Genomic DNA, 144179 nt, shown 5'->3' on the forward strand with positions numbered 1-144179 from the left:
GTCAGATGGGGAAAAAACATACATAAATTAACACACAAGCTTTGTCTTGTAAGTGGTCCCTTCATTTTTCGCACTTTGTGTATTGTGTACTTCATTGCCATCACTTCAGTTTTCATGCCAATGTATACTTACTTTAAGGTTTCACAATTATTCTATACTCTCATCACTCTGCATTGATTTGATTATGAAAACTTATTCTTTCCTATACCAAAGAAAGTGTACTGAATGTTCTTGTCGAAAATGAAATAAAAATGGAATTGAATTGAACATGTGTGACCAAGTAAGGCAGTGGTGAGATTTAATGATTGTACTGAAAGGCAAGTGCTGCACTGTGCATTTGTATAGCATACGATGTACTTCTGGTTGATTACATAAGGGTCAAACTCAGTATTACTGCGATCATATTGTAAAATGTTCTCTTATTGAAGGAACGCTCTAAACTGCATACAAGAAATGTAGGCTCGTCATGTGTCGTAATCCCATCCAATGTTTCCAAGGAATATGGTCCTCTCAAAAAAATCTAAGTGTTTTTTAAATTCATTAGTTAGTATGCAAATGTCGAAAATGTTATCCAATTCTAAAGAGTCATTGACTTTTCTTTTCGTTTTTTCTGAACAAACCTTGATGATAGCGTGAGAGTATCAGTACACACAGATTAGTTGTGATGGAGGGGTAATTTTTCTGCAGGATTCTGTTACCATGGACACCAGTCGACGATACGACATCTTGAAATACCTATCTGGATTAGTTCGACGTCCATTAACAGATGTGAGATAGGTGTTTGTGCAGTAACGTTCAATTGATTTAAGGATTCATAGCAACCCCGGTGAGTTGAAAAAAAAAATAAAAGCCTATGCATTCCAGGTTCTGATTAGAGAAACCCAGTGAAAATATGATTATGAAAAGAAGTGAGCAGGAATTCTGATTGAGGAAGTAGGGAAGTGTTGAATTGAGGAAAGGAAAAACAGAGATAAAACAAAGTGAATAATGATGCTGATTTAAATGATGTGTATAGCAAGAGAATCTGATATCACTTATGACTTTTTTTAAAGAAAAAGTATCTATGACCTATATAAAAGAAGGATGCGGATTGGTGATTTTTTTTTTATCATTGCATTTTGCAATTTCGTATTCTCTGGGCATCTTCAGTATTGTGTTTCTTCATTTTTTTTTTCCAAAGAACTTTCTTATGAGTTGAAGCAAAATTGTGAGTTGTTAGGCACACTTTCATATTTCTCACACACACTATACGGCAGTGTTCCGTTAATATATTTTTGAATGCGAAAAAGTAACGTCTAACAGAGAAATAACTTACTGATGGATCACCACCAGATTGAAAAATAAAAACGGAAACGCAACATTTTAATTTGGCTGAATGTTATCATTTGTTGTATCTGAGAAAATACCAACAGACAATATTTAAAGACTGACGGTGGAGAAACGCAAAAGGCAGACATCGAAGAAGAAGTAACACAGTTTTGTAGGAAATAGGGGAAACACCTATTTTATAACCACCCTTGAAAAACTTAACTTGGACATGAATTGAACGTTATAATGCCTTAATATGATTACAAGCGATGTCTTACAATGATATACATCATCTCTTATAGGCAGTGGCACATTTTCTGCAGTGTATTACTTTCTTTCTTCTTTTTTTTTGGGGGGGGGGCATCTTAGTCTGTTATTCTCTACACTAGTCTTGAGAAGACAAAAAAAAAAGTGAACAGACAAATTAAATGGTTGTAGTACAAGACATGACAATGGGAAACTGGTATTCCAGACCAATTTTCAATAATTATAATAATGATATATGAATAATAATAATATTTCAAATAATTGATCTTACGCTGTACAGTTTTCTGCTTCCACTTTCAACAAGAAATATGCTACAATGATCTGGATATGCAGAATACCTATGTCTCCTCGGAACAGTCATAACTCCTTCCCTCAGCTTTTGAAGTAAAATTCAATGGTTTTATGAATCATACAAATGGCATGAGGATAATAGGTATCTCCAGTTTACATTATAAACTTGAAGTGCAAAATCATTTGATATACATATTTGACATAAGCAACAGCTCTACTTACACAACTCAAGACTGACCACAACATGGTTTTCACTTCTGTCGATACGGCAAGTACACATTTTTCTTAAATACAAGTACTAACCTGTCAAGGCATTCATTTTCAGAGGGAAGGACATCTCCAAAACTGCTCAATGAAGTATTAAAATACTTGAAAATCATTTCTTCAAACAAAATAAAACAAACCAAGCATTCAGTCTCTTAATGTAGCCTCTTATGTAATTACTGAAACTCTAGAATGTAAAATAAATGTCAATCAATTTCAAACTAGTCTCCCTTCATTAATCATCGTGGAAAACAAGAGAATAGCTTACAGCAGGGTTAGTGCAATGGAAGTCCATATCTCAGAGGCTCCTTCGCTGATGTTGGCCCGGTGTTTCCAGCATCCGTCAACCATGAATTCAATGGCTAGTCGTTGACCACATCTGGTACTTTGCAATCTGGTGATCTGCACCCTCTTCGTGTGACAGAGACTGTACAGCTATCAATATCTGTCTTTGTTCTCCAAATGATGATCCCTACACCGAGTTCCTTTAAATCACCATCACTCCCAAAGAGCTGTCATGTCCATACGTCTTTATCTGGAGGAAAGTATGAAAACACAAGGTTCAGAAATTGATTTAGAACTCATTTCCACAAGACAATGTGCAGTTCTTTTTGTCCACACAAATACTAAGTGAGCACCAATACAAAAGCTAGTAGGCCTAATTACTTTTTTAGCTACATCAGCATATTTAGAAAGACCCAAAGATGATCTCTGCCAAATTTCAATACCTAAGGTCACCTTTAACTTTCATTAAAAACAATGTTGAAATATAGTACCCGTCATCGTCTGCTACAAGGGGAATCGATCTCCATGATGTGTGAGCACGCTGATCTTCAGCTAGAAGTGTGATGTCACAGTGGACTAACACTTAAAAGAAAACTGTACTGACATTTTCTAATGGTCTGATAATTCTAATCTACATTTTTTGATGCCTACTACTGGAAAGAGAGGATTGTAAAACCCAGGATAAGCCTGCAATGCTTTTTTGAAAAAAATGAAAACGAGCATGCCATGGAACGATCCACACAATTTGGACTACGTCACAGGTGCTCTTGGTGCACAACTCCGACATTAGCAAGACGAACTACATAATGCCAATTTACTGATGAAATCTCACACGAAGTACTGCAAAAGCTGTTATTTAGTATAATTGCAATATGGAGCTATAATAAACATGTTAAACAATATCTATTAATCTTTAAAAGCAATCTCTTCAACAGCTTTTTATCTAGATAAAACTTGTGGGGAAATTCCAGATATGCAAAATGAAATTGGCATCGTTATCCGAACGTGCTGCCCATAGAAGACTGTGTGTAAGTAACGTTACGCATTGATGATCATGATTGAGCGATGGTTCGCCAGTTCAACCTATCTAACGTAGATGAGGGCTGAGTGAATCTAAATCCAAATGTAGATAGACTCTCTTCAACGGCTCTCTTCAACGGCACGCACGATTTACACTTAGTGAGATGAAAACGGTACCCAGTACACATGGACTCTGAAATACTAGAACTAGGACTATGACTACTGAGCAGTCAAGGAGTAGGTTCTACGTGGCAGTCCAAGTTTTGATGAGTACTAACCGTGTTAGGCCTACACTCACTCACCGTCGACATTGCAGCTGTAGGCCCTATGTGCACAGCGCTAATAAGGCACATCGTAACGTTACATACCCCTGCCGCCAGAACTTGAAGAAAGTCCAGACGAAAGTCCAGACTCAAGATCTAGATCTGGACCCTTGTCCTGCAGGCACTGTTGTTCCTGTGCTGGATTTTTCAGGTAAGGTATCTGCTTTATGGATTTCCGATGTTTTGTAGTCGAGATTAATCTCATACTAGTGGTGTTATTTACACCAAGGACTGATGTTAGATCTAACAGTTTGTTTCAGTAGGCCTACGTACTAGGACCCATATCGCGGAAGAGTGGCGTGACCACGTAGATTTTAACACAGTGTACGTGTCGCCGCTTCGCGATCCCAGCGCTGGTGTAGGTATAGTGCTAGCGTACTGTACTTCCGTATCCATGTAGATATCTCAAAATTCACCTTGCCAAATGGCACCAAACTCACAGGAAATACGTTATGATTCATATCAAACAGCTCACGTTAATTGGAAACAAATCACATGTCGGGAAGCGTAAGTGTAGATGTCGACTTTCCTGTCGGCGTCGCTAAAAATAATCTGCTCTACGACTAACACGAGTGATTGCGGCCAGGCCCTACCTAGAGTGTCTACCTGGTGCGCACGCACAGACTGAAGTTAGCCATTTAATATCATGCGACAAATCTTTCAAGTAATCTGGGGCAATAAATAAATTTACAAATTATTTGTGGTAAGTTGAATGAAAAATGTAGTTCCTATATCACACAAGTTGCAAAAATCATTACACTTTTGAGTTTAGTTCTCGCGTAAATTCCCCGTTCGCACAGTACTAGTCGGCTAACTTCAGTTCTAGATTGTGCATCTTGCGTTCGCCAAGATCTCTCGCGAAGAGTGAGTTTTTTTTTTTCGAGTGACGACTTGAAAGTCGACGTCAATATTGATACTTCTCGATTACTGATTTCGTTCAAATATAAAAGAATACTTTGGAATATGCTATGAAGCATATCCTGTAATTTTGGTGCGATTTGGTTTAGTGAAATGTGAGATATCTACATGGATAGAACAGTACACAAGCGCCGCCAGCTAGCTAAATTAGGCCTAAGCGTCGTCTGCTACTCGATACGAATTAACGCACGCGTATGCGAGCACTTGTAATCAGTAATAGTGAGAGCACCTGTGACATCATAACATCCGGGCTCGTCAGCTCATTAGCATAATTCTCACCTAAAAGGTTCCATTTTTAACATTAAATTACGGACTTAATCGTTATGAAATTTTGATTCTGTTTGCACCGCTGGGTCTTTTAGAATTAAAAGAACAACATATAAAAAAAATAAAAAACCGGTAAAATGTCCTTTTAACAGTACATGCATCGTACTTCTTAGGTTACCTAGTACAGTAGTAGATGATCGCCACGCATGACGTGGGAGTGTACGTGGTATTCTCCCAGCTGTTTGGACGCTCGAATGTAGTGGCAAATTAAAAGTCCTTTTTACTAGATACAGTGTATATAATGAACAATAATCATAAATGACCAAATTTCACCGTTTTTTATTACCGTACTGATCGAGATCACCATCTGGCAACACAGTGTCAGTGATTCGGCCGCCAACTCAATAGCAATGTAGAGTACGTGTCTAGCGCTAGGCGCTTCTAAATCTATTGCTTTAATTAGCACAGCTTAGTAACAGTTAATAGTATAATTGCATAAGTTCGATCTCTACACTCGACTACAGACTTGTACAGTAATCTCTGTGTGATGATATGCTTGATATGTCAATTCAATGACTAACGTTTCATTCATCACTCATTTTTGGAAATCATAACTGGTCTATTTTGTTTGAAAATGAGTTTCTAAAAAGTTAAAGACTTTATAGTCCGCAAATAGTTCAAGCCCTAGATCCCAACGTGTACAATTAAAGACTCAACGTATTATCAGATCCCAACACCTAACAGTTGAGTTTCGGCCTCGGATTCTAACGTTAGCTGTTCGTATAAAGGCGTTCTGCGACCAGCCCCATAGCTAACTGTGTATAAGGAGCGCCCCGGGCCCGAGGTTATTCGTAAGGTAACTTAGAATAACTAGATGGTCGTTTACGGAGAGGTAGACTAGCCCGTAATACTGGAAAAACTCAACAAGTTATAATTAGATCGATCTATGGTTTGCTTACCTTCAAAAATGTGAATAATATCTCCGCCCCACTCAATTTGAAGACAGAAATTTTCTCACGTCCATCACGACATCCAGGCTCTGATCCTCACGATTGCACACGCACGTAAATCTGTGATATCCTATTCTATGCATAATACACGCACAGCTAGCACACACCACGCAATTGCACACAGTCCCACTACGCACAGGCGACGCGTCGCTCTTCAGGTAAACCTGCCCGCGCCCAAGCCAGGGCAAATTGCGGCTGGTGATTGGCTTAGAGTAAACACATGACAGGGGAATTCTCAACTTCTATTGGCCTAGCCAAATGCGTTTAATTATGTATTCACTTGGAATTCACTCGGCTTAATTTTCACTCGGAATTCACTCGGCGAAAAGGTTTCACACAAATTTCACTCGTTAAAAGAGTGAAATTCACTCGACAACGAATGAAAGTCACTCTTAGTCGAGTGAAATTTTATTCACTCCTTCCGAGGAGTGAATTATTCACTCGAAATTTTTTAGAGAGCCTATATGGAGCATTGGGCCGCAGAATAGAGCGGCTGTTTACTATCTTTTTTATGAGTGAGTCATATAGCAAATGAAGATCAATTAAACAAAAAATCGTCATTGCTGGCAATTACAATTAAAAAATAATCAAATGTTGAGTTTGATTTCCTTTGAAAGTTCGTGTATGTCAACGGGTCAAATATACCATTCGTATTGTTTTGCGTGTGGTTGATAACGCAATAACGGGGAAACATCGTATTGAGGTTTTATATGACGCACAATTGCTATCTATGTCCAACTTTTACGAAACTTCCACTGTACACTTTCCTTGCTTGTAATTTGTCTATTATTAGCGTCATTGCAAAGTGGTATTCTCCTTCTACATATCATTTTGCCTTTTTTTTATCCCCACCGTAGTCATCATGCAAAGTTATATAATATAGAATGATAAATAAATACGATGCATAAGATATCATTATATTCTACCATTCATTGTTTGATTATTCACACACACGCATCTACACACACACACACACTTTCATATGTATATCATAAGATATATTGTGTATGGTATATATTATATATATATATATAAAAGAGAGAGTGTATTATACATACATACACACATACGTATGTATGATTATATTGTATATATAGATATAAATATATATATATATATATATATATATATATAAATATATATATAAAATTATATATATTATATAGTACAATAAATAGTAGGATGGAAGGCGTTGCTTTATTAGTGACTCATATACATGTATGTATGTATATATATATATATATATATATATATATATATATATATGTATGTATATATACAAGTGTGTGTGTGTTTGCATGTTTATTCCCTGTCAACAATTTATTCAATGTCTCTCTAATCGCTATTGTATTTCTTCTTAGGTCATAAAGAATCCGTCAGCCTATGGACTGATTGAATACAGACCTCAATATAAAGTTAGTCTGATTCGCGAATTCTATGGGAAGCAAATTCAAATCCCTCTTCTAATACGTTTTCATGGTCGAGTGGAAGCCAGTAGACGCGTTGCCATTATCTTAGAGTGCACACTTGGACTGCGATCAACCGTGCAATTTGATTATCAAAAGTCGTCTCCCGATAAAGGAACCTAATCCACCCAGTCAATTTACCTATCTTATATTGATCTTTCCCAATAGTGTTCACGAGTTTGAATGCATGGACAATTGACGAAGAAAACTCGTCATCTCTTATATTCGACGCTGACTTTGAAGAAAGCGAAGCAAAAGCCTCTGAGGTATTCCGGAAGGGTTGGCAGCCACATAGGTTTCGACAAAAAGTTCCAATTCCAGCAAAAAGAAAAAAAAAAAGGAACAAAAAAGTTGACAACATAATCTAGTCTGCCACGTAAGACCCTTGAGAGTTTCGGGACCGTTTCATGATCTTTACTCCAAAAAAATGCAGAGTAAAATCGCCACTCATGATAAAAACATTAATTCGCGAAACTCGCGAAATTCGTGAAACAGATTGTTCAGAGAACATTAACCATTGTGATTGTATTGTGAAAAAGGAACAATGGCTGCAGTGCAGATGAACAAGTATTATTTATTATAGTATTGAGGGAAAATCCCGTCTTAAAACTGGAAGATGATATACGTGAAGGATGAGCTAAACGAAATTTCTATACATCTCAGAATAGTCCATTATGAGATAAATAAAATCAAAACCTTTCTCAGTGCTATCTCCCTTGTTATATTATAACAAGACATATTATTGAAGTAGGGTTAAAGATATTCCGCAGTTTATTATCGCTTTCTGTGCTATTAAACAGCTTTCACCACAAATCTCTCAACTTGACAAGAATGTACTAAATTCTTTTTGTACATATATATGTATATATATATATATATATATATATATATATATATATATATACAAAAATTGCTAGGCTCGTAAGTACTATGCTGGGTTAAATTCTGAGACTAGATATGTCATAAAAGGTGTACTATTTTCACGCTCCAGGCACTATTTCTTGTACTATTTCAATTGTGGCGGATTTAAAGCGCACATAATACACCTGTGTATTTGGCGTAAAAATAACCCCAAAATATTATTCAAACAAACTCACTCCGCTGAAGGGGAAAGGGAGTGTTCAGGTGGCATAATAGGCAACAACGACGGCAACAAAAACAACAACAACAAAACCCATAATAACGCTGAAGTAGGGAATTAAGCATTATGTGATCAATGGCGAAAATTCCATTTATGATGGACGCATGTCCCGCATGCTGCTGAAGCAAGCATATACCGTCACATCCTGAAATCCAGTATGAAGGTAACTATGCTCTTTAATGCTGAGGAGATACAAAGGCTGTGAATACAGTCGTCTACCAAACATCACGACACAAACGGTTCAACGTTACGGAAAATAAGACCTACAACAATGTCAGGCAGTTCAGCCGAATTGCAGAGCTGCCTGTTATTCACGTTGTGAGAGGTCTCTTTGGAAGGACTTCCAGGTAAGTTGAAAACTTACTCCTTTTCGTAAAATTTAATCCAAACGCAAACAAAATCATTGGTACATGTGTTCCAATGGTTATCATCTAAAAGGTAAGTCTAATAGTGATACAGCTTTCCGGTACATGGAAAAGTAATGACTTCTTTAATTGTTATTGTTCTCAACATTCTTTTGGGTTTTTTTTTTTTGTATTTTGTCTGTACTTTGTGTTTCCTATTGATCAAGCCGACAACCTAGCCGTTGCTATTTTGTCCATCGCTGTGATAAAGAATGATGAAAAAAAAGCCTGTGTACATTTATTGCAAAGTTTAACTACCATAAGTACACTATGTCGTGAAACCATTAACAAACATGTTACATCACATGACACGTCGTGTTAATAGTAAGAATAATCTGCCAGTGGTAACTTTGGAAAAGTTGGAAACACACGAAGCGTGGCCGAATGTGTTTGTTGCTGTTCCGTAATCACGGAGGATAGACAGCTATTTTGCTGACGCCTAACCAAGTTACTAGTAAGTTATGTTGGTTATTTGTTTTATAAAACGGTGACATGATTTCATTTCCGCGGCAGCCGCTTTCGCAACAAAAAGTTTGGATGCATTTGTACACATGTAATGCTACTCGGCAGAGCTGATCGTTGTGTACCGGTCAGTATTAGTATGGGTAATGCCGGGAAAAAAAAGAGACGTTCATCGGGCAAAAACAAAAGAGTGGCGTTGTGATGGTTCTCACTTGATCATGTGATGGGGATCCATCATCATTACATTGTATCTCTATATGGCACCAGAACGACGCAGTAAAGGTCTATTTTCCTTAATTGCCAGCTAGACCACTTTCTTCGCCTTATCAATCACGATTGAAGTCGTTAATCGAATAATTATAAAGATGTAGGAGAACAAAAGGAGGGAGAAATATTCAGTAGTGATCTGAAATTTATGTGTTGTCTCCATTACCGCATCACTTAAATGTCATTGCTTTGATGCGAAATAAGTGGGTCGGGTTTGATGGACATGAGATCTTGAAAAGATGACTTATGCTAATATTTATTTACCGGACGAAGGGCCCAATTAGAGTCGAACAGATAGAGGGAAATTATTCACACTATAGGCGCGTCTTTGTTAGCAGTCTAATACTGCCGCTGCCCTACTTCTGCCAAGTGACACTTGCTGTCAACGGCAGTATTTTGAAAAGGGAGCAGGCATTTCCCCTTCCAAATGTCTGAACAAATAGATCAAGGGGCTAAATACACTCTCGATAAATAACGATAGCTGCCACGGCGTTCATTGATAACAATAATAGTCGTACAGGTGTAGCAATAAAATTCGATGCTGCGATCTTTCAAATAAACAAATCACGTATTCACAAGACTGTGATTGCAAAGAAAACACACTGAGAAAAAAAATGTAATTCAGTCGTTCAGTTGCTTTAAACGCAATCGGGTGGAAATCGAAAAGATAAGCCGCTAAGTATGGCAATCATAATGAATATTATTGTCGATGGCGAAGCGTTAATAGGATTGAATGCCCTCCCGGATTACAGAAGTACCTAGTTTTCTTTCACAATACCCTAAAAAAGTACAGCACTGACTTCTTTTTCACAATGCCCGTAACAATACTGATTTTTTTTTTTCCAGTGACAGAGGCAACAATAGACCCTAGGAATTCCACCCCCTCCCCCCTTTTTTTTTTATTGGATAGGAGGCCTACACGAGGACATTCAATTTCAACAACAATAAATTGAAGTATCGATTTTTACAAATTCCAGCAAAAGCTCTTGAAATACTTATGGTCAACTACTCGAGCCGAGGGCCTGTGGTAAAGCACTGGGCATGAATGTTTCGTGAAGTTGTGGGTTTAAGCCATTGCCTCTCTGGTTATATTAGTCAAGTAAATTGCACTGAACGTAAGAACTTTGTCATCGAAGTACGGTCGGGAAAAAAAAAAGAAATTAGAAGCAGGGACTTAAAACATCAATGCAGATTACAGTACAGTCAGGTGACATATAAAGTGCGATAGACAGAGGAAGAAAGAGAGAGAGAAAGAGAGAAAACAAGAAAGAGAGTTTGGGGCGTGCTGAGGGCTGGGTAGAACTCAAAGTTAGATTAAATCAAGAACTTCAATTTTTTGCCCTGTTATCGAAATAATCATGGTTGGAAAAGGAAAAGAAATAATAAAAGAAGCATGAACTCTGAAATTGATGTTGATGATAGTGTGGTTAGTACTCAAAATAAGGTGAGAGAGACGGACAGAGAAGGAGAGGGAGTGAGGAAGGGAGAGAGAAAGAGCGAGAAAGTATGTTCGAAGGAGTGGCGAGGGATTGGCAGAAATCAAAGTAAGATTAAATTTGGACCACGGTTTAATGCCAGACTAAAATTTCGTTAGGAAACAACGTCGGCCGTGGTGGCTAAAACTTCTCCCCCGTCTGTATGAGGCTTAACGCGAAACTTGATTCGAATGTTTTCGACCCGCCCACTCATTGCAGGCCCGGGTTGGCAGCTGTCATTTGAACACACTCGATGTTTTCCTTCAAGAAAAGCGATATTTTAGCGACCACACCACAATCCCGTCTGGAACTCTGTCGCTCGGCAGGTTGAACCGTCGCAAATATTTCCATCTCTTCGGAGGATAATTTTGCCGCATTCATACTTGCCCCATTGGTGGACACGCAGGTACGTAACATAAACAAAAAATACAATTGTACATAATTAACTTGTGACTGCATGCATTTTCCATATTTCAGGTTTTCCCCTGTAAAAGCACATCAAGGTGAGAACAAGTTTTAGGAAATATATTATTTGGCACTGCAATAGCTGATAGAACGGGGCATGAGGATTGTCTATATAAAGCAAATGAAGATGATCACCAGGTTCAGAGTAACTATGTTTGTTTCGACAATCTTAACTTTTTTCTTCAAGTTTTTTGCTTAAATAAGTCCATCTGCATGTCTTGAATTAGCGTGTAACTCCTTTGTTTTCCTAAAATGTATATTTTTTTTTTCACATGCTCGCAGATCTGAGACCCTGGCATTTTTTCGCTGTCGAAAACGACAATAACTATTACGCCGCTTTCACAGATCCAAATTCGATTGGGTGGAATCGTGTTTTTTCTTCTTCTTTGTTTTGCGCCTTGTTAGATACGTGTTTGCATTTTCAATTTCCATTCATCCATTGTTCTTATACGACACATTTCATACACAAAAGCAGAATAATTCAACATGGCATGTGCAAAATGGGTCGAACTCTTCTCAATTACAATGTTGTTTTTTACAGGGTTACTCGGATTTAATTTTATTTTGCCAAAATGTATATGATATTCAGCGTCAAAAATTAGCCTGACAAATTTCTCTCAAGATATTGTGGCATTAATGATACTAAGTATTAAAAGATTAGATTTTACAGTTGCTTTTTTGTGTGTTGTAAGATGCACTTACTAGTACTTCAAGTCAACAGAAACTTAAAAAAAAAAAAAAAAAAACCTTTGTATTCCTCGTATCTGTCAAAGAAGGATATGACTGCTGCATGTGATCCTCTCAAAATTTTGAGAGTATTTTTTTTTCTCGTCTAAATACTTTCGGAAAGCACGATCAGTAACAGATTACCAGTTAGATTTAATTATAGCGAAAATTATGTATTCCAAAGTATCAAACCAAATAGATATTCGAGGCCCTTCTTTATTTACTACACCGTTGACACCAATTTAGTTCCATTTGTTATTACAATATTTCATTTACATCATTGTTATCCATGCTGCTCCATCACAAGGACAATTTATTAATAGGCCTACTGGGGTGGGCCTTGTACACATGCATGCAAGTACGTCATACTGCTTAGAGGGTTCATGCAATTGGCAACCTGCACAACAACATGTTTAGTTCGTGTGGCCGAGATTGAAACGCGCATCAGCCTTGCTATTGGAAAAGATTACTGTGACTATGAGTGACGTAGTCATTATGACACATCAAATAATGAATTCTTATTTCGACTTGACCTTTCACATCGCTACGTGTTTAAAGCGAGGCCACCGTCGGGCAATAATGCCGTTTGTAAACTAATATCAACACTATACAATGTAGCTGTCTCGCACGCATGTGATTCCTATTCGGGAATGCTGAAGGGCGAAAGATAAAATTTGGTGTGAAAAGGAACTGCAAGCAAGGCAGTGGATAAAAAAGAAAGGAATAACCAAAGAGAAATCAAAGCAGGAATACGGAATACGATGGTAGAAAGCTCAAAAAAAAAAAAAAAAGAGAAACAAAATGAATCTGACAGATAGACAGAAAAAAGAAGACTGTAGATTAACGGTTACAGTTCGTTATTCCGAAGATTTTGTTAATCCGAAAGTAAGATAAAGTTCGTTAATCCAAAAGTTCGTTATTCCGAAGGTAAGTTAATCCGAAAATGAAATAAGGTTTGCTATTCCGAAGGTAAGTTAAATGAAGAAGGAAAGTGACATAAAGTGAAATGAAGTTCGTTATTCCGCAGGTTCCTTGACTCGACAATAAAAAAAAAGGTTTGTTATTCCGAAGATTCGTTAATCCGAAAACGAAATAAGGGTCGTAATTCGGAAGGTTCGTTCGTACGCACCTTGTCTTTCTTTTCGGATGAATGAACCTTCGGAATAACTCATCACTCAAAACATCACTCAAATTGATTACCTCCCTATCAAGACGTTTTGAATTCCCTTGAGACTTTGCAAAGGTCTTCCTGGTTAAAGAATGCGCTGGATGAAACATAGATAAGAGCCGCTAGTCTCCTAGATGACATAAGTCTTGGGTCATCCTAAACTGATTTGTTGATTTTTTTTTTAATCAATGAATGCTGACATGTCATCCTAGCAACCAGTTGCCAACATGTACTATAAACATTTGATATTATTACTCACGTCAGAGACCGACACCCACGAGTCATACAGCCCATGAGTTTATCGTCGAAAAAAAAAGGTCCATGAGTTCGACACTTAGGTAAAAACAGCCCACGAGTTCGACATTATGTACAGCACGGGGCTTAATGTGTCGTGGGCCGTGGGCCCTAAGAGCGCTCGAACGCACCTGCATGGTGTCGAACTTATGAGCTGTATGACTCGTGGTCTGTATAACTCGTGGCCTGTATGACTCGTGGGCTGTACGATTCGTGGGTGTCGAGTTCATGACGTGCATCCGCCAAAACAGTATCTGTTATAACCATGACTTAGAATGGAGGAGAGTATAAGGGTGAGAGTTATACAGTGCACAGAAATAGAATAAAAACCCTAACAAAAAGTTTTCTTGTTAGGACGTCTTTTACTTCAAGAGAGGTAAATTGCGTCGAAAACTTCTACGTCAGGGGAAATACTCAAGTACATTGTGTAGGTCTACTTACATCCAGTGCTAAACAAGTGGATTCACCCCCCCCCCCCCCTTAAAATCCGTCACCACATTACGTATAGGAGTGGGGTTGCTATGCCAAAAGTCCTTTCATATTTCTGTTATCTTTCATTGCTTTTTTGATATTCGGTAAATGTAATAATTCAGTCCATCTTTATCAGAGCCTAATCAGAAGGGCAATAGTAGTCTCCCGGTCTGCTAGTGGCTTTTTTTTTTTTTTTTTATTACACATTTTATTCGTTTGTTGTTGTTGTCGTTGTTTTGTTGTTGTTGTTGTTGTTTTTTTTTTTACTTTGATACCGAAATTTCTTCTACACAAGATACAGTAATTTTCCAGCTCATATTTATGTTCTTGTATTTTCCTAAGCTATTCAGTCATGGCATCCGCAAGGATGTGGATTTTCTTAAATAGATTTATCATTAGGATCACATGCCTATCAAAACACGTAAACTCCATAACAAAACACAACAACAACAGCAGCAGCAAGAACAACGAAATCAACAGCAACAACAGCAACAACATCGTAACAACATTGGAAGAAGTGGATTGCACTATATACATTAACTAAACACAGCTGTCTAGATTTGCGAGGCGCAAAAGCTAAACCTGCGAATTCAATCTTGAGGGGGCGAGCAATACCACTCCCAGGAACGATATAGGAAAGAGAGTAAGGTGTTTGGAGCTGTGGACTCTTTGGAAGAAAAAAAAAAAAAGAACAGGAAGAAATAGCTGGTAATTCAAATTCAATGTGCTTCACATCTGGTAACTCGGGAATGGTGCGAAGACGGTTGAAAGGTGAAAGAAAAGCCAAACAATCAGAAACAAAAAGACAAGCTTGCAAGAGGACCACCCAGCGTCTGTTATGTTGTCAGTCTTAGGAGCACATATCAAGTCATGGATCAGTTCAGAGAATTGGTAAAGTATACATTCTTTGGACCGACTGAATTCTGGAGCCGTTGGTCTTTTATATACAAGGGGAAGATTACAGAATACTATGAACAAGTGACTTTGGCCAAATCATTGTCTGTCGACTTTTCGAATTAAATATTTACCAGGAGTTTTTTCATTCCATATTTTATATGAAATCAATCATAGTAATTTAAATCCGATGTTGGTATTCTTTTTTAAAATCTTGGTGCATAACATGTGTGTCCGTGTGTGTCCGTGTGTGTCCGTGTGTGTCCGTGTGTGTGTGTGTGTGTGTGTGTCTAATATGTGCCCTGTACACACAAAAACGTCCCGCTGTGTATCGACATGCATCGGCGAGCATTTTTTTTTTATGGTCTCCATGGGCGATTTGTAGACATCAAGGTTATCAAGGTTATTTCGTTTTGTTTTATCTCATTTATTGTTTTACTTATTTCTCATGCAAGGAAACCATTGTCCTTTGCCGCAAGACAGTAGACAGTAGACAGTAACAGTAAATCCATAATTACACTTAAAATATCAATAATGATGATAATACTAGTAATACTAGTAATAACAGTACTAGTACTGGAGGAGCGACCATGGTCTCGGAGTACAATATCAGATTTTAAAGGAGCATTCCAGATGATTTTCATAATTTCACATCATGTAGTACATAAATCGACAACTCCATGTATAGATTTGTGGAATTTATTGTAGTTCTTGAGCAGAGAAACAATACTTTGAAAAACGTTAAACAAATTACACTGAACAAGGATGATGACATAGGAGGTTCACATATTTCAGGAATGTAGCAGTGTAATTCCATTACAATACTGCTTGCTTGCGAGTTCACCTGTGTATAATCTATGCATGCCTCCTTCTTTTGTTCTGCTTCCTTGAGCCCCTCTTGTACATTCTTATGGTGACTCTGCCATGTCATCATCCTTGTTCATTGCAATTTGTTCTAAATTTTGAAAATATTCTTATTCTTCATCCCAATTATCATAAATTCTAAAACTCTGTCCTCAAAATCACTAATTTATAGTTGTTCAAATGTACAAATCTGAAAATCATCCGGAGGTCTCCTTTAATGATTATGTCTATGTCTCCGGTCACTGCTTCTGTTCAAGACGGCCTTGTCGTCTGACCCCTTTTCCCAGTGAATAAATGATTAATGTTTGCTGTATTCAGGCTATGGAAAGAAAAAAAAAGGGTAAGAAATTACACTTGACGAGTATCTGACAGTTGGCACTTAATAACTCATTCCGTATTGGCATTGTGTGTGTCATGTAGGCCTATTAACTCGACCGGAAAGTAAACATCTCCGAGGCAACTTGTAGTATCAACACCCTATACAAGTATTAAACTCACTTGCCTAGTAATAAACTGATCAGTGGGAATCAGTGGGAATGCTGTGGGATGATTGTTCCAATTCTTGTGGGATTCATTTAAGAGTACATTATATATCTGTTGTTGTGTGAAAATATTTTGCTTCAGAACGGTCTCATATTCAAGTAATGTGCAGTTTAATGTCCCGTCACTGTACAGGCATGCTAACCTGGAAACATTAAACTGCACATTACTTGAATATGAGATCATTCTGAAGCAAAAATTTTTTTACACAACAGCAGATATATAATGTACTCTTAAATGAATCCCAGCGGTACACAAGGATTGGAACAATCATCCCCCAGCATTCCCACTGATTCCCACCGATCAGTTACTAGCCATCCCCTCTAACTTGATCGTTGTGTTATAACAGGGTGATAACAGATAGGAATTTGGAAAAATTAAGAAGAAGAAAAAAAACAAGAATGTTTGTAAATTGATGTAGATGCAAACTAAACGTCTTAACGCGACACCACCAGTCGGCTGGATGAAAGGGGAATGAAATCCAATTATACAATACTGAAATAAATGAAAGCAGCAATCAGTGGGGCACATCAGTGTCTTTTGATGAAAATCAGATTATCCAGTGAAAAGTAATGGATGTTTAAAGTTTGTGTGCAGCCACCGCTGTATGAGAATGCCACTACAGTTTGTGACGTCATGTATGCCCAACGATAACCAAAGTGAATTCCACAAAATCACATTTTTGATAAAAAGTGCACATTCCCTCGACTTGTTACTGGTAAATGTGTGAGTGGGTGCATATGCTGAAAGATGAAAGTCAGATGCTCTGTCATTATACTAAATAAAGTGAAAAATATTATAGTTTAATTACTCTCTATATCGTTGTTCATACATGACGTCACAAAAAGTAGTGCTGTCTTCTCATCCAGCAATGGCGTCACCGAAACTTTATAAGTTCAAGAGTTTGGAATGGATTGCCCGATTTTCTTTAAGACTTACCTCATATATCAATTTTTGCTGCATTCTCTCAATTCACATGTTGTCTGGGTTTCACTCTCATTTTAATAGGCTAGTGGCAAGTAGGCCTATTGTGTCGAATGAATGTGTCTATTAAAGAAATAGAGACACTGCGCAGAGTTGCAAAAAAAAAGTGTTGGCCACATCAATACTTAAGATATAATCGAATGTCGAACTCCACGACGCACAGACAGACGACCAGCGAGGGACGCGGGATATTATCATAACCCGGACCTATTTAGTCCTCTTCAGGTTTTAAAAGCGAGTTTCGATACTAGTTGTCTTGCTTTTCATCTCAGACCTTTTCCACTGCAGATTCATAGGTCTTTCTATGTTTTTTTTTTTTCCTTCTCGTTTCGTGGTAATCAAACTGTCATAACTTTTTACAATCTCGTGGTGATATTTTATTTATTCCCAAAATCGTCATCCTCGAAATTTTATCTTTTTTAAGGGGTATGGCAGCGGAGGGAGATTGACACTATCATTTTTGATAACAACCTCTATCTGTTTCATTTGGGAGGCGCTTGAGCTTGGCTTGAGCCCTGTAATGCATTATTGATCAAAATATCGCCATGCTCGTTTAGTATGATTTCGTCGGCTTTGTCGAACTTGTAGGCCCTGTTTTCCATAATTGTTATTACATTAATTTCTAACTCATGTTCATAATTTCGCGCAAGCAAAACATGTACACACAAGCCACTTAAATGATCGCCAAAATTTCCTGCTGTCTTTTTTTTTTTTTTTTTGGGGGGGGGGGGGGGGATCTATACTGCAGATTTCGACTTTTGCCGGTCCGTATCGAGTTGGAGGACGCCGGAATCATGAGAGGGGTACCCGCCATTATGTCTCTCGCACTTTGCGCACTGACGCTCCTGGTGCTCGCTTTGACGGGAGTCAAAGCGCAGTACTGCTCCGTCCGCGGCTGCTGCCCCGGTCGCGACGACGAGTGTACGACCCCTTACTTCGACACGCTGTGCTACTGCGACGAGTTCTGCTACTCCACTGCCACCGACTGCTGCCCCGATTTCCGCTACCGCTGCCTACGCGTCCCACCCCCGCAAGAGAGCAGAAGAGGTTCGTACTCTTTCCTTCCAGCATTTCACACTTACCCTGAAACGGAATAAACATTGTTTTTGTTTTGTTTTTCTTTTTTGTTCGTTTTGTTTTGTTTTAATTTGTTTTGTTCTGTTTTTGTTTTTGTTTTTGTTTGTTTGTTTGTTTTGGGGTTTTTTTGGGGGGGGAGGGGGGAGGGCTTCTAGCATGTTAATTTCAATTTCAATTTCAATTTATCTTCATATTTCTCGATGAAAAAATACATCAAATATAACAAAATCAAATGAAATACATAATATCAAGCTGGTGACATATATAAAATATTGCAAATACATAAAACATATAGTGGTCGATCTATAAGGTTTGGAATCTGTGAATGAATGTTACAGAAATATGAAGGAACCTACTTAAAAGCGACCTTGTTGAGCGTAGGTCCCAATTAAAATCGAGTTAAAGATTAAGATGGGGAGCACGGGTACAACAATGACCGAAACATAGAGAAAAAAGTACAATTATACAGTTATATAGCAAATTCTTCTCTAATGCAGATTTGGGGTCGGACAAGCCACATGCTGTAGGCGGATGAACCATTGTCGTTCTGGCAATAATAACAATATGACTCAATATATAATAACAATGATACGGTTTAGAAAGTATTAGAAATTTATACATTGCGTGTATTAAGGAGGGAACACATGCACCTGCAATTCCCCCCCCCCCCCCCCCAAAAAAAAAAAAGACATTCAACAACCAGTTACAGGGAAGAGAAAATTAAAATACCAGCTGTTACCTCGCCCCAACTGTCTTAAAGAAGGAAGAATATACAATAGGTCATAAACACAGTCACAGCTGGTTTAACATGACAACTACCCTGGAGTACAGTACAGCGGGATAGTCCTGTACAGCACAAAACAGATTTCAATGAGCTGAATTAATGCAATTATTCAATGAATACTGTCTTAATTTGCATTTAAAGGATGATAGTGAAAACAACCTGTGAGTTCAGAGGGGAGATCGTTCCAGTATTTCGGTCCCGCATACATAATTGTTTTCATCGCGAAAATTGTTCGAGTACGTGGAAGGTGATAAGCGTCCCGTTGGCGGGTGGGATAATTGTGAACTAAGTAGTTTCTTTTGAACATGGAACGGAATGAATTCATATTGCAATTTAATGAAGTATATTAGCCATGTACTTTCCAGAGCGCAAACGTGAAATTTTGAGCCTTTCCTTAGTTCATAATTATTCAATTTATATTCAAATGTAATGATCTTATGTAGTAATCTCATTCTGCATTTACACCATGTTCCCGGCGGACACGAGCGAGCGTAGTGCAGGACATGAGACATTCGCTGCCCCCCCCCCCCCCCGCCCCACCCTTTGCTTTCTAGTGTTATTCGTTCCAGTCCTCACCCCAATGAACTTTATAGCTATCAGACGCTGTTCTCACGGCGTCTTGTCAAGCTAGACCATCAATATTTTCCGTCTCGTCCCGCTACGGACCGCCTCCAAGTTCTGTTGCTTCTATATACAATAGTGTACGTACCTATTACGTGCAGAAGCATCTTTGTTGCGTTTTGTTGCGTTCATTCCGTTTTATAACGACATACGAGGTTCCTCATTAATAGCACCGGGACTGTCATGGTAAAATTTTTTTGACAGTTTAAAAATCTGACACAGCATCCACGGCAATCACGGCCTGTCACGTTTGCCTATCCTGTCTTGCCGCGTTGCACCACGTCCATCCCGTTTTGTCCACGGTGGCCTGAAACGTGACTGCCATGGCCGCCGGGAACATGGTGTAAACGCAGCATTACGTGTAAAAGAGCGTGCAGCAGCTGGCAGGAAACAAATGGAGAACACATTTTTTACTTAAAGATGTAATGCTCATCTTATCTTCGTTCCTCAACTTGATGTTGATGATAGTCTTCTAGCGTTAGGTATCTGAAGATACATATCTAATCACAGTTCATGATAATTATACCATACGTCCTCTAGCTATTACGTACACCAGCGGCAGGTGTCATACAATGACGAAGTCTTTACCCCCCCCCCCCCCAACCTTCCGCCCCCTTTCACAGATATCTGTATCTCAAATGGGGTGACCTACAATCAAGGAGACACAGTCAAAATCAACTGCAACCGATGGTAAGTGATGATGACTATAGATCTTTAATATTATAATTCTCTGTTGCTTTTTTTTTTTCGGGTGTCACTCAGTAGGTCTAACGTATGGCTCACGCTGGTTTTTTCGGAGAATTTTAAAGAGAGATGAAAGAAACAAAAAATATATATATTACTGACCTCTCTTGGTCATCTCAGTCCTTCTCTTTTCAATTTTTGATACCAATGCAGGGCTCGACACTAACTTTATTTTTCGGTGGCCCGATGGGGCCACCAAAATCGTCATTTCAAATTTTTGGTGGCCCGAGAGAAAAAATTGGTGGCCCGAAAAAAAAAAAAAAAAACATTGATAAAAGTCCATTTTTTTTTTTAAATAAGTCGCACACTCACTGCATGCATTTATGCATTTCCGGCGCAAAGAGTTACGAATTTATTGACACACTTTTCAAAAAATTTTGGTGGCCCCAGGTGGGCCACCAAATTTGCCCTTTTCTGAAATTATGTGGCCCGACTTTCATTTTTGGTGGCCCCGGGCCACCGGGCCACCGTTAGTGTCGAGCCCTGCAATAAGTTTCCAAGGTGTAGATGTTTGTGATTATGCTCTCCCTTTGCTTCACAGTAATTATGTAACAATCGATTGCATGATAGGAGACAACAGACTTCATATGATATCTTTAACGTCAACGATTGTTGAATTCAGTAGTGTTTTGAATTGGGTTTTCTTACAGGAATGTTAATCTCAGCTTTCCAGCACACACACACACACACGACTGCCTTTCAGAACTTCGTGCACATCTGTTTTCAGTTTATTATTGTTCTTGTGTATGTTAGGTAACATCATGTCTTAATTTACACTCGTTGAGTCAACTCCTGTCCTTTGCAGTATGTGTCGTAATCGGGGGACGGCATCGCCGAGTTCGTCTGTGAGGGAAACTCCTGCCTCGTCGAGAGCGACGTCATCAGCGACATCAACTACGGGAACTTTGGGTAGGCTTGCTATTAGCTATAGTCAGATGCGGGATAATTCAATGTCGCTGCCTAATTCGTCTTTCTCTGACATGTACGAATACCAGTGCATGTTTAGAGAATGTGTGACTCTTCATTGTTTGATTATATTTCATCCCATTTCACATCTGTCGAGTCTTGAGAAGTCAAGCTCCATAACCACTCCTATTGATATGCCAGCTGTTTGGTTTGTTTGCTTATCTGTTTGTTTATTATGTTTGTTTGGTAATGTTGGTGCGTCTGGGGTTTTTTTATTGTTTTGTTTTGCTTTGTTGTTTGTTCGAGGGTTTTATTGATTGTTTGTTTATTTATTCTGTCCTTTTCCCTGCTGGAAAAAAATACAATGTCCCACATTGTGAAGCACAATGTGAAACACAGTGTAAAAATATTGTGAACACAGTGTGAAATCTCTCCACAATGTTCAATTCGAGCGTTTTAGCATTGTGAACACATTGTGAATCCTCAATTCACAGTGTGAAACAGAACGTCACTATGTAATCTCTCTGTGAAAAACAACACCACAGTGTGAAATCATTTTCACACTCTGAAATTTGAGCGTTTTCACGTAGACGAATATATGTGAAAACACTGTGTACACACTGTGGGACGCTGTGTTCCTTGCAGCATGTTGACAGTTAACTACGTTGCTACTGGTACTTTATATTTTGATGCCGGATGTTGCCTAGTAACATTGCAACTCCCTGTCTGTCTACCCGTCCGCTTCCCCTCTCACCTCTATCTCTCCCTCCCTCTCTCACTCTCTCTCTCTCACACACACTCACACTTTATCTATCTCTCTATACATATCTCTCTCTCCCTCTTTCTTTCTATTTTTGTATTCTCTCTGTCTGTCCCTCTTCTTCAGATGGCGCGCCAGTAACTACTCCTTTCTCTGGGGACTCACGCAGAAGGATGGAGTACGACACCGCCTGGGTACCTTCTCTCCCGAGGCTGCCTTCGCTTCCATGATCAATGTCGAGTTCGATGGCGAAAGCGGGGCCCTGCCGCCGTCATTCGATGCCAGGGATCGCTGGGGTGGCCTCATAGGCGAAGTGATGGATCAAGGAAACTGTGGAAGCTCCTGGGCGATATCCACTACGAGTGAGTCGAATTATACGTACTAAAACCCCCACCCCACCTCTTTCATCTAACTGCCCATCTCAATTTACTTGTAGAGTCTTGTACACGCGTGTGTGTGTGTGTGTGTGTGTGTGTGTCTGGGTGTGTGTGTTTTGAATACATTATGGAACTTCTTTATTCACCATAACTTATTCCTTTGAATACATAATTGAACCCCCTTATTCAATATTGTAGTGTAGGATTGTGACGTAAGTGGTTATAACCCTTGGACTGCATGGGGATAAGGGGGTAGGTTTGTATTAGGCTATATTTTGTGTATGCGTGTGCGTGTGTGTGTGCGCGCGTGTGATTTCGTGAACAAATTCAAGATGTATCTTAAGATTTTTGTGTCACTCGACTGATTATGTTTTGTTTCGATTTTTTCTTATTTTTTTTTCTTTGTGGTCTCTATTTACTGCTAATTGCATATTGTTTGTATAATTTCAAGATAAATATTTTGTTATGTGCAAATAAAGATTATTGGGGGGGGGGGGGGGAAAGAGGTGTGTGTGTGTGTGTGTGAGTGTGTTTGCATGTATTTTTACGTGATTACCGAAGGAAGCACTTCGGTGCTTTTGAGAAAGCAGCTACATAGGACAGATCGCGTTAGTTGCATGCCTCCTCCGAAAAGACCAGGCAATTAATAGGGAAGTATACAGGACGCTATACACCAGCAGAGTCCATGGCCTTTTCCACCGAGCCACAATCCCTGCTGGCGAAAACACAGTGTCCCACAGTGCGAAAATTAATGTGTTAAACACAGTGTGATATATCGTGGACACAGTGTTAAATCTCTTCACTTCGTTAAATTCGAGCGTTTTAATATTGTGAACACATTGAGAATCAACAATTCACAGTATGAAACAAGCATTACTCTGAGAACACTCTGTAAAAAAAAAAACACACATTACAGTGCGTGAGATAATTTCACATTGTTAAATTCGAGCGTTTTCACATAGTCGAATATGTGAACATTATTGAGAACACACAGTGGGACACTGTGTTCTTTCCAGCAGGGATGGCTCATGTACGTTCCAAACACAGCAGAGAGTAGTCTGGCTTCCAGACCATCTGCTGTACTATTTTTGCTTCCCAGAATATTAACTCCCTCTATAACGACTACAAGAGAAGTAGCAGAGTAAGCTCGCCGGAGTCCATCGATTTTGTACTGGATGATATAGCAAAAGCGTCCTCGTCATGAAATCAGCCACAGTGTCTTATAGTAGGCCTAAATTACGTAGGCCTAGTTCCAAATATTGTGATCCAAATGAAAAAAACAAAACAAAACACAAACGCTTAAGGTATAAGGTGATTACCGGCAGACAGCCCTGCTGGAAAGAACACAGTATCCCACAGTGTGAGAACCACAGTGTGAGCACATTGTGAAATCTCTGCACACTGTTAAATCCGAGCATATTAACAATGTAAACCCCATGAGAGTCGTCAATTCAGTGTGAAACAAAGCATTACTATGTGAACACTCTGTGAAAACCACATCACAGTGTGAAATCATCTTTACACTGTTAAATTCGAGCGTTTTCACATAGTCGACTATGTGAACACACTGTCACACTGTGGGACACTGTGTTCTTTACAGTAGGGCAGTTCCAAGTGAAAAATTTTCTACATCTCTACATTCTCTAAATCGAGAATAAGAAGAGCAAAATGTCGAGAATGAACGTAGCGCGCAATTACACCGTCTCTATACACAAGCCAAATGGGACTATTAAAGATCACTCTTATCCACACAACACACAAGTATGACTGTAGCTCACTGGTAATTTGTACACGTGCACAATAGTACACACACATCGTCTGCAGCGTCTTGCGTTGTTTTCGGTATAGTTGTTTGTTTTTTTTTTTTTGTGTGTGTGTGGCCATCAGGCGGGCGAGTGTCAAATGATGTGTGACGTCACGGAACATCTGCTACATACGAGGATCCGTAATTATTGAGGGATGTGATTTTAGACCTGGAATTTAGACCTGGAAAATATACAGACCATGTTGCATAGTAATCAGTTATCAGGCTTCAAAGTTAGGGAAAGTTTTAAACTTATCAGATTCAATTATGTTGCTTTTCTCTTTCATTCTTTATGTTTGCAAAATAATCATGGAGCACAGTAAATGTGAACTATATTATCAGATAGCACAATGAGGAGAAATAGCCTGGAATTAATCATAACGATACTCATTACATGCAAAATCAAACAAACTCACACAAAAGCGATCAAATCGCCGTTTCACTCACTGCTGTTTGTGTAGGGCCTACTTTCTGCTTGTTGTTCCTCTTCGCCTCCGCCTTTTTATTGTTGTTTTTACTCCGTTTCCCATTTTCCTTTTCTTGTAGCTGTAAAAACATGAAAGGGACTCCAAAATCTCAACAACAGTTCCCTTTGACAATAATACTCGTTTTCCAAACCTTACCGGCACTATTGAGAGCTTGTGCCATTGTTATTTTTACAAGATGAACTTTCAGTAAGCAGGTAAGTTTATGTTGTCCGTGTCAGAGAACGAGAGAGAGAGAGAGAGAGAGAGAGAGAGAGATGGGGGGGGGGGGGGAGGGGCTGGAAAAAGAGAGAGATAGAAAATGCATGGCTTTTTTTTTTATCTGAAAACAATCGTTCCCTGGATCGCAGGTGTGGCATCCGACAGGCTAGCTATTCAGTCGGAGGGAAGGGAGCGTATCCGGTTATCTGCCCAGCATCTGCTCTCCTGCAACCGGGTCCAGGGCCAGCTAGGGTGCGGCGGTGGGAACCTGGATCGCGCCTGGTGGTTTATACGCAGAACGGGGTAACGCGTTTTGTTTTTTGATGTATTGTGATGGAGCTATCCTTAAAGGTCCAGTTTACCTTTGGGAGCAGTGATTTCAAAAATGTTCAAGATATCACATTTGATTCATAAAACATCCTACCATATGAAATATTTGCAATAAAACCTAAAATATAAAGAGATATCAGGTTTTTTCTCAATAAACTGTAACTGTATACGGTTTAGTCTGGAAACATTTTTTATTATAACTATTGTTCACATTTTGTGTATTTAACAACACTTAACATCAATTATATGGATTTAAATTTTGACAGAGGTTGTTTCTATCCGTAACTCACATTTTACAACTATTTAAAGCACTAATGCTGGGTTTTTGTTTCATCTGCAAATGGTAAATTATGCCTTTAATAGGGCTCATTTCTCCATGTTCAGTTTGGCACTGGTTATCAAAATGACTGAACCTTTAATCAGACAGGAGAAATTCTTCTCTGTTATGTGATACTGTATGAAGATTCAGATTCTTTATTAAAGTTGCTAATGGCATTTACGATTTCATCAATGTTTTTTTGACTGCTATCCCCGCCCATTTAGTATAATATACTAAATTATATGATATTTATATTATAAATATCATAAAGTATGATAAGAAAAAATGCAGGACAAAGGATATCCTAACCCCTAACGTTTGGAATGCTGGCTTTAATAGTCTCACTTCAGGATGCTTGTCATAAAAATCGATTTGTTCCAAATAACATGTAGTGATATCAATTGCACTAAGTTTCAGGGGGAATTATTCTTTCCCTTTACGTAATGTTCTGGTGTTTGTGGAAGTCTAGTAATTTCTCCGTGTAGTCAAGTTTGTTACAATGACAGCCAATGATATAGAGCAACTGCCATGCTTTCTCTTCTGGTGTATTCGTCGGGGGAAATTAGGCTCCCATCTCAAGAATGCTACCCCTACCGGAGCGGGATGTCCGAGGCCACCAAGATGGATCAGCTCCCGTGTCGCAAACCTTACGTTTGGAGCCCATGTCCCGAAAGGGGCGTGACGTCGGCCTACCTTCGATCAACGCCCCCATACGTTATCGCCCCAAAGGTAAAATATTTACCCTCCTGTGATGTTACTCCTTTTTTTTTTTCTGTCTTTTCTTTCTTCGCTTTTGCATCAATTTTGGTGTACTACAATATCTTATTATGTCATGTAGCACAAAGGTGCTATTTAGGAAACACAGTTTAATATTCCTTGAAAAAGAGTTTATTGCAGATGCTAGTAGGTGAATAAGAACACCACTGATGAAAGCATAAGTTATTATTAGCTTATTATCACGTCTAGGACCCTAAAGAGGGATAGGCATCTGCTTCAAACTGTCGTGTGGCCAAGACATAGAAAGATTTTTTTTTTCTCCAGTCAAATGTTCGTAAAATGAATGAAAACAAAATCAGAGTTCACATTATTGCATATCCGCAATGTATTAAACTGTGTGAAGTAAAAGTGTCGGTACATGAAGAGTTCTCTCAACTCTTTTAATGATGACTGGTTGGTATTGTTATGTATGATTATGCACTGTTGGCTTGCCATAGTGTGGTTGCTATGACGACGGGCTCCCAATAAATGATGGCTACTAACTGGACGTGTCCGTGTCCATTGTCGTTTGTCACATAGTAAGAACGCAACAAAACTGGCGACGAGGATGGGATATTTGTGACATTCGACTCTCTAAGTTGTAGGGGTGCAGCTAGCACAATGGCGAGTGCAAATTTGGGGCAGAACAGGGTATTTTTGCCACCGTTTAGTTCCAGCTACGACGACACGGAAGACTGGGACTGTTACGTCGAGCGTTTCGAACTTTACCTATTAGCAAATGGGCTCGCGGTGCCTGATGAGCCAGTACAGAGCGCACGCGATCGCACTGAGGAGCGGGACCTAGCATTAGCAAGGCAGGTCACTGCCATGTTCTTACATTCTATCGGACCGAAATACTACAGTCTTGTACGAGACTTAGTAGCACCAGCCACCCCACAATCGAAGTCCTATAACGAACTGAAGATGGTTTTGCGACGTCATTTGAAATCGACGCCCATGGTTGTAGCGGAGCGACGAAAGTTCATCCGTCGTGATCAAGCGCCCGACGAGTCGACGAGTGACTACGTGGTTCAGCTGAAACATTTGAGCTTGAACTGCCAATACGGGGACAAGCTCGATGAACAGCTTCGCGATAGATTCATTAGTGGCATTTCCCACGAGCCAACTTCGCTGAAGTGAATGGAAAAGGCAACGGAAAACCCCAGACTTTCGTTCAGAGAAGCGGTAGACTACGCGCTACAGAGAGAAACAGCAGCGGGAGAGGCCCGTGCTATGCGGAACCAGAGTTCGCGGAATGGCATCGGAGATTACAGCGGCGCTAGACCAGGAACCAGGACCAGCACCACTGTGAACGCGGTCTACGGTAAGCCGCACGGTTCTACAGGCAGCGGTAACCGCGGGAGGAAGGAACAACGTGAGTGCTATCGCTGTGGGAGGAACCATGCACCTGATCAGTGTTGGTTTAAGTCAGCAACTTGCAGATGCTGTCAGAAGAAAGGACACATTGAAAGGAAGTGCCGGAGTAAGCCAAAACCGATGAAAAATCAGAACAAAGAACACACAGACTCTAGATCCAAGACTAAGTCAAAGACTAAAGCAAACGAAGGACAGAAAAGGAAAGGTGGTATTCATAATGTAAAGGAAAGTCATGAATACAATGATATGTCTGGAAACAGTGAGACTGAGAGTGAGCGTGATGGTTCTGACAATGAAAGTGATGTTGAGTACGATCACACTATGTTCAAGTTGAGGACTGAGAGTAGTTCTAGGTCTAGGACTAGATCCAGTTCTAGCGTTAGGTCTGAGAGTGGTGCTATTTTGGCCCCCATTGAGATTGAAGGTAAATTGACACGAATGGAAGTCGATACAGGGTCAAGCGTAAGCATCATACCACTGTCGTACTATGAAAAGCATTTGTCCCACTTGAAAATGGACCAGACTGAGAAGTCGTTTGTGAGTTTCACAGGAGAAACAGTTGAGCCTGTTGGTAAGGTCCAAGTCCAGGTTAGGTATGGAACATACCAAGGTAGACTAGCCCTGTATGTACTGGAATGTACAGAGTACATGTTGCTAGGTCGTGAGTGGTTAGGAGTAATACCACTAGACTGGAAGTCGTTAGTCCAGACAAGTCTTGGTACTAGTACATTGGACCAGAAAGTGAACGTGCATAGGCTAAGCGATCAAGTAGTTCAGAAACACGAGAAGCTATTCGATGGACAGCTAGGTAAATTGTCCTATGCAAAGGCTAGCATAAGGGTGAAAGATGATGCTACACCAGTCAGGACTAAGCCCTACAAAGTCCCGTATGCACTAAAGGCAGGGGTAGAACAAGAACTAGACCGATTGGAGAAGTGTGGTGTACTTACACCAATAGAACACAGTGAATGGAGCACAGGCATAGTGCCTGTCCCTAAGAAAGATGGAACAGTTAGGCTGTGTGGAAACTACAAGTGCACCGTCAACCCAGTGCTTAGTCCAGTGGCACCACCCACCACCCAACATAAATGTCGATGACATTTGTCAAGTCTGAGTGGAGGAGTAACCTTTTCGAAGTTAGACCTAGCCCATGCCTACAATCAAATGGAACTAGATGAAAACTCCAAACAGTACTTAGTACTATCAACACACAAGGGTTTGTTCAAGCAGAATAGACTAGTGTTTGGGATTACCACAGCACCGGCAATTTGGCAGAACGCGATAGATCAGGTTTTGCAAGGATTACCGGGAGTACAGGTGTACCTAGGACGATATTCTCGTTACGGGTAGTTCGCAAGAAGAGCACATGAGAAATTTGGACGCAGTGCTCACGCGCTTAGAGCAACGCGGTCTGAAGCTCAAAAAGGAGAAATGCGAGTTCGAGTGCAACTCTGTGGAGTTTCTAGGACATCGTATAGATGCGCAAGGTGTACACACTGTTGAGGAGAAGGTGAAGCAGATTGTGAATCTCCCTAGACCAACTGATGTGTCGCAGTTACGATCGTACCTAGGGTTGTTGAACTACTATCGCAAGTATGTTCCAAATTTAGCGCACGTGATCGCCCCGCTCACAGATCTTTTGAAATCTGATCGGAAGTTCGTTTGGAGCGAAGAAGCAGAAACTGCATTCATACGCTCGAAAGAACTGCTGCAAGCGTCAGATTGTTTGATCCACTATGATCCACAGTTGCCGATCTCCATCGCAACGGATGCGAGTCCGATAGGCATAGGCGCAGTATTGTCGCACGTACTACCAGACGGAACTGAGAGACCGATACAGTTTGCGTCCAGGTCGCTCACGAAAACGGAAAGAAAATACCCTCAGATCGAGCGAGAAGCGTTAGCAATCATATTCGCGCTTCGCAAGTTCTACATGTACATCTATGGCCGCAGGTTTACGCTTATTACCGATAATAAGCCGCTCACAGCACTGCTAGGCCCGTACAAGAGTTTGCCTACATTAGCAGCGGAACGCATGCAAAGATGGGCTATGTACCTCGCAGGCTTTGATTACGAGATACGCTACCGCACATCAAAGGCCAATGCAAATGCAGACTGCTTTCAAGGCTACCGGACTCAAACGAGAAACGCGAGTCGTGAACCAGGAAATGTTTCGGTTTGTCATGTGGACATGCTACCGACAACACACGAGGAATTGCGTAATGCAACGCGTAAAGACCCGATCTTGTCCAAAGTGCTCAGATATACTTTGGATGGATGGCCAAAGCAGCTACCTACAGAAAAAAGCGAGCTAAAGACATTCTTCACGCGTAGAACAGAAATCACAATCGAGCAAGGCATACTCATGTGGGGAATGCGAATCATCATCCCTCACAAAATGCAGAAGGCAGTCCTGCGGAATTGCATCAAGGACATCTCGGAGTAGTAAAAATGAAATCAATCGCACGAAGCTACGTATGGTGGCCGCACCTCTATTCCCAGATCGAGGAATGCACAAAGCGATGCGAAACATGTCAGGTTGTGCAAAATCAGCCAGCGCAAACACTCTTACATCCATGGATTCCAGCGTCCAAACCGATGGAAAGAATCCATGTGGACTTTGCCGGACCATTCGAAGGTCTCACCTACATGGTCATAGTAGACGCATACTCGAAATGGCCAGAGGTATTCATCATGCCGAGTATCACATCAGAGCGCACCATTGATACTCTCCGAAGCGTATTTGCTAGGTATGGATTACCGCAAATCATCGTAACTGACAACGGAAGTCAGTTCACCTCCGCTGAATTCCAAGAGTTTGTACACATGAACGGCATAAAGCACAAGCGCAGCGCACCGTACCATCCGAGTACAAATGGTCAAGCAGAGCGTTTTGTCCAGACACTCAAACAGTCCATGCGCGCCTCAAGATCTGATGGAGGATCTGCACAAGCGAAGCTAGATAGATTCTTGCTGGCCTACCGCAATGCAGCACATAGTGTCACGGGGGAATCACCTGCTTCACTCTTCATGAAAGGCAGTTGCGCATGAGACTAGATAACTTGCGTCCGAACATCGAACGTCGATATGCTGAACAGCTGCATTACCAGGCATCTCTCAGAGATAAGCGCAGCAAAGCAATCAACATGCGCGAGTTTGCAGTAGGACAATCCATACTCGCTAGGGACTACACAGGAAAGCGTAAATGGGTCCCGGGAGTGGTTGTAGAAAGAGAAGGTCCGCTCATGTACAAAGTACAAGTACAAACAGGAATTTGGAGAAGGCATGTAGATCAGTTGCTTTCTAGATTAGAAACGGAAGAAGACTCACAAGATCAGAGTCAGTTAGGGAACAAAGAGTTTGATCCTACACGAGACCCAGACAGTTCAAGACCCAGCAGGTCTGTCCCAAGGGACACATTTGTCTTGCCTAGGTATGTAGAAGAACATCCATTGGGTTCTCAAAACACACCAGTTATAGAGTACCTGAAACCTTACGTCAACAAGACAACGTAGATACTCAGAGTAAACCTGATGTACAAGGAGCTGAAGTAGAACAGTCTCCTACACAAGTGTTGAGAAGGTCTCAGAGAAAGAGAAAACCACCAGATAGATTTTCTTTCTGAATAGAGGCGTAGAGGAGTTGACACGAAGAAGGATGTTAAATCACAACTCAGTGATTAAGGAATTAATTTTGGTGTTTAAATCACTCAGATGATTGTTGTTCGATGTTAACAGAAACATGTGTTATATTAGCTGGATATAAAGTAATATCCCGAGGTTTTTGTTTAGTTTAGTAGTTTATGTATATACATTATCAGCAACAAACAGATTACAGATGTTTTGTATACAAGCAAAATAAATAACAACGGAATTACAAATGTTTTGAACAAGTATTCTGTGTCAGTTAAATGGACCATACATGTATATCTATTGCTGGAGATATTGAACTGGTTACATATCGCATATCCACTTAACCCCAAAAGTTTGATACAGTAGGAGTTATTCCGAATTTACATAGCAAACTGAGCAGTGAGCTTATAATGTGACATTATTCATAAGGAAACGAATAATGCTATTTACTGGTTGTTTTACTGGTTGTTTAACAGTTTTGTGATAATCAGGATCATTATACATACTGTGAAAAAAAAAAATAACTCACACAACACATGGAAGTTGAAGTTCATGTACTTTATTTTGTATGTTACAGAATATACGATGTGAAATTTACGCATACAATTGCTGGAAAACAGCTTGTTTCGGTTAGTTGTGAACAGTAGCCAAAGACAGAATTTTGTTATTATGCAAAGGATACTTTTTGCACTTTTCGTCAACAAAACAGAAAAGGAACAATGTTGCTCAAATTCAAAGTGACATTTGATTATGATCACACAGTTGTGGGCTATATTTGTAAGTAAGAGACAATCTTTTTTGTGATGTCATGTTCTAATAACATGGTACTGCAGATGTACACAACATTGTATTATGGAAACCCTCGCACCGGATGTCAAAATACATTTTTGGATTGGCAGGGGGGAGAGTTGTTATGTATGATTATGCACTGTTGGCTTGCCATAGTGTGGTTGCTATGACGACGGGCTCCCAATAAATGATGGCTACTAACTGGACGTGTCCGTGTCCATTGTCGTTTGTCACATAGTAAGAACGCAACAGGTATCTGTACGGGAAACACCTTCAAGACACAGTTTTCTGCCTTTATACATACATATATATATATATATATATATGTATATATATATATATATATATATATATATATATATATATATATATATATATATAAACGTAAATTCAATTATGTCACAATCCTATTCATGTTTCCCCCTACAGGAGTCCGACATAATGCAGGAAATCTACAGAAATGGACCTGTTCAAGGTACAGTTCCATATCAAGTTATTACTTAGCGCAGGAAACGAATAATACACTTTACAAATTAGAAACGCGTAAGGCATTTTGAAGTATGTACACTTTAAGGCTAACAATCTTTTATTTTTCTCTTTTTTTTGTTTGTTGTTGTTGTTATTATTATTATTATTATTATTATTATTATTATTATCATCATCATCATTACTATTATAGGTTTTCCCGGCCAATTTCGCACTTTTTTCAGTCCAATTCCTAATTGCTGCATTCAATTTAGCACAATTTAGCCTAGACGGCATGTTCGGTATTTCAATTTTATAATCTTTTCATTCAAATTCATTTTGGAGCATTCAAATTACCTTTTACATCATTCGAATCAGCACTTTCTCAGTTCAAATTCGTAAGACAAGCACCATTTCGCAAATCGTTCATTCAATTTAGCACGATATAGTCACGTGATCACGTAAACGCTGCGCTCGTTCATTCGAATTCATTCTTGGGCATCCAATTTCGCATTTACTGCAGTCAATTTAGCAGACGCGTTTATGCTTTTATTCTGATTTCACCTTTGCAACAGTACTTTCAAAATAAGTGTATGTGTTTATAATGTTCGATTGCATTATTTCATTCACAGATACATTGATCTTAAGTTTGTTTTGTCAATAATTGGAGAAGGAGGTTTCAATTTACATTATTATTTCTTTCATCTACATGTTTCATTATTTTCATTTGGTGGGTGCTAGATTGCGTTAATTATCATTAGGAATAAATAAAAGTTCTTGGATCAGCTCTAGCCATCAATTTGTCAAGGTTATTACCCTCAAATGCTTCTATGATTCTCTCCCTGTCTTCTTGAGAGATACGCCTGTATCTAACTCGTGCTGCTATGACTGGACATAAGAAAGTGAAGTGAATCTATGGTACTGGTGCAAGCATGGCATGTATAGTTCTGATAACATGTATGGAAGAAGAGGGGCGTTACAGAACAACAAACTTGAGTTATTTAGGGTCAAAGATACCTTTACTATATACTTAACAGTGTGTGGATGAAACAAAAATTCACATTTAAATACGTATAAATCACGGTTCTCACCTTTTCAAAATAGAAATAACATTACGCCAATTTGAATGAGCATGTTTGGAATTTGACTGCCCATACGCGAAATTGAATGACTGAAATACCATTTTCCACCAGTGCTGGCGAATTTGAATGACTGAAGAGCACGTGCCAATTTGAATGCCCGTTTTACGAATTCGAAAGGCACATGTGCGAATTTCATTGACCGAAATGCTAAATTGAACGAACTATAGTTGCAATTTTGAATGACAGAATGTGCAGTGACGAGGATTTTCGCTAAATTGAATGAACCTTTTATCAAATGGACTGACAAAAGTGCGAAATTGGCCGGGAAAACCTATATTATTATTATTATTATTATTATTATTATTATTATTATTATTATTATTATTATTATTATTTCTAAACAAAAATCGAGGCATTGTTGCCTCAAAGATAATTGTTACTCCCACAGACTTTACATGTGACATTTCCAGAAAATGGATTATCAATATACGTAATGCAACACTGTCACAGTTGGAGGTTTCTTTCTGTCTGGAAAATAAATGAATAAATAAATGAAAGCAAAGGGGGGGGGGGGGCTCTCAGAATGAATTTTTCACAACAGAATTATATTCGAGAAAGTGAAAGTTCCCAAGTACATTTTGTCGTTATTGTTTATTGTTGTTAAGCTGTTGTTGTCGTGTCGATTTCCCCATTTATTTTTTATCCTTTAACTACAACACACATAATGTATACCGCAAAATTGTTTCCCTCATCATTGTAAGTGAGTTCTGCTGTTGTTGTTGTATCTTATTATTGTTAGTTTTCTATGATGTTAAACCCCTTACTCTTCCCCGGCGAGCTGCCCTTTATAATCGGCTTTATTTCTACTTTCTTGTGCTTTTCAGCGACTTTCAAAGTGAAGAAGGACTTCTTCGTCTACAGGACCGGTGTGTACAGGCACGTTAAATCCACAGTCGCAGGGGACGAGTCCGACCCGACCCAGGCGGGCTGGCTGTCTGTCAAGATAGTGGGTTGGGGCGTCGATGAAACTGACCCGCGTCGACCGATCAAATACTGGGTAACGTGAATTTGCATCCATAATAAATACGATTATTTGCAAATTTAATCTGTCTGTGTTTTGACATTGTTATAGGTAGGCCTACGTATTTTCAGCGAGGTACCTGAACTTCGAACGAAAATTGTTTTTCTGGTCTGTTTATGAAAAGCGAACCACTAAAAAATTAATTTCTAGTACTTAGTACATGTTACATCAGCTTCCCCTACAAAGCAATTCATGGAATTTGTATTCAAACATGACCAGAATGGTTTGTCAATCAACACTCGGGGGAGCATTAATTTCATTGTTTTGTATTAAGTGCATTGACAGACTTTTTCTTTTAACATTGCCAAATACCATGACTTGCTGTCAGGTGGATGTACTGGCAAGCGTCATCTATAGGGATTACATGTATAATTATAACATCACAGATGCTTATCTCAGTGAATATAAACATAGGCGCCGGAAGTGGGGGGGCAGGGGGGCGGCCGCCCCCCCCCCCCCCAATCCAAAAAGTGGGGGGCAAAACGCATTTTTGCCCCCCCAAAAAGCCCCCCCCCCAAAAAAAAAAAATGATAATAATAAAAATAAATGAATAAACAAAGAAAATAAAATAAATATGTATATATATGAATAAAAGGGGAAAAATATGGCTACAAACGGCAGCTTTTGGACTGTAAAATGTCAAAATTTTCAAGCTCGCTCGCTTTGCTCGCTCGCATCCAGCAGTTGAGCCCGGTGCGCCTTCCCCTTAATTTCTAAAGCGAAAAACATAGCTACGACGGCAGTTGTTGGACTCTAGAATGTCAAAATTTTCAAGCTCGCTCGCTTCGCTCGCTCGCATTGAATCGTTATGCCATTCTCCTAATGTTGCTGACAGTAATTGCCAGCAGTTGCGCCCGATGCCCCCCCCCCCCCCTTAATTTCCAAAGCGAAAGGTATAGTTACAAACGGGAGTTTGGGGACTGTAGCATGTCAAAATTTTCAAGCTCGCTCGCTTCGCTCGCTCGCATTGACTCGTTATGCCACTCTCCTAACGTTGCTGCCAGTAATTGCCAGCAGTTGCGCCCGATGCCCCCCCCCCCCCTCCTTAATTTCCAAAGCGAAAGATATAGCTACAAACGGGAGTTTGGGGACTGTAAAATGTCAAAATTCTCAAGCTCGCTCGCTTTGCTCGCTCGCATTGAATCGTTATGCCATTCTAATGTTGCTGCCAGTAATTGCCAGCAGTTGCGCCCGATGCGCCGCCCCATTAATTTCCAAAGTGAAAGATATAGCTACAAACCCCAGTTTTGGAACTGTAGAATATCAAAATTTTCAAGCTCGCTCGCTTCGCTCGCTCGCATTTTATTGTTATGCCATTCACCTTATGTTGCTGACAGTATATAATTTGTCTATCGTTTCACACCGTCATTCCATAATCCATGTAAGGAAAACTTACAATGTTCCTCAATGACTGCGTTGTTGAATGTATCACATTCCGTAATGTATTGTAGTCCCATTATTGCTCACGCACACACGCACAAGCATACAGACCGTCAAAATTACTTTATGGTTCCCCCCATGTTTCGACCCCCCGTAGGCCACTTTACATATATATATATATATATATATATATATATATATAATAGATGTGTGTGCGTGTGTGTGTGTGTGTGTGTGTATGTGTATATTGTGTAACATAAATGCATGGTCTAATCTTGAGCCCCCTCCAATGTTTGCCCCCCCAATCCAAAACTGCTTCCGGCGCGCCTGAATATAAAAACCAACCGGTCTCTCAGTACACATGACCTTTTTCTGCTCATGCGCAGACTGGAACCCCGAACTGACTTATAACTAAAGAGAACCAATAATTCTGCATGGTAAATTCCCACTTTTTTTTTTTTTACTTTTTACTTGTTAGCATTCAATATGGCGATGTCAGGAAACGTCGTAGACGCAACGCTATTCTATGACAACGTCAATGGCATGGCTATTTCAAAAATGAAGACATACTTTAATAATTAATATTTTGATTGGTTTTGCGTTTCGCTTTCTTTTGTTTGTATACATGAGTTAGCATCTCCTCACCGTTCGTCTATTGGGGGACATGATTAAACATCACATATACCAAGTAACTGAACACATGTCACTTGATTCATTTTTCTTTCTTTCTTTGTTTTGTTTTGTTTTGTTTTTTTATTCCTGGTTTCGCCACCTGTATCCGTTCCTTCATAGCTTGTCGCCAACTCCTGGGGGCGCTCTTGGGGTGAGGACGGGATGTTCCGTATCGTTCGAGGGGAAAACGAGAGCGACATTGAGTCCTTTGTGCTCGGAGTCTGGATGCAAGTCCACACGGTGTGACATCATGAACTCTCAGTCACCTGAAACTGACGTCACACTCCCTAAAAATAATAATAATAATAATACTTTAAAGGAATCATACAGAGTTGGTTGAGACGTAACTTCAGGTTTCCAGCACTTTTTGGTGAGATGAGAAACCTCTTTTGAAATATGAAAGAGTATGTAATTCCAAGAGAGATTCAACGTGTATTTGATGGACACTGGTCTTGAAATTTCATTTTCATTTTCATTTCATGGCTGAGATATTCAAAAACAGAGCAATCCTAATAAAAGGTGGGACCCACCTATTATTAGGATTTTACTTTGTTTTTGGATGTCTCAGCCATTCCAAAACCAATTTTCATCATGTAAACTTTGAATCGTATAGTATGCTCTGTATTATTTCATAAGTGGTTTCTTGGTATCTCGCAGAAAGCTAAAAGCCCAATTCTCATCTCCACCAATGCTACACAATCCCTGTGACGTCATTCATTTCAGGAAGAATGGTAATGATGACAGAAGCAACAGAAGCTAAAATCAAAGAAAATAGGTTAAACACCTGTGAATAGACATGTCTAGCCTGAGAACAATGTTTTCTCGTACCCCCTCCCCCCCCCCCAAAAAAAAAAAAAAAAAAATAAGCCATATAACCCTCATCATTCCTTTGAGTCAACCGGATGAGGCTGAAAATTCCTCTGCAAAATGCATCTCATTTGAAGGCTAGATACGCTTTCTTTTAAATCCAGTGGAACTACATTTCTTTCAGCGTAGATCCAGAAAACACCTGATATCTTTAAGTGATATAGCGGAGTTTGAGGAGATAACGCCACTCCCCCCCCCCCCCACCATGGTTTAAACTGAAAATAAGGTGTTCTATAAAACACGACAGACATGTTTCGAGTATTTTTGAACAGGTTATCGCGAATTAGTCATAGGTGTGAATCCTATGAGTTGATATTACTGGGTTTGGTATACTATGCTTAAAAAATGTTCACGTTTGTGTGTGTTTCTACGATCTCTGAGCAAAAACTCTTCTCTTTCTATTTCGCTTCACTTTCTACGAGCATTGTTAACACAAAGATTAACAATGGGTTAACAGTTGAGGGTAATGAAATATGCAGCTTATAGCATCATTCATGTTAGAGCGTGGGTGTATTTTCTGCTGCGTTCGGAGAAAAGTAATCTCAGTGTATGGAATACAGTGTTGTGTTGTAAAGCTAGTCTTTGGCAGTTGATGTACGAGAAACTGAAATGCGCATTGTACTATATTAAGGAAGATGAGAATAGCAGTACTTTTATATTAACCGGAAATGTAAGGCGCATACACATGTACCTTTGTTAAGATGTTAAGATACCTTTTTCCTGTTGTATCTGCGAAGGTGTGTTTTTTTTTTTTGTTGTTGTTGTTGTTTTTTACTGCTGTAAGTGTATACCTACATGCAACTGTATGATTATGCATTTTGTTTATATATCGCTTATGTATCATATTATGTATGTTCATATATCATCAGATTTATCATATATATTTACTGCTTGGAAAGCGTGGGTTATGTAAGTATCGACTACAGTAGACCTGTAAGTACTGAATGGCATCTTGAACTTGAAAAGATTATGAAGCAATTTTCTACAGGTGACATTTGTATAACACGCCGGTATATAATGATGCTGACATATATCTCATAGACCTGAACCATACAGCCGGTAGACGTACGAACTTAATAATATCTTGTTCGATGTTGTATAATTACGTAGTTATTACAATTATATTTTAGTGAAGTTGCCATATATTAGCATGTACATGATAGAGACATGATGTGACACACTATGCTGCATACATTTTCATGTTTTTCCTTTGTCACCCCATTCCAGGTCAAACTTGAAAAATTTGTAAATCTATTTAGAAAGAATGCAGACAATAAATTTGCCCGTTAGACTTTGACTTTTCATGGATACGCAAACATGGCAAAATGTCATTAATGATGATAAGTGTGAGTTTTACATATCGAAGCGTAGAATGAAAAAAAAGGAAGGATTTAGTTATGTGAATCTCTTTCACTTTACTATCATTATCTTTTTGAAATGATAAAATCATGGTGTACTCTTGTCCATTAAATTTCACAGCACTTTTTGAAGAAATCTTCTTCTTTCTTAAGTCATTAATACCTGCATTATTACCATACGGAAACCGCGGAATCACGTTTGACATGATATGGCAAGACATAATCTCGCCGATATTGTGATGGTTCTGAGGGATCTTACACACCAATCCTCAAAAGAAATCTTCAAACTACAAGATTTGTAATTATATGCTTATCTTCTTCTTCTTCTTCTTCTTCTTCTTCTTCTTCTTCTTCTTCTTTCAATAAAGTACAGGCCACCTTGTGGTGTATCAGTGTACTATCTTAAAAGGACTCTACAGTTCTGGTTGAGGTTAGAATTCAGGTTTATAACATTTTTTTTTCGTGAGATAATGAGAAATCTCCTATGAAATATGAAAGACCATGTAATTTCAAGAAGGATTCAACATTAAGATGAAAATTGGCCTTGAAATGGCTGAGATTCCAAAAAAGCGATCCTAATAAAATTGACATTGCCACGACTTCTATTGGGATCTGTTTGTTTGACCTTGTTTTTAGATATCTCAGTCATTTCAAAACCGATTTCCATCAAATAAACTTTTGATTCCTCTTAAAATTGTATGCTCTTTAACACTTCATAGAGTGGTTTCTAAATATCTCGCAAAACGTTACAAGCTGAATCCTCAAATCAACCAGTACTGTACAGTCCCTTTAACCGACTTTCTGTTCGATTTCCAAATTCTGGTGCGATTGTCTATAACAAAGCTGAAAATAAGTAGTAATATTCATGAGGCATTTTCCCTGCAGGCTTTCACGGTTATGGGTCAGATTGTCTTTTAATCATAAATGTTGGTGTGTATGTATACAGCTTATATATATATATATATATATATATGATTTATTTTATAATTATTTATTTTATGATTATATATCTATATACATATGTATATAGATATATAATATATATATGAAGAGTTTGTTTGCAAAAACCGATAAGTCCATTTTTGAAGATTTTGAAGTACGGTCTTTGTCATAAAGTAAAAAATAATACCTTTTAAATGATATATTGGTCACTACGTATAAAGGTATATTTTTGAAGTTATGGTCAAAAGAAGTAAAATTTCTCTTATTATTCTCTTTATTTTTCTTGACCTTTAATCGCAAATATCTCCATTTGGCAAATATGGACTTATCGGTTTTTGCAAACAAACTCTTCATATATATATACATATATGTACATTTACTAATTTATTATTCATTTATTATATATATATATATATATATATATATATATATATATATATATATATATATAATATCTATATACATATGTATATAGATATATAATTATAAAATAAATAATTTATAATATATAATCGAAAGCTTCAACCACCAGCCAGCATCATACTTCCCAAGATGACAGAAGTGTTCGGTAAAAATATCAGCATCTTACCACTTTACATAATGGGTGTGTACTCGTGTGAGTGTGTGTGTGGGTGTGTGTGTGTGTTTTTGACAAAGTATGACACGTACCTTCTAATAAGTGTCATTGTTAAATTACCATATTGTATAATGTTCTTGTTATGAATAAAATAAGCTCAAACACATACAACTTGTTCCTCACATCCTGCATTGCGCAGTGACGTAGAGCAGTGTGATCTTGATTCTCGACGCTATTAACGATCAAAGATGCTAATGGCGTCCCTCCTCCCACGTTGGACGACTTGGGTTCCTTGGCTAAGCAGCTATCTCGCTCATGCGTAGAATAACTTTATTTTCTCTACATTTCTTTTTTTTTTCTTTCTTTTGTTTTTGCCTTCTTGTTTTCTGACCTCAGATTGTAATTGATTGTGTGAAAAAGCGGCAAAAAATAGATTTGTGGCGACTGCAGTAGCCGAATGCAATATTTACAATACATATATAATACAGATATTTATTGTTCATACATTTATTTATTTATCTATTCCTTTTTTATGATTATTATCCTGCAGGTTTGGCCTATTCAGTTGTACAAAACTGTTTCCCAAAGGTACCCTGCAGTTCCTCATGGATTTATACATCATGAAAATACATGGAACATACACCTATGTACATGAGTTACACATAAAAAGTTATATAATTATACAACTGGAGAGTTATCCGAGCAATATACATTGTTTCATGCAGATACAAAGTCAGAATATCAAGTTTGGTAATTTACGTGGAATGAAGCCCAGATATCTGCATACACTCAACAAAAGTATTTAAAAAAAGATAGAAAAAGAAGATAAGAAACCCATCTGCGTCCGTGGAATGCACATTGATGTGCGCTAATCCTTTCTCTCAAATTAAGTCAAATTCCAAAAGTTTTGCGATATATTTTAGAAGTATAAGGAAGGACGTGCTGAACATTACAAGGGAAAGCATTCTACAAGATAGCTGCAACAAAATTAATACAGACGAGTTATCTTTTTTAATTCCGTCCTTGTGTGCAATATATATATATATATATATATATATATATATATATATATATATATATATATATATATATATATTTATATATATTTAATATGCCTTAACTTGTAGGAAGCCCATTAACACTCATGTTGGAAAGATTATAGATCCGACTGTAAAGATCAATCTTATAAGCAAGAAGATATGGGAGAAAATGTAAATAAAACTTGAGCCATAACCTGTCTTATCGCGGTTAATAGCAATTTTGTAATACAAGTGGTGTAAGCGTTTTCTACTGTGTGGATGCAAGAGTCACAATAGCAATTGACTATCATGTTCTGATTCGATCTTCAACGCATTGGCAAAAAGTAAGAAAGAAAATGAAATGATTATGTCAGTGTAAAGATGACAGGTGAAACGCGCGATTGTGTATAATGTTTTTGTGATCCTCCAAAGTCAGTACCCGTATCCCGTCTAAATCCAATCGTTATGGTGGATGCTCTCCACTCGCGCTTATTGAACTGGGCGTATTTTCATCTGCGTCTTCTTCAAGGCCGTCGTATAGCCTTTCCACGCGGACCAGAGGATGTTGGTGACGTCCGCTCCGCGAGGCCGGCTCCGGTAGACCCCGTTCAGGTTGCTCTCGAAGCATCCGTCGTACCACCAGGCCCCCTGAGCCGACGCGGCGCACTCTTGCTCCGAATCGCGGTCCCGAGTCGCGAATTGCTTGTTGCCATGGTAACCGAGAGAATCCCCTTGATGATACCAAAGGAGTGATGATGGAGGGATCGGTAGGCAGATCAGATGAACAGGGAATGACAGAAGAGAGAGAAGGAGGATGGGTAAGAGGAGGACACATCAGGTAGACGGGAGATTTGTATTCTTCCAAGCGCAGTTGTATATCTAGAATTTCGATTAAGTATTATATTTCATGTTAACGGTCAAAAGAATAATGCAAACAAACAAACACACACACATACATATGTCATTATTTACATTTATATTCATAAATATATTTGATATTGCTTTTACTTTTGCATTTATATTCACATTCATATTTATACAAGCTAAGATCTAAGATGCCTACCGCAAGTTGGAGGTTCAATTTACATTATTGGCCTGAGCTAGCCTTTTGCAAAGGCAGCTTGCTATAATTTCAGCACACACACACACAGAAAGCAATGGACTCGCACACACAGCGGCACGCGACTCGCTCCGATCCGATTGCTGTGTGCGTGTGAGTCCATGCTGCTCGCTATATACGCGAGTTAGTACATTGCTAGCTGTCTTTGCAAAAGGCTAGGGCTGGGCAGACGTTTGAACTAAAAAAAAAAAAAAAAAAAAAAAAAAAAAAAAAAAAAATGGATAAGAGAGACCTCCCATCCCCTCCCCACCCTCCTCCTCCGACCCCTTCTTCCCTTCCAGACACACAAACAATGATTTGCAAAAAGAGTGGTTAATACACTGTGCATAACAATTCATATTATCATGCTTGGAGCTATACTCAGATGATGTGGGGTTGAATAAGGACGGCGACTCAATAATTGAATGTCTATGAGAAGAGCTGTTTTGTTTTTCCTCAGAAATTCAAAAGTCCGAACATCGCCTGAGGGCCCCCCCCCCCCAATTTTTGTTGCAAAATGCAAAATGTCTATATCAGATGATTATAAATCGCAAAAAAATGTGAATATAGATACACACTCCGTCAGACTAAGCTCTCGTAGGAGGTTATCATTTTTTCCCTTTGTGTGTGTGTGTGTGTGTGTGTGTATGTATGTATTTTTCTACATCTCAACAAAAAAGTAAAAAAGTATCAACGCAAGTGATCAATAAAAAGGAGGTATACTTTTGACGGGTATAAAGGCCTTTTGCTAATAGATAAATTTTAGGATGCAGATGGGGAAACCCACTAAAACGAGAAGCTTGTAGATAGTGGATTCTGCCAGATACAATATGCAATGTATTATACAAAAAAAAGAACAAAAGAAATGTTACCAAACCCAATTCATGTTGCTTAATCAATAAGCAAATTAAACATGAATATATACATACATTTGTATTGTTTAAGGGGGTTGATAAAATAGATTTCGTGTACAAAATCCAGCAGAGACGATACTAACAAACAAACAAGATACAGGACAGGCACACAAGCTAAGACATACGAACAAGAACACTACAAACGTTGATGTTTATCTTCAACCCGCAATAAATTCCTTCGAGAAATATTGGTCGAACCCAGTTATGCTTTCCCTTTAAATTTCACATTTGAACAGAAACAATCCTACTAATTCTATCTTTATGTACGTGTGTGTGTGTGTGTGTGTGTGTGTGTTTAGCCTACATTGTGTGCGTGCGTGTGTGTGTTATGAAACCTCTAGCACGTTTTCTTGAAATAACGTGTTTTTGTATTGTAATTACCTGCATCACCGTTGTACGTCCCAATTAGGAGCTTGTATCCCGTGCTCTCGTCACCCAAGCGGAAGTAATCGTACTCCGCAAACTTCCGGTTGCCCTCGAAGTCTTCCAGATCGACCCGTAGGACGTAGTACGTCTGAGCCGAAAGGCGATGGATCTTGTCATTCCCGAGCCAGTGCTCGGAGTTGATGTTCCCGAAACCGTGCTTGTAGTCGTTCCAGTCCCGGAAGAATGTGACACTCCCGTCTTCCCGATTTTGAATGACCTGGGAAGGATGGGGGAGTTGGGGGGGGGGGGGGGAGGGGGGAGAATATTAGTCAAGAGAATATCGGATGGACAGATTGAGTAGGTGAGTTTTGACATGACAAAAACACACTGGAAAGTCTCTGTTATTATACCTGTGCTCCACATTGCCTCCCTTGGCAACCGCCTAAAGAAAGCAACATGTGGCTCTTTTCGTACCACACTCTAGCTGCTGTCACTTTCTCGAACTTTAAGTCAACTATTCCATGGTAACCCTCAATCAATGTCAATCGAAAAAAAAAAATTGCGGTCCTTATTTTTGCGACAGAGGCTTAGACGTGTGGTGAGATGGTTAGGCCTACTCCTTGAAGCTCTGTTAGGTGCCAAAATACCTTTCTGTCCAAATCAATACACCTCGGAGAGTTACATTTAAAGCAATAAGGTATCAAGCACCCCCTTGATTAAAGTTGTCAGTTCCTTGTGTCCTTAAAGGGATGGTACAGTTTTGGTTGAGATGGGGATTCAGATCTAACCTTTTGCGAGATGGTGTTTAGACACCACTTATTATGAATTGTGGGCATTAAAGAGCATACAATTCTAAGAGAAACTACAAGTTTATTTAATGAAAAATGGGTTTGAAATGGCTGAGATATTCTAGTACAAAGCAAAACAAAATGGTCCTAATGGGACGTGTGTCCACCTTTCATGCATAGTGCACACAGAAAACAAGAAGTTTTCTTCATTTGTTTTTATTTCTTTCAGTATAGGTGATTCACTGACCATTGCTGGTCATATGAGGTTAGTCTCAATTATTTGATATAAATTGTGTGCTTTCCACATGATGTCAAGGGTGGATGCTTGTAATATGTTCATCATGCTTTTGATTATGATGAATCATTACAAAATTATACTTGTATCTATTACAACCGTTTTATAGTCATCTAATGCAATTAAGTAAAGGTAAAAGAAAAAGGCGTCATTATTTCTAATTAGCAAGCAAAGATATGTGCTCAAGATGTTTTTCTAACAACAAAAGTGTTTACATTTGTTTGTTTGTTTGTTTGTTTGTTTGCCTGTCTGTCTGTGTATCGTTTTTTGCCAAACAACATGAAGGGTCTAATAAAACAACTATCACGTGCACTAAGCTACTCACCGTCCAACCACCGCCGTCCGTGTCCATGTCACAACGCACATAAAATGGATCACCGTTGTCCTGGGGGTATATGAGAAAGCGCCCGCTAGCCGTTTCACTGAGTTCCATAACTTGAGCGCAGTCTCGAGGCATCAGCTTCTCTGTCAGCGAGTAATTCTCGCAGACTGCAGAAAAAAAAAAAGTTGTATATATATATATATATATATATATATATATATATATATATATATATATATATATATATAGATAGATAGAGAGAGAGAAAGAGAGACAGAGAGAGAGAGAGGGGGGGGGGTTTATTATCTCTTCTGTTCACATTTAGAGTCATTCTTCTCGAAATTGAAGTCATTACATAATGAGAGGATAAAGATTTTTTTTTCTTTTTTTCTGGGGTATCATTATTATTATTGTCATCATTATTATCCTCATTATTATTATCATCATCATCATCGTCGTCATCATCATCATCATTATTACTTTTTGTAATTACTGGTTGTTACCTAAAGATATCACAAACTTAAATTTTCATTGAATTCTTGGCCCTGTAAAAAATAGATAAATGAATAAAAAAAAAATACATTATTACTTGTTATCTCCTGACGTGGGTATGTCAGGAGACAACATGAATGGATTTTTTTATTTATATATATATATTTAAACTTTACGAAAGAAGAAACTCACATAGCATGGACCCTACACATGCTTATAGCAAAGAGGTTTTTCGGCGTATTGTGCGAATCTGTAATGTTGTTTAGAATGCTAGACCGGATGGATGAAAACTCCCGACGGAAATTTAAAAGGTTGGATTTATACGTTTCTATCGTTTATATACACGTCAAAACAAAGCCGTAAAAAGACGAGGAATTTGACATCGAATCTTCCGGTCGCTGCAAAGTTTACTTTCGAGTCAGTCAAAGTGACGGGTACAAGAAGATCTTTGACCTCATACCGCATAAATCAGGCGCATGGACACATCACCAACATAATATAGACAGTCACATAGCAACACACATGTTAACTGCATTCAATTTTTAAGCATAGTTAAAGGGAAATGGAATCTAGCTAAACACGTGGATTGAGTGAATTCAGAAATCATTGTGGAACTCATGAGTCAAGTTTGAAGAAAATCTGACAGTCCTTTAAAAAGTTATGATTTTTTTTTTTTCAGTTGTTAAAATTTCGCTCCCGCCATCGCTGGAAAAGTATAAATACTTCAACCATTAGCGCTGTCACAGTAGGACAATGATATATCAAAGGAATTCGACATAAACCATTTCATTTTTCTATAATGAAAGAGCACTTGTCGGCCTCTTTCAGAAGACAAGGGGAAGAATATTAACCTCATTGTATAATCATGTTGACAAACCCTAGCAATAAAAACAACTCGACGCATGAATTTCATTATTTTTATCATAACGCAGTACCTGCTGTATGCTATAAGGAGTATAGAAACAACACTGGCTGTCGGGGAAAGGTAGGTGGTCTAGTGGATAAGACACCTGTCCACTGATCAGGAAGTCGTGGGTTCGAATTTTGCCCGAGTATGTATACATCCATGATTATGTTATCATGGCTACTACTACAACGCTGATTAATTCGGTGCTTATTTACGTCGATGTATGTGGGGCAATTTGCCAGAACAGTTGCATTTACCATGTAAGTAATAACAAAATTGAAGAAAATTAGTATTTTCATTACAAATGGCATGTTGTAGAATTCGCCTTGTTTCTTTAAATCGTTGTCTTATGTTATGACAGCACACGTTTTTATAGTCTTCTCATCTGGCAGTTGAGTTATACCGAAAATTTGTGAATTATACGGCTTTTGGACGGGTTGTCCCATTCCTCAAACTTCACTCCTGTGTTTTGCTAATATTATGGCTGCATTAATTTACTCAATCGACATTGAATATTTGAGTTTCATTCCCCCTTAAAATAAGACACTTGGGATCGATGCAGCGCTTGTAGGGGTATAAAGCGTGAGATATTGGCAATCATTGCCATACCCGGGGGATAGCTTATTTTCTCTTTTAAATACGAAGAAGCCGTAATGGTATGAGACGTCAGTGCTCATTATTGGTCTCGGCGGGCATCGAACCCGAGGCGTGTTCATTGTTAAGCCCACATAGCAGCCCGTACACTTGGATAATTAATTTAAACTTGTCCTTTATTCCGTCTTTTTTCCTCACCACGATTACAGCTTTTACGTCTCTCTCTCCCCCGTTCTCTCCTCTCTCTCTCTCTCTCTCTGCTCGCACTCTACATAATGTGTGTGGGGTTTTTTTAATGGTTACAAAGATTAGTGAGTGTAAACTTAGTCGTAAAACAGCAGTAATACATTATCATCCGGTGCTTCTAACAGGCATTGCATTACATCACACAGACTGTGTAAGCGTTGCGCAAGAAGGAAAAATAAATACAGGGTATTTTTTTTAAGTCACTACAGAAAATACATTCAAACGAGTTTGTAAGTATAACTCAGGGTCTAAATTTACCATAGCTACGAACAGCGGAGATTTAGGGTGATAAATAATTGAATTGATATACACAGGCACAATGTCTTGTACAGTCTGAAGTAACCCCCATTACAGAATGACGACTCCATGCACTGATAAGTCTGCTTGTCGTATAGGATCTATATAGGTGCTATGCTGAAAGCATTTTTAAACTCTAATGGAACTGTCTCGGTTGATGAGTCTGTTGAAGAGACTACTGCATAATCAAGACAATTCTACTATTCTACCACTACTATTACTTGTATTTCTACTACTACTAGGCTACTCATCATCATCATCATCCTTACCATCATCATCATCATCACCATCAACATCATCCTCACCACCACTATCATCCTTACCATCATCATCATCATCATCATCATCATCATCTTCATCAACAACATCACCATCATCATCATCAACATCATCAACATCATCCTCACCACCATTATCATCCTTACCATCATTATAATCTTCATCAACATCACCATCATCATCATCATCCTCACCACCATTATCATCTTTACCATCATCATCATCATCCTCACCATCATCATCATCATCATCACCCTGATAAGGACGACAAAAAGATAATAAAAGCAATGATAACTGTACCAATCGTGAAAATGATAACATGAAGCATGATGGGGGTCATCACTTATTCATATTCTGTGGGGTTTTTTTTCTATGTGCCTTGTGATTACCACATACTGTTCTGAAGGAGAGGTTAACTCGCATTTTCCATCCTCTTTCGCACTACACTGCATACAAAGAGTATGAAAAACTGCCTCTGGCGCCCTTGGCAAATAACACGAGATAAGCATTATCGCTGTATTATTTTCTCCGATACCTTACGCTTGCGTTGTGTTTGAGCGCGTGTTTGAGATTACGTTCTTTTACATGTATAATCGGAAAATTCCATGTATACGCCGTCTTTGCGGCGGTCACTTTTGTATTACTGTAGTGAACTTGAAGTCGTTACAAGTCGATTGTTGACCTTTATTGTAAAGTACAGTTATTTCATACCAGTACGATATGGATTGCATGCACATATATTTCTAATGGTGGAGCAACGAAGTCTTATTACGTTGACGCGGTAATCCTATAGCATACCAAAGTGATCTGATTATAACGAAGTTCTCATGCATGATAAACATTATATCAAACAAATACCTCGGCCCTTCTTAAATAGGCATGTATTCGCTGAGGATGAAACCCTGCCTGTTTTCTCGCGTGTAGCATCCCTCTCTTTAGAGGCTTAATCTCAGAATCATACGAGAAGTTTCTTCGTGACATAGATGTATAATAAAAGATAATCTTGGTTCTTGTTTCCTTTGTTTTGTTTTGTTATGCCTTGTTTTGGGTTTGCTTTCCCTATTTTTCTCTAGTGAATGACAAAAATAATTAACGTCTAACAAAGGAAACCTGCATAGTGTAGACACTTCCTAGCTAGAATATAACCTTTAACACAAACCTTTTAAAGCTTTATCACGTATCATATGGACGTATCACAATTTTACAGGAGCAAAATATTTCGAGTGTGTAGATGTTGCCTTATAAACCTATCACTCTTGTGTCATGCAGTCTATCTACCTTCTCTGCAATTTCATCTTCGCATGTGATACCTTGATTACAATTCAATTCTGACTTTTCATCAAAACAAAGCTCTTGTCGTCTGCGCTCTTGTATTATATCTGCAAAGACACTTCTGCATGGTAATCAAGAACACGCGCCATAGCTTCGCGATGAAAGGTCAAGTATTTTTTCTTCTCTCATCTCTCTCTCCCTCTCTTTTCTCTCCTCCCCTCGGTATCTCATTCACAATCATAGTTTCGGGGGGGGGGAGGAATTTCTCTGAGAGTGTGTGTCTCTTTCATATCCCTTTTTAATCAAGGAGTAGAGATATAATCATATTGCAAACAAGAGGAGCATAAAAATATAGCGTGTGATGCCCTTCAGATAAGGGAGTTTTGTTATATGTTCCAGTTCTAGGATGTGTAATTCAGGCAAGCTGAGGGACTTACGCTTCCTTCACCTGTACTTATTACTTGGTGAACAGGACAAAGTCGAAAAAAAAAACGCTTTTGTTGTCAGGTACAATGTGCGACTTTCTGTTTTTTAGGTTAGCTAGAATTTATTACGAGACACAGTGATCGGGGTATTTTTCTGATCATGAATAATGACATATTATAGTATACTTTTTCAAATGTAACTAATAACGACTTCATTCTAGAGATCTAGAATTATGCAACATCGAAAGTTTGGTGATATTACTCCTGTTTTTCTGACCTTACTTAGTGCTGTTGATTATTCTCAGAGATCCTGTTTTCCTGCTCAATCCTGTTTTCATGGTATTGTAGTCATTTTTGCTACATGGACAGAAACCATTGTCTTATCATTAGATTACAAACGCAATATGAACCAAAATACAAATCCAAAATTACACTCTCGATGCTTTTAATTAGCGTTTGAACAGGCTGAAATAAGATTTTGGGCTTAATTTGCATAAAGGAATGATTAAAACTAGAAATTGATGATTTCGATTGTTTCTGTTAAGACACAGTCTTGTATGACTTGGATGTTGCGCCAAATTTCGTCCCGATCACGCTACTGATGGCCGAGATCGGGTAGGCGGGGTGGGGGGGGGGGGGGGGGAGGGAGGGGGAGGGGTAGGGGGGTAGGGGAGGAGGGCAGAAGGGTGGAACCCGGATACAGCATAATATAGCCAAAAAGCCCAACCAGATTTGGATTAAGTCTTCTAAATCTCAGAAACAAAAGAATATGAAAATGAAAGATATGCAAAAATATGTCAATTTTAACAAGTGACCAAAACAGATTTCAAACGACAAAAAGTTCTTCTTTCCCTTCACAAAATGATTATAAGCGAAACAGCAATGATTGATAAAGTAAGCAGGTAATATAGCAACTGATGACAGAAAATAATGATGTCTTTATGGGATGGGACTCAATGAGACAATATTTGTCATTCGGATAATGCAGCATATCACTACCTGAAGATTCTGTATTTTAATCGTATTGTATGGTTTATAGTATCACTGTTAGCTCTGAAGAAAATACCAACAAAAAGAAATGTGCTCGACTTTCGATATTGTTGAATTGCCTGTGATAGTAAAATATAACAAACAATCGGGAGAAAGTTAAGGAAAAATATATTTCGATGTATATCTTTGTAATGTATCCTTGTATAACCCGTATTGTTATCTACGTTTATGTATTTTGCTCCGTAAGGTTACTGTACTTTTCTTTAGAGTGTTTCATCAGGAAAAAGTTGCATAAAACGTCCTTCATACATATTATATACATGACGGCTTGAACATTATGAGCATGGCTACATTAAATTTGTCTAAAGTCCGATTTCAATCCATTCCTTTAAGGAGTGTTCATAAAATTATAAAAGAAGATTATAAAAGAAAAAAAATGCCTCATTAATCACACGCCTGTTCATTTTATATGCAGTAAAATATGACTTGGGAGTGTGACAGTGATTAAGTCATATTAAAACCGCGTTTTCATTTATCTGAAACCCGAAATCAGTTTTGGCAGTACAAAGCGACCCCATTCATCTTTGATAAATTTTCCCACGTCCGATGTCACAGAAATTTTCAAGAAGCGGCTAATGATGGCACGAAAGGTCGGTTCAAACTGCGCAAAGTCGGTTTTCCCTTTTGTTGCCAGTCACGTTCTTTCCTTTCTTCGTGTTTCGGCAGGTGGGTAACGCAATAATAGTCGCAATTAGAGGGTATATTACACTCTTTCGTGCAGGAAGCAATAACAAAAGAGGACCCAACGTCACGAACCATGACTCCCATATGGTGGTACCGTAATATCCCAGTGATTGTGATAGATCAACTTACGCCCCCTCACTTACAAGTTCATTGACCCGAAAATTTATTGTGTCGATAATCGTCACAGTATGACGTACGACTGTGTGCTTCGACGGTAATGAACCACAATCTGAGCACGTCCAACGCCACAACATTCTGATTGACCGAGAGTTGGCGTCCTACCCGTTGTGTGTCTCAGCAGATGCCAGCTGCTGGCAGTAGTTATTCCATGGAGGTACAAAGGTATTCACAGTATTACGTCAACTTTCTTCAATAAACCGGGTTTGTGTGTATTCATATTTCACTTAAAAATGTATAATGACGTACGGGCCTACGTAGGGGCCTATGAAAAACAAAGAAACATAAAGATTCACAGGTATAAAAGGCAGATAGTATTCTTGCTCTATAAAGCTTTGCGGTGATTTAGTTTTGGAAGTGCAAGAATGATACAGCCCGATTAAAGGCTCTAATAATGGAGCCAAATAATGATAATAATAATGATAATAATAATAATAATAATAATAATAATAATAATAATAATAATAATAATAATAATAATAATAATAACAATAATAATAAAAATAATAATAATAACAATGATAATAAGAATGATAATAATAATAATAATAATAATAACAATAACAATAATGAAGGGGTAATTGATAACCTATGTTGATCTCCTTTCCATTGGAGTTACAACAATGTCAGTGACATAGAGCAGCCCTCTCCATTTTCCGCACGTGCGTCGTGCGCGTTGAACACGCTCTCCCTCGTTTCCATGGTGATATCAATACCTGTATGTTCATTGGACGTGAGGGGTAAGAACAGGTGGGCGCCTCCTCAACAAGTTTGTTTCACCTTAAGAGGTCATTGTACTCGCCTACCCCACGTGATGGGGCAGGTGGCGGGAGGGGGGGGGAGGGGCGGGGAGAAGAGAGCCTGACAATAACTAGATGGGGTTACCTTTAAATACATTATCTGACTATTGAGGATTGTTGTTTTGTAACACATGTACAAAATCAGTTGTCAATGATCCACTCTTTGTGTTTAAAGTCCGTAGAAGATATCTACGAATTATTGTTCTCATCTACTTCTTCCTTTGATGCAACGGACAGCCCAATGATACTTAACTTTGCGCTCGCCAATCTTTTTAAACAACACTTTTAATTATTGTCATGTACTACTTCCATCGCTATTATATAAGTCGTATACCACGGTAATAGGTCGCTAGTGAGTTTGTGTCTTAAGTTGTACACGCATTTCAAAAACACACTGATTTTCTCGAGCAATATTTTCGTGTTAGCAAATAGCTGAATTACACCTGTACCAAAAGGACCGTTGCATGCTGGACAAACAGCAAATTAACAAAATCAAGGGTACGTATGAAGGAGATTCTATGAAGTTTTATGCTCAAGACAAAATAATTGAAGTTGAGATCACATGTCACGTCACAGAATCGTCAAACTTTGTTTGCTTGGTCCTACATTCGAAATTTCATAACTTTGCAAACAAACAGATATTTCTGATCAGAATTCGGTTAGACATTCATTACATTTCTGTTCTTAATACGCTCTCCAGGTCTAATCAAACAAACTTATTTCTGGGGTCTAGACTACGACTTTGATAGGCAGCCTGCGTTAAGTCCGACAAATGGTGGCGCAATTCCGTCTGGGATTAGCACAGTAAGTGAATGATTTTGAAATGCTAATGCAATTACTGAACAAACTCACTCCGATGACATGAGAAACAAAAATAAATAAATGAATTCACCACAAGGATATACGATATAGATTGATGACTCCAGCAATAGAATGGCAAGTGATCTTTAATCTCATTTTTTTTTTTTTTTTGGTCAACCGCCGCGCGCCTATCTCCAGGATAAAAGAAAACAAGAAATAAAATAATATTCAAAGTGTTATGACATAACAGGTAGAAACAAAAGTTTGTGAACATTTTTTAATAAATAATCAAACATTGAAAATAAACAGAATGAATAAAAATAGATGATATATATGAAATAAGAATAAGCAAACTTGATGTATTCTGTAATATTCTGTATTCTGTATTGTTACTTTATGGTAATTGTATTCTGTATTACTGTTGTATTTTGTTAGTCTGTTGCAGGGCCCCAAAAAATAACAGTGTATCACTGATGGGGCTACCCTGGGTAAAGAATACTGAATAAATAATTAAATAAGCCAAGCACAAAGAACTACACAAATACAAACGAAACAATGCAGGAACAGGAAGACATCACAGCTTGACCAAAACGAAGAAACAGACTTATATCTTAACATCATTATTATGCTTAATTCAGATGATCTAAGAATCGAAGAAGAAAGGCATGGAGACGGTGAGGGTACAGGCATTCTTTCGCGTCGTTAGAAAAATGCAAAGGGGTTCAACAAAGGCATCTCGGCAGGCGCCCTCTAAAGCGTATCCGGGCAATTACCCCCAGAGGACAATTACCCCCAGCTAAATACTGGTTAGTGGTAAGGTTAGAGTAAAGATTAGGGTTAGGGTAAGGTTTAGGGTTAGGAGTTTTGGGTTAGGGTTAGGATTATGTTCAGTATTAGGATTAGGATTAGGGGCAGGGCAAGGGTCCGGGGTAATTGCCCAGGGGCTAATTGCCCTAGACCCCTCTAAAGTTACCTGTATGCACACTATACAAAAACAAATACCAACGTTTAACTGTCGTAAAATGTACAGCCAGACATGTCCTTCGATACTGTATCAGCGTCCCTACAAATTTCAATAATTTCGTACGATGTGTGGTATACTGGACAAGAGGGTGATACATCTATGATCTGAAGAATGCTTAGTTCAAGAAGGGGAGCTACTTCAGTGTAATCACTGTTCTCCCAGATTCGGCTATTTTTTCTATTCAAACATTGTGTTGCCAGAAGCATTTGATCGTGTAATGATTGATTCCATTCTTTTTTAATTGAGATATTTGGGAATAAAGATGCTATATAAACAACAGCAAAAAAAAAAAAAAAAAAAAAACAATGATAAGATGATTTGGGATATTTCCAATCGTAACTTCAAGAACATTTCTTGTCATGTATTAAGTGAAGTAAAACTGGAAAGGTTTTATCTTGCTCTGTCTGATGGTCGACTCACTTTGAAATGTTTTAATGGCGCTTAACCCGATTTTGTTATCAAACTATTCAAATATCATATCTAATATATTGTCAAGAGGGGAAAGATAGATAGGAACATCTCGTTGAACAATGATGCAGCGGGCTGGTCTCAACCAAGAATCTGTTGTTATATTAAGAGACCAGACCCTTATTCACCCTACACCGCCCCTCCCCCGATAAAAGTCAATTGTACAAAAGTTCTTTGTTACCAAACCACAGTTGTAATGGTGCTGACAAGGACTTTTGTGTCTACCTCTCTATCTCAGAAGAAGCCAATCACAAGAGTTTCTCCTCAAGCCGTGTTCTTCGACTTTGTAAAGCATTTGTAGATTGCAGAGTCCTATTACAGATTCAGACAAAACTTTTTAAACTACTTTCTTGCACTGTAATTTCCGGGAGGTGGAGAGTGTCCAGAAGGGGCAGACGTCATTTATACTGGTGTCAACACTGTCCTTAATTGAAAGATGCAGAAAAATCCCAAACGGCAAGCTCTAAGGTCCCATGGCTCGATTCTTATCTAGACTTTTGATCCTATACGTATCACATCCACCATTATTCAGCGATATCAGCTGGCGACACGATGATTTAAGCAGGGTGGTTTCTGAAACGTGGCAACGCATGTCAATAATAAACGTTGACACCTATATTTCTTTGTTTTATTCTACTTCCATCCACGCTGTCTCCTCGCAACGAGGTATGTTGTTGACAGGTACGCACGTTGCCATGGTAACATCAATGTTGGCTGGCGGCATGTGTATTTTACACAAACCACGTCACACGAGTTTTAGTAATCTGGAAGTGTGAGAGATTTCCATCGTGCTAGCGTGGGAGTTAAAGACTCCTGTTCGAAGCTAACCATGTTCCCTCTCTCATCCTCCTTACCCCTCATTCTCTGCCTTCTATCCGTCTCTCTCCATCTGTTCCCCTCCCTTGGTCATGATGTTTGTGCCCATAAGTGCGATGACCAGATTATTTGGGAATATAGGTGAGATTTTCGTCAAGTACCAAAATCACTCAGGAAACAGGTTCCTAACTCTCTAACTCTCATCGTGGCGCTAACTTCCCCCCCCCCCCCGCATGCTCTCATATTGCTGACCACAATTTGAAGAGGAGAGCAGCCTATACATCAACATTGATTGCGCAATCTTGAATTGCTTTATGCCCCCCCCCCAAAAAAAAAAAAATGAAATGAATAAATAGATTTTTAAAAACGGGCTCAAGAAATAATGTACTGGATTATGTAAACAAACACTGAGGAATGTCACAGGTGGATGTCTCTATACAAATTGCTGGGAAAATCTCATGATATCATGTTACTCCCTGGAACATACTGAAGGAGAGACAAACAAACGAACCTACAAACACAAACGGAGAGAAGAACAGAAAGAGAGAAATTGAAAGAGATCGGAGAAGCAAAATGAGTTAGGACGGCCGCTTAAAATAATTTTACCTTTGAGAGATAGCGTTTTAGCACAGAAATGAAGTGGTTTCTTCATTGAAGTTTCTGTCACTTGGACATTCACCTCTATGTCAGCATCTACTATCCTCACTATTGTCTCAATTATATATATTATATATATATATATATATATATATATATATATATATATATATATATATATATATATATATTTACAATCATTATATATCATATATTCCCTGGTTTACCAGCTATCCTATAACTCTAGACGAAAATAAGTTGTTACAGTCATTTCATCAGCGTGAGCTGATGAGTGGGATCAGGGGAAGGGGGAGGGGCAAATCCAAAACAATAAAGGGAAATCATCCATCATTTCTAAATGACAAATATTAGGACGCGATGAGCTTGAACGTGAAGAAACAAAACATAGAACGCCCTCCTCCTGAAGTCCTTGAAAGTGTTTACGCACAGATGTAATGCCATCCTAATCCAAGAGAAAATAACTCGTATTTGTGTTTCACTCGCACAAGAGATTAGTTTGAAAATCCATCGTCGAGATGGGAAGACTAGGGTAAGCGGGCAGTACGTGCAAATATGCAACTTGGATTTGAGAAGCAGAGGAGACTAGCCCTAGAGTGTGCGGCGTTCTTTCACCTCTACCAAGGAGCTTATATCTCTATTATAACTTGTAACCGCTCCCTTTGTTAAAGAGATGGTATATTATTGGTTAAGATGAGGATTCAGTCCTTAACTTTTAGCAAGAATCTTGGAAACCAAGTTAAAGAAAATGTTAAAGAGCTGGATGAAAATTTGTTTTGAAATGGCTGAGATATCCAAAAACAAAGTAAAACGAAATGATCCTGAGAAAAGGTGGATCTCATCGTTTATTGAGATTGCTTTGATTTGGATATCTCAGCCATTTCAAAACCAATTTTCATCAAATAAACTTTGAATTCCTCTTAGGATTATATGCTCTTTCTTATTTCATAAATTATGAGGTTTCTCATTATTTGAAAAGAAAATCATTATCAAAAAAACGTTGGAAACCTGTAGCCCCATCTTAAACCGAAACTGCACGATCCCTTTGGAGGGGGTGTTTCCTCGAGTATGTTTGTGGAATCTGCGGAAACAGGAAAAAGATTAAAATACTCCTCTTGATTGAAAGCTCTATGAGGAAGACTGGACGATTCCTTTAACAGGTTTGATTCTTGTTTTATTTCAATGTATGTGTGGGTTTTTTTTTTTCATTTGACGCTGTGTCTATCTGGTGAAATCTCTGCAGCAACGCGTAATATGTCCCAGCGGAAGCTCGATATGTGCAGAAAACAAGGAATTTAACAAATCTGTTTTTTGATGAAACGTACACACTCTATGCTCCTGTTACTGAGACATACTGAGATAAAAATTTTTCCCCTTGTCTTACTGAGGAGTAAGGTGAAGTACTCTTTTCATGACACAGAAAATGAATTTTTGTGAAAAGCACGTTTGTATTTTCTGTTATTTTGTGTTTTTACTGTAACATCACTACTGCAGAGTTGCCATCCGGCTAGGAAAAGCGGCGCATAGAATCATCAACGTTTGAGGAATAGATACCTGTAGAACGGATTGTTCGATTTCCTAACACTTTCATTAAGCGTTTAACTATCACCTTCCCCGTACTCGCACTATTTTTGCAAAGAAAACAATTATATTTACTGGACCCAGATATTGGAATGACCTCCCTCAAGATATTACTTCTCCTTATCTTTATTCACCTTCTAACGCAAATTAAAAGTTATTACCTAGTGGATACACACTACCAAGTGTTTGGCAACTTTTTTTTTATACTCCCAGTCTTTTGTCCTTGTCCGCAGCACCAAGTTATTAAAGTTATTTAATGGTACCGATACATCTTTAATATATAGCATTGTTTTTCAAACACCGCGAGATCCGTATACAGTCTGGTTTGTGCGATATCTATGTGGTTCAGTAGTTTATTCTTTATCGATTTTTTGTACTGGTATAATTTCAGTTGGTCAAGACAAACATATCCGTTCTCCGTGAAATTATATGCCTATGAATTTGGGAACCTACAGTTTTACAAGCGTTAAAGCTTTTATGCAGGCCCCATCATATTTCTGATACTTATTTGTGACATCTTCATATGATATGATATGACCATGTACATTTGTGTCAAGAATTTTTTTTCTTCTTCTTCTTCAATCAAAAGACATGATTGTATATATTTTGTATTCTTGTTTTATTGTCAATAATTTTGTAATCTCATCATTGAGAAAGTGGAAATATGGAATAAGATTTGAAGAATTTGAAGAATGTGAAGAATAATCGTTGTGCATTCGCTAATTATACCCATGTGTGAAAAGAATGCTTGGGAGAAAGTTTCTCTTTAAGCTTTGACGTTTGGATAAACACATTTTTGTAGCTCCGTAAAAAGGGGTTATGATAGGGCCGTGAAGGGTGGCTGTCGACAGGGTATTAATAAACATAGCGTCAACATTATGTGCAACCCCATCCCCCCCCCCCCCCCACCACCACCACCACTCTCATAATTTTGGAATGGCTGCATACCTTCATTTTTTGTAATCTTTCTCACGGATAGTATATGCTTTCATCGCACATTATCGGCTATTCGTATTTGTGAACAGTACATGTGTTTCACATTGTAGATATCCGTGCATACATCATCGTCTCTTTATGTCTACGAATGTGATGTCTCTTTCACGTGTCATAGTAACAGGTGGTCCTACGTATATATGGAAGTGTTCTACTTTACGCAATTCCCACTGGAAGATAGAATGAGAAGGGGGAGGGAGACTCTAAATACAGTACTTCAATTCATTATTCGCGGAAAGTACCTTTGCTCCCACGGCATGTATTCCTAGGGATTTGGGTTTTTCTTTTCACCCGAAAGAGAAGACAAATCTTACTGTGACTGTGATATGTGTGATAAATTCAAAAGTAAGTTTCTCCAGTCTTTCAACTATTTCCCCAGGCTTCCGGCTAAGAGAGTGTTTTGATGTGAAATGGGTAGACCCCCCCCCCCCCCCCCAACCCAGTTTCGTCAAAATAAGCAAAATAGAGATACGTTAGAGTTTGCATGGAAGTTATGTTTATCATAGTCAAAGGACTTGTCCGGTCTTACTGGTGCTATTTTCTTTTCTTTTTACAGCTGCAGTGCTGTCAGATAATAATTTACGAGCAATCTATCACATTCTACATAGGACACTAGCTGTTCTCCTTTTCCAGACAGTGTCTGTATGACGGTACATGACACTGTATTAATAGTCATTCTCACTCTGTACAACATCAGGTTTTACGGAAGGGGAAGCGAGAGTGATTAAGCGTTTGTTTCATCATGTGCGATCAGGAACATGGGAACATAAATTAGACAGTGACATGCAAAGTTTGAAGACAACAAACTCGTGAATGTAAAAGGACAGAAATAGGGGAGGGGAGCCGTATAGAGCCCCCCTCCCCCCCCCCCCCTACACACACACACGCACAGACCCACACACTCACACGTATACCTGTAACGGCACAACAGAGCAAACTTACAAGATTATTGAATTGACATTGAACAGCAGGAGTAAACATCAGGAAATTGTTTAGTTGGGAGGTTGGAGGGGGAAAACAACACTAAGAAAAGCAACAAAGGCAAGAACACAAAGTGAGCCGTAGCGCCCTCCCCGTCAGTATCCTAACAATGTTCAAAGTTCATCAACCTGATTGATGCTGCACGTACAACCAAATGAAAGATAAAAGTACTTGGCGTGCTTTCTGAGCTCAGCTCTCGATTTCTCCAATCCGTGTCATGAACTGGGCTGGATATTACATCAACACAGATGAGTGGATGGATAAGATGTGCAACTCATGATATACACAATGCAGGGCTACCGAAACTCCGACTTGAACATTTCGTATATAGTCTTGTTTATTATGAATAAACAGTATGATAAAACAGTTGGCTGCTAAATTGCTAACGCATAAAAGCGTCCGTTCGGTTTGTTTTGGTCCTTACAACTCAACAAAAGCGAAGAAAAGAAATCAAACACATTAGGCACATAGTTCGATTCCATTAACTCATGTTCGCTTCAATAAAAAGTGATACTGTAAACGAAAATGGTTTCATAAAGAATAAACAGCACGTTCAAAATTAAATGAAGAACTAAACCTAGTGTTTGGATCTGTTCTGCTTACAGTGTCGTATACGAAAGAAAAATAATGTCTTTAACTTCGATCTCGGACCCCATACATGGACATTTTCAGTCTGTATTTTTTGGCACAGCATATATTCCATTTCAATTTCAATTTCAAAGTTATTTCAATTTTCGACAAAACATGTATATTTCACTTCCTGTGATAACTGAGAATAAGGTAAAATGAACGTTGTAGAATGAAAAGACTATACAAGAATTGAGGAACCTTATAGTATTGTAGTAAAAAAGAAACAGAAGTGGTTGAAATAAAGTACATGTATAACCTTACGTAAAGTGCGAAAAATGGAGGGACCCACTAAAAAGACAGAGCTTGTAGAATGTGGGCCCCTCTGGAAGAGAAAATCAATGGAAAGATAGATTGAAGTACCGGAAAAAAAAAAAAAAGAAGAAGAGGAAGAAGTCTGGAAGCCCGCTGAAAAAAAATAGATTAACAGATAAATACACTTACATAGACGCGAACAAACATGAAACGAGACTAGACAACAATAAAACTATTCTACTCTTCTGAAAGCCCTGGAAAGGGGAGGTGGGTTAGGGTAAGGGTTAAATTAGGGGCACAACACAACCCCGAATTTGCAATGTGAATCAGCCATGTCTATCAGCGGGGCACATTCGTTGGTAAACTCTTCAGTGATGTGTGACACGTTACCCTATATAGACTGCTTGGAGTTTGACGGGGCAAGACAGACTGTGTCATCGGACACCAAGTCTACTCTCTGTGGTATTAATGCCCACAAAACGAATGTTTGTAAAACGCACACACACACACACACACACACACACACACACACACACATCAGCCATCATACACGACAAGCACGTAAGAACTCGTACTCGATGATCGTTGTGTGTTTTCGAAAGTATTTCGATAATCTTCAGTGTGGAACAATGTGACAGGTTTTTGAATAATTAACAGATATTGGAACTTTTTGAGAGCCCTTTCACAGGTCACGTGGGTTAATTCGCTGGTCTCTATCCAATACACATTATTTGTAGTGTTTTGATTTGTTTCATTTTGATATTACATTCCTTGTTGAACTTGAAGTCAATGAAACACACTTTAAATCGCCTCTGAACTTGCAACTTACCCTATGATTGTCACCAAAGTATACTTAAGATCACATGATTAAATCCGAGTAAACCACTGAAGAGTTCGTTTATTACTGAGATAAAGGAAGTAGCATTGTTAGTTTATTTATTCGAACACATTTATACACAATCACCTTTATTCTGCCAAGAGCTCTGAAGCAGGTTGTAGCCTAACATGATTACACAGGTGCAATCGACGGATTAATCAGCCTGACCCATGGAGCTATTCCATGGTTGAACTTTGACTGCTTCCGGTTAAACGTTGTCTGTGTGAAATGACAGGGTGGTAGCTTTAGAGGGTGCACGGTCGCGGAATAAAAAAAAAAAAGAGGAAAAACAACGTTGCGTCTTAAAACCTTAGTTGGTGTTTCTAAAATTAGAGTGTTTGTTAGCTTGTTTGATGTTGTTGTTGATGATGATGATGATGTTGTTTTTGTTTTTTTCTTTTTCAAACTCCAAAATGGCTTCTAGTGGATATCATTACAATCATATGAAAGCATCGCAAAAGAATAAACAAGGGGGTATAAATCAAAAGGGGATAATGATGACGAATGTTAAATTTCAAAGAAGCATCCAGATTAATGACTGTCGTAGATCATGGACATCTCAAAAGGGGACAGACAAGGTTCGTTCGTGTGTAAGACTTTTTGTTTGTTTGTTTGTTTTTGTTACGTTATGTTTTGTTGTGTTATGTTTTGTTTTATTTTGTGTTGTTGTTGTTTTTGTGTGTGGTGTTTTTTTTTTTGCGGGGGTGGGGGGGGGGGGGTTGGTGAAAATGGTTGGAACCCGCACTCAACGCACTTTCGCAAGAAGAGAACACTCACCTGGTTTTCTGGGGATGCTTTCCAGACTCGCCAAGATTCTCTTCGACAGCTCCCTCTGTCTCGTTGCCATGGCGACCAGCTCCTCCAGCGCGGAGCAATTTGTCTGTGCGGGACTGCCAACCTGCGATAAGCGAAGCGGAAACATGTTTTCAATGTCATTGGGTTTTCCATTTTTGTAATAGGAAAATTAGGTAGCCCCTGATTATTCCCCCTCGGAATGTCTTGTGCAGGGGCTGCCGGGATGGTCCGTCCATATACGGCAAGTAAAGTGAAGGAAATTTGACTGAGTTCCCATGTAATCAGCAAATCTTTATACGATCTGAATACCTTGATTTGCAAAGTAAGCTTTCAGGCGGATAGCGTGGAAATCAAATTCGATGTCTTACACATTTGTGCGCTGTGCTTGGGTGTTTGTTTGTTTGGTTTCTTTCTTTGTAAGGACACGGACAGAGAGCGAAGGAGAGAAAGAGATATGAACTCAGCGAAAATTCAGCATCAACAAAATTCAATACAGTGTATCTTATGTTTATCGTCTTATCATCAAAGGTATCATGCTTACTCTTTTTAATGTAAGAAATCAAAGCTCTGCGTTTGTGAATATATATATATATATATATATATATATATATATATATATATATATATATATAGGGGGGGGGGAAGGGTGGCGAACCCCATAGGATGGTGCATGTTCAAGAGAGGCCTAGTCTATTGACTATACATCATACGCCATGTTCAAGTTCACTTTAAGAAAAAACATGATTTAAAAAGGTTTATTGTGAAACTTTGTTATACGGTTTACTTTTCTAACGTTGATAAAGTTGCATAATGATGCTCAAATAACATAATTATTATGAAAAAAAAAACAATTCAATCCCGCGCAAGGTTTAATAATTATGCTTCCACTATGAAATCACACTTTGCAATTTTTCAATCATTTCCGTTTCGAGTTTTGAGTTTGAACATTGGGTATCAGCCCATGTACACTTAATTCAAAACGGATGAGTCTAATCCCATCAGTATTCTCATCTTTCTTATTCCCTGGAGTCCGTGAAAAGACAGCGATACACAATCTGACGTCAAAACATGGAACTTTGTGTATGTACAATGTTATCACTTGCATCTTATAAAACAGCGAAATTTATTATCGAAATAAATGTGCAATATCTTTATTATCAATGGTTGTCGTAGTTTGTATCAACTTCATTGGCAGTCATGAACAATAATTCTGTTCGGATTTTTTTTTTTTTATATAATCATCTTAACTTGGTTGAGGGGATGACAGAGACCTCAAAGTTAAAAAAAAAGATAAGACTAAATAAATAATAATGACAAAGGGATAAAGCAAGAAAGATAACCCTGTGATCTCACGCAACTTCCGATATTCATGGATACAAGATTGAAACCCTCTCCAAGACAGGATGCACACTGTCCGCTCCAGAAACAAACGACCTTCCCTTGAAACAGCCGTTCACAAAAATAGCATCTTCCAAATTGCAAACAGGCAAAAAGCTAATGTTAGAAGTGATGATGATGATGATGCGGACTTCCTGATGTCATATCTGTGCAAAGTTATGGTAATTTGTATCATACAGTGTCGTATAGGAGACCTCGTAATGATAGTTCAGACACTTTGTGGTGTATATACAGTATGTCTCAACCCCCCCCCCCGAAAAAAAAAAAGATACAATCGGATTTCCACATTGATAACTTTCAATATTATTAACTGTCAGGAATCTACTTCAGGATCTGAAAATATAACATCTTACCTATATTTCGCAGAAAGCCCCATTCATTTAGATTGAGTGGCCAAAGAGATATGGGGATCGTTGTAAAGCATGTCATTTGTCTGTTTTTTTTTTCCAAGTTAAACATTTGGATGCTCTTGGAACTGCATATCAATGTTTGAACAAAATGGACAGAACTTGGAGGGAAGGGATTCCTGACATTCTCCAAAAAAAAAATCCTCATTTCTCTTTGACGATTGGAGCAAATCGGATGGGGTTTTCTGTAAGATGTGGATAATAAGTAAATAGTTTCATACCATGAAATTGAATTTGGATTGATCCACTATTTTGTAAAGTCATCGTTGCGGAGGGTTCCGTTGTACAATGTGTTATTTTTTTTATTTTTTTTCTTTGGGGGGGGGGGACATACGGTACAGTAGCAGAGTATGATCTATATACGAGGTAACATCACCGTCTGATCACTTGCCTGGAAAACCGAATGAGTTTTTCTTTTTTTCTTTTGTCAAGTATTAATATCGTTCATCTGGCCTTTAACCGTCCAGATGCCTATTGCACATCACGTCGCCTATATAGTACTCCCTCCCATCTTTTCTCCGTGAAGTTGACAAACTGGATCACTTCAAAGCCTCTCTCAATAAGACTCACATTTTTCACCGGGTATTGAAGTGATAACTCTCTTGGAGGAGTCTGCGCCTTTGAATGTTTCTTGAACAGATATCTGGCGCTATACAAATGCTGCAGTGGACCGTCAATATACCTAGGGCACTCCCAAGAGAATAGCACGGCGGTTTACATGTTCCGTCCGACGAACCATTCACGGTGAACTTAAACGGTCAACTTAAAATTGTGTATCGCACCAACCGTGATCAACGATTGATGCATGGTATCCTTAAAGTGAAACTGCATTTTTCAAAGGATATACGTGTATAAAAATCATGATCATAACATATCGATATAAAAAGTACAACAAACAACAACAAAGATTGGCGCAAAGGATCATCATTGGCGCAAAGGATCATCATTGTCACGCTAGTACAAAACAAAGTGCTGAGAATTAAAGTTTTCCTCCATGATTTAACGTCTGAAACGGACTTTGATTGAAGATTTGTGCATGGATCTTTAGAAGACTTGTAAAACGAATAAAATCATCACGTTGTTTTATTGACAAAACATTGCTTTGTTGTAAAGTCTGTTAATCTTTAAGACACAGCTTTCGTGGCTTTCTTTCCTCAATGTTTTTGTCATTCTTTTTCTTCGCTTTATAGTTTCATTAAAGCTAACGTCAAGGCTACTTAGTATGTGAAATTTTGCACTTAAAACTCTACGAACGATATTGATAATGGATGGTTTACGTAACATGGTTGTGGATACATTACGTGGATATTGTTGACGGGCACCCATCCGGGTAAGAACTGTTGCGGTGGTGGGACCTGTTGCTGGGGCGGGTTCTGGGCACATGCGGTCTCATCTTGGCCCGGGGAACCTCTCCGTGACGGCACTTCGCGCCTGTCCGCTTCATCTTGCCTATCGCGCCGACTGTCCCCTTTCTCCGCTCGCTCCCTCACGGCAGCAACCTGATATCCCGCAACAAACAGTGAGAAAACTGCGAAATAGGTGCAAACCACCACGAAGAATTTCACCGAGCTCGCCGCTCTGTCGGCCAGAGAGTTCGAAGGGGACCTCATTTTAGGCTCCACTCAGTATTCCGCATCCTCTGCCTCCGAATTCCATTGAAGTAGACAATAGCAATTAACAATATGCGACTACGTGATACGCAAGCTCAATTTACCAGCGATATCCTTAATCAATGCCTCCTAAGGGTCCGTTAGCTTCCAGTGGCGAAAGCAGACGACAAAGAGGTCACAAGCGCGACCGAGCTTGAACAGCGATCTTCACAAACTATGCCCATCGAGTAAATAAAAAGTGTGGCCACATCGCTCTCACTCTGTGGCTCGTTAACCCAATGATAAGCGACTGTTTCGCGGGCTCATCCACTCTCAGACACAGCGCACTTCCGACGAATCACATTGCACCTCAATATTTCGGGCTGGTGAAAATATTCTTGCAGTGAAGCGTTCCCTCTTTCGACGGTTTTCGAGCTAGCAGAAGACAATTATTCCATAGGCCGACGCAGACATCATAAAGCCGTCCATTGACGAGATGTTCTTGTTTTAGTATTGTGCCAGTGCGCATGAGGGTATGTGTATAATATAGAGTGAAAGCGTGCGGAGTGGATGGGAATCGAATTTATGTGAACTCAGCAACTTTACTGTCATAATTAGAATTAAAAAAGAAAGATTTCGATGCAAATCAGGACCCCATTTCATAAAAGATGTTAGGATGTCAACTCTTGGTGGAATGACAACTTCCAATAGCAACATCCAATCAGGAAGCGGGATTCTTGTCGTTACTATGACAATTGTCATTCCAGCAAGAGTTGCTATCATATCAACTTTTTTTTTTTAATGAAATGGGGCCCAGGAGTTTGATGTGAAATGTGTCATGAAAGGTATTAGTGAGATGTGAAGATTGAGAGGTATGGGATTATGGAACAATGGTGACATGACATTTGCGCCTGCGACAATTACTGATCTTATTTCCTCCTCCGACTTAGGGTAAGGACTAGGTTTGTAATAAGGTTTTAGGTACAGTATGCCGTATATAAGCAGAGGGCGAGGATTGAGATTAAGGTTAGGGCTACGTGGGTAGAATTTGTTTGGCTTACCGTGCAGGCATTTCATGGGAGCAACTGTCATAGGATCAAATGTCATTGAACCGTACGTGTGTGTTAGGTATAGGATAAGGGTGTGTGTTTGTGCTTGTGTATATGTGATACTGGATGAAATTCAAATAAAGAATATTATCTTAAAAATAAAGAGAGAAAAAATATGTCCCTGGTGTGCACTGTGCGTGAGGGACTGTGGGATTGTTTGTGTGTACTGATGTGTGTGTGTGTGTGTGTGTGGGTGTGTGAGGTGTGTAGGGTGTGTGTTTTGGGGGTGGGGCAGGGTAGGAACAGGATAATAGTTGGTTTTTGCATTTTTATGCAACTTTAAAGTTAGGCATGTTTGGGTAACTTATATCTTTCTTCTTTCATTTTTCTCATTCCAGATGATTACATGTTTTTAAGCCATTGAATACAAATTCCACTGGAATTTTTATGTAGAAAATACCGTACGATTGTGATATTTGGTTTTTGGATTTTTATGTTGTCAATTATTTAAAGGAATTAAAATCAAATTTTCGGGGAAAAACAAATTAAAAGTGTTATTAGCAATCATGGGGGAGCACTTAATGCCACTCTCATTAAGATTGTTTTTGGGGTTTTTTTTTTTTTTGTTTTTGAAGTCACTGACACGAACATTTTTTATTTGCATATTATTATTCACATGATTCCCGAAATGTCCAAATGAATATGAACGCAGCCAGGGGAGTTGTGCTGTTCGGGCACTGTACTCGAGCACACATCGACATAGTACAGCGAATTCCGAGCTCTTGCTCTTAAATATTTTGCTGGTGGTTAAATACCCGTTAGTGGAGATAAAGTTTAGCATCACTCATAAAATAATGTTGTGTTTTAAGTCGCACATGTATACCCGCATACATCGATGTTTCAAGTTTGAAAACAGACAATGAGGAATCCCCGTTGAGTGTTTCCGTCATTTTGAGAGCTATCCTGTGAAAAGACGTACACTTATTTAGTACCTGCTCATTATAGACGAGAGTGCTATTTGTCAATTCGTCGACTTTGACTGTGTGTGCGAGATATTGAAACTGCACATCTTTGCCTGATTCATGTTTTATTCTGACTCACCGTATGACACAACACGACTGCTGAAGAGAGACTGGCGCTGCTCTGAAGAAACATAACGCATGTGGATGTTATTTTCTAGGTGTCTATGACACAACCAAACGGCGTGTTTTGCCAGAAGAGAAGCGAAGCAAATAGGAATTGTCAGTGAAATGATAAATACCCTCTTTCAAGATCCGTCGGGTGTGGAAACAAAAATCGTGAAGGACGCACTGTAAATCTTGTATTTATTCATTTTCGCTTGGTACTTTAGCTTTGTGTTAGCACGCACTGGACCGGTCACAAAGCAGTTTAGTCCATAGACACTCGAAGACTCGTATGGAGGCGAGGAGATTTTGCGGAAGACCGTACGCGACATGATTGCAACCGACAACGATCTCGTGAGCGACTCTTGCTAATCAATTCAGTGCTATACGACTATTGAGTGGTAGGAAAGCGTTCCTCGAGCTCCAAGCCTCTGAAGGCGAACTTTGTCGCTTCCATGTTGATCGAAAGGAGGTATATTAATTTGTTTGACGAGTGCTTGCCAGTTATATTTTCTGGCAGCAACACGACGATTGGACGCCAGCGAAACACAAGTCTTCTGGCAGCATATTAAATTATTGTATGTCTTGAAGGGGATTAAAACTCAAGGTGTGTACGTCTAAACGTCTTACAAGGTTAAACACAGCCAAACTGGATGTTTTTTGTTTTTTTTTTGCTTTAAAAAAGCAAGAATGTGTCGTGTGTAAACATCTTCACTGTGTAGTTCTGATCCTGTCTGAACAAAATGGGTCTTTACTCACTAGTACAGAAGGTAATGCTGCTTACAGCACTTACGCTGCTTTCGATTGTTGCATTGCACGTTATGCTTTTCGGATTGACGGAGCCGACAGCAGTTGAGAGGTACGATTTAGGCGGGAACGCCTCCATTGCTTATCGGAAATCAACGTGGCTCCATCTGATGTCGCTGAGCAATATCCAAAGAGCCGTCGAACTGTGGGACTCCAGGATCGATTTGCACGAGTTCTCGTATCTACACAATCCCGTGTTCAAATGTAAGGATATGGAGCAGGAATCGGACATTCTTCTGCTAATTATGGTAAACTCTGCCCCGAAAAATAGTGAGAAGCGGGCGTATATTCGCAAGACATTCGGCAACGCCAGCGCTTGGCCTTCTCAAAATGGAAGATCAGTAATGAGGATAGTGTTCTTGCTGGCAGCGGTCAGTGACCGCCAACTGCAGGACGACGTTCACTTCGAATCGCTGGCCTTCGACGACATCGTGCAGGAATCCTTCGTCGACAACTACCTCAATATGACGCGGAAGACAATCATGGGGATGAAGTGGGTCACGACTTTCTGCCGGAGAGCCAAATTCACGATGAAAGTGGATGACGACGTCCTCATCAACGTCCCACGCGTACTCACCATCCTAGGAAACGCACGCCGGTCAAACTTCTCGTATGGAACAGTGCACTGGGCAAAACCTGTGCGGAGGACTACGGGGAACATGCAGAAGTTCTACACGCCAAGACATGTATATCCTAGAGAAAAGTACCCACCTTATTTCAATGGTCATGCCTATATTCTTTCTACTGACGTTGTCGAGAAAGTGTTTCACGTGTCGAGGGAGATAAAACTCTTCCCTTGGTCCGATGTGTACGTCGGCATGTGCTTGGAAAAACTTGGAATTAGATTGAGGCATTCGGAACAGTTCTGTTCGCTTTGGTTCCGCATGGTAGATAAGACAACTTTTGCAGAATCGGAAAACGCCGTCGACATAATCCGAGAATATGTCAGTGTTTTTCATCTTTCCTTTCAACAAATGAACCAATTGTGGGATATTTGGAACAGGAAACTGTAGAACCATAGTAATACGTCACTGAGACGAAATTCAAGGCGAATGCCCTCTCTGTGTCCAGTATGACAAATATTTAAGAGTTCATCAAAGTCAAATAAAAAATGCAAGAATAAACTAGATTGAGAGATTTATCGATAATGTTTCCAGTAATATCGTTATCCCCGCAAATGCAAATCAGACAAAGCGATGATGACATAACCTTTCAATTGACCCATGTTCTATCTAATTATGTCAGGGTTTGTTTTTGTTTGTTTGGTTGGTTTGTTTGGTTTTTTTTGTGTGTCTTTTGTACTTCTCAGTCACAATATGACTTTATGTGACATTTGAAGAACTTTCTTATACTTGCCAAAATAATTTCATTTAATTATATATTCTGGTGATTGTATTTTGATATATATAGGTTTTCCCTGCCAATTTTATTGAATGCGCATACATTGTCGGCAATGGGTATTTAACTTCGTCTCCACCCCTTCGCCAGCTCTTTCCGAGTATTTGAATTCGGATTTGGGCAAACAAGTTCATAAAAGGAGCATTCAAATTAAACCTATACAATTTCCATCAAAAATTACATTACCTTTACTGCGTTTTAAATTGAATGTTGAAAACGTCTACTTGCGGATCATTCATGATTATGCAAATAAGTATATAAGATGAAAATCAGAAAGCAGTATGATGATCAGTCTGATGATGATAATTAAGATAAAGATGTCAAATGAAGATTGTAAACACAATATGATCTTGATGAAAATAAAGACATTTAAATTAGAGATAAAGGCAGCCATGAGTGACATAAAACAAAATGAGAATTTTATATTGAAGTTTACTTCACATGTTTAGCCAAAGAAAACAATCAGGATGTTCAAATAAACAAATGCTGATCATGATGATGAAATGTAAGATAAAAAACTAAAGTCACATTCAATGACTAGCTGGATATAATCGTTTTTGCCTGTTTACAGGTAAACGTGCATAATGAAATTAAACGCTCAATTGTGAAAATCACTTACTTAAAAACGAAATTGAAAGTGCTTTTATGCGCTTGTGTGGCCCATCGCACAGATTTGAATGCTCAATTCTGCAAATCATGCCCAAACACGAAACTGAATGCTCACATCCGCATTTGAACTTGTGACCACTAATTCCGGTGCCAAAAAAGAAAGCATTAAACGTGAAATCGTTTGATCAAAGTAACTGCACAGCTTCAAGCATACCAATTTGAATGCACATAAAATGAAAATAAATGACATTTTGACGAAATTGGCCGGCAAAACCTATACTAACGATTTATTTCATGTTTTTCTTTATTTTTTGCGAGCCCCAAAACATGAAATTTGTTAATTTTGATGGCGCTAACAAGTCGCCAAAGAAAAAGTTGGTGTCGAGTCTTGATATATCATTATATACATAATAAATCTATGTATATATAATGCATATACACTATATACATACGATATAAATGTAGTGTGTAATGTGTGTATATGACATAAAAGTGTCATCCCACGCATTTATATATATTGAGTTATATAAATGCACATTTGTAGGTGACCGATATTCCTGTTTCATGGCATTGTATTGAATGTTCAACAATTCCAATATTCAAATACTATCAATGTTCCTTTCAGATTCTAAGTATTGTTTCACTGGTTTGTATGCCTTTGATTTGTTTTAGAATATTCAAATCAAGTCGAATATATGAATTAGAATCTAAGTAAAATTCCCACAGTATACTGATTGATGCAGAGTGCAGTAAAGGGAATTATCGACAGAATCACGACGGATCGAGTTGATGTCGTGGTTTGGGGGGGGGGGGGTTAAAGACCGTTAGTGGTGAGCACTATCACTGACATGTATTATATCATCACGATTAAGGCCTCGCAAAGACATACATTCTTTGGAGTTCCGCGTAAATTTCATTCTCAATAGACTTATCATTTACTGGCATACAGCTGCCCTTAGTGGCTGTTACTTTCTCAGATGTATCAACAAATTGGCTAATTAACTGTTTGAAAGGCTATGACTTCACCTTGTATCTCTAGAGTCGTTTGATTTTGGTATACTTTATTCAAAATTCTTGTAAACTAGGTAAACTATTTCTTTAAAATCATATTTTCCAGTGATCTGTACAATATATTGTCTCCTTACTTTCCCCAAAACATACCACGGAAATCGGAGAACAACTCGGCTATACCCTGCAGACAAAATATACCCACGCATTCTATACCCAATTACATTCGTTGTAGCCAAGTAGCGCAAGTTACGTAATTGCAGTTTTAAGTTTTCTTCTTTCCCATCGGGGTGAATGGCTTAGTGCTACACGGAGCAGTTAGAGCGAAAGGCGATTCAAAACCATTTGCTCTCTTCTGCGTAATGATAATCGCAGGGTATTTCCAACAGGGCCTCACGAACACTTCTATGCTTTATTATTTTACAAGTCACTGATCTGGTAAGAGTGTTATATATATATATATATATATATATATATAGAGAGAGAGAGAGAGAGAGAGAGAGAGAGATTTTATCACATATAATATGAAGGGGTCGGTGCAATATAGTGCTAACCCACACTTTTGTCAAAATTGAGTTACATGCATTTTCATAATCCTTAGCCTTCACTCTAACCTCCGTGAAAATATCATATTTGAATTCAACCTATAAGATGGTAAAAAATGCATGCATTCATGTTTTATTAATGTACAATGTATGGACCAAATATTCAACAGCGATTATCTCAAAATGACTATTGTGTGGGCTATAGCACTATATTGCACCGACCCCTTCATACATCTGATTATTATATATATATATATATAATCATTTCTTGATTCTTCGTTTTATGTATATATATAAAATATATGTATATATATATATATATATATATATATATATATATATATATATAAAGAGTGCGACAACCTGCTTGTACAATAATGTGACTTGTGAGCTCCTCCGGCAGGAAGGAGTTTCCTTAATTTGCCGTTCTGGTTTATCATAAATGAATATAATAGAGAAGATTATATAATTTCTAAGTGATCAAAACAGTCACAGTAATGGTGTGTTGGTAAATTTCCAAACTCATTACTTGTGTAATGTGCATCTTGTTTTGTAGTCTGATAAAATTCAAATGAAACAAAATGGCTGAATTCAATCAATTATTGATTTTATTTTGTCAATTTGACTTCAGTACTCTTTGTATGCAGAAAGATACCCCGCAAAGTTTGGTATCTCATTTATTTTTCAAGATATAGTTTTTGTCATTGTTAGTTGTGAATGGCTCATTGTGCATGGTTTGTGTGGTAAGATATAGGATGGTTGTAAGAAAGTAAACAATTCCATATTTTGAGATTCTTGTCTTTCTATGCTTGCAATATCCCTACGTAGGCCTATGCTAAGTGTACACATCTAGCCATGGATTATATTTGATATAAATTATGGCCTAACATACAACACTGTATGGCATGTATTTATTTTTGTCACAGCGCCATCATCTCCATTTCTCGACATGCACCTACTAGGGCAATTACAATGTACACCCCCTGGACAATGTTACCCCAGACCCTTCTCCTGACCCTAACCCTAATCCTAATCCTGAACCTAATCCTAACCCTATCCCAAGCTCTAACCCTAAAACTAACCCTAACCTTGATCTTTACTCTAACCTTATCATTTACCAGTATTTTTTTTTTCTGGGGGGGGGGGGGGGGAAGGGGGGTATTGTCCTCCGGGGGTAAGCCAGTTCGTAATATTAGCTCATGTGCACGTTGGTACAAATGACCTTTCTTTATTCTCAGTTAGTTAGGCATTTCATTCGTTTTCAAAGCGACATAGTGCGTACCGGCAAGTTTGCCCGGCGTAACAATTTATGGAATTCGTGTTGAACAAAAAAAAAAAAAAAAAAAAAATGATCTTGCATAGCGAGACCACGGGCCCGTTTCAATAAACTTGTCATCAGTGATAAGTTGTCATAGATGTGACAAGCTACTGAAATCCTTGCATCTGATCGGCTGAGAACAAATTTGTCATAGAAATGTGGCAGTTGTCACTGGTGACAAGTTTTATGAAACGGGCCCCAGGTGACCAGAATGGTCCGTCAAACAAACCTCGGGGGAACCATTCATGTCTTTGTTTTGTACTGAATGCATTGAAACATGTTTTTATTCGTATTGCCAAATACCAGGTTTGCTGTCATGTGGATGTACTGTCAAGTTTCATTTACAAGATTGCATGAATAATCATTAAAGGACAGATGCTTATCTGCGTGAATTTAAAAGCTATCATGCGTCTTGGTACGAATGACCTTTTTCTGCTCATGCGCAAAGTAGAACTACGAACTGGCTTATTGCCTGATACGCACCTACTGAGTGAAAACAGATCATGTGAGTGCCTTTGCCTTGCACTCTTGATATCTGTGGAGAGTGTCATGCTATTTCCATGTGCTATCCCTACCTTGAGAATGAATTCGAGCTAACAATTTAATACGATTGTGCAGGTATCTTGCTATATGTGCATGTACAAATATTTGGTAGATTGTGCGGGCAGTCGTCCTCGCAATCCACATTCAAAAGCCAATATGATACAGCCTAGGAAGGATGTAGGACGATGTGCGTACTTATTTCGTAATTTGAGTGGTATGTCTGTGCGTGCATGTCTCTGCTCTGTGTGTCTACTTGTGTATGCTGGTTTGGGGAAGTGTGAGGAGACCGGGGTTTTGTCGTTGTTGTTGTTGTTGTTGTTTTGCAAACAATACTGCTAAAACTTACTTGGGACCCACATCACACCATCACATGCACAATGGCTATGACTATATACAACTATGTTGTTGTTGTTGTTGTTTTTTTTTTTTGCCTTTGTGATCAAATTGACCCTTCACGAGACAAAGAAAAAAGAGAAACAAACCGTAAGCCATCAAAAGACAGTCAAAAGGAAACTTGACAAATGTTTCATTTTCTATTGCCGTACTCTCTGAAAAAAATCGAGTGAAAATTTTCACTCTAAAAGGAGTGAATACAAAAAAGAGTGAATTTAGAGTGAAAATGGAGTGAATTTCGAGTGAACATGTTTATTTACACTCATTTTGGAGTGACCTCAGGGATCACTCGAAGATTTTGGAGTGATCCCTGACGTCACTCTAAAACGAGTGAAAATGAACATTTTCACTCAAAATTCACTCCAATTTCACTCTAAATTCACTCTTTTTTGTATTCACTCCTTCTAGAGTGAAAATTTTCACTCGATTTTTTTTAGAGAGTAATGAAGCAGGTGACAGTATTGAGTGAACATCCCTATAATTATTATTATGTCTAACTGATGCACACATACAAATCCAAACTTTTGAACACAAGTGACTTCTCACGAAAAACAAGCTGACACCTCGATATCATAAAGATTATAGCGACATTTATTGGCTATTATCATTTAAATGCCGCATATAGCATTATTATTGGCTTGGCCCTTTCCGTGCCAGGGACGTTATAGACTGTGTGTACAAAGCAGCTGCTATTGGTTTTCTATATGCCATCCGGTACACAAAGCACACAGGGCCGGGGTTGGTGGTCACTTGTACTTGCAATAATGACACCATGTTCTATCTATGTGCATGCCCTTGTTCAGGGTCGGCGGAACCGAGGGGGGGGGGGGGGGAGTGGGGTTTCTTTTCAGCTGAAGAAACCCGAAAGTGGCACCCTACAGAGGCTGGAAGTGGCACCAGAAGTCTGAAGTGCCCCCCCCCCCCCCTCCCCGCCACTTTTGAAAACGTGGCGGCCGATTCTGTGTCTGTTAAACTCTGACGCTAGCCCGCCAGGGCGTACCTCAATTCCTGTAAAACAATTCTCTATGAAAAACTACGAAAAATCCTTTTTATTGAGCCAAGAAATACTATCGACATCAACGAAAGCGTGCTTGGTTTATTGTTAGCTTTATGTGTTCTTCCATTCTTCTGTTTGTTTGGGTTTTTTTTTTCACCGAGCTATGTATTATTTACTGTATCATGTACATTATCATAAACCTAAGTGCACAAATGAAGATAGCGTGCGGCAACAATTCTCCATATCGCATATAGCCGATATACAGCGATATCAGCTATCGATATCAACATCCTGGTATTTTTGCTGGGAAGCTCACTTCCGGTAACAGCTATGAAACGTTATACCCTCAATGAAAGTGCGAAGTTTCATCGTTCTTTTTCTGAACTGTTCACACATTCATCATGGATGAATTTCAGGGAATGACAGTGCCACAACTGAGAGAATTTTTGAACAGTCGCGGTGTTCCAAATGCGGTGAAACGACGACAAGAACTCGAGACACTCGCCACGAAAGCCAACGAAGCCGTCGTATAAAAGCAAGAAAGCATCGATCGCCAACTGGCGCGCCAGCACCGGAAGTACCCTTCCCAGCACATCCGGGTACTTTGAAGGGAATTTTTGCTATCGATAGCTGATTTCGCTGAATATCGGCTTTATGCGATATGGAGAATTGCATGTCTTATGATTAAAGATAAAGTGTGTTCTAGTGATTGTGTAAGGAGAGAAAGAAAGCAATTTTTCTCTTAAAGCAAAGTTGTTGTTTTTTCTTCTGTACATATAGCCCCCACTTCCACCTCGCTGCTGTCTTGAACCAAATGAAAAAAAAGGAGGAATTAAACACATAAAGCTGTAAAGACGCTAAGTTTCACACAATGCATTAACAACAAGGGATATGGAATAGCGGATTGCCTAGACCTCCTAGAGCACACAAGGCCACCTTTTTGGGCACGAATTCGCTCACTCATATAGAAACTAGGAAATCCACAACGAATGCATCATTCTAAATCACGAAAGACTTAATACACGTTTTTCATTAAATGTTCGCTATGGTTTAACCTTATTATTAGCGGCTGCAGCCAGAGTATCATTAATCCTTAACCCCGCCCCCATTCCTAAATATCCTGGATGGTAATCACGTACAATACGTGCGTGCTTTTTCTTCTCTTATTTATGGTGGCTTCAATGTTACACGCCTGAGATTCGTCATTACAGTTTACCTTTCGAATTATCATAAGTTTTACATAATCATTCTTCATGAGGATTGCTTAATGATTTCAACTAGAAAAAGAATAGCAAAAAAGAGGGGAACAAGTGAATACCCAATACGTACTATAGAAAGCAACAGTGTGGCGCCATTGCCGTTTTCAAGTGAGCCAAGAGTTCACCGACGTGAACATTCATTGGTCAGTGTTGGTAAAGAGCAAAAAGAGTGAAATGTAACAATGTATTTTCACCTACTTAGTAAAGGTGGCTTCGTATAGAACAGGTAACTGCAAATAATTAACGTGGCCATATCAACTGGGATTATACCTTTTCATCTATGCGAATTACCGATGCTAGAATATTTAGATAAAGGTACACTTTAACATGTTTTTCAAATTATGTAATGTTCGCAAGGTGTATGATAGCCATACGGCCACTGTTACCATGGTTACGAACCTACTTATATTAATGTCTCCAGGGAAAAACATCATTTTGAATGGCTACCAGCTCATAGTGAGTACAATCTTTATCCATGCAATCTCAGCTTTGCTCTACAAACAGTGACATCAGTCTCACATTTGTATCAAAGCTCTAGACCTCCAGCCAGCCACCAGTAAGATAGACCTTTGAATTTCCTCGATCTGTCCACTTTGTTCTTTCCCTGTGTAATGGATGAATCCCCCGTGGGATTTTCGATACAGTCCAACAGTCCCCTATCCAGCCAACCTCTGCCAAGGAGGTCTGCGTCAACCATTGCCGCAGCCGGGGGACGAGCCGCTCCTCTCCCTACGGACGTAACGCTGTGAAGGATCTCACCTCCCCGTGAAGACGACGAAACGTGCGCCTCGCCTTCGCGCTTCCATTCTCCGCGCTTCGTCCCTAGGACATCGCTCTCCAGGTCTCGCTGGATGTCGGCAAGACGAGACCGCAGATACTCTCTCAGTGCATGTCTGTCTGAATGCATCTGGACGCGTCGATGGGTCTCGCAGATCACATATTCGTGGTATTCCTCGAGCAGCTTCATTACCGAACAGACTGCGTCATCATGGTAACGCCCGTCCTCCTCATACGTTAATTTCGATATCCCCTCGTGGGATTCAATCGCAGAAGCTTTAGCATTGTAAACCGCATTCAACTTTACAATCTTGTTCAGTCCTGACTCTTCGGTTTCCTCACAGTTGCTGTGAGGATCATTCGTGTTATCTGCGATTTCGCGATCCGACGAAAAAGATGGCTTGTCTTTATCAAGTAAAACAGAAGTATGTGGATAACCTGTTGTCTCACATTTAACATCGTCTTCCGGAGCGGTTGCAATAGGCTCTGCGGCCTGCCGCAGCAAGTTTCTTGAGCATTCATCTGCACCTTCATATTTCATGCCATCTCTGTTTTCGACAACCACAACAATGTCTTTCTCGCATCCAGTGATTGCTTGTGAGGCTGACTTTTCACTCTCAATGTCGCTTTCAATCACGGCGTCGCCAGTCAACGTGGCCGTGGAAGCGCTGAGCGAACTCGAGCATGAGTCTGGGTAGGCGTGATCCAACGTTGATAAGGCTTGTGCTGGCCAACCCACGCTCGCCAATCCTGTATGTTGGCTGGTTAAGACTTCAAGGAGGTGGTTCAGTTTCCCGTAGCTTTGAAGCTTGATACGATACCGTCGTATGAGCTCCTCTTCAGACATATCACTCTCAGACGGTTTCCCCTCACTGTAGACGCCTCCCACATCGCCCCGCTCTTCAACTGAACATTCGGAGTCAAGGCATTCGTCGTACGATGACTCTCCTTCGCTGTCTCGTCGCCCTTCTCTCGCATGGACGTAAGGTGCGTAGTTGACGGCAAGGCTCTTCAGCTGCTTCACGTGACCGGCCAGTTGGACAGGCAGCGGAGAATCCTCAATCTCTGTCACCTGACCACTGGCGGTCATGTCATTGCTGCAACGTGAAAGAGGACACACAGGTACTAATTGTTAAGCAGTAGCAAATATTAAACGAGGCATCATAAAGCCCCCAAAACAAAATCAGACTTGTACTGACTTCTCAGAGTAACCATGGCGTAATATGACATTATTAAGTTATGGAACTCCATATCTTGGGGAAAATTAAGATACATGCACGGGATCATCTTTTTAAATATTTTTTTTTTCTTTTTTACGTAGGACTTCAAAACATGATAAAAAAAACCCTTGTGATATCATTTACAAAGTACAGTTGCAAGAAAATACGTAAAGATTTTAAAAGAAATGCATGAAAGCGGCTTTATAAATAAGATTTTTACTTTCCATAAACTTACCCAGCATAGACGGCCTTCAGTTTAGCCATGACGTAATTGACCACATCCCCAATCGTGACAGGCTTGGTCTTCTCGACTTTAGCATTCTTTTTCTTCCTTTTCCTTTTCTTCTTGGTTTCCTTTTTCGTATCGTCACATATCTTGGCGTCTCCATTGTTGTCACACTGTGTTGCTACGTCGGGTTCGTTGCAGACTGATTCTCCTCCAGTCTCATTTAGTGCTGCCCTGTGTTCTTTGACTATTTTCTCATCTTCTTGACCAAGAATTAAAGTACAACCTTCCTGTGATGCGTGTCCATCGACATCCTGATTAACAATTGATGGTGGCTTTATCACTGAGGTGTCTGCAGCAGTAGTCTGTATTATATCGTTTCCCTGATTTCCTTTCTCGGGTTCGGCAGCATTCGAAACGTCATCCTTTTCGGGATGTTGGACTCCGTTACCTGCGGTATCTGACACGCAGTCCGCTTCAATTGATTTACGTTGACTTTGCATCACACTGGTGCTGTCAGTATCAACCGGACCAACATCATTTGAAGAACCATCGCCTGCTTCTTTCGAGCCCGCACTTGTCTTGGTGGTATCATTCGGCATTCCTGTGTCGATCGTTTTCTGACAGTTGTTGTTTTCGTTCTCCGAATTCGGAACGCCGGAGGATGGTTGAATTCTAGCGTCTCGCTTTTCCGGAAATGCTGCTTCGCGGGTATTCAGTTTGTTCTTCGACAATCCTGTATAAATCTCTCCACACGACTCGGGAGCAACGTTCTCAGGGTGGTCATCTTCAACACCATTTCGGGAAAACTGTTTGGTACGGTCGGAGCCAATCCTTTCATCGTTATCACCAATGCCACTCTGTCCTTTCTTGTTTTCGAGACACGTCTCGGCCACCACAGCCTCATTAATGTGATGTATATCCCCCAATTCTCTGTGGCCTTGTGCTTGTTGTGATCCATCTGTCACTAATGCAGACCCTCTTTCATCGAGAGAGGGCAACACCGGAGCTCTTCTGGTTCCATTTTCTTGGAAGTCTGTAGTCTTGACGTCAAGAGGGTAATCGCAAGTCGGCTCGACGGTGGGGTCATCCTCCTCATCCGTGGTAGTGGTCTCTGTCAATCTGTTTTTACGAGTTCGCACCCTTCGGCGCCTTTTCTTTCCGGCAGTCCGATCATTGTCTGATGATGCTGCGTCGTCAATTAATGATGCGTTAGACATCACAGAAACCTGATTACGTTGATGCTGGGCATTGGTAGGCTTTTGATTGTCACCAAATTCAGCAAAGCTCCCATCTCGATTAGAGAAATTCAAATCGTCTGCACCATATAAGTTGCCGGTCTCGAATTCCATCGTATACGGCGCTTCATGATCGGGGTAGAATTGGCCTGGGATACGCTCAAATTGCCTGTCTGTTTCATCCATCCACTTAAAGTCTTCGAATGGGTCCATAAAGCCCATACCATCGGGCATATCCGGTGGCACTTCGTAGCCTTCGTATACCCCACAGAAAGGTCCTCCAATATATCCTTCGATGAAGTGTCCGTCGTCGATAGGTAGACCCTTTTGCTTACCTCCAGCTCCAGGCAAGTCAGGAAAAGCGACGTCGTAACTCGTAGCTACATGGAATCCGCCTTCATGTTTGCTTTTATTTTTACACGCCGCCTCTCCCTTCGTGGCGCCCCCTCCTTTGCAAGCCCGAGCTCCTGGCTGGTTGCGTACGGTCGAACCTGCTCTTCCAACGCCGTGATTGCTTTGCCTCCTCTCGATTTGCACGCGTTTGAGCAGTGTGCGTTGCTCCGCCTCTAGGGCGGCTTTTCTCTTCGCTGCCCGCCAGTCGTCTTCTGGCGCAGGTGTTTTCCCACCTTGGTTTTTGTTGCCCTTTCTCGCCGATGGGGGCGCAATTCCTCTCGCTTTCTTTGCTTGTGCGGATCCAGAATTATTCCGACCTGTTGCATGAACATCCGGCTGCGCTGGTTTCTTTTCTTTTACCTTCTTGTTCTTGGTCACGGTTTCCCATGGCCCTTCTTCGTCGCAAAGGATCTCATCGACATCGAAGACGGACATCGTTCAGAATGGTTTCTTATAGCGAGAGCAAACGCCCTATGAGTGTGACAAAAATGTAGTAGCATTTATTGAACTAACTGTGGCTTAAAGAAACTTTCCTATACTAAGCATTTTTTTTTTTCATTATGAATTTCAAGCGACATGTTTGGTTCTGTCATTAGAAGTATCTAGATACAATAAAGCTACAAAAACTTATTCGTTAAAGGGATAGTATAGTTTGGTTGAGACCTGGCCTCAGGTTTACTTTTCGGTGAGATAACCTCTTACGAAATATGAAAAAGAGCATGTGATCCTAAGAGGATTTCAACGTTTATTTATTTTGATGAAAACTGATTTTGAAATGGCCGAGATATACAAAACAAACGATAACTAATAAAAGTTGGATCCCACTTTTTTTTATTAGGATCGCTATATTTTACTTTTTTTTTATAGATATCTCTGCCATTTCAAAACCAATTTTCATCAAATAGATTTTGAATTCTTCTTAGAATGGTAGGCTCTGTAACATTTCACAAGCGGTTTCCCAGTATCTTGCAAAAATTTACAAGCGCAACACTCATCCCGACCAATACTACACCATCCGGCCTTTAAAAGATAATTGAAAAAGAGTTGTCCACGTTGAGATGCAATGGCTAACGTCCCCCATGAAAAATATTTCTTTGTGCACCTGTTCACAAGGCTTTCTCAGTCATTCATTCTTTTATTCATGTTTGCCACCGAAAGTACAAAACAATGCCTGGTCGAAAATCACATGATGTGTGAAGATGAAATTGTAAGCAGTGGCGTATCTAGGGAAAACGGCGTCCGGGGCAAGCGCGAAAATTCGCCCCTAATTTTTGAAAAAGTATTCAACCCCAACCCCATCCCGGGAGGGACTTACAGAGAAAAAGTCCACATGATATGCTTTTTCAAGCACTTATTAACGGTCTTTTACGGTGATTTAAATGTAATAAATTTTGATGAATTCGAGCCGAAAATTTTTGTATTTCAGCTTACAAAACATGGAATTCTTGTCATTTTTTTTTTTGGTTATTAAATCTTACAATTCTAATGAAGATATAGTGACAGCCTTATAGATGATGATTTATACCAACACACTGAGGACTTGAAAAAATATTAAAATTTTGTATATTTCGAAAATTTGTATATTTCTGTGTAGGAAACATTGCTCTTATCTTGTTTGAGTTGTTTTTTCTGCCCCCCCCCCCCATGTTCGAAACCGTTGGCGCCCTCTTTTGATCCAATCGGCGATCGCTTCAGAACAAAAGAAATTGCAGCAGGCGCCCTTTTTTGATCCAAGCGGCGATCGCTTTAGAACGAAAGAAATTGCAGCAGCTGCTCCGTGTAACATCTTGCTTGCTAATTATAAAATGACATGTGTGAACAAGTCAACAATAAACATTGTCATTTTGTTCGCATCATCATCTTGTTTTGTTCTTATCTTGATTGATTTGGTTTTCTGCCCCCCCCCCCATTTTTTTTTTTTTTCGTTTTATGGCGCCCCCAAGGAGTGGCGCCCGAGGCACGTGGCCCCCTTGCCCCCCCCCCCCCATACGCCACTGATTGTAAGATATAGTGTTGAAAGCTCTCTTGATTAGAATTTGAATCATTTTTGGCGAGATTGACTCCGTTTCCGAACGCAAATAAACACTAACTTGTAAGGTAATTCAAAATAATCACACGCTGGCTCCTGATTTTCGTTGCTGTACGTAAACATGGTATGTGAATTTAGAGAGAGAGAGAAAAAAAGTAAGTTTTGTTTATAGTCATTTCTTTACATCATTAACAAGTGAAATCTGACTATGAGTTGAACGGCTCCGAAGCATCATACCTGCCATGACACCTGCCGTCATTTTCAGGTACATTGTATATTTCCACACAAAGTATTAAAGCGCATACACGAAACTTATGGTGTAACAGGTGTATGTATTCGACATGCTCCGGTATAGCTATCTATACTATTTCAAATATGCTCATCCGTTTCCATCGCAATAACATGAAATGAATAATTCAAGGCGATTGTAAGCATATTGAACATGACAATTGTAATACCTCCTAGCAGATTTCAACCAGATGGATTATCATCCTCACAGTTGGGAAGATATTTCGCGTTTTGCCCTGAAAACTGAGGTACGTACCTTCTTATTTCTGTTGAGGAAAACCGTCATTTTTGCCGACTTCCTGTATGAATCAAGTCCCTTATACATAGATCCAACTAGATCCATTTTCCATTAGTTGTTGGTTTTGTATACTCAGTGTCGAATTTATGTAGGCCTATAGACCGTTATAGCTAGGGCCCTATTGATAAATTAGATGATTAGCTCCCCTCTTTCTTTCCTTCTCTCTCTCTCTCTCTCTCTCTCTCTCTCTTTCCCCACACTGAGTTCCTTTGCCCGAGCGCATTATTTATTTTTTTACCTGAACCTTGGTGTTGATTTGAATTACTTACTTATTTAATCTAATTTTGATGGAGAATTAAACTGTCGGAATCGTATACCAAATTAATTCACTCGTAATTTTTCATTTCATTTCATTTATTGAATTTCCAAACAATTTACATTTGTTACACACATCCAGAGATCAATGAATGGTAACAAAATATAATGAAGACCTGAATATAAAAACGACCCAAGTCCAATTTTTGGCCAAATTCAGTTTGACATGGGAAATTGCAGCTTATGCATGGACTCATCTTGTGTATAAATGATAAATCCTGATTACCCCCGGAAGTGCCTGAAATAAATGAGTTAAATCTTATATGAATGTAAGAATGAAGGACTTGAGTCATTCTTACATCCATATTATAGCGCTCTCTCTCTCGTCCTTCTCTCATCTCTATAGCAGAATATCATGTATATGAATCAAAGAACGACCCAAGTCCATCACACAAAATGGCCTCTCCATAATTAATGTAAATGTTAATTGTCATAATAATATACCATGTTCTAATTTGTATGTACAATGTTGCCTTCCAATCACAGTTAAATAGAATCATTGGACAAATAAAAAAGATATGAAGTTTTTTTTTTAAGTTTACTCGAAATGGTCTTACGTGGACTTGGGTCGCTCTTATAATATTCAGATAGGCCTACTCAAATATTATTTGAAAATTCAGAGTATACAGACTTTCACAATAATATTTCATAATAAATCAATCTAGAGTATGCTACATTCATATTGGATCATTAAGATTATGTGAGGGGGAAAAGCATATCTTGTGGGGAGTACATACATATACTGCACGCACGCAAGTGCACCTATTATAGACAAGCAGTATGCGTGCACAAACACAACAAGAACAAAGATAATAGAAGGAGAAAACAACAGTGCGACCGTCATAGGGACAGCATTAAGTAGAAAATAATGTGGATGCCTGCAGCTGCGATAGAAAAAAAAAACATAGAAAAAATAGAATTGAGACCATGCGAACCTCGTCAACTATGCCGAGGAGTTTAAATCAACGTTATTCATTACAAATCATTCAAATGAATATCTCGTGTTGTCACCAGAGAATTGCGAAAAAGTGTATTTTTGTAAAAATTACAAGACTCCAAAATTTCAGGCAATTCAAATATTCAATTTATGCATCAAAACTCTCAAATTCATTAAGTAAAAATCATTTAAGTTACCTAGTTTAATAATATTAGTTTCTACGAAAAGCGGATCAGTATGCTCACATACATTACTACCATAAATACATCTCAAAAATCTCTTTTGAGTTATCAGTATTTTTTCAATATTGATCCTGGCTAAGCTTTTCCATGGAACAGGATTCTTTTCCATAATTTAGATATGGTAGAATATCCATTATAGTTGAATATAGCATTGTGTTCTAAACGTATTCTTATCGGAAAAACCTGCTTTGATTAAGAAATAATCACTGCATGGCTTTATTCGCATTTCTTTATTCAAATAAATAAAGCGAGTGTTCCGATTAAGCTGATAATCAATAAAAAGCCTCTAAAATTACGTTGATTGTACAGGATGAATGGGTGCTTGATTAAATACAATATTAACCAGAAAGATCATCTAAAGGATTACTGAATAACAAGACGGAATTTATTAGCTTGAATCCATTTGTTTTGACAGTATTATGAAGTATTTTTGGATATTTGTGAGAAAACAAAATATCAGAGTCATGGGCGAATAAAAATAAAAGTGATGAGTTATATATATAAAAGTTATATCATTAATATAACAATTGCTTTGTTGCTTTGTTGTTTTGTTATGCCAACAAAACAGTAGCACAGCATTTGAGAGCTGATGGTGCAAGGAACAGTATGCGCAGTAAATGGCAGTAGACCAGGGGTGGTATTCTGAAAATCTTCCTAAGTTTCTTCCTAAGTTTCTTCCTAAGTCAGAAACTTAGGAAGTGCCTAGGAAAGACAAAATTGGTATTCTGAAATTTCTTCCTAGGCACTTCTTAATGCAAATTAGGCCATCCTTATCCCCGCCCACGTCCTTTCCTAAGCCAATACGAAATGCCGTATCATAAGGAACTAACCAATGACAATCGCATATTACTATGACGTAGGGTCAAATACACGAGTGCGCGGCATGTCCCCTTTCTCACGCTCATTTCGCACATCAAAGTACATGTGCGCACAATGACTGACAAGCGCGCCTATCACGATGCTTGCAGTTTGCTATTCTTAACAACGTACTTAGGACAGGGGTGGGGCTTTCCTAAATATTTTCCTAAAATTCTTTCCTAAGTGCATTCTAGAATACTAACTTCTTCCTAAGTCAGAAATTTGCATATTCCCGCCCCCTTCCTAAGTTTCTTCCTAAGTGTACCTAGGAAGAAACTTAGGAAGATTTTCAGAATACCACTTAGGAAAAAATCCTGACTTAGGAAGAAATTTCTTCCTAGGAAGGATTTCAGAATACCACCCCAGGTCGGTAATGTCTAACTTCAAGTGCAGCTGTTTCTTCCTACTGCATCTCCATCAACCTTTACAGACGTAGGCCCTATCTCAATTGTATACTCTCCCTAGAAAACAAAAAAGAAAAACGAAACAAGGGGAAAAAAGAAAACTTACCTTATTTCTCGTAATGCAGTCACTGAAGATTGTCGATGAATGTGAAGCCGTGTTTTTGCTCAGTACGGTAGGCACAATTTCACACACACTCGCTTTCGTGTTAGAACTGTTGCTTGTCAACAATCTTTGCTTGTCAACGAAGCGCGCGTAGTCTCATGTGGCGCGACCACTTGCGCGCATTACTATGGTCACCGCTGATAATGCACTTCTTTATGACGTCATAATGAATCTACAAGCGATTATCTTACGGCAGCACACGTTCCACAAAAGACTGGATGACCCTTTTAGTCTAGCAGCCAGAAAGGGTCCCCGTGCACCCACCCTAAAACAAAATTCTACGATATGTTCGAAGATCGTCAGAACCTGTATTTTCCGAATCCGGTTGTCGCCAGTGGAAAAAAAGGTTGCGCGCGCGTCTAATTTGCATATTTCTAAGATGGGCGCCGCCCGTTGCTAGGAGACGGATTATTTTTGAATAACTTTAGTTAGGAATAACAAATTACCATAAAAATGGTATCATTTTGAAGAGAATTAAATTTCCTACAAGCTGATACCCCATTTGATGGGATAAATAGATGTTGTCATGAAATATATAAAAGGAATAGAGAGATGTGCACTGTTTTATGTGGAGAGGGAGTTAATTCCAAATATCAGGCCCGTTATGCCGAATTGATTTTTGAGCTAATAGGAGTTTAGGGTTATTCAAATGGAAATCATTACGATGGCGCGTGGGGTAAGCATGGACATCCCTGTTAAGGGAAAATGCGTTGTGGAAGAGTGGGAGTAGATTTTGCGTGTATTTGAACATAAATATTGCTGTTTGAAATTTGTGTATATCGTCAACTTTAAGAACTTTTAGTCTAAGGAATAATGGATCAGTATGTTCTAAATAATGTGAGTTGCTACATATTCTTATTGCCTTTTTCTGTAAAAGAAAAATAACATTTACTTTGGTTTTATTACAGTTTCCCCAGACAACATTACAATAATTAATATGCGCATGTACATGCGCAGAAGATAGAACTTCTCTTAAATCAAGAAAAGTGCATGTGCAGTTGTAGTGTGCATTGGGAAATTGTCGCTCAAGTAATTTCATTTGCGAAATGCGCGTACTTTACATGAGAAAGCAGTTACTTTGGCAGGTTGGGTGTCATTTGTAATCTAATGTTCATATTTTTCGCACATTGTTCCAGAGTAAACATGGACAGTAACCGTAGATGACATACATGTCCCATCATTAAGCCATGTTAAATACATGCTTGTCTATAAGTGTCCACTTCAGTAATTTTCAATTTTGTGACATGAAAACTGTCATGTTTTCGGGTTTGCTGCTTCCTTTCATCAGTATTTATTCAAATGCAGTTGAGTCTGGAAAGGCACCTCAGCAAAATAGGACTGCAATGAGGGAAAAACGTTTATTTTGTCAGGGACGATGCACGATCGCACATTCGTTATTATCCAAGCACCTGAAAGTACTCATTAAGATGCACATAATCAGGTGGCGGCGGTGATGATGGGATCAAAGAAAGACATTCGTTACTCGTCCCTGTTTGTATTAGGTCCATGGTCTATGCATGCTGGTTTGGGGAAGTGTGATTGAGGGTGGATTTTTTTTTTTTTTTTTTTTGGGGGGGGGGGGTGCTGTTGTCGTTGTTGTTGTTGTTGTTGTTTGCAAACAATACTGATAAAACTTACATGAGACCCATATCACACCAAAACTAGTCTAGATTCTGGACACTTTCTACTCGTAGCCTTGATTCAGTATAGGCGACAAGCCGTATGAGGGCGTGACACCCGAGGATTGCGATACGCCGAGAACTGTGATAACCCGAGTTTCGTTTGGCGCGTAGTCTCACGATTACGGCAATCAGAAATTTTGCGCCCTCTCTTGGTTGATCGTACCAAGGAAAAGGGGACGGAGCCCAGACTACACCATCACATGTACAATGTACAAGACAATGTGCGTTTTGCCTTTGAGATCAAATTGACCCTTTATGAGACAAAGAAGAAAGAGAAACAAACCGTATGCCATTAAAAGACAGTCAAAATGACACTTGACAAATATTTTCATTTCTATTGGCGTAATGAAGCGACTGACAGTTTAAGTGAACATCCGTATAATCATTATCATGTCTAACTGATGCACACATACAAATCCAAGCTTTTAAACACAACGAAGTGACTTCCCACGAAGAAGAAGAAGACACCTCGATATCATAAAGATTATAGCGAGGGACAGCACAGTAGTGGTGCACATCATTATTGGCTTGGCCCTTTTCGTGCTAGGGCCTTTTGACTGTGTGTTTTGGTTTAAAAAAAAAAATCACGTGATTATGTAGGAGTAGGGAAGCGATGCACCTCTTGAAGCAGAATAATTGTATGTTGCCTTTTTATAGCTTTCACTTCACCTCGATGCCGTCACTGCTGTCTTGAACCAAAATGAACAAAATAGAAGGAAAAGTAGACCTATAGGTTCACACGCCAGGAATAACTTATCATACCCACAAAGTAAACTTTACACAATCCAGTAACAATAAGATATAAGGAAAGCGGATTGCCCAGAATACATGAGCTTGTTAGCCACGGACGAACAAATTATGAATTCATTCATTCACTCAAATAGAAACGAGGAAACCCACATTGACAACATGTCAATGTCAACATGTCAATGTTAGTGGGACCCTCCACTTCCATCCTCATCCTTAGTTGACTTGTATTATACGCTTTATGTATATATTAACAAAGACATAATTGCGTCTTTTTTTTCATCTGCTACTCATTTTCATATATACTTTGTCATTGCAATATTCTATTACAAATATCCTGTACATATGCAATGTATATAATTTCTTTGTTTATTCGATGGAAGTGAAAATAAATTTGAATCTTGAATCTTGAAGATCAGTTCGAAAAAACAAACAAACTTGAAACGCATTCTTCACTATTGTTAAAGCTTATTACGAGCTCATGCAGCGCAAAATGATTACTGTACTATATTCTTCTCTTTCAAACTTGATTTAAAAAATGAATGATAGTGATTACTATCACTACTACTACTACTACTACTTCTAATACTACTATAAGTACTACTGCTATATATACTAATGCTGTAACTATATAGGCCTCTACACTTTTTTTCGAACGGCAACTGGTAATGAGTTCTCTAGAGGTGTGGACAATACAAAATAATTTATGCTAATTTCAGTTGCTGCATTTTCGTTGCAAATTTAGTCCTCATTCACGACGCTATACATGCACAACACAGAAAAAATTTCTTCAGTAGAGATTGTTATTAATTAATTACATTTTTATTATTATTAAGTAATTATTACATAAGTAATAGAACAAGGAAAAGTAGAAATTACGCGGTGCGTAATATATGTCCCCGCCGGAAGTAGCATTTTGTAGCAAAATGTGCAATATAGGTAAAAAATCAAGGTCAAAGGTCAAAGAAGTCAAAGGTCAAAATTCTGTGTAAAAGTTTTGAAGCCCTCACCTAGTGCCATCACATAAAGCAAACGGAATCAAAATCGGGTTAGAAATGGCGGAGTAGCATTTTATAGCCAATGTACAATACAGGTTTAAAAATCAAGGTCAAAGGTCAAAGAAGGCAAAGGTCAAAATTCTGTGTAAAGTTTTGAAGCCCTCACCTAGTGCCATCACATAAAGCAAACAGAATCGAAATCGGGTTAGAAATGGCGAAGGAGTAGCATTTTGTAGCAAAATGTACAATATAGGTCAAAAATCAAGGTCAAAGGTCAAAGAAGGCAAAGGTCAAAATTCTGTGTAGAAGTTTTGAAGCCCTCACCTAGTGCCATCACATAAAGCAAACGGAATCGAAATCGAGTTAGAAATGGCGAAGGAGTAGCATTTTGTAGCAAAATGTACAATATAGGACAAAAATCAAGGTCAAAGGTCAAAGAAGTCAAAGGTCAAAATTCTGTGTAGAAGTTTTGAAGCCCTCACCTAGTGCCATCATATAAAGCAAACGGAATCGAAATCGGGTTAGAAATGGCGAAGGAGTAGCATTTTGTAGCAAAATGTACAATATAGGTCAAAGGTCAAGGTCAAAGGTCACGACTGAAATTCTGTGTAGAAGTTTTAAAGCTCCCATGTAGTGCTATCATATAAAGCAAACAGAATCAAAATTGGCTCATAAATGACAGAGAAGTAGCAAATTGAAGATTTTGATCACACACGGACGCACACACGGACACACGGACGGACACACGGACGGACGGACGGACGGACGGACGGACACACACACGTACGGAGCCCGTTTCATAGTCCCCTGCTCGAACTCGTTCGGCGGGGACAATTATGTAATAGCATGAATAGAAGCTGGATTTCAGGAGAAGGGATATGGCTGAGAAATCTAACGCTTTAAGGTCAATGTACTCATAAAAGAACAATCTGATATACAAAAAGGAACCAACATTGCATATAGCGGGGACCTAGGAACGAATGATATTTTGAAAGGCGCACAAGAGGGGAACAAGTGAATACTCTATATAAGTGCTAAAAACTAAGTGTGGCGCCTGTTTTTAGAGCATTCTTTGCCGTTTTCAAGTGAGCCACGTACTTAACCAACATGAACAGTCTTAGGACAAGAGTGAAGTGTTGCAGCGCTAACTTACAAACTTACCTATTTAGCAAAGGTCGGTCGATATCAAATAGGCCATCACAAATAGTTAACTGCAATTACATCATTTCATCTAGGCGAGATACAGGACACTCTCATTATAGTTATAAGACAATTCCGGGTACAACGAAGTAATAAAATACAGGCCCCAACATTGTCAGCTGTATATGTTTTACTGTTCATTTGCTCGGTTTCAACGAAAATTCCATCTGATAACTAAAGGAGATTGCCGGCCCCGAGTAACTTCGTTATAACAAGAGTCGACTGTATACCGATGATTGGATGTTTAAATCATTAAAAGGGGAAACTCGTAAATGTATTTCAGATAATATGCGGTCAGTAAGATGTGTGAGGCCATTATAATTATGGTCCCTGTTACCATTGTAACAACGTCATAATTATATTGGCCCTACTATTATCAATGACTGTAGAGAAAGAAAATGCGAAAGGAGCGACAAACAGACGGTCGGAAAGTAGGGAGAAACAGTGAGAGAGAGAGAGGTCGTCATCGCATAAACATCATTAATTTGTAAGGCCGCTATCTCATGATGAGTACAATCCCATTCCATGTACTCTTATAGCTTTGCAATGCCAATATTGGCATCACCGTCTCATTTGTATCAAAGTTCTAGACTTCCAGCCAGCCACCAGTAAGATAGACCTTTGAATTTCCTCGATCTGTCCACCTTGTTCTTTCCCGGTGTAGTGGATGAATCCCCCTTGGGATTCTCGATACAGTCCAACAGTCCCCTGTCCAGCCAACCTCTGCCAATGAGGTCTGCGTCAATCATTGCCGCAGTCGGGGGACGAGCCGCTCCTCTCCCTACCCCTACAGACGTAACGCTGTGAAGGATCTCGCCTCCCCGTGAAGACGGCAAAGAGTGCTCCTCGCCTCCCCGCTTCCATTCTCCGCGCGTCGCCCTCAGGACATCGCCCTCCAGATCTCGCTGGATGTCGTCAAGACGAGACCGCAGATACTCTCTCAGTGCATGCCTGTCTGAATGCATCTGGACGCGACGGTGTGTCTCGGAGATCACATATTCGTGGTATTCCTCGAGCAGTTTCATTACCGAACAGACTACATCATCATGGTAACGCCCTTCCTCCTGATACGTTAATTTCGGCATCTCCTCATAGGATTCAATTGCAGAAGCTTTAGCATTGTAAAGCGCATTCGACTTTACAATCCTGTCCAGTCCTGACTCTTCGGTTTCGTCACATTCAACATCGTCTTCCGGAGCGGTTGCAATAGGCTCTGCGGCATGCTGCAGCACGTTTATTTCGCATTCTGCACTTCCGTATTGTTTGCCGTCTGTGTTTTCGACCACCACGTCACTATCTTTCCCGCATCCGGTCATTGCTTGTGAGGCTGACTTTGCGTTCTCAATGTCGCTGTCGATCACGGCGTCGCCAGTCAACGTGGCCGTGGAGGCGCTGAGTGAACTCGAGCATGAGTCTGGGTAGATATCACCTACCCTTGATAGGGCTTGTGCTGGCCAACCTACGCTGGTCAACCCTGTATGTTCGCTGGTTATGACTTCAAGGAGGTGGTTCAATTTCCCGTAGCTTTGAAGCTTGGCGCGATACCGCCGTATGAGCTCCTCTTCGGATAGATCACTCTCAGACCGTTTCCCCTCATCGTAGACGCCTACCACATCGCCCCGCTCTTCAACTGAACATTCGGAGTCCAGGCACTCGTCGTGCGATGATTCTCCTTCGCTGTCTCGTCGCCCTTCATTCGCATGGACGTAGGGTGCGTAGTTGACAGCAAGGTTCTTAAGCTGCATCACGTGACCGGCCAGTTGGTCAGGTAGCGGGGAATCTTCTATCGATGTCACCTGGCCACTGGCGGTCATGTCCTTGCTGCAACGTAAAAGAGTAAAGGCACGTGTAATTGTTAGGCAGAAGCAGATATTCAACGAGGCATCATAAAGCCTCCACACACACACAAAAACAAAAAAAAAAATCAGACTTATTTTGACTTCTCAAAGTAACCAAAGTGTAATGCCTGTATAATAACATAAGACTTTAGTGTTCATAAAACCATAATTTCACTGTTTCCATTTCTCGGGGGAAATGCAAATGCATACAAGGATATTTTTTTACAAAGGACTTAAAATACTGGTGAACAGAATAACAACCTTGTTATATCATTTACAAAATAGAGCCACAAGAAAGTGGGTAACGATTCAAAAATGCATGGAAACGGCTTTATAATTAACACCAGCATTGATCAGCAAACAATGACCAATGATAAGGTTTCAGAACCAGCCCCTTTTCCTTAACTTACCCAGCATAAACGGCCTTCAGTTTAGCCATGACGTAATTGACCATATCCCCAATCGTGATAGGTTTGGTCTTCTCGACTTTGGCATTCTTTTTCTTCCTTTTCCTTTTCTTCTTGGTTTCCTTTTTCGTATCGTCACATATCTTGGCGTCTCCATTGTTGTCACACTGCGTTGCTACGTCCAGTTCGCCACAGACTGATTCTCCCACAACCTCATTCAATGTTGCACCGTGTTCTTTTACTATTGTCTCATCTTCTTGACCAAGAATTACAGAACGGCCTTCCCGTAATGCGTGTACATCCACATCCTGATTAACAATTGATGATGGCTTGATCACTGAGGTCTCTGCAGCAGTAGTCTGCATTATTTCGTTTCGCTGACTTCCTTTCTCGGGTGCGGCAGCATCTAGGACGTCGTCCTTTTGAGGATGGTGGAATCCGTTGCCTACGGTACCTAATACGTAGTCCGCTTCAATTGATTTACGTTGACTTTGCATCACACTGGTGCTGTCAGTATCACCCGGACCAACATTATTTGAATAACCATTGCCTGCTTCTTTTGAGCCCTTACTTGTCTTGGTAGTATCATTCGGCATTCCTGTGTGGATCGTTTTCTGACAGTTGTTGTTTTCGTTCTCGGAATTCGGAACTCCGGAGGATGGTTGAATTCTAGCTTCTCGCTTTTCCGGAAGTGCTGCTTCGCGGATATTCAGATTGTTCTTCGACAATCCTGTATAAATCTCTCCACGTGACTGGGGAGCAACGTTCTCAGGGTGGTCATCTTTAACACCATTTCGGGAAAACTGTTTGCAACGGACGGAGCCAATCCTTTCATCGTTACCTCCAATGCCACTCTGTCCCTTCTTGTTTCCGAGACACGTCTCGGCCGCCACAATCTCGCTAACACGGTGTATATCCCTCCGTTCTCTGTCACCTTGTGCTTGTTGTGATCCATCTGTCACTAATGCAGACCCTCCTTCATCGATAGAGGGCGGCACATGAGCTTTTCTGGTTCCATTTTCTTGGAAGTCTGTAGACTTGACGTCAAGATGGTAATCGCCAGTCGGCTCCACGATTTGGTCATCCTCCTCATCTGTGGTTGTGGTCTCTGTCAATCTGTTCCTACGTGTTCGCACTTTTCGGCGCCGTTTCTTTCCCGCAGTCCGATCATTATCTGATGATGCTGCGTCGTCAATTAATGACGCGTGAGACATCACAGAAACCTGATCATGTTGATGCTGGGCATTGGTAGGCTTTTGATTGTCACCAAATTCAGCGAAACTCCCGTCTGGATTGGAGAAATTCAAATCGTCTGCACCATATAAGTTGCCGGTCTCGAATTCCATAGTATACGGCGCTTCATGATCGGGGTAGAATTGGCCGGGGATACGCTCAAAATTCATGCCTGCTTCATCCATCCACTTGATGTCTTCGAATGGGTCCATAAAGCCCATACCATCGGGCATTTCGGGTGGCACCTCGTAGCCTCCGTATACGTCACAGAAAGGTCCTCCAACATACCTTTCAATAAAGTGTCCTCCGTCGAAAGCTAGCCCCTGTTGCTTCCCTTCAGCTCCAGGCAAGTCAGGAAAAGCGACGTCGTAACTAGTAGCTACATGGAATCCGCCTTCACACTTGCTTTTATTCTTGCACGCCGCCTCTCTCTTCGTGGCGCCCCCTCCCTTGCAAACCCGAGCTCCTGGCTGGTTACGTACCGTCGAACTTGCTCTTCCCACGCCGTGACTGCTTTGCCTCTTCTCGATTTGCACGCGTTTGAGCAGTGTGCGTTGCTCCGCCTCGAGGGCGGCTTTTCTCTTCGCCGCCCGCCAGTCGGTTTCTGGCGCAGGTGTTTTCCCAGCTTGGTTTTTGTTGCCCTTTCTCGCCGATGGAGGCGCAATTCCTCTCGCTTTCTTTGCTTGTGCGGATCCAAAATTATTTCGACCCGTAGCGTGAACGTCCGGCTGCGCTGGTTTCTCTTCTTTTGCCTTCTTGTTCTTGGTCACGGTTTCCCATGGCCCTTCTTCGTCGCATAGGATCTCATCGACCGACATCGTTCAGAATGGTTATCGAGAGCCAACGCCCTGTGAGTGTGATAAAAAATGTAGTAGCATTCATTGAACTAACTGTGGATTAAAGAAACTTCCCTATACTAAGCTTTTTTTTTCATTATGAATTTCAATCGGACAGGTTTGGTTCTCTCATTAGAAATATCCTGATACGAGATATCTATAAATTCGTTAAAGGGATGGTATAGTTTTGGTTTCAGTTTTGTCATCTTTTGGCTGTTTGGTGAGATAAAATGAAAAACCTCTGAAGAAAATATGGGAGAGCATGTAATCCTAAGAGGAATTCAACGTTTATTTGATGAAAACTGATTTTGAAAGGATTGGGATATCCAAAATAAACGATAACTAATAAAAGGTGGGGCCCACTTTTTTTATTAGGATCGCTGTATATCAGATTGCTTTCAGATATCTCTGCCATTTCAAACCCGATTTTCATCAAATGAATTCTTCTTAGAATGGTATGCTCTCTAACATTAATACACAAGCGGTTTCCCTGGTATCTTTCATTGCAAAAAGTTATAAGCGCAACATTCATTCCCATCAATACTATACCATCCGGCCTTTGAAAGATAATTAAATAAGAGTTGTCCACGTTAAGATGCAATGGCTAACGTCCCAAATGAAAACTATTTCATTGTGCACCTGTTCACAAGACTTCCTTAGTCATTCATTTTTTATTCATATTTGCCACCGAAAGTACAAAGCAATGCCTGGTCAAATGTATGAAGATGAATTTGTAAGACATAGTGTTGAAAGCTCTCTTGATTAGAATTTCCTCAATCATTTTGGGTGAGATTGATTCCATTTCCGAACGCAAGGTAGAACTATCACTCATTGTAATTAATATACCCCCACCCACAACTGAGGGAGTTAGCTCAACCAGGGGGGCATTTCATGAAGCGTTTTGTCAGATATTTCGTCTGACAAAATGTTAAAAGCTACTGAAATCATTGCATCTGATTGGCTGAGAGCCAATTTGTCTGACAAGTTGTCGGACAAAAATGCTTCATGAAATGCCCCCCAGGACTACTTTTTTTTTTACTTTTTAATGGGAAAAAAAAATGTCTCCATGGCGATGTACTGTTCAACAGTGTATAAATGTATTGCTCATTGTTAGTAACAAGTCCCACATCTCAAGTCAAGTGCTCAAAAACTGGGTGAGCAAGATAAATAAACTGATGATTTCTATGGTTTTCATTGAAAATTGTTACCATGGCAACACAATGTTGGACATTGAAAAAACATAGGTTTGGAAAACTACATATCAGAGCCGTCACAATGTGCCAAATTTCAAGTCAAATGCTAAAAGGCTGAGGGGCTTAGTTGAATTCACAATATTATAATAGTGTATCATTCTCTTTCAAAATATACTGTTACCATGGCAACACATTTTCAACACTGACAAACGATAATTTTTGCACATCTTGGTACTGTCGAGGTGACATGTGCCAAATTTGAAGCCAAAATGCTCTAAAACGGAGTTAGGTGAATCGAAGTGTTCGTATGATTTTCATTCAAAATACACTGTTACTATGGCAACACATTGTTCAACAATGATGAAATATGAAGTTTGCGTATCTCTGTACTGTGGTGGTTGCATGTGTCAAATTTCAAGCCAAATTCTCAAAGACTGAGGGAGTTACCTGAATCCACAAAATTTGTGTATGATTTTCAATCAAAATATGCTGTTACCATGGAAACGCATCGGTCAACAATAACAGAAGGTTAAGTTTGCATAACCACGTACCACAGCGGTCTCGTGTGCCAAATTTCAAGCTGATTGCTCAAAGCCTGAGGGAGTTAGCTGAATCTACAATAGGCCTATATTTATACGCTTTTTGGTGAAAAAATGTTGTTACCACGGCAACGCATTGTTCAACAATAACAAAAGATTAAGTTTGCACATCTATTCTGTAGTGGTCACATGTGCCAAATTTCAAGCTAAATGCTCAAAGACTGAGGGAGTTAACTAAATCCATAGTATTTTTTTATGATTTTCATTCAAAATATGTTGTTACCATGGCAACACATTGATCAACACTAATCTGCACATCTATATGCTCTGTTGGTCACATGTGCCAATTTTCAAGCCAAATGCTTAAAAACTGAAGGAGTAAGGTATATATATACTCATGTAAAACATGTCTTACACATCTGCCTGTGATAGCGGTTGCACATGCCAAATTTGAAGTCAATTGCTCAAAAAATGAGAGAGGAGTTCGATCCACATTTTGTAAGATTTTTAAAAATTTGCCGTTACCATGGCAACTCATCATCCAATACTAACGAAAATGGTGTCTTGCACATCTTCCTTTGATAGCGGTCACACATGCTAAATTTGGGGTTAATTGTTAAAAAAATGAGAGAGTAATTCGATCCACAAGTTTTTGTAAAAATACGCCGTTGTAATATTAACAATATTATTTTCTACGAAAAGCGGATCAATATTTCTCATGCATTACTACCATAAATACATATCTCAAAACTCTTTTTTGAGTTATTAGCATTTTATCAATATTGATCTTGGCTACGCTTTTCCATGGAAGTATTCTTTTACATATTTTAAGTATTGTTAAATTATAGTTTATTATACAACACCTCAGAATGATGTCGAATTGTGATTGGCCAAGAACATGTCACATGACATTCAATAGAAAATACCTACCAAACTCATTGAGAGTGACAGCCATACAATAGGCCCCTGGCATGGGCCTATTGCACGTGTTGTAAACACTCGCAGCGCCACTGTTGTAAAATGGCCGATATTGCCTACTCACCTATGGTATGGGCCTGTCTGGTGTCAGCCTGGAGGTGAGTTGGCGGTCAGTAGTTAGCGGGGGGTTGTCTCTCTGTCTTGCGGTTGTCCGTCGGTCTGCTCGGGAATACCGTCCGGGCGTCCCTTGACACCTCGGCGGGGTCATTCATCCGTGGCCAATGGTCTGCTAATACTCAGTATACGGGCACGTACGCGCGCCCGCGCGTGGGGGTACATTAACTTGTATATCTCCCTACTACATTATTATATCTCACTTCACACCCCCCGGCCAACAAAGCTACAACCCACTTTTTCCAGCTCTAAAAAAAAGATCCCTCCAATGTATTTGATATAATCTCCCGAATTTTCGGAAAGATCCTTCCCTTCTAACCTCCAATATCTCAACATTACAGCATTTTATATCCTTTACTCAAAAACCTTTCGATATATAACTGCAGTATCGTCCGATTTCTTTATAAAGAGACCCATATAAACATACATGTATATCCACCTGAGTTCAATAATACTCGTTACAAATTGCAATTTCCGCATTGGTATATTTAAACTATACCCCAACCTAACCTGCATTTACATGCCGTATAATTCTCAAATTCAAATTGCCGGGGTTATATAATATATATTCCCCGCGGCGTTCATCCGGAGCCCATAACTTATCAACAGTTATGGCAACATCCCAAATTGTCACCAGTGACTTTCACTAATACTGTAACCAAATTTGTAATTCAATATCCCCACCGTAAAGGCTGACAATTTCCATATCTGCCCTTAGTCGTCTAGGGGGGCGTCCGCAGGACCGACCGTGAAGTGACCTTCCACTTTGGAATGTATTCTCTGGACAATCCGGCTCAGTACGTCGAGCAGACTTCTCAGCCTGAAAACAGACCTAGTCCCCTCAAATACATGAAAGGGCTTCCGGCTAAGCCCACACGAAGCCCACAACCCAGAGACCCTTGGGAGATATGTTCCGAAAATGATATATGGTGTCAGCCTACGCCTCCAACCGACCATGACGGGTGCCCGTGAAAATATGCATCCCACTCCCAACAAAAATCTATAATTTACTTATTATTATCCCTTCGCTGCAACAACACAGCAGATGATTATCATTGTTTCTAAAACTAACCCTTCCCTTTCTTAACCTTAACATAAAAAAGGGTAACTTTCCCTTTCTCTTATAACATTATAATTTCATTTTACAATTTTCACGGGTGACTTTCCCTTAAAATACATTACAGATCATTAAACTAATACTACTAGTACCCATACAAACGCTGGGCATTGGCAGTTGTCACTGCCATCAGCCGGGCCAGAGGGAGACCCCGGATGTCGGCCACCAGCCTGCCCACATCACCCAGGAAGCGTGGCATATTGTAATGCATACCTGGGTGAGGGGCGAGGTGGGGCGCATCAGTTTCCAGAAGGAGACGATCTAGGGGGATCTCCCTCACTGCCGTCCGCTGGGGATCTGCCAGGGACCGGACAAGCGCCGACACCCCAAAATAGCAGTGGGGGAATCGGGCCGTCCAGCCCCTGACCTGGAGGCTATCTCCACTAAAAGAGTGGAGGTGGATCCGTTGATCCCCAGGGCAGCTCCGCTGGATAAGGCGCCGGCTGATGGCATGGACGCCCGTCTGGTCACCTACACCCCGGAGGTGGAGGATCAGAATCCTGCCCCTCGTACCTAGATCAAGGAGGGCCCTAAGCAGGTTCTCCTGCTCTGGCCACTGCCGGGGGGGCACGGTGAAGTCTAGCCCGACTTCACTAAGCCCGATTACCTGGGGGTGACTTAAATGGTGCAGGAGTGCCCGCCAATGTTGGTCGGTGAATGTGGAGGCCTTTTTGGGGTGGATCCCCAAGGCGAGCTTCCAGGCATTGCCCCCGTCCTGGGCCGCCACCACCCGGTCCACGAAGTCGGGGTCGAGGTAAGTCTCGGGGTCGCAGTAATTGAGTACCCCCCCGACCAAGTGCACCGGGTGGACGGGGTCCCTGCCGGGGTTCGGTTGACTCCACATGTGGTTGCATAACCTATCCGGATGGAAATGAGAGTCGAAACCCGGCAGGGGCTCAGGAGCGGGGACCAGCCTCAGCAGGCCCCGGCCCCGACCCATGGCTGGAGCTGGCGTCATCCTGATGACTGCTTCCAGCCCTTGGGCGGAGCCTCTACCCCGGGCCATCCCCGCCCATGCCCGAGCCACAGCTTGGGAGGGCTGGGGGGCCGGGGCTTGGGGCCCACTGGACCTCGCCTTGAGGCGTCGTGCTCTCCTCCTGTGTGTTCGCCTCCTCGCCCCCGTGGGAGGTACCGCCAGGGGTGGAGGTGAAGGAGGAAGGGGTGGAGGGGGTGGAGGAGGTGGAGGAGGTGGAGGAGGTGGAGGAGGTCCTGCCTCTACGAGTCCCCCTGTGTCCTGCGGCTCCCCTCCCGGCTCTTCCGCGTCAAACACACGTAAGTCTTCCATGACTTCAAGTAGATCGTCCATGGTGATGACCTGCAAGATGAAATGGTACATAAGCATAGCCCACATTCGTATAAAAGCGCTATTTCTTCTGCTTACAGAAGGGGCAAAAATACTTGTCTATGTTCATGCTGTCTGCCTCCGTGATACGGACGCAGGCACCATGGAACCATTCATCGCAGCCGTCACACTGGATCATAAGGGAACCATCATCCGGCTTCCTGCAGAAGCAGTACAGGTCTTTCCCAAAGTTACTTTTGGGGATCTCACTGAGATCTGTACACCCCTTGAGTCTATCGTGGTTTACAGTAAACACCTTGTTCCTGTATATGACTCGATATAAATAGGGAGTGTACCTTTTGTGGATTACGGCAGGACCCTTCCATGGGGATAGTAACTTCTTGCACTTTCCCTTGGGGGTACCTGAATCCAACAAGTAGACCCTGTCTCCCTCCCGAAACTGGCGTAGATGTGTTTTTACATCATAGTCCCTCTTCATCCGTCTCTGTGTCGACTGGAGTGTAGTTCGGGCAGTGTCATGTGCCCGACGAATATTCTCCGCCAGTGTAGATGAATATTCGTCCAGTGATCCGACTGGGACGGATGGGGGAAGGGGGAAGACTAGTTCTGCGGGCTGGTTGGTTTCCCGACCTAGCATCAGCTGGTTTGGTGTGAATCCGGTGCTGCGATTCACAGTGGAACGGATGGCCCCTGCTATTTGAGCAAGATACTGGTCCCACTGGCGTTGGGACTTATCAATATAGCAGCGTACTGCATCCATCAAGGTTCGGTTGAATCTTTCAACCTGCCCGTTGGCTGATGGCCTGTAGGGAGTTGTCCTTGCCTTGTGGATGTGTAACAGCTTGCACATATTGGTGAACAGCTTGCTCTCGAAGTTTCTGCCCTGGTCAGTGAAGATCTGGAAGGGGTACCCAAACCGACAGAAAAATTCATTGACTGCGGCCTGGGCTGTGACTTCAGCTGTCTGCGAGGGCAGGGGGACGCATTCTACCCATTTGGTGAACTGGTCCACCATCATGAGAATGTACTCATTGCCCTGTGTGGTTTTGGGCAGTGGGCCAATAAAGTCCAGGTGTACTCGCTCCATGGGGGCTCCCGCATGATAGTTTATCAAGGGGTGCCTCCCATACCTGACCGTTTTCTTGTTCCGGTTACAGGTGGTACACCTCTTGATATACTCCTGAATGTCACGTGACATGCCATACCAGAAGTATTTGGACTTTAGTTTGCTTTTTGTTCGAGTCACGCCTGCATGTGCTGCGGAGGGCAGGTCGTGATTTACTTTCATCACCTCCTGCTGCAATGATTTTGGCACCACTAGCACAGCCTCGTCATCGTCCTGTTTTTGAATGATGCCGTCCTTTAAGAAAAACATGTCTCGGTTGATCCAAAGGAATTTGCTGGCGGGCTCCAACAAGAGAATTGTGCCCTCGTCCGGCTCTTCCTTACTGACTAACCACCTACGTAGAAGGGACAGTTGGGCGTCTGCCTCCTGCTCTTTTTGTAGGGAGTCTGTTGAGTCTAAGTCGACTGGGCGACTGGGGGCAGTTTCGTCAGCTGCCACTCCATTAATGGACAGAGAGGGGGAACCTTCCTGACAATCTATGTCTAAATGGGTGATTAAGAGGTTCCCTTCTACACTCTGATCCACTGTGATCTCCGAGATGTTATTTCTTTGTGCTAGTGGAACAGCGTCATCTATGACATCGGCAAAAAGGGACCAGTTGTTATGTGCCTTTCTGCAATATGAACATCCACCACAGGGTAGATCATCGGGCTCCATGCCTAGGCGATAATTCTCACAGAGAAAATCACCCTGGGGCATGCGCGATAATGCGTCTGCATTCTGATGCTTCGTACCGGGTCGATGTTCAACCTTCATGTCATATTGGCTAAGTTCTTCAAGCCAACGGGCCAATTGACCTTGTGGCTCCTTGAAGTTCATCAACCATGTCAAGCTCCCATGGTCAGTGCGGATTGTGAAGTGTTTACCCAACAAGTAGTGTCTGTACTGACGTGTAAACCTCACGACCGCGAGCAGTTCACGCCTAGTGACGCAGTACCGTCGCTGCTCCGGGGACAGGGAGCAACTGCCATAAGCAATCACTCTCTCTTGTCCCTCCTGGACCTGAATGAGTTCAGCACCTATAGCTGTACCAGATGCATCGGTATCCAGGATGAAGGGGTCTACAGAGTTGGGCAGTGCAAGGACAGGGGCAGTGGTCAGTAGTTCTTTTACCTGATCAAAGGCGGCCTGGTGGTCAGCTTCCCAGCGAAACTCCCGTTTGCCGGTGAGGCCATACAGCGGCCCTACTACCTCGGCATAGTTTTTCAGGAAGACGCGGTGATAGTTGACCAAACCGAGGAACTGTTCCACCTCTTTACTGCATTTAGGTGTTGGCCAGTCCAAGACGGCCTTGATATGCTCGTCTTTTAGGTACAGGCCGTTAGCGTCCACCTCCCTGCCAAGAAACTCCACACGACGTTGGAAAAAGGAACACTTCTTGGGCTTTAGTTTGAGCTTAAAGTCCCTGAATCGTTCAAGGACCAATCGGAGATTGTTGACATGGTTCTCCAAAGAGTTACCGAGCACCACTACGTCGTCCAGAAATGCCAAAGCAATGTCCCAATTCAGCCCTCTGAGGACGAGGTTCATTGCCCTGGAGAAGGTCGCGGGAGCATTGCATAGGCCAAAGCCCATGCGCACAAACTCGTATAGCCCATGCTTTGTGAGAAAGGCTGTTTTCTCCCGGTCTTGTTTTCGGACATTTACCTGCCAATACGCAGAGTTGGCGTCGAGTTTGGAGAACCAAGAGTTTTCAGCCAGAGTGTCCAAACACTCATCAATGCAAGGAAGGGGGTATACGTCCTTTTTTGTGACTTTGTTTAGTCTACGGTAGTCGATACACCATCGGACGCCACCATCTCGCTTCCTTATCAGCACTGGGGGGGATGCCCATTCGGACACTGAGGGCTTGATCACTCCGGCCGACAACATCTTGTTTAGAAGTGCTCGTTCCTCTTGAATGAAATTCATGGGTGTGCGCCTCATCTTCTGCTTGATGGGGGTTGCACTACCCGTATCAATGGAGTGGGTAACCTCAGTGAAGTTCCCTAGGTCAAATTCGTCTTTGGCGAAGACGCATTCAAATTCAATAAGTAAGTCCCTAAGTACCTTTTGTTCTTCAGGTTCCAGTTGTACCGAGGATCTTTCCCACAAACCTTGTAAATGAGGGGGGATTTTGTCCTCGGTAACGTTAACTTGATGGACCTGCATATTGTCTGACATATCACTATTGGGGGGCTGGATAACTAAGGCTTCCTGCGCTTGCCCAATTACCTGGTCCCTTCGCCAACGTATGTGACTGTCTGTTGGATTCAGAGAATAGATCTCTATATGATCTCTTTCCTCATGCAGCGTCCTAGGGATTAAACCGACTAAGCTCCGCTCCGGTTCCACCACAAACTGTTTCCAGGGTACGCAAGTTTTAATCTTGCATTTCACCCTTTTCACAGATCGAGGGGGGATTGTGACTGGGTCGGAAATGAACACTTGTGCTACTGCACCTCCTTCGCCAAAGGTCATAGGTAAAGCTTCTCCCTGAAAGCAAAGTATGGAACCTGGTATATCAATGCATGCATGATGTTTACGGAGCAGATCTGCTCCCAAAAGCATGTCATCTTCGATTGGAGCCACATATATATGCTCATTCAGAACATGGGTCCCCAATGTCATTTGCACCGGTCCCACTACCATGCCTTTCATTTTCATGTCCCTCCCAGCTGCATTCAAAGTTACTTCTCTGATGAGGGGAGGGGTGGGTTGAAGCATCTGGTATGTCGAAAGGATGGTCACTTCGGCTGCTGTATCTACCACCGCACGAACAGGCCTATGTCCAACGGTGATATCAATTCTGAAAAGTGATGACGATTTGACTCGGCACACCACTATTTCATCCGTGTCTTTCAGGGTGTTCACAATACTATTACAAGGTGGGGGCCATGGGGGTGTTACCCAGGGACTCGGTGGAATAGGAGGATGCCCGGCACTAGTAGCGTAGGAAGTTTTCACTTCCTCTTGCTCCCTGGGGGCATCCTTTCTTGCTCCTCTTGATGAGGTGTCCCTGTCAGCGTTGCCCTGGCCGCCTCCCTTGGAGAGTTCCTTCCTCCCCGGAGAGGCTGATGTTTGAGGGCGCTGGTCTACTCGGATCGGGTTGGGCCCTCCTCCCTTCCCGATCCCCAGTCGTTTCCCTCTTCTTCACCCATGAAGGACACGGACTTGTCACTATTCACTTCGGGGCATTCCCTAGCAAAATGGCCAGGCTTCCCACACCGGTAACACAAATTGCTCCTACCGGGAGAGGGCCTTGGTCTTGCCGGAGAGCCCCTTGGTCTGGCTGGTGAGGCTCGAGTCTTTGCCATCATCTCACTCAGGCCCTGGATGGATCCCTTTAATCCCTGCATGTTGGTTTGTAGGGACTCCATCTTGGCGCAAGTTGCTGTCAGCCCTTGAACTGTGGCTCTTAGAGAGTCAAGTTGATCGAGGACTAGATTCATCTTGCCCTCGAGGGCTGACACCCTTTTTTCAAGTGGCCCTTGCTCCTTTCCCTGTTTGGGCAGGGGCGCACTTACCATCTGAACAGTGGGCTCTCGGGTGTCCTCCTCAGAGAAGGCGACCTGCCTCACCTCTTTCCGGAGCTTCCCAAAGATGGCCCGATGCGTGTGTTGATACCATTTGAGGACATCAACTGCTTCATCAAGATTTCGTGGGCGGGAGTTGAGGGCATGTTGCCCCGCCTCTTTGTCTGAAGAACCCTGACAGAAACGCATAACAATCTGCCTCTGCACGTAGCCCTCCGGCAATCCGGGGAAAGCCTGCGAGGCCAAGGTCAGGAGGCGATCCGCCCACTGCGTGGTAGTTTCCTCGGGGGCTTGCCGTGCATATGTGAAGTGCATTTGCGACACTTCTGGTAGCTCCCGCCGTGTGAAACGGTTCTCGAGCTTCTTGACCAGAACACGATAATATATGTCTGGTTCTCGCTCTAAGATTGTCGCAATGTAGTTGCTGGCCTCACCCTCCAACGTCCAGCATAACTGGTTCTTTCTCTGTGTTGAGTCCCACTGACTTTCATCAGCGAATAACTGGAATTTGGCAAAGAAGGCCTTCCAACTCCCAGTACCGTCGAATGTAATCGTCCTGGGAAGGGTGACTGGCCTGTAGTTTGACCCTCCACTCCGTGTTGATGAATAGGAGGGGGGTGCTGTTTGTGTAGGCCTAGCCCTATAGTCTACCGAGTACCGGGGGGCTTCCACCTCGGAGGCCGCGGCATGCCTTATTGGCGGCGAGGTTCTCCTTACTGGTGGGGGCGATGCAAACGCGACTGATCGTGAAAACTCACGGCTGTCTCGTGCATATGACGCACAGCCCCACCTGTAACCCCCGTGACGCCCCGGTGAAGGGGCTCTTGCCTCGCGCCTCTGATATCCATTGTCTAACCGCGGAGGTGGAGACCCGCGACGCCGGTATTCCACATTTTCGTGACGAGGGGGGGACTCGTAGTAGGGGTCTCTCGGTCGTGGGGGAGAGGACGGCTCCCATTCACTCTCGTGGTAGCGTCGAGGGGGAGTTTCATATCGTCTCTCTCGCCTCGACCGAGGCGGTGACTCGTAAAGTCTGTCCTCCCTCTGCCGTCTTACCTCGTATTGGGGTCCCCATGCCTCATAATCGTGGCTACGCGCGGTCCGAGATGAACTTCGTTCGCGCCGCCGCGACCCACGCGAGGGGGAGTCCGGATATCGTTCTCTCACCTGGCGCTGGTAATACCTATACCGCCCTCCCCCTTCCGTCCTGCGTGGTGAACCTGTGTTATAGCACTGGTCGTACCCAGCATGTCGGGAAGGGGGGCGGTCATTTACGGGGGGAGAGCTTAATTTCTTACCCTGTAAGGATCGCTGGGGAGACTGGTCCGGCCTTACCTGTGCATTGCTTCCGTTGCTAAGGTTATTTTGGCGTTTCCCTTCCGAGTTATCACCGGTGGGTTTGGTCTGGGTTTTTTCCCTCGCGCCCGTCTTGCTAGCCGGAGGGGGGTATTTTTCGTACGGATACGGCACGATCTTTTCCGAGCTAGAGCTTTCCTCGGATTTCATGCCACCGTTCGTTATACCCTCAGCCTCCTCGGCCGATGCGGACTTTGACTCATTCCCTGTGGCCCGAGGTGGGGTACCCTCCGACTTAGATCCTGCCGAGGCTTTCGCGTCAGAAAAAGTTACTTCAGACGTGAATGGGGTGAAGTCAAAGTACTTGACCAACTCCGGGACGTTTCTGATACCAGAAATGGTAGCCAGCCTCTCCGGAGTCAAGTCTTCCCCATCACGAATATAAACTATACGCTCAGCCAAGGTTGATCCAATGCCTGGTACCCGTCTAAGTTCCTCAATATCACAGAAGTTGATTGCCACTTTCTCCATTATAAATTAAGACAATCAGCCTATTAAATTCACAATTTGGATACTCGAATTTATTCCTAGGTATACCTATGTCCCTTGAAAAATCACGGAATATAGATGTTCTTAAATCACGTTAACCGAATAGAACAAAACTATCCAATAACTTCCATGGACTCTGGTAAATTGCCACTACGGCCACTCTACTAATCGCCTGATATGATATACCCAAAACCATATACAACACAAGTATAGTTTTAACTGTAAGCTAACTTAAGAGGGATTGTTTGCACTCTCTGCTAGCTCATATACTAATACCCCGACGTCAATTCGCTGTCGTTGGTCCAGCGTAAATAGTCAAGTCCGACCGAGAAACGCCAAAAAACTCAACGACAACAACAACTACGCTGTCGGATGGGTCTGTATATATACGCGCATCGGTATCAATCACGAACTATATCTAATGTGATCAGCAATCATAAGGTAATACTTATTTCAATATACACATCTCGATTCATTCAGAATTAATCGAAACGCTCCAGATTCATAACAGGAAACAAGGGAACAGCAACAAGTAAGGGAATGACAAATAATCGAATATATTCAAACACTTCCCTTGTCACAGAAAAAAACGAGAGATTAATATATACTCACTGTGAATTGCAAAGTGTGCAGTCCTATATGCACTGATGGCAATTCCTCGGCTGTCCTTGGAATACGAATATACGAACGTCACTCTCAATTTGCACTTCACGTAAGATGTCACATAAATATTCATATGTTTTCATCACAGTGAGTGTGCATATGTGGTATATTTATATGCGTATTCCGCGGTGATGACAAAGCACGATACAACACGAACCAAAATCGTAAAATGATATATTACTTACTGTGTTCCGCAGCTGTATCCAAAGTGCTTAACTTGAAACACGACAGTGCCCGTGCAGTTATATAAATAAGTATATCTATATCCTATATATACACTACAAATATGACTTACCTAAACACTCCCGTCACCACTATCTTTGATGTAGCGGCTGAGCGTGCGTACAAATACTACAGATATAATTCCTATTGCAGCTGTGCACCACAATTTACAGTATACTTACCACGTATAAATCGCCAGTAATGCCGCAATAAATCACGGAAACCGCAAAATACGCACTGTATATAGCATACCCAATAAACTTTCATATGTTTGAAACAACCATATGAGTATGCCTATTGGTCTAGTGACCGAGTCGTATACTTACCCGCTTTGTAGCGAACGCGTGCGAACCGAACTAAGTCCGGTCAGCAGTGCTTATCTGCACGGCCTATATATACGGCAGCCTATTTAAAAACAGGTGCCGAACCGATCACGCGAGTATAATTCGTAATACGGAATTTTTATTTAACCCCGCAATAATTAATCGAAGAACAAAGTAAAATAAAACTCAATGTTTTTCGTTCACCACCAGGTGCGAAAACAGATGAGCTCATATGAAAAGGAACGATGCGAAAGCTGCGCGATTTTCCCGACAAAGGGCTAACTTACGCAAAAGATGCGGAGAATAATTTCCCAGCGTAAGCCAGCACGTAATATAATAGGCCTACAATGGGAAAAGACCGCACATCGATGGAATTAAGGGCAAAAGCAAGAAGACAAAAAAGAGAAATACGAATATGATCTACTGAAATTGTCCTGTCTCCTCCAATATTCGGATCATTCCTTTCTGTGAAGTTTTCTTCACTTCAAGAACGTCCAAATTGTGGAGAGAACTGACTGATTTACGTGCGAACACACCCAATAAGAATTGCGCATTCAAAATACAAACATTAATAATCACAAGATAGCGTGAACAAAATAGCATAGCAATCAAAATAGAAATTGCGTTAACAAGAAACAAGCGTACACAATTATGAACATCAAAAGTAAAAACAGATGAATGGACCGTATCACCAGCACTAACATGCATCCAATCATCAATCATCAAACAAACTCATTGAATAGCAATGCAATATGCAACTGCAATTCTTATTATGACATACCCTAATGAAAAATAAATGCAATTATTTTCGGGGATGCTGCGATTATCTGTTCCGCAACGCGATCTGTTTAACGCGAAGTTATATGAAGACGCCGACCACCGCGAAAATCCAAGTTGGGTATTCGTAAAGTCGTCGAAAAAGGCGAAGAAAAAAAATACAAGTATCAACTTGAAAAAGAGGAAGAAAAGACAAGCATGTAAACAAGTGTGGGCAGCAATCCAATATATATGCTGCTAATTCTCAAGTGAAGTCGTATCGATCGTCTTCAAACCAGAGAGAAAAGAAAGAGCAAAGAAAAATATTACGTATCAATAGACTTATACTTCAAATAGACACAATATGATTCGAAATACTCTGCCAAACGCGTCAGAACTACAAGAATTGATACTAAAAATCGTCTCTAATATATACGAGTTGATACTAGGCCTAATTCCGCAAAGAGGGAATGGAAGAAGAAACCGAGAACAAAAACGCAAGGTATTCTACCTAAGGCATATACGGTACCAGATAATCTAGTCACGCCTGTTAGCCCTGATGAAACAGAAGCAACTATCCGAAAAAGAAAAAAAAAATCTAAGTTTGTACATACACCCTTTCTCATATGCACGTGTACAGTGTAGCGAGGAAGAAAGAAAATAGTGCGAATCAACGAGAGAAGGGGCAAAAGAGTATAACCTTTTCAAATCTCACAAGTTGTTTCGTCACGTATAGAGCCACACACATCACTTTACAATCATGTATACAAGTACAAAATATATGCGGAACTTTTTAGAACGAACCAAGTGCGGAGAAAGTACAAGTAGCAAAAAGAAAGAAAGCCGTGACAAAATACCAAAAAGGAATTCTACTTACGTGCATGCGGTATCCACCACCCTGGTGCGACGGGCGATGGGGTTTTGTTCTATCCCCAAGGAAACAGGTGGATGCTCACAAGTCGCGAAAAATAATGAAGCTTAAGGAAAACGCGCGAATCGGTGATCACGAGATGCAACAGGCGCGCTTCCCGACAATGGCAGCATCCGCACGTGTAACCGATTTAATGTATAGTTTAGACAAAATTCCAAAAATGCGAATTTTAGACTTATTGTTCGCCTGATCTAGCCCTTCTCTATCTCTGACAGGGGGCAATGATACAGAAAAATCACAAGAATGTCGCTCAAAATAAAATATTCGAAAGAGACTATGAACCAGCACACCCAAACAACACACAAATCGATTGAAAACGTGCACTTACCGAGCTCCCGTTCCTCTCGAATCCGGTTAAGGTTCTCGGCGGAAAGGTTCACAGAATCCTCCTCGGAAAATGCCGTTGTTATATAAGGTTCCCAAAATTCGGGACACTTAAATAACTTACACAATAAGGAAAACGAGCTAATCCTAACCTAATGCTCTAACGGAACAATATTAAACTAATTCCCGTATCCACGTAATATCTTCAAAAAAAAAATCCGGTTATATACCACATTTATACGCAGAAAAGAAGAAAAAATCTATATATAAATATCTACTAAATAGCTATTAAATCCAAATCTATTGTCACAGTAATCGAAAATCGACTCGGAAACTCCGTACTAGAAAAGGGTAGGTGGCAGGAGTCCTAAACTCCCGCCAAAACGCAACCCTGGAATTCTCGGCACGCCGTGAGACAATGAAATGGTAAACGGACAAAAACTCCTACTTTGCTTATAAATAGCCTGCGCGGGAACCGATTCTATGCTTTAGTGTCCCACTCAAATACCCAGATATCCCCTTAATTGTTTAAATCTGCTATATTTCTACGGAAAAATCTTCCCCAAGAATGATATCAAGTGCCCGGGGACCTAAGAAATCCTAAAATATTCACACTAGTCGTAAGCGGTACTTACAAAAAAACGCGTAAACTTTATAAAACGAATATATAGAGAGAGAGACCGAAAAGAAACTCTTGCCGGTATCTTTTACCGAAAAGACACACAAAAACGCAGTTTCTTTTTGCTCGCAGCGCCACTGTTGTAAAATGGCCGATATTGCCTACTCACCTATGGTATGGGCCTGTCTGGTGTCAGCCTGGAGGTGAGTTGGCGGTCAGTAGTTAGCGGGGGGTTGTCTCTCTGTCTTGCGGTTGTCCGTCGGTCTGCTCGGGAATACCGTCCGGGCGTCCCTTGACACCTCGGCGGGGTCATTCATCCGTGGCCAATGGTCTGCTAATACTCAGTATACGGGCACGTACGCGCGCCCGCGCGTGGGGGTACATTAACTTGTATATCTCCCTACTACATTATTATATCTCACTTCACACGGTTTTGTTCGTGCATTGGGGCACGTAATACCGCACTCGGCGCGAGATTCGCCACTGGTCTATTCAACGCGGCGCTACGCGCCTTGTTGAATAGACCAGTGGCTTATCTCGCGCCTCGTGCGATATTCGTGCCCTATGCACTCACAACTCATAAATTATTCGTATAATATAGCACTAAATGTATTATAATCGGGGAAAAAAACCCTGCTTTGATTAAGACAAAAATCACTGCATTTCTTTATTCGCATTTCTTTATTCAAGTAAATAAAGCGAGTGCTGTGATTTAAATGATAATCAATAAAAAGCCTCTAGAATTATAGATTATCCAAAGGATTACGGAATAACAAGACAGAATTTATCAGCTTGAATCCAGTTGTTTTGACAGTATCAAGAAGTATTTTTGGACCATGGGCGAATAAAATAAAAGTGATGAGCGCGTTATATTATTAATATAACAATTGTTTTTCAAATTCATGAAATTCTTCCGTCGGGATGTTTTCATTGCAACTGATTGACAAATTGCCCTACGTCGATGTTTACTAGAGCACTGAATTGATCAGTGTTTTAGTAGTAGCCATGATAAAAAATCATGGGCGTACATGCTCGAGTATGTACGCCCATGATTTTTTTTTTTTTTTACTATTAAACACTGATCAATTCAGTGCTCATTTACGTCGATGTAGGGCAATTTGTCAATCAGTTGCAACAATTGTTTTGTTGTTTTGGTATGGCAACAAAACAGTGGCACTGCACTTGAAAGATGCTGGTGCAAGGAAGCGCAGCTCCAGTGACATAATATAGCCGGTGATGTCTAACTTCAAGTGCTGTTTCTTCCTAGCATCTCTTATGTCTTACCTCTTACGTCTTTACAGGCGTATCTCACATTCTCCAGAAAACAAAAACATATGTAGGTCTATATCCCTATCCGGGTGGCTAAACGAATTAGAAAAAAAAAAAGTTCACTTACCTTACGAGTATTCTCGCAATACAGTCGCTGAAGATTGTCGATGAATGTGGAGCCGTGTTTTTGATCGGTAGGCACAACTTCACACACTCGCTTGCGCTTTCGTGTTCAATCTGTTGCTTGTCAACGAAGCGCGCGTAGTCTCATGTGGCGCGTTGAATCTTGAGCGCGTCACTATGGTCACCGCTGATAATGCACTTCTTTATGACGTCATAATGAATATACAAGCAATTTATCCTACGGCCCTACTAGTCTAGCAGCCAGAAAGGGTCCCCGTGCACCCCCCCCCCCTAAAACAAAATTCTACGATATGTTCGAAGATCGTCAGAACCTGTATTTTCCGAATCCGGTTGTCGCCAGCGCAAAAAAAGGTTGCGCGCGAGTCTTATTTGCATATTTCTAAGATGGCCGCCGCCCGTTGCTAGGAGACGGATTATTTTTGAATAACTTTATTTAGGAATAACAAATTACCATAAAAATAGTATCATTTTGAAGAGAATTAAATTTCCTACAAGCTGATACCCCATTTGATGGGATAAATAGTTGTTGTCATGAAATATTAAGGAAGGAATTATGTTTTTTAGCATTTTTCTAAAAAGATACGGAATTTGGTTATAATGTTCTTTTCCATACATCTAATATGCATTTACAAATAACATTTGAAATTTCATAAAATTATCCCCCAAACATAGCTATTATCATGTGAAAACGGCTTTCCAATACACCAATTCCTTTAAAAGTTACACGACATTAAAGGGGATAAGGTTCAATAGGTTTTACAGCAATATTTAAGGGTTATAATGTCTCCGCGCGCAATTGCGTAGGTTCTGTATGTGGGGTTTGTTGTAGATCACTGCTATCTATTGATCAAATCTCATCGAAATCGGCGAAGAAAGAAAGAAAAATTACACTTTCTATTCCTTATATGAAATAAAAATGTTTTTTTTTTCTATTCTGTGTTACCAAACTCAATCCATTCAGCTTCCCATATGAACAGTTTCTTGTCTTTTTGGATTCCCTCCAAAATCACAACTTATCTGATATTAAAAAGTTAAAGAAAAAAATTTGACGTGACAGTTTCCTCTTATTGGAAGATTAAAGTGAAAAAAAAAGAAGAATCTTATGCTAAAAGCCCTAAGAAATAAAGAACTTGTTAAATGGCCTTTCAGAGTTTAAAATGAAACATGGCTATCTTACTTTTTCATAACAAAATGAAGGGAAGTATCTGTGTAGTTCATGTCGGCCCATACTGGGTTACATCATAAATTCTTCAGAAATGGTCCCCGTGCACCCCCCCCCCCAAAAAAAAAAATAAAAAATAAAAAAAAAATCTACGATGTGTTCGAAGATCGTCAGAACCTGTAGTTTGCGAATCTGCTTGTCGCCAGCGGAAAAAAGGGTTGCGCGAGCGTCTAATTTGCATACTTCTAAGATGGCCGCCGCCCGTTGCTAGGATACGGATTATTTTTGAATAACTTTAGTTAAGAATATCAAATTACCATAAAAATGGTATCATATTAAAGAGAATTAGATTTCCTACAAGTTAATACCCCGTTTTATGTAATAAATAGTTGTTGTTATGAAATACTAAGGAAGGAACGATTTTTTTTTTTACATTTTTCCCAAGAAATACAGATTTCAGTTATGTTTTTTCCATACATTTAATTTCTGTTTACAAATAACATCGGAATTTTCCTTAAGTTAAACCCCATAAATAAGTATTATTCTGTGAAAGCGGCTATTCAATACACCAATTTCTTTAAAAGTTACACGACATTAAAGGGAAAAGGTTCAATACGGCTATACAGAAATTTAAGGGTAACGTCGACGGCCGCACTTGCGTAACGCGTGTAGTACTGTAATAATCATTGCAAGTATGAGACCCTATCACTTCTTACATCCAAATTATTGATCAAATATCATTAAATCTTGTGGAATATGAAAACAAATTAAATTTTTTATTCGCTATCACCTTTGATCTACTCAGCTTCACTTTTAGTTTACGTCTTTTTTTCATCAAATAGAATGAAGGCCTTACGAGAGGTGTAATTTCATGACGGCCGAAACGGGCTTACCTGGATAGGGGTTTCCAACATATCGATATTAATCAAACTTCTCTTCATCAACTCTTATTCTTCTGATCATCTTCACACACATACTCACACCTCCAGTATCGCACACAGGCATTCATGCAGGGGAAATGAGCTCAGTCATGAATTTCGTGAATTTATTCAATACGCCATTAATGCATTCATGGAACATCAAACTCGAATGCTTTATTTAGATGTCGAAATAAGAGTTACATGTATACCGCACAAGCGAAATATTTCTCACCATGCTCTAGCATGAAATCAATTTATTTTTTTAAGGTTCAGATCGCACATACGTGTTCTCATTCTTTGGTGGTTCGCCTGATGGTTTTTAAACATATTGCTCATACGTTTATTATTGCCAAGAAACTAATAGATAGATTACAAATACCAAGGAATGGCATTGATAAAAACGAATAGTTGCAAGTCAAATCCAGTCGCTTTCAAATTCTGTGGTGGTTTTTTTTTATAAAAAATGATTTCATGCACTTAACTTTATTACATGGGTTGATTTAAATGCAATACAACGTAAACTTGGTTGTTAAATCCGTTAGGAGTGACTAATAATCAATATTATACAAAAATGAGAGAGAGAGAGAAAAAAAATGTTATGGTTAAGTAGACCTTAATGCATGGATCTATAAAACATGAGGGAAATGTCTGAGGGAACATTAACTATGCATACGTGTATGTATGTATGTGTGCATGTATATACTATAACTCTGTATATATAAATATATATATAAATATATATATGTAAATATATATATATATATATATATATATATCACGTTTATATTTATGCAGGTTTGTATACTTTTGTGCTGTGTGTGTTTGTGTTCAAGGATGTATGTGTATGACTAATGTGTTAAACAGTAGACATATTCAGAGTGTAAATGTTTAACCACAACGAATACAATATTTTCATGTTTTCCACAGAAATTAGTTGCTAAAATGATTTAAAGTGTATCTGCTATAGGCGCATCTGACGTGCAATCCACTTTTAGAGCGCATGTAAGTTCCGCTGGAATAACATTTTAACTCATGCATGAATTAAATACACCATCCAATGTTTTCAGATATCCATGCCCTACTCGTCCGCCGGTCCTTTTTAGATAGAGTAACTATAAATGTGCATTATCGATACCCAAAAGATTATTGACATTGCACGTTAAACACTTTCACTAGGTTGCCATTGTCGCGAGTCTCGATATGTAATACATGTATACTATCTACCACAAATCGATTCTTAGTCTACGAGTGACCGTGGTGATCTTATCATGGCTTATCACATCTTGAGGTCTATGGTGGTAATCGTGTTGATCGTAGAAGAATTATTGGACTGTTCGAAAAATTACTACGATCAACACAATGTCTTTGACTGACATCAAGATTTGATTATCTGATGATCAGCACGATTAGTCCCCGAGTAAGACCACGATTTCGGGCGAATCGAGAAAGTGGACCCAGCTTAGTGAATTCCACGAGAGTGGTAACGTACCATAAGGATAATCAACACGACAGTTTCAATACCGTACATATCAATATTTACATATCTTCAAAGATTACTTCACCTATGTAATCTAGATTCTTTTGTATGCCTCCGCCAAGAAGTGGTGCCGGAGGCATTATGTTTTCGGGTTGTCCGTCCTTCCGTCCGTCCTTCTCTCCGTCCGTAATGAATTTTGTGGACAGCGTAACAAAAAAAAAAAAAAAAAAAACTGAAATTTGGCATGTATGTGTATTGGGGGTGAAATTCTGCCTATCAACTTTTGGGTGCACATGCTCAAGGTCAAAAGTCAAAAGGTCGAGGTCAAATGCTTAAAATTTCACTATTTCCCTCATATCTCTGCTATGCCTAAAGATATTTTCTTGAAACTTAGTGTATACAGGTATTACCCAGTTAAAATTCACTGGTAAAAGTTTGGGGTGATAAGGTTAAGGTCAAATGTGAAAAGGTCAAGTGAAAATGTTAAAATTTTACTTTTTTTTCTCTGTATCTTGGATATTGTTCAAGGTATCTTCATGGAACATAGTAAATATTATGCATGTACTGACTGGAAGTGATTATCTAGGGAATTTGGGGTTCATGGGGTCAAAGGTCAAGGGCAACACTTCAAAATTTTACTATTTCCCTCATATTCATGCAATGCCAGCAGGACTTTTTTTAAAACTTGGTGTATGCATGTATAACCCAAAATAGAGATTCTCTGGCAATTTCTTTTTTTTTTTGCCAAAAAGGTCAAAGATCAAAGATCAAGAGAAAGTGCTGAACTTGCTTCTTCCTCCATGTCTCGGAAGTGGCTCATGGCATCTTGAAACTTAGTACATATTTATGCATGTTCTGCTTGACAGTGATTCTCTTGTGAATTTTAGGGTCAAAGGCCAGATGAAAATGGTAACAATTTATTACTCAATACAAAAATTGCACTTTTTCTCCATACCTTGAAAATTACTTAATGCATAAACTTATGAAAGGGCCAAAGTCAAGTTAAAGTCCTAAAATCCCCAAATACATGCTCTCCTATTCATCCAATTAGACCTATAGGTCAAGGAAGGTGACCATTTTGAATTTTGAATGGAAACAATGTCATTATCGTTTTCAAATTCCCAGTAACAGGGCATTTAATCTTGTTGCTTTCGCGTGGCCTTTCTTTCTATAATATACAAGAAGTAAATTTGTTATTGCTTTCAGCAATAACAAATTTGGGCCCGTTTATCTATATCATGACGAACCTCCGGAATAACGAACCTTTGGGGAAAAAAAATGAACCTTCGGAATAATAAACTGTGACCAATATTGTTATATTGTACAAGCTTTAACGCCGACATCTATTAACCTACTATATTACTACTTTCACTCTTTGAAAGGAAACAACCAACGACACAACAGGAATGGAAACAATGTCATTATCGTTTTCAAATTCCCAGTAACAGGGCATTTAATCTTGTTACTTTCGCGTGGCCTTTCTTTCTATAATATACAAGAAGTAAAACTGTTATTGCTTTCAGCAATAACTAATTTGGGCCCGTTTATCTATATCATGACGAACCTCCGGAATAACGAACCTTTGGGGGAAAAAAATGATCCTTCGGAATAATAAACTGTGACCAATATTGTTATATTGTACAAGCTTTAACGCCGACATCTATTAACCTACTACTACTTTCACTCTTTGAAAGGAAACACGCCAACAACAAACGACACAACAGGAATGGAAACAATGTCAATATTGTTTTCAAATTCCCAGTAACAGAGCATTAATCTTATTACTTTCGCGTGGCCATTCTTTCTATAATATACAAGAAGTAAATTTGTTATTGCTTTCAGCCGGCAGCATAGCTTTCGATGGTTTGTGATATCATTAGAATTAAAACATTGAGCTCTCCATAGCTGACAATTGCAAAGTAGTAGCCCGCCAAAGTTGGATTACCTTTTTTTTGATACGCACTGTATAACCTGAAAAAAAAACACAGATTTATTGGGTTTTTATCAATTGTACATTATAGCCACTCATATAATGATGTATTGTTTGAGTTAGTCTTCGTACACCACTTAATTACCAACTGCTAATAATAGTCGTAATCTTCGTTGTAATATTAAACTAGAAATGTCGCTATGACAACTGGTATGCCTCCGCCATAATGCATGATTCTCCTAATAGGTCTATAGTACATGTGGACAATGTGTGATTACATTTTCACAAAATTGGCAAAATATTATAATGGCATGTTTGTCACAAATGTGTTGAATAGTCACCTTCCTTGACCTAGGTTTAATTGGATGAATAGGAGAGCATGTATTTCACTTGATCTTTGACCTTTGACCTATCGTAGATTTTTTTTTTGGGGGGGGGGGGGGGTGCACGGGGACCATTTCTGAAGAATTTATGATGTAACCCAGTATGGGCCGACATGAACTACACAGATACTTCCCTTCATTTTGTTATGAAAAAAATAAGATAGCCATGTTTCATTTTAAACTCTGAAAGGCCATTTAACAAGTTCTTTATTTCTTAGGGCTTTTAGCATAAGATTCTTCTTTTTTTTTCACTTTAATCTTCCAATAAGAGGAAACTGTCACGTAAATGTTTTTTCTTTAACTTTTTAATATCAGATAAGTTGTGATTAATTTCACGTTCTTGGAGGGAATCCAAAAAGACAAGAAACTGTTCATATGGGAAGCTGAATGGATTGAGTTTGGTAACACAGAATAGAAAAAAAAAAACATTTTTATTTCATATAAGGAATAGAAAGTGTAATTTTTCTTTCTTTCTTCGCCGATTTCGATGAGATTTGATCAATAGATAGCAGTGATCTACAACAAACCCCACATACAGAACCTACGCAATTGCGCGCGGAGACATTATAACCCTTAGATATTGCTGTAAAACCTATTGAACCATATCCCCTTTAATGTCGTGTAACTTTTAAAGGAATTGATGTATTGGAAAGCCGTTTTCACATGATAATAGCTATGTTTGGGGGATAATCATAGGAAAATTCAAATGTTATTTATTTGTAAATGCATATTAAATGTATGGAAAAGAACATTATAACCAAATTGCGGATCTTTTTAGAAAAATGCTAAAAAACATAATTCCTTCCTTAATAGGCCTATTTCATGACAACATCTATTTATCCCATCAAATGGGGTATCAGCTTGTAGGAAATTTAATTCTCTTCAAAATGATACCATTTTTATGGTAATTTGTTATTCCTAACTAAAGTTATTCAAAAATAATCCGTCTCCTAGCAACGGGCGGCGCCCATCTTAGAAATATGCAAATTAGACGCGCGCGCATCCTTTTTTTTCCACTGGCGACAACCGGATTCGGAACATACAGGTTCTGACGATCTTCGAACATATCGTAGAATTTTGTTTTAGGGGGGGGGGGTGCACGGGGACCCTTTCTGGCTGCTAGACTATACTGTAACGGCAGCACACAAAAGACTGAATGACCGCTTTCTCCTTCTGACCAATCACTGACTGCGATCCATTAACGCCATCAACATGTCATCGCTCTTATCATTTTCTGTTTTATGTTTATTTGACCTGGTGGGTTATGCTTACACCCTTTCTAAATCTCTCTATATCCTCTTTGATCATCCTCACGTACATCAAAAGCGGATAAAAGAATAAGATGTCACATTTCTTGAAGGAGGTGTGCAACTGTATTACTTAAATCCATCATATTATAGTCCAGTCAAAATACGACAAAAAGTGGGTTAACCCACAACTAATTGCAACAGAAACGATTCCACTTGCATTTGACCCGGAAGAGCTATTAAAATAACGTATTAAAAGTTCCCTAAAATTCGAGTGGTGGATCAGTGTCTAATTTGCATAAATTCAAAATGGCCGCCATACAACCTGTGTATGCCTATATCTCGGGATACGTAACCAATAGAAAGTAAATTCCGGTTTCTAAACCTATGTTTTTTAGGTCAAGGAATACAATTATGTTATCTGTAGCAACTTTCAAGCATCCCTTTATATAGTTTTTGCATATATTTGCATATAATTGTGTGCAAAATGGCCGCCATATTGCCTGTGCAAGCCCGTATCTTCGTATACCATTAATGAAGTACACTCAGGAATAAGTCGCTATACATCTGGACATAAAACCCACAAAAAAAAAATATATTCTGGTGTCTAAACCTGTGTTTTTTTTAGGTCAGGGAATACAATTATGATATTAGCAGTAACTTTCAAGCTTCCCTTTATACATTTTTTGCATATATTTGCATTTAATAAATGCAAAATTGCCGCCATAATTCCTCTACAGGCTTATATCTCTATCTGTAAAAGGTACCCAGTGGTGGTGTCTATGGTCTTAATTTTACTGCTGAAAGTCACTGTTGTAGAAAATGTTCCAATCAGGAATAATTACCTATATTTCACTAAAAATTTGCATATATTTATACATAAATCTATTCAAATTAAGAGTAGCTTATATCCATAAGCTACTCTACAAAAGTTTCATGAGTTTGGACATTTGTTTAGAGAATGTTCTTGTCATATCAGGCTACCATGTCACTCACTCACTTTCTAAATAAAAGACCCAGGGGTCCAGCCCTCACTGAGTATCTCAAGTTCACCTTCCAGACTTTTACTTGGGAGAGAGGAAATTGGAAGACTTTGGGAACCTCTAGGGCCATATCTACAAGCCTTTAGGGACCTCCATGGTCCAGGGAGGCATGATGTTCATATATTCATGACACTAGCAATAAATGCACCTACAGTACTAAGTTTGTTGAAAATTTGACCATATATGTTTTCAAAAAGAGGATCAAAAATCAAAAGTGGCCCCCAATAATTTGGTCCCAGCCCCAAGGCGTCCAGTAATATTTAAGGTGCCTTTGGGCATCCTGTGGCCTGGGGTGGAGAGGGGGGGGGGGGGTTGGAGTGTGTGTATATATATATATATATGTATATATATATATATATATATATATATATATATATATATATATATATAGATGACGAAGTATGGTGGTAATGCATTTCAGTTCAACAGTGCTATTTATTCAGACCAAATTTTCGACGGATACATTCGTCTTCCTCAGGATCGACAATGACAATTGTGAAGAAAGACGAATGTTTTCGTCGAAAATTTGGTCTGAATAAATAGCACTGTTGGACTGAAATGCATTACCACCCTAATTCGTCATCTTTTCTGTACTGGTACCAACACATGGATTACAAGTATCATATATATATATATATATATATATATATATATATATATATATATATACATATATATATATATATATATATATATATATATATACATACATATAATACAATGTGTAATATTTCGAAAACAAGTTAAACTGCGAAAGTAAACTTAAATCTATATGCAATCTCCAAGATATTCAACTTTGTACATTATACCTAGCTCTGTTACACTTGGTTCTACTTTTGTGTGTGTGTGTGTGTGTGTGCGTGTGTGAGGGTGTATGTGTGTGAGGGGAGTTTTTTTTATACTAGATTCCTTAATTTCGGGGTTCTGGGACCTTTTGGACATGGTGTCTATTTGAACACCTTGAAAGTCTATCATCCTTGGGGTGCTACTTGCCTAGTTTGTTGAAAATCTGTCATTACATGGGTTTTTTAAAGAAAACCTGGAAATGGTTTTTGAAAATGTATGCATGACCGACGACCGGACAGTATAATATAAATGATGACTATTTGCAATACTAGCTTGAACCTTTTTTGCTGTCTTGAACCTTTGGCTAAGATGAGTTTAAAATCTAATGGATCAAATCACTTGATTTCAAGAAAACTTTCTTTCGTTTCCTGTACATTATTTTCATTTTCTAGCTTGTGATAATACAGATACTAAGGTATGTAATGTGATCTCTCAAAATAGAGATCAATGATAAAAGTGAAAAACGAGTATAGCTTACACTCACAGTGTTTTATGTGTTTACCACAAATTCTGGACTAGGATGGTGTGAAATTGCAGTTGATTAATTTAAAGCAAACAGGATCTCGGCTCCATTTCATACTGAAGCGTGGTAAGTCTCACGTTTGTTGCAAACTGTGTCGATGTCTTTCGAGAATGCTTCCAATTCCTAGTAACCAATTAGAACAGCATAATCTCACTCCTCACATATTTTAGAAATACAACATTACAAGTGTCTGATATGTAATGGCCCGCATCTGACACTGGTATGGGTTGTGTGCAGTCAAATCTGCTTGCCCTGCAACTATACACTGCCAGTTGCTAACATCCTGTCTTGCAGTTGCATCAGACTTTCTTCAAGAGTTCCTTAATAGCTGCAGCTTTGTCTGTAGGGATCAGAACATATTTGATTTTTTGATTAAACATCTTCCTCAAATCGTCCCAATTCCAATGATTGTATGTCATTTCCTTTCCACTGTTTAACTTGAAGAAAAGCTGCTACCGAGGTGGAGGGAAGGGACCTTTTGGAAGGGTTAGGAACAGAAAATGATGTTATGTATTTTCTTTTTTATCTGACTTAAGACTGCTTTTTCGCCAGCAAAATTGAATTCAGCCTTCATGCTGCTCGCATTTCTAAAAAAACAACAACTGTGTGTTGGTGAAAATGTTATTAGTGCGAAGCCTCAATGCAATAGGAAATATTTCTTTTAATAAAGCTGCAGATACAACACGAAAAATGGTAAAAGTAAGACTTATAAGAATTTATATGAGTTGTATGAGCTTGAAGCCAATGAGAAGGATGCTGTTTGTATTGATCGACTGATGAATCCAGAGTACTAGTAATAGAACTGTTAAAGGGACATTCCAGACGATTTTCATAATTTCACATCATGTAATACATAAATCGACAACTCCATGTATAGATTTGTGGAATTTATTGTGGTTCTTGATCAGAGAAACAATACTTTGAAAGACCTTAAATAAATTACACTGAACAAGGATGATGACATTGGAGGTTCACATATTTCAGAAATGTAGCAGTGTAATTCCATTACAATACCACTTGCTTGCGAGTTCACCTGTGTATAATCTATGCATGCCTTCTTCTTTTGTTCTGCTTCCTTGAGCCCCAATTAAAGCATTCTTATGGTGACTCTGCCATGTCATCATGGCAATTTTGAAAATATTCTTATTCTTCAACCCAGTTATCATAAATTCTGAAACTCTGTCCTCTGTATAACTAATAGTTGTTCAAATGTAAAAATCTGAAAGTCATCCGGAGGTCTCCTTTAAGGCATTTCCTTTTTTTTCTTTTTCTTTGTATCTGGCTGTAAATCACAATGTTTCACATTTTCAGTGAGTCACTGGGTAAAAGCGTGCAAGAATATGACAAAATCCACTTCCATACAAATTATCACGGTCATATGTTGCTCATTGATAAACATGCCTTTACCAAAAGTTTTGCAACAAAGGACACAAGTATAAACTAAACATGGATGTAAATCATCGCAGGTAAGAAAAAAAAATGTTTGAAAAAAAACCCTGCTGAATGATTTAAGACCATTTTTTGTGTACCGTAAGCACACTTTGAAAGCTATATGAGATATGTCCAAACTCATGAAACTTTTGTAGAGTAGCTTATGGATAATCATGAACTTGATGATATGCCCCCCCCCCCCCCTTTGGCAAAAAAAAAAAAAGAGAGAGAAGAAATAAAGAAATGCAACATAGACACAAGTAATAAGCAGTAAACATGAGGGCAAATTACAAAACATAATATATTAAATATCATGCAATCATGAAATATTTTAACGATTCCTACTACATAATTTCAGACTTTAATATTTGTGTACCTATTGAGCACACTTTGGAAGATAAGTTGAATTTACAGTTAAATAAAGGTATGTTCTATTCGATGCTACTTACAGTTGTTTTCTGTTTTGAGGCTGTATCTCAAGAAAATGTGAGTACAATGTAATACAATACTTTTGATAAATGCAAGAATATACACACTAGGAGTAGGATAATCATCAAGGTTTTAAATGGTATTATAACAATTTTCCCTTGATATCTTGGATGAGACATTGCAGTACAATTAACGTTCTGCAGCTTGTACTCGTATATCTGAAATCATATTCACGGTAGTAATTTGAATAGATTTATGTATAAATATATGCAAATCTTTAGTGAAATATAGGTAACTATTCCTGAGTGGAACGTATTCTACATCAGTGATTCTCAGCACTAAAATTAAGACCTCAGACACCATCACTAGGTACCTTTTACAGATAGAAATATAAGCCTGTAGTGGCACTACGGCGGTCATTTTGCATTTAATTGAATGCAAAAACTGTATAAAGGGAAGTTTGAAAGTTACTGCTTATATCATAATTGTATTCCCTGACCTAAAAAACAGCTATAGGTTTAGACACCAGAATCTATTTTCTGCGGGTTTTATGTCCAGATATATAGCGACTTATTCCTGAGTGTACTACATTAATGATATACGAAGATACGGGCTTGCGCAGGCAATATGGCGGCCATTTTGCATGTAATTATATGCAATATATGCAAAAAACTATATAAAAGGATGTTTGAAAGTTGCTATACATAACATAATTGTATTCCTTGACCTAAAACACATAGGATTAGACACCGGAATTTACTTTCTGTGGGTTATATATCCCCAGATATAGGCATAAATAGGTTGTATGGCGGCCATTTTGAATTTATGCAAATTAGACACTGATCCACCACTCGAATTTTAGGGAACTTTTAATATGTTATTTTGATAGCTCTTCCGGGTCAAATGCAAGTGGAATCGTTTCTGTTGCAATTAGTTGTGGGTCATTTCATATTTTGACTGGACTAATACCCATGTTGTGCTGGACAGAAAGGTTCTCTTAACATGATTTTGATCGTATTTAATTGAAAATATACGCCTGTAGAACTGTCGTTTTTGTTCCAAAATATACATATAATATGCATAAGAAATGTGTGAAATAACGCTGTAATAACACGATTTCAGTTGGGTAGCAACGAAAATACAAAATATTAGCCACTAAGGTTCCCCGGAAGTTGGACTGTTTGTATAAAGAGCACAGCCTATCGTGGTTGCTACGGTTTTTGTTTGTTTATTTTGTTTTGTTTTGTTTTGTTTGCTTGCTTTGATTATCGATAATCGATATTACCCACCGATCTTCCGAGCTAAATGAGTCGCTTCGAAGCTTGTTGGAAAAACCATTGCTAGGCCACGACCAATTGTCACGTACATTGTACGTTCTACCTATATACACGCCCACAATGCTGAACGTGGAGGGTTGTTCTGGAATAAGAGTCGTGTATACTACGATCACAATTATTCTATACTGTCTTGATCTTAAAGGGGAAGGCTAGTAACTGATCAGTGGGAATCAGTGGAAATGCTGGGAGATGATTGTTCCAATCCTTATGGGATTCCTTCAAGAGTTCATTGTATATCTATTGTTGTGTGAAAATGATTTGCTTCAGAATGGTCTCATATTCAAGTAATGTGCAGTTTAATGCTTCCAGGTTAGCGTCCCTGGTCAGTGACGGAGCATTTAAATCTGCACATTACTTGAATATGAGACCGTTCTGAAGCAAATCATTTTCACACAACAATAGATATACAATGAACTCTTGAATGAATCCCCTAAGGATTTGAACAATCATCTCCCAGCATTTCCACTGATTCTCACTGATCAGTTACTAGCCTTCCCCTTTAAACAAACAAGGTCCCAAACAACTCATCATCTGAGGATGGCAAATCGCGTCACCCATGTATAAGTTTCTTGGTAGGCCCTTCCGATGTGTATTGTTAGCAAATTCCAACTGGCGAAAGATGAATATTCAGCCCTTCTGAGTGTACGATATTTTACCTAAAGTCAAAGCCCCCTTTTTCGGAGATACTCTGCCTATGACGGGAGAACAATTCGATCTCCCTTCCCACCACCATGTAACCGTGTTTTTTTTTTTTTTTTTTGGTTTGTTTTCTTCAAAATAATCGAATAAACTCAATTATTTTCCAATACATTTTTTGTTCGTACTTCACTTCAATTTACGCATATACTGTATGATTGGTATATGTTTATTTATGTATCTTTTTTGTCCAAGGTATGATTATTTATATGATTCTCAGTTTGGTTTTAGAAAACATTACAACACAACCCATGCTTTACTTACTTTTATAGACAAGGTAGCTCATGCTATAGATAGTTTTGAACATACAATTGGAGTTTTTCTGGATGTTTCTAAAGCTTTAGACACGATAGATCACGAAATTTTGTTTTACAAATTGTGTCACTATGGAATCCGCTGGACCCCCTTAGAATGGTTTAAGAGTTATTTAACAGAAAGAAAGCAATTTGTTAATATCTATAGCCATGATTCGCAATTAAAGCCTATTTCATGTGGAGTCCCGCAGGGCTCCCTCTTGGGCCCACTTTTATTTATCTTATACATAAACGATCTTCCCAAATCATCGCAAATGTTGTCATTCATTTGTTTTGCCGATGACACAAGCTTGTTTTTTTTCACATCGAGACCCTAATACATTAATTGATATGATGAATACTGAGCTCAGGTATGTGCAATCCTGGATTTATGCGAACAAATCATCCTTGAACGTAGAAAAAAATCATTATATGGTATTCAGTAATTCTTTGAATGTTGTTCCATATGATATCAAAATAAATGATTTATGTTTAAAGCAGGTTAATAACACAAAGTTTTTAGGGCTTTGGATTGACCGAAAATTATCCTGGTAAACTTATGTTAATTTTGTAAGTAAAATTTTGTCTAGAAACATTGGAATTTTGAATAACCTTAAACATTTTTTCCTGTTCATATTTTGCAGAGTATATATTCTTGTTTAATATCTCCACACTTTAATTATGGAATTTTGGCGTGGGGAAATGCGATTCACTCATTACTAGATTCCCTTCTCCGTATTCAAAAGCGTGCAATAAGAATCAGAAACCACGCCGGATATTTTGCTCATACCAACTGTTTTTTTTTTTTCATCAAAACAGAATTCTGAAAATTCCAGACCTGTTTTATTACAATCTCGGAATTTTCATGTATAAACTAACAACTAATGATTTACCATCTGTTTTTATCCACATGTTCAAAAGGAATCGCTCTATCCACTGTTATCCCACTCGCCAGAGTGACGCCTATCACCTTCCCCCGTACTCGCACTATTTTTACAAAGAAAACAATTATAATTTACTTACTGGACCGAGATATTGGAATGATCTCCCTCTAGATATCACTTCTTCCTTATCTTTATTCACCTTCAAACGCAAATTAAAACAGTTATTACTTAGTGGATACACACTACCAAGCTTTTAGCAACTTTTTTATGCTTCCAGTCTTTTGTCCTTGTCCGCAGCACCAAGTTATTCAAGTTATTTCATGGTACCGATACATCTTTTAATAATATAGCATTTTTGTTTTTCAAACACTGTGAAATTTGTATGCAGTCTGGTTTGTGCGATATCTATGTGGTTCATTAGTTTATTACTTATCGATTTTTTGTACTGGTGTAATTTTAGTTGGTCAAGACAAACATATCCGTTCTCCGTGTAAAATTATATGAACTCGGGAACCTACAGTTTTACAAGCTTTAAAGCTTTTAGGTAGGCTCCATCATATTTTTTATACTTACTAGTGACATTTTCACACGATATGACCATGTACATTTGTGTCGTATATATTTTTTTTCTTTTTCTTCTACAATCAAAAGACATGATTGTATATATTTTGTATTCTTGTTTTGTTGTCAATAATTTTGTAATTTCATCATTGAGAAAATTGAAATATGAAATAAATTTGAACTGAACTGAACTGAACTGAAATTTTAGGAAGATTGTTTGTTACGTTTATGTATTTACTTTGTGGAAAATACAGTAATTAAATCAAATCAAATCAAAACGTAAGTAGCGAAATGAAGCATTGCCGATAAAACGACGACATCAGATGATAATTTCAGCAGCAAATTGCTCTAAGACTTAGAAACTTAATGTGAAAATTGTAATTCCGTAACAAGTCATTACACTGTAAGAACTGCATCGTTCATGCGCAAACCCTCTTTTGAAAGTGTAAGACTCTTTTTTTAATCAGCTCACAGTTTGCGTAAACTGCCTCTTGGTATAAATGAATTCGTAGAATTTTCCAACTGGTTTGATACCCTCCCCCCCCCCCCCAGGAAAAAAAAAAGAAAAAAACTTTACAAAAAAAAAAATACGTGAAAGTCTATCAAGAATTATGAAGCCAGCCTATGCGATGAAAATTGCATGATTCCAAGAAAAACAGGAAATGAAAAACATATGGAAAGTTAATCTACCTTTCTTCCTGCAGCCGTTTAGTAACTCTCTTTTCGCTTCCCGGCACTTCAGTCGACCATATCGGTTTCGAATCCGCGCGGGTATAATTCACAGTCTGTCTCGTAGAGATAACACGGAAGCACGGATAATGTTTCGTGTTTAATAGTCGATTGAATTCCATTACATATAATGAGGCACATTTACTTCACACTTGAGATTTCTTCTTGTCTTGCGGTTGATTTATCGGAGCTGATGTTGCCGCCCACATTATATACATAAACTCATTGAAATTTCGTTTCCTGAAAACAGAACGATCAACATGATCTGATAACTGACCATGAGTACGTTGATATTATTTATTTATTTATTTGTTTATTTATCTATTTATTTATTTATTCATTTATTAATCTATTTATTTATCCATCTATCCATCTATTCGACTATACATTCTATTACTTATTTATTTATTTATTCATTTATTTATTCATTCATTTATTTACTTCTTTCATTTATCTATCTATCTATCTATCTATCTATCTATCCACCTATATCTATCTATATATTTTTGCATTATATCGCTTTACTGGCCTCGATCACGACACACTTTAAAGATGAATGAAAAGTATACCATATACATCTGGATTAGCCTGAATGAGACTACGATTTCATCAGGTGATGAGTCATTTTGCAAAGAGCGAATCTTGACGACATGCAATTATTTGGTGTGTAGTCTTTCTTCAGAACTGTTGCTACTACGAACTTCTTATTTAGATTAAGAACCCTTTTCACACTCTTCACTCATACTTTGATACAACTGTATCTTTATTAACGCTAATACATTGTACATTTAAAATTGATATCAGTCATTAATATGGAATATGAGTGTTAATTTCAGCTTCATCTAATAATCTTTTCATTATGGATGCTGCAGAGGTTTGCATCCTCTTTATTGTCCCATTCATTTCACTTGGTGAGCTCAAGCACCTAAATAGACCACAAACTTCAAAGCCACTTTCCTTATTAAACATTTTTGCAGAAGGTGTACATTCTCTCCTTCATTTACATAGGTTATGAAACATTGTCCTAAGTTAAATCTAACACCGATCAAACTTCAATAAAGGACCACACCCACAGGTGTTAAAAATGCACTGTGATGGTGTTGAAAAGTGTTCACCTGACATTTCGTGGTGTTAATTTGACACTGTACCTGGTGTTATTTTGACACTGTACTGGTGTTAATTCAAAAATGACACCACGTGGTGTTGATTTGATATTTGTTGGTGTTAATATCAATGGTTTAACACCCGTCCAGCTTCAATAAGAGACCACACCATCTGGTGTTACTTTGGTGTAAATTTATTTTCACATTTTTTTTCAAAAATTTAGTATTTTAATGTAAAATACTTGATCGTCTTGTTTAAATTAAAAATCAATAAGAAGTGCAGTTACTAAGAAACTCTTCAAAAAAAAGTTTAAAATTTGGAAATTTAACACCAGCTCGGTGTTCACTATTTAACACCGGACTTTTTGCAGTGTAGAGTCCGCTCTCTTACAGTCTGTGCTTGGCCTTTAATACTAAAAACTCATGTCTAGCGACATTTTGATGTTTTTATTTATGCGGAGTCACGTTTGCTCCTGAATATGGTAGGAACAATCAACTCTTCATTTTATAAGCATTTCAGCACATGAAACCGGATTGTGCGTAATATGCTAGGCAAGGCTTAAAACCCTTGTGTGTACGTGCTTCCGCGTGTGACAATGATAATAGTAATAACAAGCGAATTTCACACTTGTTAGAAACATCTCATACAGTGTGCTTTACAGACTGTTATTATCCCGCGGTCACTGGATACATTATCATATTTCCAACTAATACTCCCTGGTTGCCTGGAGTCTGGAGAGCATTCCAGTCAGTCGCAGTCATTTTACAGGCGTGCACATGCTGATCAACCAACATAAAGCTTTCTCATCCTACTGAGTACCCATTTATACTCGGAGAGCAGCGATGTGAATAAAGTGTCTTGCTGAAGGGCAAACGTGTCGGGCTAGGCATTGGGCTCGAACCGACGAATCATACCACACTCAAGTCATTCAGAGACCGTGGCGTAACTACGGGGGGTGGGGGTGGGGGGCATGGGGGCACGTCCCCCCCCCCCCCTCCCATCCGCTGGTAAAAAAAAAAGAAAAAGAAAAAAGGTAATTCATGGATGGGTAAACTGCTTTTGAAATCGACATGAAAGGGTGATCAAGAAGTAAGATATATTTCTAAGATTTCTTGTAATCATAATTAAAGAAGTATGTAGTGTGAAACATTGTTCAAAAAGCCCGGAGCCGACAAAAGATTGTGATTCAGCGTGATTCCTGGTTGGCATTCTGAATAAGAAGCAGGATGTGCGCAGTGTAACATCCGCACGGCAAAAAGAGTCACTGTTGTGCAATAATAGATGTAGAATGTACACCTTTGTACCTTACGGTTCGTTATCTCACAGCTAGATCATTGATTTTGCAGTATTGCTTTATACATAACAGTCTATATTAAAATGCCTTGCATTGCCAATAATAAGACTTAAACTGGGTTATTTCCTAACGTTTGCATATATAAAACACACACACACACACACACACACAAATACAAACAATTAGGGGATGCTCTAAAGTGCATATTTTGGACTTCTTTCCCCCGCTTGGTCACTTCGACGCCCCCTCGCTTGTGATACCTCCCCCAATCATGAAGATAGAGCGACATCCTTGACTAACAGTGCGCCCTCCCCCCCCCCCCTTTTTTTAATTTACAATTGAAAAAATGTAGCTACAAACGGCAGTTTTTGGACTGTAAAATGTCAAAATGACCAAGCTCGCTCGCTTTGCCCACTCGCATTTGATCGTTATGCCTTTCTCCTGATGTTGCTGCCAGTAATTGCCAGCAGTTAATATGCCTGTTGCCCCCCCCCCACCCCTTAATTTCCAAAGCGAAAAGATATAGCTACAAACGACAGTTTTGGGAGTGTAAGATGTCGAAATTTTCAAGCTCGCTCGCTTCGCTCGCTCGCATTTAAGTTATGCCATTCTCCTGATGTTGCTGCCAGTAATTGCCAGAAGTTGCGCCCGGTACACCCCCCTTAAATTCAAAAGCGAAAAAAAATACAGCTACAAACGACATTTTTGGGAGTGAAAAAAATGTCAAAATTTTCATGCTCGCTCGCATTTAAACGTTATACTATTCTCCTGATGTTGCAGCCAGTAATTGCCAGCAGTTCTGCTAGGTGCGCCCCCTTAATTTCCAAAGCGAAAAGATATAGCTTCAAACGGCAGTTTTTGGACTGTAAAATTTCAAAATTTTCAATCTCTCTCGCATTTAATCGTTATGCCATTCTCCTGATACTCTTCCACGAGATGCCCCCCCCCCCAATTGTCTTGACCTACGGTACGCCACTGTTCAGAGACAAGCGCTCTCACCCACTCAGCCAGGACACCTCCACACATTCACCCATTGTGTTTCAATTCAGTTGAAGTCTTTAATAATTCATTTCACCAAAATAACTAGAGAAAAGATAATTCAAAGCGTACATTTCACCGATCATACTGTTTTAACAACTATCTGTAACAAATTCGGTTAGTATAAGACGATTTATAAGGTGTATTAAAAATCGTACGTAGAAATTAACTAATCAATAGATTAACAGTGTATACACTACAAGGTTGTCAGAAAAGCAGGATATTGTTGAAAAAGAGTGATCCCCATTCATAGGAAAGCTGCTAAACATTTCATGGATCACTCAAGTACACGTGTAAATGAATTATCATTCCAAGTCTATCTAGGCACTGACAGAATGTAATAACTGTTGAATGTAGAAACTGCAGATGATATGCAAGCATGTTGTAAACAGTAATCATTTCGAAGAACGAAGGAAATTCACATTCAGACTACGATACCATTGTTACTGCCGTCGTGTCTTTGCAACAGGTGTTTGAAATTTGTAATATCTCGGTCTTTACATGTCTTATAGTGAATGTGTGTGTGCTAGTTCTCTGCTTGCCCTTCTTTTTTTTTTCTCTCTCTCTTCTTTTTTTGCGCGCGCGTGCAGAGAGATTATGGGCAGAGAGCAGAGAGATTATGGGGTTTTCCCCAAGATGTTTACGTGCATGTCTATATTATTTTAAAGTTGGGTCCGATAGCTAACTGCTTTCATCACTATCAGACCTTTAAAATAGCCGACAATGGCTGAGTGATATCTCAGCATGACTTTTGGCATATAAAATTAAGAAGAAAATCTGCACGGTTGCCTATAGCAACGATGATTTTTAGAAAGAGTGAACATTGTATGGGGCAATTGTAGTAAAACTAAATTGAATACAATTTCACTTCTCCAGAAAAAGGCTCTGATCCCATATTTTACCGCCTAAAAACTTTGAAGGCCCGTGATATAAATGTATACCTAACCATTTACTAACTGCCATATCTATGTATAAACACACTCGAAATTTATTACCATTTTCTCATAATGCCCTAGTAACCAACGACCATATTCATTCATACCCTACCCGTCGTTCCCATGATTTTCATTTAAGTAATCCACAGCTTTTACTTGCTCAAAAGTCGATCAGACATCACGGTCCGGATACATGGAACACTCTTCCTGAGGAGTTGAAACAGTGTGCCTCCTTGTTTTCATTCAAAGCAAACTGAAACACATTATTACAGTATACTTCAAATACGAACTAAATGCAAATGATTTATATGACTAATGTTGGTCTCTGGATAGCAACATCGCATATCGTCCCCTCTTCCAGCAAACCAATTCTATTATTCTAAATTCCAGCTTATCTTCCCTTGTGCACTTTCAAGCACCTGCACGCACATTCACCATGTTAACCACCATCACACATCAGATTTATTTTCCCCTGCTATCTTCGCAGCAGAATTTGTATTGTTACGAACCCCACACCCCACATCCAACTGGACCCCATGGAAGACCAGCTTGTAGCTGAATATGGGCTATCCAGCCATCTTCACGGATGGAAAATGAACAACAACAACAACAACAACAACGAATCTAGTACGTCCCTATCTTTTCCTCGGGGTGGCCATCTCTTCAAGCAATGCTTACAATGGCAGCCCTCTGCATAATCGCTTCTTAACTACAATTGTTATTGTAATCCCTGCTGCATAGACATGCATACTGTGTAATTATATCACTATTTTTTTTTATATCGTTGTTTATGCAAGTCAAACGACTCTGTGTTAAATTTACTTTGTATATTTCCTACATGTTCATGATTATGTAACTTATGTATATCGTTGTTTATGCAAGTCAAACGACTCTGTGTTGAATATACTTTGTATATTCTCTACATGTTCATGATTATGTTAATCATGTATATTGATTTGCAGAAAATAAAGTATCTAACAAACAAACAAACAAACAAAAATGCTTTTTCTCATAATAATGTGACAATTTGTGAGCAAGCCATGAAAGAGCTCTTAATTGATGAGATGGATATATTTATGAAATGTACAATTTAATGATGATGAGGTTTTGATTAATCTCACGACGCTATGTAGTGCAAACACGAACAACATTTCAATGATCTATAACTTCTGTATTTCATTCCTTTCTCATGATATTAGGTCTACTTTATAGCTAGAAAAACTAAATATAATGAAGAATTGGACTCTAATGCACATAACTCTTGAAATCTACTTTCGAATGTCGTAAGTGTGTGTGTTTGTGTGTGTTTAGGTGTGTATTTGCGTGTGTCTACACACCCGCTTTGTTCCCCTTTGTCTATTCACGCTATGTCTGTATAGTGGCCGTGACCCGCCCTTCAGTTCCGTAAGGTGTACCAGGAAAAATCCTCCCTGCCAGCTCACAGGCGGGTATCGCTATACAGAGTTAAGAAGAAAACAAAGGGGGAAAAAACACATGTGCGCCTTCTCTGATTTGTCTCATACACAATGGCGTGTACACATCTAATGAAGGGGCCCACATTCTACAAGCTCTGTCTTTTTAGTGGGTCTCTCCATTTTTCGCACTTTAAGCAAAGTTATACATGTACTTTATTTCGATCACTTCTGTTTTTTTTTACTACAATGTATAATCACTATAAGGTCCTCCTCAATTGTTTTACATTCTTTTCGATACATAAAGTTCTGTTTACCTTATATTCTCTGTTGTCAAAAGAAGTGTAACTTATATGTTTTGTCGAAAAATGAAATAAACTTTGAATTGAAAATTGAATGCTGAATCTCCTGGGTCTATTTCAGCAATAAGTAACGAGAGTACATTATATTGCTGATCACCTCCAACATTAAATTTTGGCCTACATTGGACACTCCCATCCCATTTAGATTGCACGAACAGAAATAAAGAACTATTAATCAAGTTTGGATTATGAATTAGAGTGTTATCCTATTTCGAAACTTTACATATTTTCAGTGAATGGTGTTATTAGTCACAATAAAGGCAAACTAGAAGAGTCAAAAATATCATATCCTCGTAATTTTCAAAATGGTTTCAAACGGAATAATGTATATAAAATCATCTATCAATATCATCCACAGACTCTTAAGTGATGGTTACTACTGCTATCGGCGCACTAGAGAAATGGGTCGTAATTCTCTTCAAATCACTAGGAAGTATAATCATATCATGATAGATGTATAAATAGATAGATAAACAGTAGATAGATAGATAGACAGATAGATAGATAAATATATATAGAGAGACATAGATATAGTATAGAAAGACAGACAGATAGATAGGTAGGTAGGTAGGCAGATAGACAGATAGATAGATAGATAGATAGATAGATAGATAGATAGATAAATAGATAGATATATTGGTAGATAGATAGACAGACAGACAAGTAGATAGATAGATAGATTGATATAGACCAAAATTGCCTCATGCTATTCTTGGTAGACACTGAAGCACAACAAGTGTTTTTGTGTTCGCGCGTCTTCAAACAGAGAAAGAGACACAGACGGACAGACAGACAGACAAAGACAAAAAAAAAACAATAATAAAAAGTAAATACTTGATATGAAGATGACTCGTGAAGATAATGTTATTGAAATCATCACATCTAATTAATATATCATTTTCTCCGCTTTTCAGCAGCTTTATATGAAAATATTTCATTGTTGATACAAATGGATATATCTGTAGTGGGAGCGTCACCAATTATATTTTAAAGGTCTTGTTTACCTATGGGAGCTGTGATTCAAAAAGAAAAATGCTCAAGGTATCACTTTTGATGCATGTGTATACAGGTCAGTTGTATCACAAAACATCCTACCATATAAAAATAAAGTCTAAAATATAAGGAGATTTCGCTATTTTCTCAAGAAGCTATAACTGTAGATGGTATAGTCTATAAAAATGATAAAACATTTTCATTAGAACTATTGTTCACGTTTTGCATATCTAACAATACTTTGCATTGGTTATACTGATTCAAATCTTTACATCGGTTATTTCTATCCCTAACTCATACTTTATGACTATTTTGAAGAACTAAAGCTAGGTTTTTGTTTTATCTGCAAATTGTAAATAATACCTTTAAGTGCAATTTTGAAACGGAAACTGCATTATCCCTTTAATACGAGGTCCCGAGGGAATCAAAGGGTTTTCCCAGGATTTTTTTTTTTTTTTTTGATAACTATTCCATCGTCTTGAAGTGTCCGTGCCGACAAAATGTAGAAAGTCGTTGACTTTTTCCCTGAATCCCACCAAGTGCTATAGAAACCACTGTAAGGCCAAGTAAAAAAAGAAAGTAGTTTCTCGTCCGGGTTTTTTGAGCAAGGCGATGTGGGAGGTCCTTACTATTTGATATCTTACTATTTTTCGAGGATTGTCAAAATGAAAGTATAGGTTTTCCCGGCCAATTTCGCACTTTTGTCAGTCCATTTGATAAAAGGTTCATTCAATTTAGCGAAAATCCTCGTCACTGCACATTCTGTCATTCAAAATTGCAAGTTGGTCGTTCAATTTAGCATTTCGATCAATGAAATTGCACATGTGCCATTCGAATTCGTAAAACGAGCTTCAAATTGGCACGTGCTCTTCAATCATTCAAATTCGCCAACACTGGCCGAAAGGGGTATTTCAGTCATTCAATTTCGCGTATGGGCAGTCAAATTCCTAACATGTTCATTCAAATTAACGTCATGTTATTTCTCTTTTGAAAAGGTGATAACATTTAATCGCGTATTTCTATGTGACTTTTTGTTTCATCCACGCACTGTTAAGCAGTAAAAGTATCATATTTTTTACCATACATAACTCGGGTTTGTTGTTCTGTAACGCCCTTTTCTTTCATACATGTCATTTTAGGCCTACATGTACCAATACTAACTTCATCTTCTTACAGTCATGACAGCACAAATTAGATACAGACGTATTTCTCAAGAAGACAGAAAAAGAATTATAGAAACATTTGATGATCATAACCTTGACTTCCTAGAACTGGCCGACACACTCGGAATAAAGCACTCACGTTAACGGCCAGATAAGTTGTGGCCACATGATGCACTAAATCTTCGGACTGGAAGAATCACTAAGCACATTGAAGAAAAAAAAACCTGTTGCCAAAATCTTTCAAATAAGTACGAAAATATGAAATGTAATGACGCTTGCAAAACAGTAACTGTGTTGACAAAAAAAAAAAGAAAGAAAGAACCAAAGCATAAACATGCGTGCTAAATTGACTGCAAAAGATGTTAAATTGGATGCCCAAAAATGAATTTGAATGAACGAGTGCGGCATGTCCGTGATCACGTGACTATATCATTCTAAATTGAATGAACGAATAACGAAATGGTGTTAGTTTTACGAATTTCAATTGAAAAAGTGTTAATTAGAATGACGCTAAAGGTAATTTGAATGCTCCAAAATGAATTTGAATGAAGAGATCATAAAATTGAACTACCGAACATGTCATCTACGCTAAATTTTGCTAAATTGAATGCAGCAATTAGGAATTGGACTGACACAAGTGCGAAATTGGACGGGAAAACCTATAATATATGTGTTTCTCGTCCGGTAATTCTGAGAAAGGTAACGAGAGAGGGCTTTACTATTTTCTATATCCAATTTACGAAATGAAATATCACTCTGGTAGCTGTGTTATGAGAGACCAGGTCCCAAGTGTATGTCTTGCCTGCACTCTGTGCATTTTCAAACAAATAGATATATGTACCATACTTGAAATGAAACTTCATGCATGCAGAAATACATTTGCTTTTTCTTTCCACTACAGATGTCAAGGGAAAATGACCATCTTAATACTGGTATTTAGTGTTGTAATGGCATTTCTGATACCAGTGTATTTGCAATGGACAATTTCGGTAAATCATGATAAAGAAAAACATAAGCAATTTGATCGGATAATGACGAGGTTCCATTTCTTGACCAAATTGCCGCTTTCAAACACGCGACAAATGAAGCATTGGAAACCGAAATCTCGCTATCCACGTCTTTTCCCGTTTTGCAGAGAACCGTTCCTTCCATGTTTTCTTCTTAATCACGCGATAAAACACAGGAACACCTTCCGATGTTCCTACTAACCAATTATCAAACATAATCATTCAATTTTTTTTTTTCGCGAGAAACGCGTGCGTGATATAAGGTCAGACCACAGCGCAACGGGAAAAAAAATAGATAACGCATTCAAAAACTTTTCATGTAGCGACAATAAAATTGTGACCAAAAATGGACAATCGGAATGCGTGTGCAACTCATCATTATATCCTTTCCGATTTTAGTTCCGACCTCCAGTTCTTTTGCTGGTTTCACAAATATGAGTTTGGATGATTAAAGCCCAAATAATAAAATCATCGCCCCGATCCCGCCGGGTGACAGTAGCGTTAAAATAGTTGAGTAACGCATGCATGTTAACCTATACTTAATCGGTGTTCAGAAAAAGAAGCAAACGAATTTATTAGTTTGAATAGATCTGGATTTGTTCATTATCATTTAACAAATGATAATTTAAATATGAGTGTGTATGATCAAAGCAGAAATAATTAGTGAAATCATCGCGATCCTGCCAGGTGACAGTAGAGTGAAAATAGTTGAATAACGCATGTTAACCTACTTAATCGGTGCTCGGAAAAAGAAACAAACGCATGTATTAGTTTGAATAGATCTGATTTGTTCATTATCATTTAACGAATGATAATTTGAATATGAGTGTGTATGATTAAAGCCGAAATAATTAATGAATTCATCGCGATCTCGCCGGGTGACAGTAGCGTAAAAATCGTTGAATAACGCATGTTAACCTACTTAATCGGTGCTCGGAAACAGAAACAAACGCATTCAACAGTTCAAGAACGGATGTACAAAACGCGAAGAGATTTTCGAAAGAAAATGAAGAACGCATTTTTAATCCCTTCGAGCGCAACGATCATACATTTTGTATAAAATTACAGCCAAATGATTCATGAAATTATCGAATTCCCGCTGGGCACCAACAGCGTAAAATACCTCGCAAATTGGCGGTAAACATCGCACGTAATGTGATGTTACTCTGAAATCATCGCGATCTCGCCAGGTGACAGTAGCGTAAAAAAAGTTGAATGACGCATGTTAACCTAAATCAGAAAAAGAAACAAATGCATTTATTAGTTTGAATAGATCTGGTACAGATTTGCGTAAACAGGATGACAACCTCCCACATTCAATCCTGTCACATATTTTCAAGAACGGTCGTACAAAACGCGAAGAGATTTTCGGAAGAAAATAAAGAACGCATTTTTAATCCATTTGGGCGCAACGATCATACATTGTACATGTGTACATGATTACAGCCGAAATGATTCATGAAATTATCGCATTCCCGCCGGGCACCAACAGCGTAAAAATACCTAGCAAGTTACGGTAAACAAGTGTATGTTACTCTGTATAGTTGCCCCCATATTTGCGCTGGTGTTTAGAAAAAGCTTAACAAACAAGAATTACAATAAAGAATTAACTTATCATTTCAGCCTCTATTTCTTCGTCTAATTCACAAATAATCTCCCTTTATTCTCTCAATAATAACGCTCATTGTGTAATAACAACGCAAAGGATATGTTTAAGTTTCATTGATGGGTATATGACGTCATGCTTATGTTTTTCTTTGTTTTTGATGAGTATGGTTATAACGAGGTACCGGTTATAACGAGGTAATATCGCCGGTCCCACGGACCTCGTTATAACGGGGTTTTTGGTATATTGCGCAATCAATCTAGCAGCACATGAAGCGGGCAACAAATGTACAGAAGGTGCTCAACGTCCTGTGTACGCTACATCACGACGTACCGAGTGCGCTGCAGATCTACATCACAGCCCAGGCCCGCCCATCCAAGTACAGTTCAGCTGCTTTGTGGGTCATTCCTTCTTGCCGAGCTCGCAGTGTGAAATGCATGCGTTATACGCACTACAGAAGCTAAAGCTGTACTACAGCTAAGTAGAGGATGCAAGGCGTAACTAGAAATAAGACATCACGATTAAATACAACTGTAGGTGAATTGTCGATTTTCTTTTTCGGCGGCCGAAAAAAATAGTAAATTTCAAAAAAGTCGATGCGGCAACTGGAAATCGATGCGGGCGGGGAGCGGGCTGGGACGAGAATTATGAATTTCTTGGTATTTTCAGCGCCATTTTGAAAATAGTAAATAGTAAAAAAATCGATGCGGCGGCCAAAATCGATGCACGCGAGGACGAGAAACTGGTTTCTTTTTTTACTTGGCCTAATCTGGTTTGGTGATGTATTTCTTACCAGCAACGCTATAATTTCACTATTCATTAATCATTGCTTTATAAATACGAAATCGAGTGGCTTCGTGATTTATGATCCAGCAGAAAATTTATGAAGTTGCGTTTCATTCATGAAAAGCGTAACCGCCAACACCGCGGATAAGATTTATAGGGTCTACTGCAGTCACCAGCATTTTCCGGGCGTTTTGAGTATGATATGAGACAGACAAGTCGCCTTTGTTTAAGTGATCAAACAAAGGAAACCTTAGAAGACAAATTAATATGACGCATGTTGCTTCGATTGTGAATGAGAGAGCTCCGGTTTCAAGAAATAAGGCATACCAATCATTGTTCAAATTTGCATTCCACTGTATTATGCATTGTCAGCACTTATATTGTTTTCGTTGCCGATGAATTATCATTCATGACTATTTTCCACTTACATTCACCATTCAAGCTTGTGCAAAAACATTCTCCATCGGGGAAAAAATCACCCAATCGAACAAATTTTAATAGCAGCTTAAAGGAGCATATCTCACAAACAGAAAAGCAGCTTCAACTCCTCATTCTATCATTCTTTATCTAACGGCACTGTTTACCATTGGGAGCAGTGATTTAAAAAACAATGAGTTATCACATTGATGTATATTATTTTCTGTTGTATCACAAGACATCGTTCACCATATAGAACTTCGCAATAAAGCCACAAATATAAGGTAATACATGTATCACCAATTTTCTAAACAAACCTCAGTTACTGTATATACGGTTTACTCTAGAAACGATTTTAGTAAAGCTATTGTTCACATTTTGAATATTGAACTATACCTAACATTGATTATACTGATGAATATTTTTACATTGTTTCCATCCCTAACTCACATTTAAAGACTAGTTTTAAGCACTTAAGCTGAGTTTTCGTTTCATCTGCAAATGGTAAATATATAGTGCCTTTAACAGGCACAATTGCATCGCCATTCCCTTTTCTTCCAATCGTTGGTGAGAAGGAGGTGACATTGAAGGGTTCACTTGGTGAAAGATTCGTCGATACTCTCCTCGTCTTCTATAGGCCTCACGCTTCTAATTCAACTCGCGCATTGCCTATAGGGAAGGCAGTACAAAGATGAGGTAATGTTATTGTTTACAAAAAAAAAAAAAAAATCATTAAAAATCAGTCAAGTGGAAAATTGCCACCTTTGGTGGTGTTTGACATTACTTGAGGACAAGAGCTTCTGCAGGCTATGAAGAAGTTGAATGAATCAGGGGTTTTGGATTTTTGATATATTTTCATTGATATATGAGGTAATTTGATATTTTTATCGTTTTTGAGAGTGACTGGATGAGTAGTCTCGTATGGAAGCAGCTGCTGTTAACTTTTTTTTAGAGCTGGAAAACATCCCAAAATATGTTGTTTGCTCGAAAGCAGAGAAAATTTCCCTTCATCTGCTTCAATTTCAAAAGAAAGATTCTATGATTTGATTGATTTTTTTTATGATTTATGGAATATGCTGCATTAAACACAGGTTTCTATGGGAGCCCGGAAAAGTAGCGCGTGAGGCCCCAACCCTGGTGCACCCTCATCGCTAGCTGGCGCTTCGTATACCTGCACTGCAGCTGCATCTGCAATGAAATAAGTGCACGTGCGCATCAATGCACATGCGCATAATCGACGAAACCACATAACTTTTGCATAGACAGACAGACAGACAGATACACAAACTCACACGCAAACACACTCACACACAAACGCACACACACACACACACACAGACACACACACACACACACACATGTAATCTAAATGGTGGCTAATCTTCCTGCCACTAAAAATTCTTTCCTCCCAAATTTTGTTCCTATAAGTCTTTTCAAGACCACAATAATCTGATAGTGAGCTAAAATAATGTATTATTTTGATTTCATGTAAAGAAAGAGAATTTTCGTGAAAATTTCAAAACATAGAAATTACTTTGATGATATTCCTGAAATTTAAGTAAATTTTTCGAGCATTTTTTAACCAACCTAAGCCTTGAAGAAGGCATTCGTGCATATAAATTTAGTTTATATTGAGTTAAATGATTTGTCCTTCCCAACTGGAAGAAAGTCAAATTGACACGTGTACCACTTTGTATCATGTACTTTTTTATGGAAATGAATAGAAACTATTGAATCAAATATCGAAGAAGGGAGAGACCCCCGAAAAAAAAAATCAGCAACACACACTATAAAAAACTCAGCTTAAATGCAATAGCATTATCTCTTGACAATCTATACAAATAGATAGCTAGCTAGATAGATGATACATTGATTGATGGATGGATGGATGGATTGATTGATTGATTGAGTGAGTGAGTGAGTGAGTGGGTGATTGATTAATTGATTGATTGATTGAGTGATTGATTGATTGATTGATTGATTGATTGATTGATTGATTGATTGATTGATTGATTGATTGATAGGGAGAGAGAGAGATGGATGGATTGATTCATTATAGTGCTCCTAAAGCTCACTCACTTCATTCGGCAAGTGTCTCGGGACAATACAGACCTAGGCTTGCCTGTTCTAGGACTTAAAGGGGACCTCCGGATGATTTTCAGACTTTTACATTTGAACAACTATAAATTAGTCAAACTGAGTACAGAGTTTGAGAATTTATAGTGATTGGGATAAGTAATGAGAATGTTTTCAAAATTTATAATGAATTGCAATGAACGAGGATGATGACATGACAGCCTCACCATAAGAATGCATGAGTTGGGGCTCAAGGAAGCAGAACAAAAGAACGAAGGTATGCATAGATTTTTCACAGGTGAACTTGTTAAACAAACGGTATTGTAATGGAATTACACTGCTACATTTCTGAAATAGATGAGGCTCTGATGTCATCAACACTGTTCAGTGTAATTTGTTTAAGATTTTAATTTTACTGGTTTCTCTGCTCAAGGACCACAATAAATTCTACAAATCTATACATGAAACTGTTGATTTATGTACTACATGATGTGAAATTATGAAAATCGTCCGGAATGCCCCTTTAACGGTGCCAACATATTCGGCGCATCCACAACAGCTTTTTGGGCGTTGTCACTCAAAATCGTTCAATGCTCGTATTTCTGCTTTCTTCACGTTCCTCAGGGGGATAACCAAGGAGGTATTAGGCGACCTTACCTCCTTGGGATAACCATGAGCACTAGGCATGTACGTATATCTAGGTATACATGCAATATTACTTTTCCTCATTCTTCTCATGCCCTCTCCATTTTCTCTATGCTACGCTTCATCTCGTCCCCCTCCCTCCGCCTTTAACTTTCCCACTCTGCCTCTCCCCTTCTTGCCCTTTCCCTTTTCTTACAGTGATTTGTTCTTTTTATTACTATTATTATCATTATTTTGGGGAATCCCAGTTACTTGGCGGATTGGTTGGGGTGTCCTATAGCCTCCTGCCGATCACTGCATTCATAAGGATCATATCATCCTGTTCTTCGCACCTGTTCATGATTATTTTTCAATTCATGTTACTGCATCATGTGTGTGTGTGTGTGTTTGTGTGTGTTTGTGTGTGTGTGTGTGCTTGTGTGTGAAGGGGTGTGTGTATATATTTTAAATGTGTGTGGATTGTTGTGTGTCAACCAATAAAGAAACGTGCCGATTCTATTATTCGTAAAATGAGGAATGTCATTGGATAAAGCCAAGTCGAGTTGTACGCCCCCAGTGCTCAGAACTTAGAACTCCACATGCTTACTGGTACTCGAGCATTAGGTCGTGCATCTGGAGATTGAAATGCAAAAATTGGCGCGGAGAACGCAATCGCTTGTAAATGAAGAGAAACATACATTTTTATTCAATTGGACCAGCCGAAAATAAGAGTAAAGGAAAGACGGATGCCACCACGTGGGAAGACTTCTCAAAGCTACGGACACTTTTTGATATTCAGCAACTGCAGCATCCGCTCAAAAGGCTCCGGTGAGAAGGGACGGGGAACATGAAGCCCTGAGGAGAACATACGAACCAGGAATACACGTGGTATCACCGC

General features: G+C 39.5%; 5 protein-coding genes and 1 pseudogene across 5 annotated transcripts; 3 read left to right on the forward strand and 3 right to left on the reverse strand.

The window, feature by feature from the left end:
• The first annotated feature begins 18389 nt into the window (after positions 1-18389).
• LOC140238548 (uncharacterized peptidase C1-like protein F26E4.3) lies at positions 18390-37462 on the forward strand. Its single transcript, XM_072318450.1, has 8 exons — positions 18390-18621; positions 21616-21709; positions 22593-22828; positions 25483-25636; positions 26549-26711; positions 32966-33011; positions 34968-35140; positions 37337-37462. Exons 1-8 carry the CDS (start codon positions 18390-18392, stop codon positions 37460-37462), a joined length of 1224 nt encoding a protein of 407 aa, XP_072174551.1.
• On the forward strand, positions 27282-29213 carry LOC140239102 (uncharacterized; annotated as a pseudogene).
• A 4617-nt stretch (positions 37463-42079) lies between the features above and the next one.
• Positions 42080-86677, reverse strand: LOC140238448 (ficolin-2-like). Its single transcript, XM_072318352.1, has 5 exons — positions 86595-86677; positions 62802-62922; positions 45767-45930; positions 44374-44635; positions 42080-42710 (listed from the first exon to the last, which is right to left on the reverse strand). The coding sequence occupies exons 2-5, from the start codon at positions 62869-62871 to the stop codon at positions 42469-42471; spliced, it is 738 nt and encodes a 245-aa protein (XP_072174453.1). The 5' UTR covers positions 62872-62922; positions 86595-86677; the 3' UTR covers positions 42080-42468.
• LOC140238549 (beta-1,3-galactosyltransferase 1-like) lies at positions 69208-70206 on the forward strand. The gene has a single exon (XM_072318451.1). It carries the CDS (start codon positions 69208-69210, stop codon positions 70204-70206), a length of 999 nt encoding a protein of 332 aa, XP_072174552.1.
• On the reverse strand, positions 75578-80996 carry LOC140238447 (uncharacterized). The gene is made up of 2 exons (XM_072318351.1): positions 79496-80996; positions 75578-79137 (listed from the first exon to the last, which is right to left on the reverse strand). Exons 1-2 carry the CDS (start codon positions 80956-80958, stop codon positions 77790-77792), a joined length of 2811 nt encoding a protein of 936 aa, XP_072174452.1. The 5' UTR covers positions 80959-80996; the 3' UTR covers positions 75578-77789.
• A 2984-nt stretch (positions 86678-89661) lies between the features above and the next one.
• LOC140238874 (uncharacterized) lies at positions 89662-95279 on the reverse strand. Its single transcript, XM_072318770.1, has 2 exons — positions 95239-95279; positions 89662-93099 (listed from the first exon to the last, which is right to left on the reverse strand). The coding sequence occupies exon 2, from the start codon at positions 93090-93092 to the stop codon at positions 91857-91859; it is 1236 nt and encodes a 411-aa protein (XP_072174871.1). The 5' UTR covers positions 93093-93099; positions 95239-95279; the 3' UTR covers positions 89662-91856.
• Between the last annotated feature and the right edge of the window lie 48900 nt (positions 95280-144179).

This window comes from Diadema setosum, chromosome 15 (genome assembly GCF_964275005.1).
Source record: "Diadema setosum chromosome 15, eeDiaSeto1, whole genome shotgun sequence".
Taxonomy (NCBI): domain Eukaryota; kingdom Metazoa; phylum Echinodermata; class Echinoidea; order Diadematoida; family Diadematidae; genus Diadema; species Diadema setosum.

What these genes read in the sequence shown, in the direction of transcription:
- LOC140238548 (XM_072318450.1), top strand. Translation starts at nt 18,390, where the DNA reads ATGTCTCTCGCACTTTGCGCACTGACGCTCCTGGTGCTCGCTTTGACG. An exon ending in CATACGTTATCGCCCCAAAG is followed by an intron (nt 26,712 to 32,965) that starts GTAAAATATTTA and finishes TTCCCCCTACAG; the next exon opens with GAGTCCGACATAATGCAGGA. An exon ending in CAGAAATGGACCTGTTCAAG is followed by an intron (nt 33,012 to 34,967) that starts GTACAGTTCCAT and finishes TGTGCTTTTCAG; the next exon opens with CGACTTTCAAAGTGAAGAAG.
- LOC140238447 (XM_072318351.1), bottom strand. Translation starts at nt 80,958, where the DNA reads ATGCCCGATGGTATGGGCTTTATGGACCCATTCGAAGACTTTAAGTGG. An exon ending in CTGAAGGCCGTCTATGCTGG is followed by an intron (nt 79,138 to 79,495) that starts GTAAGTTTATGG and finishes TTCACGTTGCAG; the next exon opens with CAATGACATGACCGCCAGTG.
- LOC140238448 (XM_072318352.1), bottom strand. Translation starts at nt 62,871, where the DNA reads ATGGCAACGAGACAGAGGGAGCTGTCGAAGAGAATCTTGGCGAGTCTG. An exon ending in CGGACGGCGGTGGTTGGACG is followed by an intron (nt 44,636 to 45,766) that starts GTGAGTAGCTTA and finishes CATCCTTCCCAG; the next exon opens with GTCATTCAAAATCGGGAAGA. An exon ending in GACGTACAACGGTGATGCAG is followed by an intron (nt 42,711 to 44,373) that starts GTAATTACAATA and finishes GGTATCATCAAG; the next exon opens with GGGATTCTCTCGGTTACCAT.
- LOC140238549 (XM_072318451.1), top strand. Translation starts at nt 69,208, where the DNA reads ATGCTTTTCGGATTGACGGAGCCGACAGCAGTTGAGAGGTACGATTTA.
- LOC140238874 (XM_072318770.1), bottom strand. Translation starts at nt 93,092, where the DNA reads ATGACCGCCAGTGGCCAGGTGACATCGATAGAAGATTCCCCGCTACCT.